The sequence below is a fragment of the Pantherophis guttatus genome, chromosome 2, assembly GCF_059756535.1.
Source record: "Pantherophis guttatus breed Tessera chromosome 2, ASM5975653v1, whole genome shotgun sequence".
Classification (NCBI taxonomy): Eukaryota; Metazoa; Chordata; class Lepidosauria; order Squamata; family Colubridae; genus Pantherophis; species Pantherophis guttatus.
In genome coordinates, this window is record NC_142064.1 from 28432708 (window position 1) to 28565000 (window position 132293).

Sequence of the window (132293 nt, forward strand, 5' to 3'; positions counted from 1 at the left end):
CTTACAAAAAAGGACAATGTGGGGGAAGAGAGAATAACCTCATAGAGGTTTAGTGTGTTCCCTGCAGAACATTCTGGAGCCAACAGATTTTATCCTTGCTGAACAGCAGGCAGGCCCAAGGGATATTTACAGACTCAGACCACACAAATTCTGGGCTAGTTGGTCCTTGCTGCCTGAGGAAGAACAGTCTGCTTGAAAGAATTGGAGGCGCCTGTACTACCTTCCCACTTGAGCCTCACATAACAGAAATCTGCCTTTTATTTTCTTACTGGTTTCCAAGGAATCCTAAAAAATGTTGCTAGAAGTTAAAAGGCCTCTGATTTGCTCCTCCCGGCCCGTCCTTTTAGCACCTCACTGGCTTCATGGGGAGGCAGGAATCCCGCTATGATAAAGGGAGATGCCAGAGGGAATCTACCTATCAGAGGGTAAGCTTCCTTTCTGGATTTTACACCGCACCTCAGGATCAAAGCTCAGGAAAGAGCATCCCAATTTGTACAACTTCCTCCCCCCACCCCAGTTCACACCAAGGACCAGTTCTCCTATAAAACCCTGTCTCTGGACTCCCATTTCCTCTGGAGCTAAAAACAATCTTTTTGTTCTTGGGAATAACATGAATCTCCTTTCTTACAGTATGTCTGGATTTCATTTTTGATTTGTTCTTATGCATCCCAGCTCATGGAACCCCAAATTATTCTTCAAACAATGTAGTTGTATTTTCAAATAATTGTTCAGATAGGATTTATCAGGGGAAAGGAGTTCACGGATTCCTGGTTCTGTTTTGAGTGTGTTGCTGAAGTATTGTTTCACTTGCAACTCCAGCTAAATAGCAGTTGAGAAGGCTTTATCCATTCAGAAGATGGCTCTCATGGAGAAGATGGCTCTAACCAGTTATAAAGCTTATATTTACCAACATGTTTCCTGATATTCCTCCTAGGCTACTTCTACTGGACTCTTCTCATTTCTACATTGACTTTCCTTCTTACAGCCATAGTTACGTTTTAAGAAACTTGGGAGCAGGGAAGCACTTCTGGAAGTGAAATGTAATTGAGGGTGAAGATTCATTCGCCGACCTTGTGGATTGTTTTCCAAATGTTTCGTTACCAGGCTAGGTAACATCTTCAGCGGAGTTTAGGGGATATCAGTGTCAAAGTTCTTCTGTTTATAAGGGCTTCAGGTGTGGGTGTGTCAAGTGAGGTTCTTGTGATGGGTCTTGTATGAGTCACAAGAACTTCACTTGACACACCCACACCTGAAGCCCTTATAAACAGAAGAAAATTGACATTGACATCCCCTAATCTCCACTGAAGATGTTAACTAGCCTGGTAATGAAATGTGTAGAAACCAACCCACAAGCTCGGAGAACGAACCTTCATCCTCATCCTACACCAGAGCTACAAATATTCGCCACAATTGAAAGATAATTCTCAATGTTTTGTTTTCAGCATAACAGCTTCCCAATTTTTCAACATTTCAAAAATAGAAATTAATGGGAGCAGATCCCCTTCTAGAAATGTTTGGCACCCCAATCTGCCTTGTTGGGGGCCCTAATTGTTTCTTAAGATTTTGTTTGCTGCAGGCATCTGTTATGTTTTAGCAAAAGTAAACTAGTCGAAATAAATTCCTAAATTACTTTTCCAGGTACATTAAACCTGGAGATGTATAGGCTGCCTGTGCTTCTCCTCTAATCTTGCATCCTTCTGAAGATTTTGACTGAATTACCATTTTGCTTGGTTTATTTTATGTATATCCTATCTATTTGGAAATACTAAGGGCACATTTTGCTTGGTTTATTTTATGTATATCCTATCTATTTGGAAATACTAAGAGCAGGTAACAAAACTTACTTTTTAACATGACCAAAATTCATTAAATTCTTGGAAACAATTAATTTACATGCAACAACATTTAGATTAAAATGAAAATAAAACAACTTTATTATTTTGGGAGTATGATCTTTGGCATGCCACTCAGCCAATATAATCAACATAATCTATCTCAAAAAAGGCTATGAAGTTTTAATTTAAATGCATTTCCTCAGTTCCACCTGAACTTGAGATCTTTAGTTATCTCTTATGTATGTAACATGGTGCTTCTTTTCTTGCTGCCTTGAAAGAAACATACTAGGAACTGGCTAAATTTCTTGGAGAGAGTAGCCTTCCCTCTACTCTAAGGATATATATACATAAGGACTAGATTTCATTTCTCCCTTTTTGATGCTTCTCTAGAAGCAATCTAGAAGCTGACTGCAACTTTGTGTAAGAAGCCAGAGCAAATAGTTATAACATGAGCTAACTGAAAACTGAAGATTGCATGTCTTGCCAGTACTTTTTCAGTTTTTTGCTAGATTTTCCTAATTCTATAGCTAACATTATCTATTAGGCTTTTCAGGTTGGTTTCTCTAAGCATGGTGAAGTACAGCTCCCTCAGTCAGCATCATGGGAGCTGAGGCACTTCTGGAAAAGGCAAGGTTGGGGAAGGCTGCACTAAAGCTGCAACTGGGATGACTGAATTCAACTGAGGACCTTCCTTTGTAGTTTCACTTGTTACACAGCTACAATGCTTGAAGTTCCCTCTTTTGCATAGCTTCCAAAGGTTGTTGCCACCTACGTTGCCTATAAGTCACTTCAGCTAGCATACTGTAATGTAACTTTAATCCTGCTGGTTACACACAGAAGGTACTACAAACTCCTTATGATTTTTGTATTTTTTTCCTGTTTTCCTTGTTCAGTCCCAATACTATAGCAGTACCCTCACTTGACTAAAAAAAAATAGCCCACTGTTATTCCAGTAAGGTATCCATTTCCTGCCTCCTTTACTGGATGCTCTTGGCAGCATACATTCTCTTTGTTTTTGTACCATTTTGTTGTATTTGGATCTTTCCTATTCTTGATCAGAATATGCCTTCCATCTCATGTCTACCCTACATGGTGTGATACTCTGATTTCCAATTTGTTTATTAAGTTCTGGTCATGGATTCCCAAAGAAGCAACTATTGTCTGGAATCTGTCATTGCTCTAATTCCCTTAAATCTATTTTTGTCATCATTGCTTAGGGGTTTCTAGTGTATGTAACAAGCTTTATAAATATCAACTGTCTCCAAACTAATTGGGAAATCATTGTTTTTGAGAACACAGAATTGGGCAGAACATTTTTAAAGCTTTAGAGATAGTGATGATAATACAGATACATGGACAATCCACATGTGGTCATTCCTATCCTGATTGTTTCCCATCCATCTGCCAATAGAAAGTATCCAACAGTCAGAGAAATCATTTCATTAGAAACCCAGGAGTATGATTTTGATTCTAGTTCATGATATCCAATTGTTAAGGTTTTCCTAGGATAGTGTGCCTCCCTAGTCAGCCTTTGGAGGGATTTGGCAGAAAGTTTAGAAGGATGAAGGAGAGCAGCAGCATAATCAAGAATGAAGCATGAGCTAGAAATGAGCAATTCCATCAAAGCTGATTCTTCCTGCTTTGATCCCTTACCTGCCAAAGAAACCAAATAGTACCTAATTTAGAAAGAACGCAAGCAAGAGCAGCTTGAAACAATAATTAAAAAGTCAACATGTGTGATTTAATCAGTTTAAATTCTAATTTCAATTGTGTGCTTTTATAACAAGAAATGGTGGTCTATTATTCGCAGCTATAATCTGTGCTTCACTGCTATCTCACTGAGCCACTGAATTTTAGTAGACTTCAGGTTTTAGGAAGTACTGGGAGAGGAACAAGCTATTTATTGCCTGCTGTAGTGGCCACATAGACCATTGCAACAAAACTGACTCTTGTTTCCATGGTATGGTGTGCTTTGATTTGTTCCTTATGTGACTTCTTAGAAACGCTAACCTTTGCCTGAGTCTAGGAACATTGTAGTGTTCTAAGTTCTGGACCGGACTTAGTCTAGAACTTGGTTTGTCTTGGCCTGGATCTGGCTATGCCTTTGCCTAACAATTTCACTGTAACACCCTCTTGTACTATAGACCTTGGACCTTTTGGCTATTCATAATCAAATAATCAAATGCTACTCTTGCGTCAACTCCATTTACAAGAATTCTTCAGGGTCCCATATATTCCACAGGCAACTCTTAGAAAATGTCCCCTCTTCCCCCCTATTTGGCAGACATGCCCATTATAAAAATTACTTTATGTGCAAGCAAATTTTTTACACTAGTCATTTTGTAGCTTTTTACATGTTACAAACAAAAACTTGTTAAAAAGTCCCATAAGTGTCCACTTAAAATTATGTTTATTCTTGTTTTATAGTGTGACAGCTCTGAAGTCTCCAGTCTGTACATAACAAATTGTAGAACATAACACCATGTGCAAAAGGCACTTCTTTGGAAGTGAAATGGGTGGATGTTGTTGACTCAGGGGCAGTGGTTGTCTTCTGCTTATAAAGCACAGTATGAGTTCTAAGTTAAATGTGATAAGTGAACATATTAATATGTATGAAGGTGAATTGTACTAGCATTAATTAATGCAGACTTCATTGTCAATAGTAAGGAAATAAGCATTTGACTCTTCTTCCTATTTAGTGTTAAATACCATGCTAAAGATAGATTATGCCCACTTAGCAATTCAACTTCCTTCTAAGAGAAGTTTAAAACTGAATGTGTATGTTATATAGCAAACATTCCACATACAGTACATATTGTAAGATGTTTATTTTGCATCAAAAGGACAGTTTTTATGTACTGTTATTACTATTAGAAATCAGATTTTTTGCCAAGCTTTGGAGTGGTTAAACCTGGCCCAGTTAAAGAAAGTTACATAAGGCACAAGATTTTTATGGCTATGCAGGGGTTTCATGATATTTCAAGAAGAAAAGAGAAACTACTTGGAAGTATAGGTAATCCTTGATTTATGACCATAATTGGGGCCAGGACTTCTGTTGCTAACTGATGAGGTTAAGTGAGCCGTGCTCAATTTTATGACCCTTTTTCCATAGTCATTAAGTGAATTTGGCTTCTCCCATTGACTTTTTTGTCAGAAGGCCAAAAAAGAAAGGTTGCAAATTATAATTGTGACCATGGAAAGCTGCAACTATCACAAATACATGCTGGTTGCCAAGCGCCCAAATTTTTATCACAGGATTATGGGCAAGCTGTGCCAGTCATAAGTGCAAGGATTTGTATTAAATGATTTTTTTTCAGCACTCTTGTAACTTTGAACAGTTACTAAACAAATGGTTGTAAGTTGAGGATTGCCATTAAGGCAAAGTTGCAGCTCATGAACAATAGGCAGACTTGCTCTTGCAAATGTAAACTAAGCACTTAATTTTCCCCAGTATCCCAAATTCTATGCATCTTTGTACACGTAAAAACTAAAAACCATATCTGAGAGAGAAATGAGAAGATAGAGTTACGTATGAGGATCTCCTAGCAGAACCAAGAGTGTGAATTCATCCATTTGATGTGTCCTAGAGTTGATAGGTGTGATTTAGTTAATAGTTTTTCTTTGGTGGTTCTTATGCTTTCCCCAGCTATTGCCCACCTGAAAGGAAGGCAAAGACTGTAGCTCCATCAGAAAGTTTTGCCCCATCAGAATGTCGTCAGCAACATTTTCATATACAGTTGGAAGGAGTCCCAATTGCTCAACAACAATCCCTGCATTACCGAAGAGTTTCTGCTCCTTTTGATTTATCAGTCCTTACACATGCTAGTCTATACCTTGTAACTTTGAATTAATAAACTGGACCAGGCCCAGGCCTAGAAAAAGAATTGTATCTCTTTTTTAGACAGTTTCAATATTTTGTAGGATCTGCTGAAGTATTACTATCAGCCAGGAAAAAAATACAGTCCCATGATCCAAAGCATGTTTTTTTATAATCTGACTGTCCTCAACAGTTAAATTAGATAGTTTCACACACACCAGTACACCAGTCCTCAATTATTTTCCAAAGCAATAACCTTGGGTTTAATAGTGGTCAGAGGTAGTATGTGTATGGAAATAATGTTATATGCAGAGAATTGTGATCTGTAGGCCCACTTCTTTGTACTGGAAATTGAGAACATTGATCAACTGAATTGGATCCTTTTGTTGCTTTTCCAACTTTTCCAAGGTCATTTTGGCTAGGGAGGAAGATGCCATCCGTGGCCTCCATTCTGCTGTTTAGCACTACTTTCTGGATTTTGGATAAATTAATTTAGAAGTTCTCTCATTTCCTTCCATAATACCAGAAGTTTTAGATTACTTTTGGTTAACCAGAAACTTGATAATTTCTGATGGGGAGTAGAAAGGCAGAGCTTACAAAATGTATCCCTAGTTCTTGTTTCTAAAATTATATTGGCTGTATTAACAGGAAAATAAACACTTATAATAGAAGATTAACCAGAAAGATATTTATCTCTTCACATAACAATAGCCTTTTCCAGTAAATAAACTCCCTCCCCCCCCTCCATCTTTTCCCCTTAGTAGAAGCTCAATTTCTGGTTTATAAATTTAATAGGCTCAACACATTTCCAGTATCCACACTTTTGCAGATTTAGGACCAAACAAAATATTTTCCCTCCACTGACTATCCTTCCAGTATTATCACATTAACTTCATAATGGAAACAAGATGAAAATCCTTTATATTTTCATCATAGGACTGGCCCTGTCAGAAATCATGGTGAGCAACTGGAGGCTGAAGCCATACATTGGACATACTATTGAAACTAAGAAAGGGAGAAGTCTGAACTGTTTCTCCAGAGTTCCTAAAATATTGCATGCTATGGGAAAGAGTAGCATCTATTCCCGTCACATTTTGCTCCCCTATTGCCATGCTGTTTTATCATCTATCAGGCCAGTTAGCATCTGCACACGGAACAGAGAGAAGATGTTTCCTAAACTTGTTTTTGCCAGCTAAATATCTTGAGCTGGTTGTGCTTTGTAACTCTAACCCTATCCCTTTGTATCATTTATCAGTGCCAAAATCAAGCGCTTAGTTGGGAAAATGCAGTTGTGTTTCACGGAGAGGAGCATTCAGAAAAATGTTATAATGCTTCCGCAGAAACTTTTTAAAAACAATAAAATCTACTGACCAATAGAATCACATATTCACAGCAATATTTTCTCATCTGACCTTCCAGATAACCCCCTTTCAATTGACAAGCCAAACTTGTCTATATTTATGTCATCATTTCTCAGCAAGGCTGATGAGAAGGTCATGGATCTTGGCAACAAAGCGCTTGCACTTCCTAGGAAATTAATCTCTACTGGAACTGAGGACCACAATCAGCAGAGTAAAGCCACATAGCAGTCTACGGTTTGTTAGTTTACCACAGCTCAAAACATCAAGATTGGTTTTAAGAACTTTGGCTTACGGGCCAAATATTTGAATGCTGTATTCTGGAGGGTGAGGGTGAAAACTCCTTAACTAACAGACCTCAAATATGTTTTCAAAGCCAGTTTTTCTACCAGGACTGTCATTTTTAAATATTTTATTTTTAACCTGTATTAGGTGTCCAAGGGTGGGAGAATAATTCAAGATAAAATGCATGTTCGGTCTATAGAAGGTCCCAGATTGAACCTCCAGATGTCAAGAAAAGCATTTAAAAGGCTGTTTCTTATGATCTAGTAGAGAACCACTTCAGTGCCATCTGTATTAAAAAAAATGGCCTGCATTAGTGTCAAGGATTCATGTTTAGGTATAAAATTTGAAATTACAACGGCCCTGAAAAAAATAACTTAAGTCTGGGTCTCCTACTTAAAACTGGTGCAATGTCCCCACAGTGACATGAACAAAATTCTGGTGTATGTATTTAGAATAGTTGCAGCATACAAGGGCCTTTGTGACCTTCACAGGGGGCTTCTGACAAGCAAAGACAATGGGGGGGGGGGGAAGGGGATCTGGATTTCTTTAATGACCATGTGATTCACTTAACTACACCAATTCATTTAAAGGCTGTGGCAAGAAGTCATAAAATGAGTATGATTCACTTAACAACTATATTGCTTAGCAACTGAGGTTCTGCTCCGTCTCTCTCTCTCTCTCTCTCTCTCTCTCTCTTTCTCTCTCTCTCTCTCTGTGTGTGTGTGTGTGTATGTGTGTGAAAGGAGGGAGCCCATGTTTTTTGGAGAGCAAGCCATCATGGATAATAGTGGTCTGATTTGTGCTGTCCTATGGAAGATATGTTTGGGAAATGATACTATTTAAAAAGACATTTTCCAGCAGAAAAGGCCAGCAACATATCCTTATATTTGATCTTGAGGTTCATCTAGCACGGAATGCAGCAATCAGATTAATACATTTAATACATTTAACATAGAACATATGTAGCTCAGGGTTGAATCATGGAGGCCTTGATGCTCTCTGAGCTTGTCTTTTTGCTTGCAGATGTTTAGTACCTAACTAGGCAACATCATTAGTACTTATGAATGGGGGTTTGCCCCCTGTTTATGTACAGTAGCTTGCCCTGTTAATTTGTGTGTGTGGGTTAGTATGGTTTTCTCCTTGATAGCTATGAGGTTATTGTTTTCTGCTGGATTATTTAGTGTTAATCTCTGCTTATCTGGGTGTTGGCTGATTGAAGGGATGTGATCTCTATAACTTTATCTTCTACTGCTTTTAGATCTTTGATTTTCTGGAGGCACTGTAGTAGATAATTGATAGAATATCTGCTCTTCTCTGAGATGTCCAAGCTTTTTTGTAAGATCTTTGTCTATGTTGTAAGTTTGGGAAACACCATTTAAAAAAAGATGACAAAAAGCTAAGAAAGAAACAGAAAAGATCAGAATACATCTCCTTCAGTAGCCAACATTATCTGTATAGGGGTTTTTGCAGGGGAGGGTGGAACAGCCTTTAAATCAGTGTTGACTCCTATTGTCTGGACAAATATAATAGATGACCTTGGGAGTTGAGGGGAAGAGATGCTGCCTAGGAAACAAACAAGACAGGCGGGAAAGATCCACTCTAATAGATGAAGCAGATAAACGTGGCGGCAGGAAGCTTGTACTTTCAGACTTGCAAGATTCTGTTAATGTAGCTTTACAATAAAATAAAATTAGTTTATCTAGCTGTGTTTCCAATCTGGTTGACCTGATAAGATTGACAACTGTCCTTGCAATTTTCTTGGCAATGTTTTTTTCAGAAGTGGATTACCATTATATGCACCAAGACAAATTCCTTGTGTGTCCAATCACACTTGGCCAATAAAAAATTCTATTCTATTTTATTCCATTGCCTCCCTCCTAGGACTGAGAGAGAGTGACTGGCTCAAAGTCATCCAGCTGGCTTTGTGCCTAACATGGGACTAGAACTGACAGTTTCTGTTTCTAACCTGATGCCTTAACCACTAAACAAAACTGGTGGTTATATATGTAGGATTTCATAATTTATACATACTATATCTATTACAGAGATATATGTAGGGAAATTATCCTGGTCATTCTTTTGGCTTATTATTTATATATCCCTTGAATTATTAAAACATCAGCAGGATTCTTTTCTATGTCCAATGTAAGATCTTTTTCCATGTGATTCTTATAGCCTGTCATTATTAAATCCACTTTCAAATCAGTCTCAATCATGTTATATAATAATTGTTCCTCTTAGCATTTTTTAAGCACAGATTATAGAAGCAGACACTTAAAATTAACTTCTCGGTCAGTTGTTCAAAAATATCCTTCAATATATCCAATGTTAATTTTGTTTACAGAATTTTGGTTTATTCTGTATTAGAAAGTGTGAATGTTCTTCTCCTTTAACTAATCTTTAATTCCTTCTAATTCTCTCTAGTGTCTAATTTTTAAAGTCTCACCTTATGATGATTTTTTTGAAAGAATTAAAAACAAAGACATTTTCTCATAGGAAGGATTCTTTATATTACAAAATCTTATTTCAAATTTATTGGCACCTTAGTCCATTTATAAAGCTTTAAAATTCTAATGACCTTTTTGCTGTTTATTCCAGAATTTATTTTAAGTCCTTAAACTTCTTTTTAAAACTTCTTTCAATAAGGATTGAAAGAAACTCATCTGGTACTGTAAAATGTACTAATCCAAAGCTTTCTAATAACTGAAAAGTAGTTAGCAAGCAATTTCTGAAAGTGATTAGGAGCTGTGGTGGCACAGTGGTTAGAATGTAGTATAGCAAGTTAACTTTGCTCACTGCCAGTAGTTTGATCATGACTGGTTCAAGGTTGACTCAGACTTAGATCCTTCTGAGTTTGGTAAAAAGAGGATCCAGATTGTTGGGGGCAATATGTTCACTCTGTAAACTGCTTAGAGTGTGTAAAGCACTATGAAGCAGTATATAAGTCTAAGTGCTATTGCTATTGCTATTAGAAGCTGAAGCTTCTTGCCAATCATGGCAGGAACTGATAATATAACCCAAAATGTGCATGATCAACTTGAAGTCAACAAGCCTGGGGTGGCAGATAATCTAAGACTGAAGCAGGGCCAGTCCAACTCTGATTATTGTGTACTGATTTTCATGCATACTTCCTTAAAAAATGGGAAACTGACAAAAATAACAGAAGTTTGGAAAAATGAGGAACTAATTGTAACTAGACCTGAATGAATCTAGTTTTTTAAGAGCCCTGAAAACTAAAACTCTTTTATGCACAGATTTTTTTCTCACTTTTTGTGATCATCAGATCTATTTTCAGTTGAAAGTCTGCTGACAAGACTTCTCTTTTTATGAATTGAATATTGATGTATAAATTACATATGTAGTTGATGTTACTTTAAAATGATTATATGGAAAATCCTTAAATTGATAGATACATGCATTTGTTGATTTCTGTATTTCGTTTCTTTGCAGTTAAAATTACTGAAAGAAGAATGCTGTTATTTGTTTTCATGTCACCAATGTTTTCAACTCATCGCTGCCACAATAGAGCCTGAGTGGCGTAGCAGACTAATGCTACTGTTAAAGGTAGTATTTAGCTTCCAGCTGCCTGCAGTTATTGCGAGTTCAATTCTCACCAGGCTCAAGGTTGACTCAGCCTTCCATCCTTTCTAAGGTAGATAAAATAAGGACCCGGTTTGTGGGGGCAATAAGCTGACTTTGTATAAAATATACAAAAGTATGAAGGCTATTGCTTAACGCCTTGTAAACCACCCTGAGTCTTCAGAGAAGGGTGGCATATAAATAAATAAATAAATAAATAATTAATTAAAAAAAAAACAATAGCCAACAATTCCAAGCAGAAGAATTAAAACATCAAGTCATGTTGAATTTGGGGCTTATTTGGAATTGAGGAAATAGCTATATTCATTCTCATTATGTCCCAGCACTTATTTATTCAGGTTGTAATGAAAAGAAAATAAAGTTTAACTTCTATTGAAATCAACAACACTTTAGAGGTATAAGGCTTTTAATTGACAAGAAATATGGGAATATTATATTTAGAAACTTCTTGGGCTTTGTCAAGTCCAAACTTTCTTGGACTTGTATTGTTTGATTACTTGGCAGTTGGAGCAAAATTTAAGTAGCAAAATGAAGTTGCATTTCCTTTCCTTTGTTTCTTCCTCTATTTGCATAATGCTAGCATGTTCCCAATACAGGATAAAATTAAATGGGTCAATAAATTGCAGTAGTAAATGTCTGCTTTTTAAATATCAGTTTACCAGCCTTCCAGCAGTGGATTAGAAAGAAAACATTTAGTATTTTTAGTGCTTTTTATTCATTTTCACCATATGGGGCTTCTGGGCTAATGGTGACTGAATGAGTCACAATGTGATTGATCAAGCATTTCACTCATGTAGCTGGATCTTTTCTGGCTTGGAATGGCTGGCAGGACTTTGCTTGTTCCCAGAGGCTCAGTTGATTGCAGTGATAAGAATGAGAATGGAAAGTAAATCTGGGAAAGCCCTCCTTTTGTGGACTTGGTAGCAAACATTGGTGGCAAAACAGACATGTCAGTTCTCAGTGAATTTAGGGACAGTAACTTCATCTCTCTGGCACCTTGGTTGGTTGATAGCTGGTCTAAAAGAAAGTGCAAAGGGAGACATCAGAAACAAATATTAGATAATACAGGCTATGTAAAATGAAGTGAATAATGTTGAAGGCAAGAAAAAGGTAGATTTTTTACTAAACACATATAACAATCTTAGCTGCATCGCTTGCAACACAGAATCACAAGTCAGAGGAACCTATTTAGGCCACCAAATCCAACCAACAAATTAAAGCCCCCTCCATGACACTTCTGCTTTAATGCAAGTAAAGAAGCCCTACCCCTTATTAGATAAATGGTTCCCATGAGAAGTGGGCTTCACATAATTTAACAACTGGTTCGACTAGTGCAGAACCGAAAATGTGAGAGCGTGTACGCTGCTTCAAACACACAACAATTTCCTGCGCGCGGCTTCCAGTACACCTTCTCGGGCAGCCATGGTGAGTAGAGCGGGCGAGGCATGGAAATCAGCTGGGCTGCATGGGTGAGGCAAGCGGGCCAGAGAGTGAGATATATAGGATGGGATAGCGCCAGGGCAGGCCCAGCTGGTGGTTGGAACTACTGCTTCATCCGAACCGGCAGTAGCCCACCTCTGGTTCCCATATTTTTATCCGCAAGAATACTGCATATTACATACAGGTAGTCCTTGACTTACCACAGTTGGTTTAGTGACCGTTCAAAATTACAATGGCATCACTTAAGATTCTTGCATCTTAAATGTGTTGCCAATTTTGGGGGTTCATACTATGCAGAGCCCATGAGATGGTTATGCTGGTGTTGGACATTTATCTATAATTTTATCCTGGTTGCCTATTGATTGTATGCTGCTGTTTGGTTATATTTTTTAAAATTAAATGCTGATCAGCTGGGCAGCCCTATAAATGAGATAAATAAATACCCCTAACAATTGAGCACAAGCAAAATTATTACATTTTATTTGCTGAAATGGCAAAGGCTAGCCTAGGAATAAATAACTTCATTTATTTTCTCTTAAAAAAAGTACATTTATGTACTCTTAAAAACTGCTGATCCCTTCATTGTTCTTATCTAAATCAGGTGGCATTAACTGCATGTTATTATATAAATAGCAGTAATAGCAACTGTAGGCTATGCAGAGTAAAAAGGATAATTTTAATTTCATGATATTTGATACTTTAAAATAAAATCACTTTGAAGCTGCTATTTGCATTTAAAGGGCTACTTTATTTGGCATCTATGTAGGCTTTCCTTGAAACGGAGTGAGAAAGTTTAAAGAATTATTATTTTGTTCTCTCTCTAACCGATGATCAGCTGAGATAAGAAGCTGAGCATTGTGGCCCCCCAAACTCAAATTCTGTTAAATTCAGTTCCTCTGAACTAAGAAAGGAAGGTCAGGAGAAGATAAATAAACAACAATGAGAAGCTGATGATATAGTCTTTCACACTCTTTCTCCAAATGGGAAAAAAAAAGAAATGTTGTAGAAACTGGAGATATTAAAAAAAATATGCTGCCAGTAGCTTCTTCTATCATAGAATCAAAGCTGCAAAAAGTGAAGAGGAACAAGTGAATTTTTAATTAATCAAACTCCATGGTTTGTGATTTTAATATTAATATTAATCAAGATTTATACAGTGAGACCTTTGCATTGTGGTTTGGCACTGTATTATTAATCTTTGCTACTAGATGCCCTTCATATTGGATATTTTGTAGGTTTATTATTGGAATGCCTCAGATATTTATTATTTTTGTTATTAAATAAAATGTTACCCTATGGTATATATAAAATATAAAGGTTTTTTTAAAATAAAATGTTGCATTCTTGTACATTGCAATTACTATTAGATTAGTAAAATGTCTAAGACGGTGGTTCTTAAACTGAGGGATTAGTTACCCCAATGGAAGTAATTTGAGCGTATTCTGGATGTAATAGAGAAATTTGTAATCATTTATTTGTAAGTTGAGGATCCAGATTGGAACTGCCATTTCCAAAACCCTTGTGCAAAACAACAGAATCTTTTTTGGGGGGAGGGTGGAGGAGCTAACAATATTACTTGAAATGGGGGAGAAGAGAAATAATTTCACAATCACTGTTATAGAATATGCACGAAGGACATACTGTATATTGCAACAGTCTCTGCAGAGCTTTCATTGCCCTTGTATGAATGATAAGCTATTGGTAGCGGATATAAATGATGTAAACAAAAGCAAAAGGCAGGTAATGAATAAAATTGTTGACAACGCCTTGAACAAATCCAAGAACAAATAATTGAAAAAGAGGCTGACAAGAGTCAAAGTAGCAACATAATATCAGTAAAGACATAAGCATAAGTTTACAAGAATTTATAAAAAAAAAATAATACCAGAAGACAGTCTTGCTGAAATGACTGGGTCAGAGTCAGAAGTATTAATTAGACCAACCCAGATTGGATCCTGCAGAGTCAGAAGTGACTGAATCAACAACAATAATTTTCTGCACGTGTGATATGCACAAATCTCTGTACCCTGTACTTTGGTTCCTCTTGAAAGTACTGGTTCATAATGATAGACTTGAGATGGTCAGTTACTGCAAGTGATAAATGCAGAAGACCTGTCCTGTCTTAGACCATTTTTAATAGTCAAAAAAGATATAATATTTTGTATCGTCTATATCCTATATTTTATGCATTAAGGGAAAACTTAGAAGCCTTAAAAAGAAAAGATCTTGTATCATAGTTCTTACCTTTTTGATCACCGTGTTTTACTATGGGGGCCAAGTTGTTTCTTACAGCTGTTAGGTCTTTTACTCTGGGAAGTTCTAAAGTGGTATGCTGAAAGGTTTTCCCTAAAAAAGGAAAAGGTAGTAAATATTATATACACATAGACACACTTAAATAAGTTTCCTTTGAAAAGACATAGAAAACAATATATGAATGGGACTGAGAAAAGATTGGAGAATCTGTATTCATTCTCTACTTCCACAGAGTATATGATTAGTGCAAAATATGATCACCCTGCATAAAGAATATATATTTAATAGAGGCTGGGACAAAACATTACTTTCCTAGCACTTGCAAAGGTTTATTTAACCTGCCTTTAATTCTTAGAATAGTAAAATACAGGGCTGGTTTCAGAAGCTGAAATTACTGGGTACCTCCTAAAGATAATTTTTGTTTTTGTTTTAAATTAAGCTCAATAATTCATGCTGTACTCCATACAAACTAAGGAATCATATGGACAATAGAACAATCAAAGTTACTGTACAACAAAAGATACTAAAAATCTGAGAAAATTGTTCAACCTTTTAAGCTTGAAATTTAGGGAGATCTTGAGTTATGACCACAATTGGGCCCAAAATTTATGTTGCTAAGTGAAACATTTGTTAAGTGAGTTTTGCCCCATTTTATGACTTTTTTGCCACAGTTGTTAAGTGAATCATTGCATTTGTTAAGTTAGTAACATGGTTGTTAAATGAATCTGGCTTCCCTACTGACTTCGCTTGTCAGGCGGTTGCAAAAGCTGATCACATGACCCCAGAACATTGCAACCGTCATAAATATGAATCAGTTGCCAAGCATCTGAATTTTGATCATGTGACCATGGGGATGCGGCAATGATTGTAAATGTAAATTTCAGTGCCATTGTAACTTTCAACAGTCACTAAATGAACTATCGTAAGTGGAGGACTTTCTGTATAATAATACTAAAGTTAGTTCACTTTTCTAAATGGAGTAGGAAAAGTTTGCCCACTTCTTTTCAAACAAACCTAAGCATCCTATTTCTTATTAACAGACATAAATGAGTTTATCTGAATTTCATGTGAAACCAACCTGTTCTCATTTTAATTCTATTCTGAGAGCAGTAAAGAGATGGCTAATTTGTATATACTACTAACCTCTACTGTAATTTATTTAGTTCAATGCGTTCTGTAGTTGGACTTGTTTTTTACAAATTTATAATTTATAAACCAGTATAATGATTGTTATTGAATAAACCATGGTTTCTTGGTGGCAGTGCATTGTCTGGGCAGGTATATGTGCTTTTAAGGACCAAAACGGACCATGGTTGATAGTTACCTGAAAAAAATACTGCATAAGCCCCTTTGGAAATTGAGTTCATTCCTATTTCTTAAGGGAACAATCACTCTTCTGCATAAAAGATTTGGACATTTCAATCTGGAAACTGCTATCTATTATGATACAATTATTTTCAGCATACCCAGAATTCATTTTGCTCACACTAAATAAACATAGTGTGGAAAAAAATTACCTGGTGACAAATTAGGCAGATGGGGAAGATGGGGAGGACATATCACATGATGGGATCTGTTTGGGAACAATCCATCTATCAGTTTATTATCAGAAGGCACAGTCGTCCAGAGTCTATATGTGGGTGTTTGATTTTTGTCCATTTTCCAAGGGCTGTCCGATGCTTGTCGGCTGGTTCTTTGACTTGACAAATCATGTTCACTTCTGCTTTTTTGAGACCAAGTTGCAAAATCATTATCCATATTCATGCTGGAGATTGTAGTGTGAGAAGTTGTTAAAAAAGAATGATTCACAGTTATGGGTGGGAGACTTTGTGTTCTGATTGGTGGAAAGCCATTGCAATCTGGTGTATTGTTTTCTGAAATGAGGTACTTCTTGAGGTCTACATTTTTTTTCTTAAGGTCAGTAGCTTTCATATACTCTTTGGATGAGCCGTCAAAGCTGGAATCCATTATGCAATCAAATGTGGTGATAATCTGATCTACTTCTGAGGTCTCTTCTTTCTGGGATCTGTCTCTACTCTTCTCCTTCAAACTGACTTTCCAATCCCCTGTTTTCTTTTTAGAGGAGAAGATTTGGTTAAGCATGCTGAATCTCCCTTCCTTCTTTGATAATTTATTGTTCTGGGAAGAAATGTGATGAAGTACCTCAGGTCTTTAAAAAAAGAAAAGCAGATTGTATGAACATTGGGATGTTATTGTTAGGACCACAGATTAATATTTGGGGTTATTAGAAATGAAATGTCTTCTCTAGAGGTGTGTGTGTGTGTGTGTGTGTGTCTGCGTGTATACTCACTACTTTACATTGTAGCCACGTGTCATTTCTTCAGTGTTGTCACATGAAAAGATATAATTAAATATTTACAAAATGTGAGGGGGTGTACTCATTTCTGTGATATACTCGTGTGTGTGTGTGTGTGTGTGTGTGTGTGTGTGTAAAATCACACATACACAGTATGAACTGGGCACTATAAAAATGTTTTTAAATCAATAAATTTCTTACAAAGCTCGTGTTAATTAAATATATGTTTATATACCACTTTCTGGACAAAAGCATCCTGAAGCACTTTACAAAATATAAAATAACTTATAAAAATAACAAAATCAGAGGCAAATTTCTTTCATCTAATGTTCAGAAAATGTAGGCAAATAAGTTTTTCATGTAAAGAGAACCTGGATTTGATTCAATAGCTAAGGGGTTACCAGATAAACATAAAACTCCACCAACATAGCAAAAGGATATTATGATTCTGAATAGAGAATTACAACAACATTATAAATTGCATAGTACCCATATAATGCTTGCAAGGGATTCTTGTTTTAACTTTTTTTTGAAGTAACCTCACTCTAAGTAATGTATTTTAGCTTAATTAATTAATTAATTAATTAATTAATTAATTAATTAATTAATATTGTGTCTTTTCACCATAAGCTGAAGGTATCATACATATAACAGTGTTTACTCCATTTTTTTTCCACAACAACCTTTAATGTAAGTTGAAGTGAGAGAACATAACTGTTCCAAAGTCACTCTGTGAGTTCCCATGGCTGAAGAGGAACATGAACAATCTAGCATTTAAGCTCAATTACACCCTGTTGAGCCTGTGCAGTATTTTTGGAAAATGGCTTAAATAGAAGGAAGAAGGTGTGTTGGGTGCTGCCTTGAGATATTTCTAAAAACAATAAAAATGGGATACAAATTAAACAAATAAATCAAATAAATAAGTATTTTCACTGTTGAATTTAACCACCCAGAAAATAATGCTGATTATACTTATCAACTGGAGGAAGATACATTTAACATTCAGAAAATTAGAGAAAATTAATTTAATATTTTTTTTTCTTGGATGACTGTATATTCAAATTAGACTACTTACTTTCATTTGCACAAAATGACCAGAGTATATATCAAGTGCATTGACTTTTAATAGAACAATTACGTTATTGTGGTTGATTTAATATAAAACAAATTTCTTGTCCATTATAAAGTGAGTTATTAATCTCATTATGTTTAGCAAATTAAATCTGAACATTCGTTAATGTGGACATTATAGCTTTCCAGAGAACTAGTTCTGATAGAGCATAAAGGTAGATATTATTGTCTAGCTGTGCCATTCAATTGCCAGTTAAATAAATTTTGCAAATCTTTTGAAGTCTTACTAAAAGCTGATAAATCTATTTGATCAGGTACCACAAGGAAGAAAAACGGTTATATGTACTGTATGTGTATGCATGTAAGTGTTTGTATACCAGCAAATACTGATATATTAATTCTTTAAAAAGTGCTTTCTTCTAAACTGCAATTTATTATATTTGTTCTGAATCCAATTTACAATGTGCAGTAAACAGCTATGAAACATAATGATCAATTGATGCCAGTTTCATATTCCTAGTTAGAATCATTGATAGTATTCACTATAACAGGGTTTTTCAAACTGTTCTGAAGAACTTTGATGTGGATACCTGGATACCTTTGATGTGGAACCTGGATACCTTCGAGACTGTCTTCTGCCACCAGTAGCCTCCCACCGGCCAGTCCGCTCCCACAGAGAGGGTCTCCTCAGGGTGCCATTGGTCAAATTATGTCGGCTGGTGACACCCAGGGGGAGGGCCTTCTCTGTGGAAGCCCCTGCCCTTTGGAATGAGCTGCCCCCAGAAATTCGTAAAATCTCTGATCTCCGTGTGTTTCGCTGTGCCCTCAAAACCTTGTTGTTCCGCCAGGCTGGGCTATCGAGGTAAAGATTTTAATTGGGTTTTAAAAATGGGATTTTAAATTTGGGGTTTTAAATTGAGCCTATCATTTAATAATTTTAATAATTTTAAATTTTTGTCTGTCTTTGTGCTTTTAATCAGGCTGTACACCGCCCCGAGTCCTCCGGGAGAAGGGCGGTATAGAAAGAAAATTAATAAAATAATAATAATAAATAATGTGGTTTTCTGAGAGAATAAGGGCTGCGGGTGGGGAACTGCCAGTTTTTTTTTTAGTACTAAAGCTTTTTTTTAAAACTATAGGTTCTGCGGCCCAAAAAAGTTTGGATACTTCTGCTATATTGTACCTTGACACTCAAAGCTGTAAAAAAGTGATGGTATCAACAGTGGAATACAGAATAGAAGAAGCAAACCAAGGAAGGTAGTATTTTAAAAAGGATGTATAGTTTCCAACTTTCTGCACAAAATACTTAACAGAACCTCTTCCCAAGATATGATAACTGGAAGTTCTGTTCATGAGTTATAGAATTTTCCTTCTGAAAGAAGATTCCGAAAGAAAATTCATTTGGGCCAGGCAGTAAAATATTTTGGTATAGCTGTGATGGATTAAGATGTAGCCTGGGATAGTAAACTTTGAATACATAAATAGGAAAACATTTAATATGCATAGATATTACATTGTATGGTAACTTTCAATGGTCCTCAATGAAATGCATAATCAGTCATCTGATAAATTGCAGAATGCTCATATATTCAGTAGTATGAATATATTCATATTCAGCAATATGCTCATATTCAGCAATATGAATATGAAAAGAACCGCAGGATTTGGGTATGGTTAATCTAGAGAAAAGGACTAGAGGTGACATGATAGCAGTATTCCAGTATTTGGGGGGCTGCCACAAAGAAGAGGGGGTCAACTTATTTTCCAAAGCATCAGGACAAGAAACGATAGATCAAAACTAATCAAGAAGAGAAGCAACCTGGAATTAAAGAGAAACTTCCTAACAGTGAGGACAACTAGCCAGTGGAACCGTTTGCCTTCAGTTGTGGGTGCTTCATCACTGGAAGGAAGTTTTAAGAAGAGACTGGACAGCCACTTGTCTGAAATGATATAGGGTCTCCGGCTTGCGCAGGGGGTTGGACTAGAAGACCTCCAAGGTCCCTTCCAGCTCTAGTCTGAATTGAAAAAATTGAATCTGGTTTGTTATAAGAGAAAGACTCTACCTGTTTGCTTGAGAGAGTAGTGCAATGCATGCTGAGTGTCCACAATAGATGGCATACGATAGGGGTGTATTCTCATTGATATCCCTGGGGCTGCTTTCCACTCCCAACTGTAGCAGAGTCTTAACACAGTCAGTTTTTCCTGCTGCTGCAGCCCAATGCAAAGGTGTCCTAACAAAAAACCAAGTAAAGAAAAATCCATAGAGTAGTGGTAAGACAATTGGTATTGTTTTCATAACATGCATAGTAGTTACCGTGTCATGAGAATTTTTAAAGAGGGTTAATTGACCATGTAAAATCCAAGGGGATTAATATTAGCCCTTAGCAGACCTGGGTCCTACATTTAACTCACTCTTCCGTTCTGCCATATCAGTTACTATATGGAACTTCTGACAGCTGTGATTAATTAACCCTTTCATGATTTAAAGACAAAAAGATCTGTAGAGGTCTTTCATATATTTACACAATCAGGGCTCAATTATTTAAGTGTTAAATTAATCAGTTGAGATGATTAAATTCTTTCAAAGTTTGATCTTGGAGCATGTTATCAGTTCCTTTCAATGCACAGGCATGTCAGAGACAAATGGCAACAATATAGCTTACCACAACTATAAAACAGGTTTCGTTGGTAGCAGTGAGGTAAAAATCTTTTTAACAATTGCATGTGAGTTGCCTCATTATTTTTCTCTGATAGCCTCCATGTAGTTGTTCTGATTCAAAAGAATTAAATTAAGCATTCTTTGAAACCTCAAGTTTAATACAACTTATGTTTATTAAAAGTCTAACTACTTTTCCGCCTCTATTGCGTCATCAGGGAATCGTCCGGCCGCCCTGTTTAGGGTGACCCGCGCCCTGCTCCATCCGGGAGTGCGGGAGGATCCCTTAGAAGGCAGGGCGGAGGATTTCGGACAATACCTGTATGACAAAATCGCCCAGATCCGGGGGGATTTGGACTCTGACTGGGTAGATCAGGGCAGGGTGACGAGGAATAGTCTTGAGAATGTTATCTGGGAGGAGTTTGATGCTGTGACTCCTGATGATGTGGACAGGATTTTGGGGAGACTTAGTGCGGCCACATGTTTACTGGACCCGTGTCCCTCCTGGTTGGTACTGGCTTCCCGGGAGGTTACACGAGGCTGGCTCCAGGGTGTTATCAACGCTTCGTTGAGTGAGGGTTACTTCCCCACCGCCTTGAAAGAGGCGGTGGTGAGGCCTCTCCTCAAGAAGCCGTCCCTGGATCCGGCAATATTGGCCAACTATCGTCCTGTCTCCAACCTTCGCTTTATGGCGAAGGTTGTTGAGAGTGTGGTCGCACGACAGTTTCCGCAATTCCTGGAGGAAACATCTTATCTAGATCCGTTCCAGTCGGGTTTCAGGTCTGGGCACAGCACAGAAACGGCATTGGTCGCGTTGGTTGATGATCTCTGGAGGGCTCGGGACAGGGGTTGTTCCTCTGTTCTGGTCCTGTTAGACCTCTCAGCGGCTTTTGATACCATCGACCATGGTATCATGCTGCACCGGCTGGAAGAGTTGGGGGTGGGAGGCACCGTGTTGCGGTGGTTCTCCTCCTTTCTCTCCGACCGGTCGCAGTTTGTGTTGGCAGGGGGGCAGAGGTCGACCTCGAGGCCTCTCATTTGTGGAGTGCCGCAGGGATCGGTCCTCTCGCCCCTTCTGTTCAACATTTATGTGAAGCCGCTGGGTGAGATCATCCGTGGCTTTGGGGTGAGATACCACCAGTACGCTGATGACACCCAGCTGTACATCTCCACCCCAGGCCACCCCAACGATGCCCTTGAAGTGATGTCCCAGTGCCTGGAGGCTGTACGGGTCTGGATGGGGAGGAACAGGCTCAAGCTCAACCCTTCCAAGACTGAGTGGCTGTGGCTCCCGGCATCCCGATATAGTCAGTTGACTCCATCACTGACTATTGGGGGCGAGTCATTGGCCCCCACAGAGAGGGCTCGCAATCTGGGAGTCCTTCTGGATATGCAGCTGTCCTTGGAGGAACATCTGACGGCTGTAACCAGGGGGACCTTTTGTCAGGTTCGCCTGATTCGCCAGTTGCGGCCCTTTCTTGATCGGGATTCCCTGTGCACAGTCACTCACGCCCTCGTCACCTCTCGCCTTGACTATTGCAACGCTCTCTACATGGGGCTCCTCTTGAGGAGCACCCGGAGGCTCCAGCTGGTCCAGAACGCAGCAGCACGGGTAGTGACGGGAGCAGCATGGCGCTCCCATGTAACACCGCTCCTGCGCGAGCTGCACTGGCTCCCAGTTGTCTTCCGGGTGCGCTTCAAGGTGTTGGTTATCACCTTTAAAGCGCTCCATGGCATAGGGCCTAGCTATCTTCGAGACCGCCTGCTGCTACCAACGACCTCCCATCGACCCGTGCGCTCCCACAGAGAGGGCCTCCTCGGGGTGCCATCAGCCAGACAATGTAGGCTGGTGACCCCCAGGGGGAGAGCCTTCTCTGTGGGGGCACCTACCCTCTGGAATCAGCTCCCCCCAGAGATAAGGAGAATCCAAGACCTCAGTGCCTTCCGTCGCGCCCTTAAAACCCATTTATTTAAACAAGCCGGGCTGGCTTAAGATGAAATTTTTAACTGTTTTTAAATGTTTTAAACGTTTTTAATTGGTAAATGAGTTTTAATTGGGCCAAATTTATATATCTTTTAATTGTTTTTAATATTTGTTCTGCATGTTTTTTAATCTGGCTGTACACCGCCCTGAGTCCTCAGGGAGAAGGGCGGTATAGAAATCCAATATAAAATAAATAAAATAAAATAAAAATAAATGTTGAGAGACTTTCCATTCTGATATAATTTGGCACTGATCAGTAGAATTTTGTATTAGCATTAATATTTTTCCATATATGCCACTATTTGAACTTTGAATTCCCAGGACGACCTGAGTGTAAATTCTCATTCTGATAATTTAAATAAAAATATTTCCTTTACTGTATCATAAACTATTTTGGGCTTGCAGTATTTTCTGTCCAAGTAAATGGCCAGACCTATACTAGCTTAGCTTCTCAGTTTCCAAACAATTCATACTACAAATTTGAACTTTATTATTTTGAAAATAAAAAATTAAATCGTCCTACATTGTGATGTTCCAAGTATTCACCTTCCTCACAAAAATCCTGAATTGTTTTTTCTGTGATTTTTCACTTAAAAACACAGAAATAAAATTCACTGTTGGTTTTAGTACTGCAATCCTTCAATTGATAACAAGAGTGAATTTCTAAAATGAAAATGCTGGAGCTGAAGATCACCTAGATAGATGCCCTTCTTTGCAGCATTTTTGCAGCAATTTCTTTGCAGCATTAAGGACCTCTTTTCCTTGGGGAGAAAGATTGCACAAAAGGTAAAGCTAACACCCACAGGGAGTAGGACTGGAGTGAAAATTTGATGGAGATAACCCCTTCCTTCTAACGGGCTCCTTTGTTCTCTTTTTCACACTACTTTTCCACTCTATATTTTCTGACAACCAACAGGATGTAGGAAAGGAAAACTTCCAATAGTTGAACTTAGCAGGGTTCTTGAAAAGGGGCTGCCAGTTGCTCACCATGTTTTAGACCAGGGCTGTCAAACTCCTGGCCTGGGGGCGTCATGAGCTGGCCACGCCCACATCCGGTTTAGCGAAGGGGAAAAAAGTCCCGATATGTCATGTGATGCCACAGTGACGATGTGAGTTTGACACCCCTGTTTTAGACCATGTTTACAAGTTCTTCCCATTCCCTGCAATCCCAGTATTGCAAGAGAAGCCTCCTGCTTTATCTGACTTAATATGACATGAATAATATGTGCATTCATTAAAAACATGTGACTATTTAGCTGAAGACAGACTAGAGGTCCCATTGACTAGTTGCTTGTTCAAAAAGAAAAGACCAAGGAGAAATATTAGGACCCCTGTTGCATTCAAAAGCTGTCAACCCTCTTTCAACCATGGGTTAGGCAAGCAAAGCCCCAGTCAGCTCTTTTCTTTGTTTCCATGGCCACCTGTCATCCACATCCAGCGCCTGCAGGTTGCATTCTGGGATCTTAGCCAGCTCACTAATAACATCACTGTATCCTGCCGCAGCTGCAACATGAATGCAAGTCTTCCCATTCTCATCATCGTAGTTTATTATTGATGGGCCTTGATGGTGGTTCAGGATAATAGAACAGAGGATCCGGTTTCCACTCTGAAAACCAATCATGCACATAGAGAATATGTTATTATCAACATTGCTAAGAACAAATTTTAGATCTACCAGTATAAGCATTTTTGGCTTTCTTATCCAAGAAAGTACACATGCTGCTTTATTTATAAATGTTCTGTTAGGGATTTCCAAACTGAATTATTACTCATCAAGTTCTTGGTTTTTAACCAGCTCAATTTGTTTAATTTAAATCAGACTTCAACTGCCACCACATTATTTTTCTAAAAATGACTTTGGGCCCTGACATAATACCTGGGGAATATTACCTTGAAAATTGGTTAAGAATTTTATGGATGGCATCAGACATTTCTTTTTCTAGTGCTGGATCCTAATTTATTAATAACATTTCTAAAAAGGTGGAAAGGGAGGTTAGTGCCTTTGTTAGCTTCCCTACACCATCTGGAGCCCTAGTGTGCTAACATTTGCCTGAAAACACCATGCGGAAATGTAACTTCAGCCTTACCCAAGACCATGGTTGCAATTTGGTTCTCAACTGTAGTGGTTTTAGGCAAAGCTATGATTAGGTTCCCCTTTTTTGTAACCAGAAGCCAACATTTTTACATTTCTTGAATTTAAACAGCCTTATAGTAAAGCAATTCTTACAAAGGTAAATCACCTTTTTTGCATGCTAAAGTTAGCTTTGAACATATGAATATAACTGATCTTTTTTACATTTCTAAAAAAAATGTAATGATGTCTTGTTTTTCTACTGTACCCTATGGTGCCATCCTCAGTGTGAGGCGTATGAGACACAGCTAGATTAGTCATTGCATATGTTCCCCCCATAGATTTGGTTAAGTTTCAGATTCTGCTGTGAGTAGGATTATAGTTCTTTTTCATTCCCCTTTCAAGATGCAATATGGAGACAAAAGGGGCACTGCATGGTTAGCTATTATTCCATACCTGAACTGCCCAGTGAAGGACTGTTTTAAAATCTTTGTCCACCAAAGTTAGATCAGATCCTTTATGCAACAATGTCTGAACATGCTGAGGTTGATTGTGGAATGCAGCCCAGTGAAGTGATGTCATTCCCTGAAAATCACAACAAAATCATTAGAGCTTTAGTTAACATATCCTTTTTGTAGATTATTATGTAGAAGTATTTCAATCTTGAAGATATGTGGACTTGAACTCCTAGGAATTCCCCAGCCAACATAGCTGGCTGGGGATTTCTGGCAATTGAAGTCCATTTATCTTTAAGCTGCCAGGGTGAAAAACACTGCTTTGGAAGGTAGAATTGGTCATAAATTGAGCGACCAACCAATGATGGCATCAACTACCAGCCGACTCACATGACCTCCAGCCAGGCTGACCTCACCACTAGATGACTCTCACATGGCATGACCAATTGGTCACATAACCAACTGACCACATGACCTATAAAAGCAAAAGAGAACTGAAACAAGACACTTCAACCGAAGTTCTGCTGATGATGTTACTTAGCCTGGTCATGAAATGTTCCAAATGAACAACAAGTTCAGAGAACAAACCACCACCAACATTTACCACCCGAGCTACAAATATTTTCCACCATTTCTAATGGGTCATAAAGAAAAAGAGCTTTTCTTCTCTAGAATAAAATAGATATAACCTAATAAGAATAATATGCCTTGGCATAGAAGTTACTTTGTGAAAAATTGTTCCATTTTTCTATTCTTTTAAATAGCTTTAATGGGGTAAGGATAAAAATATGCACAATGTAGACTTTCTCATACTTTCTGTATTACTCTAACTTCAGCACACTATAATTTTCACACTATGGTTTCCATGTTTCCTGCTTAAAAGTGGTAGGAAACGCCTATCAGTTTTTAGCAATTTCAGTCAGAAGATTCTATTGTATAGAAAAAGATGCATAATCTAGAAAAAGATGCATAATTTCCTCCTCCTTTCCCACTGCTCCATTTCTTTTGCTATTGCTGTTGTCATTCATTTAGTTATCAAATTCTTTTTTAAAAAAAGTTTTTTATTTTTTTATTCTTTTTAATAAAAATGTCAAATCAATGAGTGAATAGTGTGGCACCTGGGCACCATACATTCCAATACAAATGAAATTGAACAGATTAAACATAATTATTACACTCCATCAACTTATGTATCTCTAATAACAATACACATCTATGTTAGGTTGCAGTCTATCATATTCAGTTATTCCACATTTTCTCATTATTACTTTCATTTTATAAAATAAAAATGTATACATTAATATTCCCCTTATTTCTATCACTTATTCTAGCTTTTAATCATGTCACCCTTTATTAAAAAGCTTTTTCTTTCTTTCCTGGCTAACTTCTAATCTTAATCACTTTTATATTGTATGTTATTTTAATTTTCGGCTGTTCACCGCCCTGAGTCCCTTCAGGGAGAAGGGCGGGATATAAATTTAATAAATAATAATAATAATAATAATAATAATAATAATAATAATAATAATAATAATAATAATAATAATATCACCTGCCTAACAAAAAAAAGAAAGAAAAAAAAAGAAGGGTGGGGGGGTTTAAAAGCAACTCAGGACAACAACAACAAAAAAGGAATCATCCATCCATCATCTCTTGCCTGCTTCATGCTTTAATTGCTATGCTTTAAAAAATTTGATTTACCTATCAAATTCTGCTTAGGAGGAACTGAAAGACACACTGCAAACAGGGCAACTTGCCAGGTTTTTTGCCTTCATGATGTACTTTGGTGCAGAAAATTATACTCACCAGAATGCTAAATAGTATGAGCTGATTTTAGATCTTTTAGCATGAATCACTATCTCGGGGACCACATTTTAAAATCTATCTTAATTCTACATTATGGAATATATTTGGGTGGCGATTTGATTGCTTACCTCATTATCCTGATGATTAATTTCACTCAGATCTGACTGTTGAAGCAAGACAGATAAAAGCCTATGGAGAACAAAACTATATTCAGTACATTAGAGGTAGTCCTTGACTTACTATCAACAAGTTACAATGGTGCTGAAAAAATTAATTTGAAAACTGTCTTCACACTTAACAATTGTCACAATTCCCACACTCATGTGATCAAAATTTGGGTGACATGTATTATGACATTTGCAACATCCTAAGGTTATGTGATTATCATTTACAGCTTCCCAGGGAGCTTCCAACAAGCTAAGTCAATTCACACCAAGCTGGATTCACTCAAATACCATGTGATTCATTTAACAACTGCCTGAGTCACTTAAGCATAGCAAAAAAGGTTGTAAAATTGGGTGTGTCTCACTAAATGACTGCATTGCATAACAACAGATGTTCCAATCTCAATTGTGGTCCTAAATCAAAGACTATCCATATAATACATTATAATCCAATACATCATAAACAAAAGTTCCCTGAGGATGGGCTCCAGCAAGAGTCCAAAAGCTCGGAAGACTAAACCTCTGGCCCTAGTGACTGACCCAGATACTGCTGCATCATAAACAAAATTCAAAGGCATTTAAATAGTTTTAATTTGATCCTTTTTTGCCACATCCAGTTCATAGATATATGACCACATAGATGATAAGAATAATTTTTTTAAAAGCAAGATGTTTGAATAGTTCCATTGCAAGCTTTCCCTCATTTGTTTTTTTATTACCCTAAAAGCTAACACTTATTGCATGAGTTTTCATGGCTTACATTCACTATATTAGGAAATAGAATAGAATAGAATAGAATTTTTTATTGGCGAAGTGTGATTGGACACATAAGAAATTTGTCTTGGTGCATATGCTCTCAGTGTACATAAAAGAAAAGATACGTTCATCAAGAATCATAAGGTACAAAACTTAATGATAGTCATAGGGTACAAATAAGCAATCAGGAAACAATCAATATCAATATAAATCATAAGGATACAAGCAGGGGTGAAATGCTCCCAGTTCGGACCGGATTGTCTGATCCAGTAGCAATGGCGGCGGGTGGTTCGGAGAACCGATAGCAAAAATCCCTGCGCCCTCCCCCATGCCCAGCTGAGCCGCGCAAACATCAGAGGCTGTTTTTTTTACTTTTAAAAGCATTTTTTCTACAACCTCTTCAGCCAAAAAAATGCTTTTAAAAGTAAAAAAAAGCCTCTGATGATCGCGTGGCTCAGCTGGGATCCTCAGAGGCTTTTAAAAGCATTTTTTCTACAACCTCTTCGGCCGAAGAGTCTGTAGGAAAAAAAATACCTTTAAAAGCCTCTGGCGATCCCAGCTGAGTTGCCTGATCATCCGAGGCTTCTAAAAGCATTTGTTTCTGCAACCGAAGAGGTTGTAGAAAAAATGCTTTTAAAAGTAAAAAAAAAAAAAAAAAAAAAAAGTTGGCCACGCCCACCCAGTCACATTACCCCCCACCAAGCCACGCCCACAGAACCAGTAGTAACAAATTTTAGATTTCACCCTAGGATACAAGCAACAAAGTTACAGTCATACAGTCATAAGTGGAATGAGATGGGTGATGGGAACAATGAGAAGATTAATAGTAGTTCAGAATTAGTAAATTGTTTGACAGGGTTGAGGGATGATGATGAATTATGCAAGTATTTATGTATTCATGTATTTCTGTGTGTGCATGAGCATCTATTAAAACTGCACAGATCTGATCAGACTTACATGCTAGGTGGTCATGTCTTGAGGCAGTGACTAAGATCACATCTAGCTTACCTGAGGTAAGTGGGAATCTATGAGTCCAAAGAAAATGGAAAAGAGTTCTCTGAGACATTGGTTGCATCACCTGTAATCTGAACCTCTGTCCCTCTGAATTATGAACGTGTCAGGGAGGTGACTGTGGGCTGGGTGATAAATGAACAGTGATAAATGCACCCTTGAGAGAAAGAGAGAAAGACTATGACTGTCTGCCTTGAAGACAGTGATTGTGAACGGCCTCTTCAAGAAGCTGTAAATCTAGAAGTTCTAGATTCTGATAATTATTGACCAGTCTTCAACTTTATCTTTCTGGACATGAGTTTTTATCAATGGTACAATCAACCATCTGCAAAGAAAATACCAGCATTGTTCAAACTGTTCTTATTTGTTAGTTGTCCACAATGATGTATATGAGATAGGCAGCTATATAAATTAAATAAATAAATAGTATTTCTTTAAGATGCAAGTAAAAAAAAAATCCTGCCTCAAATCTGCTTTAATTTGTAGAAGCTGAGGGAGGCCAAATAAGATTTCTAATGCAGGTTATAGGTTTTCTGTCTTCTTTATGGATCTCTATGATTATATAAAACAAAATAAGCATTACAAAGTAAATATAAATAAATATATTTACTTCAACTGCAGCATTAACATCAAAGATCAGTGTTTCTTGGCATTTAATCTGGATGATTTTTTAAAAAAATTGCTATTGGTATTATGATTACTATCAATCTCCTCATCAGTGTTATCACTGGCATACTGTTCTTGTTATTGCCTTCTGCAGTGAGTTTTCCTGTTTTACTCAACTTGTAATGGTCAGGTTGAGTAAAAATAAAGAGAAAAACAAATATATGCGTTGAGGAACCATGGCACTTCAACAGTACCTTCCAGTAAGAGAGCGATTGGATTCAGAAGTACTAATTTTGTTGACTTGGGTTGATAGAAAATGAAGTGAGCAGCTGGCCTACTTCCGTTCTGACCAAAGGTTTACCTGTTGCCATGGGGATTGTAGAAATTTTATTTTGCAGGGATCCCAGGGTTGTGCTGTTAAAGCAAATCACGATTTCTTTTCTAAATATCACTGGTTCATTTTCTGTGGACTTTTTATTTAATAATAGTGTTATTGTGATTGTGTTGAAAACTTCAAAGCGTACTGTTCAACTGATACAGAAAGAAAAATGAAAATGACAGGAAATTAACAAAATGCCGATGACACTAAGAAAAACTGAGATGTAGGTGCAAACAGTGAATTAAGCATCATGTATGGCTGCACATGTAATTTTCATCCATTCCTCTATCATCTATCTTTTATCAAACATTTCTTCTAAATTTTATTTTTGGCATATCTCTCAAAATTTGATGTATACAGTATGTATGTAAAATATAAGTGCACAGATTAAATTTAAGTCCTAATGTGCATAGAATTAAATAAATAATACCAGGCAAATGGAACATATTGGTCAGTAACTTCTACATCTTTTGCTCTTAATCATGCCGGCTAGAACTGAAGAGAGTTCAGGTCCAAAAGATCTGGATGGTACCAAGTTTTTATCTCTGGTTAATACTGGTTAATTCCTTTCCTACTTATAGTTTATAGCTGTGCTTGTCCCAGCTAGATTGGCATTGACAAAGTTTCTCTCATTCATCAAGTGATAGGATCATAGCAGTGATGGGATTCAAAATTTTTTACTACTGGTTCTGTGGGCGTGGCTTGGTAGGCGTGGCATGGCTTGGTGGGCGTGGCTTGGTGGGCGTGGCAGGGGAAGGATACTGTAAAATCTCCAGTCCCTCCCCACTCCAAGGGAAGGAAATCCTCATTTCCTCCTGATCAGCTGGGACTTGGGAGGCAGAGAATAGATGGGGGCAGGGCCAGTCAGAGGTAGTATTTACCGGTTCTCTGAACTACTCAAAATTTCCGCTACCGGTTCTCCAGAATTGGTCAGAACCTGCTGAATACCATCTCTGGATCATAGTTGTAGTTAGGACAATTGCAAACTTTTGCAGAAGTTTGCCAATGGTTGCTGGTAATGTTGCTAGCCATATGGGTGTATTTAAAAACTGCTTTTTAAAAAAATGTATATCTAAATTAAGCTTGGATACATTACCCTTTAAAAACAGAACTATAAAGTTATATAATCACTTCTGTGGCAGTGCTGAAAATTTATATTTAATGGGGGGAGTGCTTTTTGATCCTCTCTCACATAATCTTTCTTTAACTGGAGAAAATAAGGCATTTAAAATGTATTTGTATTTGTGCTTTTGCAAGAACCGTCTGACTTGTGCATTTAGGCAGTATGTTGATGTTGATTGCACACATTGCAGATGTGGAGTAGCACTAGCAATAGCAGTTAGACATATATACCGCTTCACAGTGCTTTACAGCCCTCTCTAAGTGGTTTACAGTGTCAGCATATTGCCCCCAACAATTTTACTCACTAAGGATGGAAGGTTGAGTCAACCTTGAGCCTGGTCTGATTTGAATTGCCAAATTGCAGTCAGTCGGCAGTCAGCAGAAGTAGCCTGCAGCACTGCACTCTAACCACTGTGCCACCAAGGAGTAACAGTTAAAATAAAATGGGGGTTACACATGGATGTCTCTTGGCCATACCCTGATTAACAGCCTCACAGATTTCTCTGAACAAAAAGAAAGGGAGGATAAATGCCTGAGATCAATTGCTCCAAACTCCTAGTACATTAACAGCCAGATAGCTATGAAATTCTGCAATTCTTTATCTGTTTAATTGATATCCCAGGATGCTTAAGACTAATAGAAAAGCTGACTAACATTTTGATTGGGTAGAATCTAATGGAATTCTCATCTTACTCTACTGTATGGATTGCCTAGGGGAGGTAATGTTACTGATGCAATACAAAAACTTGTATTAGGGAACACTATTAAAAAAATTATCTCTGAGTAGCTTCAAGAAGGATACCTGATGTTGGGATCAGCAGTGGCAGCATGTAAGGGTAATCTTCCATTTTTATCTGGGATGTTCTGTCTGGCTCCATTTCTTAGCAGGCTAACACAACCCTCAAGCCATCCCTGAAAATAGAACAAAGTTTCATTTACTTAGAAAATCTTGGGGACTGAGTAAAGATTCTGCATTGAATTTCTACCCTTCTTCCCCAAATTAGTGGGCACATTCATGTTACCCCATGGCCAATGTGGTACCACATAGAGCAAGTTAACTAATGCATTGTCTAGTGTTAGATAAGTCCACAAACCAAGGCCGTATCCTGTTTACTGGATAATTGTCATCGTAGTCTGATACCTTAAATACCATTGTGGTGACTGACTGGCTGATCTTTCTCATATTTTGTTCATTGTTGTTTTTACTGTAGGATTAAAAGTAAATCCTATGCAATCTGACTGGTCAGAGCTACTGCAGTAAGTTGAGGGAGGCTTTGTCCTTTTCATCCCATGTAGATTTATTTGACTGGTCTACAGAAGGACATTTTTGGGGCACTGGAGTATTGGGAGAATAGACATTTCAGTCTATAGGTAGTCAGTGCTGTTGACAATAGAGTGTGGATAGAAAAGATCTGAATTACTTCTGCACTCCATCCAAGAGAAAGAAACGGAATGTATTTCCAGTGAAGCTCCGTGACTAAAATAATACATTATACATATTTTGAGAAACTATTTCTCTCTGTTTTTGTCTCTTTCACTTTCTCTCATAGAAGAGGCAATTAAACTAAATATAGGGTTGTCTTTATTGGACAAAATAAATATTTTACTTCAAAAATAATATGTGGTTCATATTTTTTAAAAAAGATTATAATCTTTATTGTCATTTTTTTACTGTGAACACACTGGCATATATTAAAAATGAAATTTTGGCGCCCACTCTCGAAAGAAAATATATAAGTACCCATAAACATACATAGACACACATATATACACATATACATTATATATATACACTATATATATACAAAATATAACCTGGCTAAAAGAAAAACAAATACACACACACACACACACACACACACATATTCTTTTCTTTTCATAGGCCTTTATGTGTATTTCTCTTTAGCCAGGTTCTTCCTATGTAAACCAAGATTTTTATGCAGCCCTAGTTCAGTGAAATCACAATCCACTAGTTTCTAGGCTTTTTTTCAGGCAGCCAGCAAGCACCCTGCTGCCCATTGCGAGACTAATATATACATATATATATATCAAATTTAGATTTTCTGATAAAGAAATAAAACTTAATAAAACACTTTATATGTGTGTGTGTGTATATATATATATATATATATATATATATATATATATATATATATATCACACACACACACACATACATACATATATAAACTGAGAGAAAATTGAGCAACATTTTCTAGGTCTTATTTAACCAGTAACTTCTTTTGTTAGGCCTAACTACTGGCTCTAAAAAAGAATATTCATTTCTCTATTTCAGCTCAACACTTCCCCAAAACAATGTGTAAGACAAGAAAATTCTGTACCAGATAGGTTGCCAAAGATAAACTACTGCGCCCTCGGGCATCTTGAGTGTTAATATTGGCTCCCATCTTTAGCAACAATTTCACTGTATCAAGTTGGCGCCCTGAAATGGCATGCATCAAAGGGGTAGAGCCTTGGAAAGAAAATAAAATGACATAAACATGAAACATTTTCATAGTACAAAAAGTACAGTATTGTGTAGTCACCTTGTCCCTTGTCTACATTTGGGGTTCCGTTTCAGCAAGTGTTTGCTGGGGATTTAGCTAGCGAAGTTGTTTCTATTCCTCTTTATGTATGAACAATTAGCCAACTTCAATGCAACAATAGCTTTGCCCAAATGAAGGTCAAAGAGGCCAAAGTTAAGAGAGGGTCTTATAATACAGGATCTTCTGACCTTTACTTTAATTGATATATCAAGCACTTCTTTTTTAAATAAGAATTTATATTGATAATAAGTCTGTTACTTACCCAGAAACTCCAATACCACTTATTATCTGGATAAATTTTATTATAATGGTGTTTCCAAATCTCCCTTGCAGTTTTTCAATTTACTCCAACTCCAACTTACTCCAATTTGTTCTATCTTTACTCCAATCCTTTCATTAAAGGAGATCCAGTTTCAACTTCATATTTTCACATTCAACCACAGAAATTCATGGGGTGACTTGATTCAACCTACCCTCCTTCTGAGGGCCGTTGTTGTGAGAGATTAAGTGGAGAAGGAAGTATGCCACACTGAATCCCCAAAGGAAAGGTGGGATACATATAAAATGAATGAACAGTTAAATATTCAATAAATTAAGTAAACCACAGTTAAGCATATGTTCAGATATGCAGACTATGGAATGTGGGAGAATTTGGCTTTAATTCTTGTTTGGAATCCCTACTTTCTTACTCTTGATGAGACGTATTCATTGATTAAAACAGATTAAAACAGGTTATATGAACTCATATATTGTTTGTTTGTTTATTTATTTATTTATTTATTTATTTATTTATTTATTTATTTATTTTATTATTAAATTTATATTGCCGCCTATTTGCCCATGGCAACTCAAGGCGGCTTACAGAATATAAAAATATAAAAAAGAGTCATGTTTATTTATGTTCTTCTAATTGGTTTCTGTTTCAGGCAGGGCTTTTAAACATGCTGACAAATCTCACACAGATTTTGTGGGCAAGGAGAGTTACTTATTCCCGTGCTTAGATTTTTGAGCTGTCTCAGACAAGGGGAAGTAATAAACTTATTTACTTCCCTTTTTTAAAAAACTTCAGTTTTCATGTATATACTAGGCAAGTCCATATTGTGACCCAGAAGTTCAAAAGGACTCGAGTGTGCACAGGGTGTGGTTAAAAGAAAAAAGAAAACCACAGTCAAGATAGCAGTTGCAATGTTGCAATCAAAACCACTGGTTTTAATGGGTGCTATATATGTGGCCCACATAAAGAACAGGTGTAGCTTTAATTTCCCATTTTCTGCTTTTCTTAAATGACCTCAGATTGGTAGTATGAAAAAAGAGCCAGAGAATCTTCCACTTTCTCCTTTTTCTTCCTAAATTATTTTTGCATCAAGAAGACCCAGATATTTATTTGTTTACTTCTTACTGGAGAGTTGCTTCGCCTGTTAATAAGTGTAATATTTGGCTTACCACAAAACTCTGATACGTATCTTTTCCTCATTGGTCTTTTGGCCACCTTAACTGATTAGTGTTTTTCAGCAAGCTGTGATTCAGTTGTATATGATCTCCAAACTGGATATTTGCTGCCCCTTGAAACAGGCCACCTTAAAAATAGAGGTGTGAACTCAGACTTAACATGCCTGAACACCACGATTCAGGGGTGGGTTCTTAATTTTTTTACTACCGGTTCTGTGGGCGTGGCTTATTTTGTGGGCGTGGCTTGATGGTCATGTGACAATTCTTTAGGATTTAGCAGAGGTACTGGTCTACCAGGCTTTTAACTACTTGCAGGCACTGGTCTACTCATGTATTTTTGCAGGCAGTGGTCTACCCATTTATTTTTGCAGGCACCAGTCTACTCATGTATTTTTGCAGGCACTGGTCTACCCATTTATTTTTGCAGGCACTGGTCTACTCATTTGTTTTTGGAGGTACCGGTCTACCACCAAATTGCCTTTTAACACTGATCAGCTGTAGGGCAGCCCTTTGAAGCCCCGCGGCAAGAATTTAAACAGTTTTTTTCCTTATAGCCCATCAGCTGGGACTCAGGAGGCAGCAACAGATTGGGGGTGGGGCCAAATAAAAGGTAAGAATAACGTGGGGTGGGGGGGCGGGGGGGGCAGGGGGCACCAGAACTGGTTCGGTGACGTCTTATCGTCACCGCTACCGGCTCGGCGGAACCGGGCGGAACCCACCACTGCCTCAATTCCTCAATTTCAAATGCCTCAAACACTCTGGAAATCTTGGCTCCACATTGGCATGGAATTGTTTATCACCACTTGGCTACTGTGACTACAATGTTCAATGTAATTACATATTTTCAATTGTGTCATTTGAAATTATTGAAATTAAATACCATTAAATATTTGGACATAAATATTAGACATTGGGCATAAAAAAGGCCAAATGCTTTCTAGCCCTGTTTTATAATATGCTCATTACCAATTTTTACCCCATTAGCTTTGGGTAATCAAAAGCATTTTTGTATCCATTCTCTGGAAGCAGCTGATGCTAACTAAATGCTTCCTAGCATTTATTATGGCTACTATGGCTGCTGCAATTCCTGCTTTGGTCAAAGCCTCTACTGTCCCTTAACATCATTAGACTAATCAGGAATGGAGTTATCTGGTGTGTCATAGGTTCGCAGTTTGATAGGTATCATTGCTATCACTGCTACTATGTAATCACAGGTGAACATATTCTACAAATGAGCAGCCAATCAGGATGGGCCGCCCCATTTGTGATGCAAAATATAGACCATGGGTGTTCAACTCGAGCGCATCATGTGACATCATGTGATGTATCGTGACTTTTTTGCCTTTGCAGAGCCGGGGTAATGCATCTGGCCTGTGGGCCGCCAGTGTGACACCCCTGATAAAGACAAATAAGCACCTGCATTCCTAAAGGTTCTAAAAGAATGCATAGCTACTCCTATACCCGTGATGCAAACCTATGGCATGCATGCCAGAAGTGGCACGCAGAGCCCTCTCTGTAGGCACACGTGCTGTCGCCAGCTGGTCTTATGGTTTCTGATCTTTGCGTGTGCTCAGGGGTGAAATGTAAAATCTGTTACTACCGGTTCTGTGGGCATGGCTTGGTGGGGGGGGGATAATGTGACTGGGTGGGTGTGGCCAACTTTTTTTAAAAAAAAACTTTTCAAAGCATTTTTTCTAATGCTTTGAAAAGCCTCTCTGCCGATCAGGGAATTCATCTGGAATCGTCAGAGAGGCTCTTTAAAAAATGCCTCTCTGCCGATCAGGGAACTCAGCTGGGATCGTCAGAGACTTTTCAAAGGATTTTTTTTACCACCTCTTCGGCCAAGAGGTTGCAGAAAAAAATGCTTTGAAAAGCCTCTGGTGATCCCAGCTGAGCCGCGTGATCATCAGAGGCTTTTTTTTTTTTACTTTTAAAAGCATTTTTTCATCAGAAGAAGTTGTAGAAAAAATGCTTTTAAAAGTAAAAAAAAAAGAAGCCTCTGATGATCACGCGGCTCAGCTGGGCATGGTGGGGGGGGCGCAGGGATTTTTGCTACCGGTTCTCCGAACCACCCACCGCCATCGCTACCGGATCGGTTGATCTGGTCTGAACCGGCAAGAGGCCTCACCCACTGACCTGACAGCATGAAAACACTTCTGCCCTTGTGCAGAAGAGCGTGCATGCATGTGAGCAAAGCAAGCACGCACGCGCAGCCCCGTTGTGAACCAGTAGTAAAAGTAAGTAGAACCTACCCCTGGTGCTGGAGCCCAAAACCCGAAGACCAGCTGGTCTTTGGGTTTCCGGGGCTCTGACGCACGCAAAGACAAGCTGGCCAGTGTGCATGCATGTGCTAGAAATCAGAAGACCAGGTCTTCGGGTTTGTGGGGGTTTGGCGCACACGTGTGCATGCACACACGTTCCGGTTTGGGCACTCGGTGCCAAAAAGGTTCGCCATCACTGTCCTATACCTTTTCAAGAATGGGGAGCCATTGCAGCATGGTGGTTAGAGTGTTGGAATGGGATTGGTACAATGGTGAGTTCCTCCCGGTTCCGCCCGGTTCCGCCGAGCCTGTAGCGGTGACAATATGACATCACCGAACCAATTCTGGCCCCCTCGCCCCCCGCCCCCACCCCCTCACGTTATTCTCACCTTTTATTTGGCCCCACCCCCAATCTATTGCTGCTTCCTGAGTCCCAGCTGATGGCTAGAGGGAAAAAACCTGTTTAAACTCTTTCCGCGGGGCTTCAAAGGGCCACCCTACAGCCGATCAGTGTTAAAAGAAAACAAATGAGTAGACCGGTGTCTGCAAAAATACATGAGTAGACCAGTGCCTGCAAAAATAAATGGGTAGATTGGTGCAGCCTGGTAGACCAGTACCTCTGTTAAATCCTAAATAATTGTCACATGACCATCAAGCCATGCCCACAAAATAAGCCACTCCCACAGAACCTGTAGTAAAAAATTTTAGAACCCACCCCTGGATTGATGGGAACTAGGTTATGGAGCTCACTAGGTGATTTTGGCCCAAACCCTTTCTCTAGCTGAATCTGAGTTGTGATTGTGATGTTAAAGACAGGCTATACATGTCTAAGTGCAAGCCATCATCAAACGTTTGGTTCCCCCCTCCCTCCCGAGTTGTAAAGAAAACTTACAACGAGCAGCTGAAGTAAATATGGAAATCCATATTGCCAATGGAGAGTGTTGGCTTTCAAGACATATGATTTCTGATAAACGCCTTGTTATTTCACATATTTTAGACACTTTTGATTTCAAGTCTGTTATACTGATGACACATTTTACTAGACAGGAACTATAGTAAATGATTGTGCAATGAAGTTGTAAATAAAAGTGTTTTTAAAATATCCCATGACTTTTCTTCTGTAACATAGAAGATAGTCATATCAAAACTGCTACAACAATAAAACCATAGGAATCAGTTACCTTACCCTCATTATCACAGCATTCTAATATTGAAGGATCTTCACGGATGACAGTAGTTAAAGTATTAATATCTCCATTAGCTGCTGCTTGATACACCAGAGTTAGGTCAATTTCTTCTGCTGAATCGCCTGTGAAAATTAATGTTTGCATTAGAATGAAGACTTCTGTCTCTTAGAAAGAAGTAAATAACCATGTTTAATAGCGAAACAAGAAGATCCATCTTTGAAGATCTGTGGAACCAAATAATCTTCATGGAGTCTCCTTCCTCATACTTCTCTCTACTGTTAGCACAATTTCCTTCTGAGTCTAGGAACCTATATTGCATGATCTAAATATAGGAGAGAAAGGGACTTCTAAATGAAAAGGTACCTTAGCACCACTTATAGCGTAAAGCAGGAAATCTAACTTGGATCTTAGCACTCTGTGCTGTAGTAAAATCTGAACCAATTTGGAACCTCCTGCTTTTCCACAAACAGAAATATTTCAGGTTCTGCATGTTTGATTCTTTCAGAGAAATCTCATTTTTAGCCAAAGGCTGTCTGGCTAAACAGGTTTTTTTAAAAAAATTAAATTAATTTTAAATTTAAATTACATTTAAATTAAATTTGTCTCTGTTGTCTTTTTGAGCTGTTTTACTGGTCTTTGAAAAAGAAGAAGCGTAGAGAGTTAGAAGGACAGTAAACAATAGTTTGTTCCTTCTGTTTCTTTTTACTTGAAATATTCCCAAATTCTATAGCAGCTGCATAGGGAAAACCCACAACAAGATTGCTGAACTCAAGTTTAGGACAACCCTTTTTAGAACCAAGTGGAAGGTATACTTTCCTTGCAGTTAAATCAAAAGGTAACCTAGCAACTAATGTTGTTTCATTTTAGAGAAATCCAGTCCTATGTACTCTGGTCTTTGAACAGTATTCATATTCAGAGTGCACTGTGTGATTATCTCTTTTCCACTTGAAAGATAAACACATGGAAAGGAAAAGAAAAGAAGCGGACGACACAATTGGTAGCATTCACTGAATATGCATTTTCAGGATGGCATCTGCAAAGGATAGTTTGCTTGTGCAAAGTAGCTCCATGCACATTGGTGCTTTATGGGATTGATAACAAGTTTTATAGTTTTGACTGCAGGAAGCACCGTATGTACATTGGCTTCTCTCATTATGTTTACACTTTAAAAGCATAAGCAATGAGATGGAACCTCATGGCATAGCATAGACCAGTGATCACTGAATGGAACAGAAGATACTCAAGACCATATTCTGAGGCTATTTTCTTCACCCACTTTAACAATTGTAGATGCCTATGACATGGAACATAAGCCCATTCACAGCTAAAAGGAACGTTGACTCATTTCCCTGCTTTTTCTATGGTTTGATATTATCCATTCTTTAAACCAGATTTGAACCGGATAGAGGATACTTAAATAGATTTGCCTTTGAATGAAGGCAAATATACGTGTCTCAGGATAATGTTGCACTTGTTGCAGGATCCAGTCTGGGTTGGTCACCAGAACTAGAGGTTTAGTCTTCCGAGCTTTTGGACTCATGCTGGAGCCCCTCTTCAAGGAACTTCTCTTTAGCAGAATAAATTGTTTTTCTTTGGAAATGCGTATGAAAACATCACCTATGTTTGCTGTTTCAGCATCATGGACATACTGTAATTAGCTTCTATCACTTCAATTAACTGGCAGGGGCTTTCATTAATCAGGCACCAAGAGCATGACTGTATACAAATATCCAGCTAGGCCTGGCTCTCTACCGGTTGGGCAACAAGTAGCAATTTATTCCATCTGGAGAAATGAGGGAATTATACAGGAATTTATTATCACTCTCTGCTGCGAGTGGACTTTATTTATTCTTTGTTTTAATTAATTCAGCTCAAAATAATTTTTCATATAGTTTTATTTTAGTGTACTTTACAATGGAAATGATAATGACTCATTGTGTACATGCCAGGAAATCAGGGCCAACTTTTAATGGCCATATGGATGGATTTTCTAGAAATAACTATTAAGATACAATAATAAAAACATATTCCTTAACAAAGGAGAAGGAAACCAGAACAAGCAAAATCATTCATGCATAACACTCTCCCAGAATGTCCATGTAACTCTATCCTGTTTTGCTGTTTTCCTTCCCATAATACAATTCTGGCCAGTGTAACAGTCCAAAAGAAAAGGGGTGTGAGCCAGGGGTGGGTTCTACTTACCTTTACTACCGGTTCACAACGGGAGCGCGCACTTCCGCTTGCTTCACTTGCTCTTGCTTCTGCGCATGTACAGAAGCTTTTGCGCATGCACAGAATGTCAATTATGATGTCCGGGCGGGTGGGCGGAGCCTCCTGCCAGTTTTACTACCGGTTCTAAAGAACCAGACAGAACCGGGAGCAACCCACCACTGGTGCGAGCAGAAAGCTTAAATCAACCTAACAGGAGGTTCTTTAAAAATCTCCCTTTTAAAAAAGTGGGGAGTGGGCAGGATATATTAACATTAGTTATTGGCCTTTCAAAAATAGATATGAAGGTTAGCAGAATCACAGATAAAACATGAGGTTGTTTGAACAAGATATATATTTCCTATGAAAACCATCTCCTTTTGTGCATTATAGGGAAAGGGGAGCAGGAACATCTATAGTAATGGCCAAAATTGTGGAAAACTTTTGGGAAAAGTTTATTTTTGAGGTTTGATGGCTAATAACACCACTTTTTTTTGGAGTTTCAAGATAATCATATTCCACTGCTGGAATGGCCTGGGAATACCAAGACCTTAACCCAATTGAAAATCTATGGAGCCGACCAAAGAAACTTGTTAGTCAGAAGTGACTCAGCAATAAAACCCAGTTAATAGAAGCAATCATTCAATCTTGGTTTCACATAATAACAGCTGCAGAACTAAAAGACTTGGTTCACTCCATGAGAAGACGTTGTAAGGCCATCATTCATGCTAAAGGTTACCCAACTAAGTATTAACTGACATGGTGATAATTTTTGTATATCTCATTTTTTTCTATGGTGATAATTTTTGTACATCTAGATTTTTCTACAGTGATAATTTTGTACATCTCGTTTTTTCTACATGTTTCACTTTTCTTCTTTATACTGTAATTGCTATTCTAATAGCAAATCCTTCATAAAAGTTATTGCATTACATTCTTGATTAAATTATCTTTCCATTGATATATAACGTTATGATAACTACTCAAAAAAAAAAAGTGGTGTTATTACGGTAGCTAGTTTTAGAAAATATACTTTTCTGAAAAGGTTTCCACAATTTTGGCCACTACTGTATGAGTTATCTGATTTGACCAGCATTAACATTTAGCATTCTTGGACACCTACAATGATGTGAGTCACCAAAAATCACTGTTGAAGACAGTTTTAGCCTTCCCACTTTCTCAAAGATCTGATATTTATATTTTCCATAATGACTTGGAATTATCCTCCAAGAAAAGTATAGCTCATGGTTTTAACCTGTTGGCACTCTGTTCAAAGCATTATTGTTACTTTTCTTTGCTACTCTGCTAGTAAGTCTACCAGGTCCTGTAAGAGGGCTCTATTGCCATGCCTTTCTCCAATGCCTTTCTGTTCTTGCTGCTCTTGTGCATAAGAAGGTCCAGTGAACTCCCTCAACATGTGCATAACTGTTTATTCAATGGTCATGAATCTGGATTGTATAAATAGCCTTACACATGTTTTGCATGCACGGGAATGGGGGAGGTTTAATATGAAAGTATGAAAATCAGATGCATAAGATCCTAACTGTTAGTCACACCCCTGCCACTGCCTTTCCATTATTCACATATTGTAACAAGAGGCATGGGGCTTCAGGATTGTGTTTGGTAAGGTTGAGGATTTGGATGGAGCATGAAAATACGTTGCTTGAGTAATATAAATGCTTATATTTCTAACCGTATGTTTCTTGGATAGATATAAGCCACTGGGAACCTCAGGAAGTGAGCCATAGAAAAAACAAATAATAAAACAAAGTAGGAGTGATATTTGGTGCAATAAAATGCATGCAAACTGCATGGTCATCACATATTTTTATTTTGTACAAACTAACTTTATTATATGTACTGTAATATGCAAGTATTTATTTATTTATTTATTATTGCAATTTATATGCCGCCTTTCTCCCTGGGGACTCAAGGCGGCTTACAAAATGACAAATTCCAATACAAATCACAATGAAATAAAATTAAAATCAGCAACCCTATTAAAAACAGTTTAAAATTATGACAGTATACCCCCAAATGGATCAGTTGAGTTGACGAAAGAGCCATGTCTTCAGCTCGCGATGAAAGGAAAGAAGGTCGGGGGCTGTCCTGAGCTCGGTGGGCAATCCATTCCAGAGGGTCGGGGCTCCCACAGAGAACGCTCTCCTCCTAGGGGCCGTCAGCTGACATTGTTTGGCCAACGGCACCCTGAGGAGGCCGACTCTGAGAGAGCGCACAGGACGGTGGGAGAGCGGCTGGAGATGGCCCTGCAAGTACCCCGGGCCTAAGCCATGAAGGGCTTTATAGGTGAGCACCTTGAAATGTATCCGGAGCGCCACCGGCAGCCAGTGCAGCTCATGCAGGAGAGGTGTTACACGGGAGTATCTAGACGCCCCCATAACTACCCACGCGGCTGCGTTCTGGACTAGCTGAGCCTCTGGATGCATCCCAAGGGCAGCCCCATGTAGAGGGTGTTACAGTAGTCCAACCTAGAGGTAACGAGGGCATGAGTGACCATGGCGAGGGCATCCTGGTCTAGAAAAGGGCGCAACTGGTGCACAAGACGTACCTGTGCGAAGGCCCCCCTGGTTACGGCCGTCAGATGGTCCTCTAAGGACAGCCGAGAATCCAGGAGGACACCCAAGTTGCGGACCCTATCGGAGGGAGCAAGGGTTTCTCCCCCGATCATTAAAGATGGAACCTCCAGATCCCGGGATGCCGGCATCCATAGCCACTCAGTCTTGGAAGGGTTGAGTCTAAGTCTGTTCCTCCCCATCCAAACCCGCACTGCTTTCAGGCAGTGAGACATCACGGAAAGGGCATCCCTAGGGTGGTCAGGGGTGGAGATGTAAAGCTGGGTATCATCAGCATATTGATGATACCTCACCCCAAAACCATGAATGATCTCACCCAGCGGTTTCATGTAGATGTTAAAGAGCAGAGGGGAGAGAACCGATCGCTGAGGCACCCCACAAGTGAGATGCCTCTGGGAGGATCCCTGACCCCCTGCCCAAACAGACTGCAGACGACCAGAGAGATAGGAGGAGAACCACTGTAAGACAGTGCCTCCTAACCCCACCCCCCCAAGCCACTGCAGCAGGATACCATGGTCGATGGTATCGAAAGCCACTGAGAGGTCAAGAAGGACCAGGATGGAGGAACAACCCCCATCCCTGGCCTGCCAGAGATCATTTACTAGGGCGACCAATGCCGTTTCCGTGCTGTGACCATGCCTGAAACCAGATTGGTAAGGATCGAGGTAGTCTGTTTCCTCCAGGAATTGAGGGAATTGCTGTGCCACCATGGACTCAACAACCTTCGCTAAAAAGCGAAGGTTGGAGACTGGACGGTAGTTGTTAAGAACGTCAGGGTCCAGGTTAGGCTTCTTAAGGAGGGGTCGAACCACTGCCTCTTTGAGTGCAGCGGGGAAGACCCCTTCCTTTAATGAAACGTTGACAACAGCCTGGATCCAGTCTCCAGTCACCTCTCTGGCTGCCGAAACTAGCCAGGAGGGACAAGGGTCCAATAAACACGTGGAGGACCCCAGCCTACCCCATAATCCTGTCCACATCATCCAGCGAAACAGGCTCAAACTCAACCCAGATGTTTCCACCAAGACTAGCCCCCATCACCTCAACGGACTCTGTCCAGTCGGAGTCCAACCCGGTCCGAATCTGAGTGATTTTATACTGGTGAATCATAAAAAAGCACCAGCATAAAGCAATGCAATGAAGAAAATACTGAAGTCAGTGATGGACTGCCGGACAATGGACCATAAAAAAGATTGGTTCTTTAATTTGCCTTTCTCTTTTAATACCCAAGAGAGAAGATTTATGCTTAAAAACAAACAACAATAACGTTTACAGATATTAATCCATGCATCCAATTCTATTGTATGAAGTTTTTGTTGAGTAGTTGGAGGAAATTTATAAAATGATATTGGCCCAAGAATCCCTTTTCCACATTTCAGTGGTGTAGCAGTTGCATTTGATTACTCAGTGGGAGTATTGGATACATAGTTCTGCATATGGTCTACTTTGCAGAGAATGGGGACTCTCAGCTTTCTGAAACTGGGAGTAGAGAAATCCTTTTCATGTTCGTCAATTCCCTTTTAGTGCGTGACAGTCTGTATCTGGAGATAGAGTCCTAAATGGCAAAGATTGTAGTCTATGAAATTACCTTGGTGTGATTCAGTGATTTTTATGTACACTTGCTCTTTACTCTTAGCCATGTCATGACAAATCCAAAACCTTGAATGGAATTGCCCTTTGGACAGAATTAAATGGAGAAACCTTGGAACTGAAGGAACCCTGATGGCTCATATTAGCAACTAAATTAATAGAGTCTACAAGAAGTAGCACCAAAAATATAGATAACAAATACAAAAAAATGTTGAAATGACAGGGTGAAGGGGGAAGTATAAAGATAGTTAAAGCAGTATCAATCTGTAATGTTATTTCACAGTAGAAATTTAATCCTTTGATTAATTATATGAAAAGTTAGATAAGAAATAGAATTGGGCACGTAGTATAAACACAAAACTGAAACAAAATTATCACCTCCCATCCCCAAGAGATCATTACTACATCCATCTTAATTGTTCCAGAAAAAAAGTATGCTTATTTTAAGACTCAGCAAACTTAATTATGTATTTTAACTCAAATATACCCAAACAGCCAAATTAAATAATTTGAAGAAAATAATACTCCAGTCACAAATTTTTCTATTACTTTCATTTTGTAGTCTCCGAATAATTTATTACGATCAGGAAACACAACTGATTACTAACGACAAAACATAGGAGGCTGGTTTTGAATGGCACAGAAAATAATAAATCAAAGATAAGAACAAATGGCAGGCACAGCCAGGTTTCCTCCCCACTCCAACAATACACCCGTTTCAATTAACAATTTAGGCAGCAGACGTAAATGGCTGATTTCAAACCATACTGCAGAAAAAAAAAATGCTTTAAAAATCAACAAGTTCAGAAAACCAAATCGGACAATTTAACTTGAAATACATGTTACCCCAGATTTCCCTATACAACGTAGAGCTTTTTCATGTTCATGAAATACAACTATAGGATAGGAGATATATATTCATGAATGAATCCTAGCATGAAAAAACAACTATCTTACCTTTCTGATGACCGAACACCGATGAAGTGCTAAAATCCATGACTGATTCTGAAATCCCTAAAGCTAGAGCCTCTATTTTATTAGTAAACAATGCATGTCTAGCAATTGCTGTCACCTGTCTCCTTTGATTTAAATCTGCCTTCTTAAAAAAAGACAAAGAATAGGAGTGTCAGTTATCTTCACCTGCCAATAGATCCAATGGAAAACAAGCCTTGCAAATAGATTAAGGCATTATAGTTTCATGGGGGGGGAAAATCAAGCATTTTTACTCCTTTGCTTAGGAAGGGAGCTGCTGGTAGTGCAGCATCAGCTTTCAAAATGCTGTACTTAAACTGCAATCTCTCTGGATGAATGAGAATCCACAATATCAGACAGAGCATGTGCAAAAGCTTGCAATGCTATTTAAATACTAATGTGATTATTTCAGAGATAAGAAGGTGACGACAAAAAGAATAAAACCTTCTCTGGAGATTGCAAACACATACCCACTGCTCATTACTATATAGTTTATTTCAGGAACAGACAATCTTTTACAGGATGGACAAGTATTTGTCTTTTCTTGTTTTGTGGGGAGGGGAGAGCAGAGGAGGCTACAGCAAGCAAGGGGTGATGTTGTGAAATTGACTAGGTCGTGTCTTGTAAATGAATGGGGATGGGACAATCCACCTAGCAAGAAATGCAGAAGCACTGCAATGGTATAAACAGTAATAAAATAGCTGCTTCCCAATAGCTGCGCTACGGAACCAGACTTCATATACAGTCAGGTCCAGAAATATTGGGACATCGACACAATTCTAGCATCTTTGGCTCTATACACCACCACAATGGAGTTGGAATGAAACAAACACAATGTGCGTTAACTGCAGACTGTCAGCTTTAATTTGAGGGTATGTACATCCAACTCAGGTGAACGGTGTAGGACTTACAGCAGTTTGTATATGTGCCTCCCACTTATTAAGGGACCAAAAGTAATGGGACAATTGGCTTCTCAGCTGTTCCATGGCCAGGTGTGTGATATTCTCTCATTACCCCAATTACAATGTGCAGATAAAAGGCCCAGAGTTCATTTCATGTGTGCTATTTGCATTTGGAATCTGTTGCTGTCAACTCTCAAGATGAGATCCAAAGAGCTGTCACTATCAGTGAAGCAAGCCATCATTAGGCTGAAGAAACAAAACAAACCCATCAGAGAGATAGCAAGAACATTAGGCGTGGCCAAAACAACTGTTTGAAACATTCTCAAAAAGAAGGAATGCACAGTGAGCTCAGCAACACCAAAAGACCTGGGAAACCATGGAAAACAAGTGTGGTGGATGACCGAAGAATTCTTTCCCTGGTGAAGAAAACAGGGAACAGTTGGCCAGATCAAGAACACTCTCCAGGAGGTAGGTGTATGTGTGTCAAAGTCAACAATCAAGAGAAGACTTCACCAGAGTGAATACAGAGGGTTCACCACAAGATGTAAACCATTGGTGAGCTTCAAAAACAGGAAGGCCAGATTAGAGTTTGCCAAAGAACATCTAACAAAGCCTTCACAGTTCTGGAACAAGATCCTATGGACAGATGAGACCAAGATCAACTTGTACCAGAGTGATGGGAAGAGAAGAGTATGGAGAAGGAAAGGAATTGCTCATGATCCTAAGCATACCACGTCATCAGTGAAGCATGGTGGTGGTAGTGTCATGGCGTGGGCATGTATGGCTGCCAATGGAACTGGTTCTCTTGTATTTATTGATGATGTGACTGCTGACAAAAGCAGCAGGATGAATTCTGAAGTGTTTCGGGCAATATTATCTGCTCACATTCAGCCAAATGCTGCAGAACTCATTGGACGGTGCTTCACAGTGCAGATGGACAATGACCCAAAGCATACTGCAAAAGCAACCAAAGAGTTTTTGAAGGGACAGAAGTGGAATGTTATGCAATGGCCAAGTCAATCACCTGACCTGAATCCCATTGAGCATGCATTTCACTTGCTGAAGACAAAACTGAAGGGAAAATGCCCCAAGAACAAGCAGGAACTGAAGACAGTTGCAGTAGAGGCCTGGCAGAGCATCACCAGGGATGAAACCCAGCGTCTGGTGATGTCTATGCGTTCCAGACTTCAGGCTGTGATTGACTGCAAAGGATTTGCAACCAAGTATTAAGAAGGGAAAGTTTGATTTATGATTATTATTCTGTCCCATTACTTTTGGTCCCTTAACAAGTGGGAGGCATATATAAAAAACTGCTGTAAGTCCTACACCGTTCATCTGAGTTGGATGTACATACCCTCAAATTAAAGCTGACAGTCTGCAGTTAATGCACATTGTGTTTGTTTCATTCCAACTCCATTGTGATGGTGTATAGAGCCAAAGATGTTAGAATTGTGTCAATGTCCCAATATTTCTGGACCTGACTATATATGTTGATCTGAGATTGTGAGGGTAGAGAGGGTAGCACAAATTCCACGGGGCTTCCAAAAGCCATGAATTATAAACTTGCTTTCTTCTCTAGTTGGAAGCATTTGAAGACAGTTACACATGTCTCTCATGGATCAGACTGCCAAATTTGGTAGTTCCTTCTGTAAATTAAATAAAGGTAAAGGTAATGAAGTCCCTGCGGATTTTACTCTGCTGTTTGTTGCCAGCTATAGGGATTCTGCTCATTTCTGTTTCAAGGTGATTGAGTCTGAAGACATTTCTGCCAGCATGTGGCCAGCATAATGTCATGGAGTGCTGTTACCTTCTCACCAAAGAGGTACCTATTTATCTACTTGCATTTGAATGCTTTTGAACTGTTAGTTTTGCAGGAGCTGTGGTGAGAATGGGAGCTTACTCCATGTTTTCCTAAGTAATGGTTCCCCAGTAGCAAGTATTGTTACAGTAGATAAAATCTCAAATCTTTTTCATATTAATCATAGTCTTTTCTCCAGTATTTTACATTAGAGATAATCATGATAAAAATATACCGTCTTTCCAGTGGTGGGTTTCAAATTTTTTTACTACCAGTTCTGTGGGCGAGGTTTGGTGGGCATGACATGGCTTGGTGGGCATGGCTTGGTGGGTGTGGCAGGGGAAGGACACTGTAAAATCTCCATTCCCTCTCCAATCCAGGGGAAGATTACTGCAAAATCCCCATTTCCTCCTGGGACTTGGGAGGCAGAGAATAGATGGGGGTGGGGCCAGTCAGAATTTTTACTACCAGTTCTCCAAACTACTTAAAATTTCCACTACTGGTTCTCCAGAATTGGTCAGAACCTGCTGAAACCCATCTTTGCCTCTTCCTTAAAAGAAGAAATCATTTCTAAATCTGTTCCATTTGAATGCGATAAAGTTTTAGCACCTAAAAGTAGGATGAAGTATTACTCTGAACAGTTCAAGGACAATTTAAAATTTAATATGATTCATTTACATAATTGATCTACAGAAATAATATTGCATTACACTACTATACTTGACGAAAATCTATGTTGTTGCTAAGAAGCGATACTGACTGGATGTCTCACACTCATCTATCAGTCAATAATTCTACACTGAAGATTGGATTACTACTAGTTTCTCTAACTAACACAGAGGGTGAATATTTACATGAAGAGTAAAACACCAGATTAAACACATTACAAAGATTAGATATCGGCAACTTGGTCAAAATTATTTTATTTCATTCCTCCACAATTTCAGATTATTTTATTTTCCCTTTAAAAGTTCAGTTTCTGCCATTCCCATACTAGTTAGAAAATTTCTTTTTAAAAAACAGTACAAAAATTTATCTGCTTTTTGTGAATGTCTTTTTCCAAGAAAAGAATGAAGATGGAATTTGCAAACAAATTGCCTTGATATAACATATTATTATTTTTCATGAATGTGTGTGTATTCTTATATATTTAATATAAATGTGTATTTATATTAAATATGTGTACACACACACACATATATTTAAAAAAATATTTAATGTAAATGAATTATATTGTAAAATTGAGAAAAGCATAAATGTTGAAGGCTAACTATTTTTTATTTATGTACTGTGATTAATGGAGCCAAGATACCTTTTTATTTTTTCACATGATTGGTTAGGTTATCTTACTACCAGAAATACCAAATATCAAGTACCAAATTCTACTACTCAAGAACCTGACAGTTGTGTTGCCCTCTCCATCCTTCTCTTCTCCCCTTCCCCCCAAAAAGGTCAAGGATGGTATTCTCTGCATTTGGCAGATCTTAAAAATGCTCCGGTGGCCCTTGCCAGTTCTTCCTGCTTTCCTATTAAATCTTTTTTGCCAATTTGCAGCATCCCCTGGAAAGAAACAAAGAAAAATGCTGTTACTCAACTGTGAAACTTCCGTTGCTTGCCTCTCGTTATTTGATTGTTTCAAGATGCAAACATCCATGGGGGTGGGGAATGGAGTGAGAAAAGGGATGGGCTTCAATCAACATGCTTGCAGCCACAATTGTGACATTTTGAGCCCCCTCCCTTTCTCCCCCTTCCCAGTAGATGCTCTGTTCTGGGAAGATAATCTTTTAGGAAACTTCTTCTGCCAGGAAAAGGTCTCCCAAAAAATATCTCCCAACCTGATTGAAATTTTTCAGTGCTGCAATCCCAAGACATCTGGAGATGCCATATTAGGAACGGCTTTAGCAATGTATAAATATGCAGTTTTGATTGCCTTAAGCAGTTACAGTAAAATATTATTTTTTTTTACATACAACTTTAGCATTGGTTTAGTTCTCTAATGAATGATCTCATGATATAAAAAAGGGATGGAGTATATCCAGTGGTGGAATTCAATTTTTTTTTTTACTACCGGTTCTGTGGGCGTGGCTTGGTGGGCGTGGTGGGCATGGCAGGGGAAGGATACCGCAAAATCTCCATTCCCACCCCACTCCAGAGGAAGGATACTGCAAAATCCCCATTCCCTCGCCACTTCTTGGGGAAGGATATTATAAAATCTCCACTCCTCTGGGACCAGCTAGAGGTGTAGTTTGCCGGTTCTCCGAACTACTCAAAATTTCCAGTACTGGTTCTCCAGAACCTGTCAGAACCTGCTGAATAGCACCCCTGAGTATATCTCATGTTTATTCCTGAAATTTTAAACATGACTTTCCATTTTGCTGAAGAATACCAAAAGTATGTGTGTTTTTCTTTATCTCACTATACATATTAACTTCAACATATGGATATTTCTGTTAAAATTCAGATGTAATCAATCCATTTAGATTTTATGCACCTATAGAAGAAACTCTCAGCTTGGCCTCAACTTACCATGTGTTTGCTACCAGCATATAACAAACTGGGACCAGAATTTCTGTTGCTAAGTAAGATGGTTGTTGAGTGAGTCATGCCCAATTTCATAACATTTTTGCGATAGTTGTTAAGCAAATCCTGCAGCTTGTAGGAAGCTGGACATTGCGAACAGTGATTGTAATGACGCTGGGATGCTGCAGGTATTGTAAATACATGCTAGCTGTCTAGTGCCCAAATTTTGATCATGTGACCATGGGGTACTATAACCATTGCAAGTGTGAGGAATGGTCATAAATCACATTTTTCGGTGTACTGTAACTTCAGACAATAGTTAAATGAATGGTTGCAAGTTGAAGTATAGTATCCCCCGTTTCACTCCGTTTGCAGAGGCTGATGAAGCTGATGATACCTTCAGAAGTTGTGGATGCCCCATTGCTGCCACTGGTCTGAAATAGTATAGTGCAAGGATGTTAAACTCGCAGCCTACGGGCCGGATGTGTCACGCTTTGGCCATGGCCACCTCCATTTTAGCGAAGGGGAAAAAAGTTGCGATACGTTACGTGATGACAATGTGTTGTCGCGAGTTTGACACCCCTGGTATACGGTCTCCTGCTTGAGCAGGGGACCTCCAAGGTCCCTTCCAACTCTTGTTATTCTATGTTCTATGTTCTATATGAGATTGGTGCTTATTCTGTATGAGATTGGTGCTTATATGAGCCACGGTGACGCAATGGTTAGAGTGCAGTACTGCAAGCTACTTCTGCTGCCTGCCGTCTGCCTGCAATTTGGCAGTTCGAATCTCACCAGGCTCAAGGTTGACTCAGTCTTCTATCCTTCTGAGATGGGTAAAATGAGAATCCAAATTGTTGGGAGCAATATGCTGACTCAGTAAACTGCTTAGAGAGGGCTGTAAAGCACTGTTAAAGTGATATATAAGTCTAAGTGCTATTGCTATTCCAGAATTTGCCAGAAGAGCAAATTTTGAGAATACTACTTTTGAGAATGAGCAAGGGAAGCACACCTGGCTGTTTCCCATTACCTCCCACTATCCTTGCTTCCAGTATCTACGGTCTGAAGCAGCTTCTTTATTCCAGCTAAGGATAGGACAAACCCCTACTGATTTTTCATCTGTAGTGAGAAGAGCATCAGATCCTTTTTTTCTATTTCACTTCCTGATTTTTCAACATGGTTTTGAAAGGATGCATCTGTACTGCTGAATTTCTAACATTTTGCAAGAGTTCAGATTTCATTGCAATATTGTCTTCACTGGATTTCATCACTTGTCCCAAGTACATTGATAACTCTTGAAAAAAAAACTCTCCCTCCCAAAAATTTCTGAAAGTGCACAAAATGGACTAAGCTTATGGCAAAGATAATGGAGATGATTTCAGGTGATTCTGTCAAAATCCCCTGGCAGGATTTTGTGGACCACAGATAATGCATACACATCCAACCTGCAATGTTGATCTAATCATCACCAAGACACTGATATCATATGATACCCATCTTTAAAGAACTATATGGCTTGTCACTTGCTTTGCAGGCAGAAATTAAGGCCTTAACAACTGTAAACATCTGAAATGCTTAAGGGTCTGCTTGTCTTTTTTTTTTTTAATTTGATTTATATGCCGCCCTTCTCCGGAGACTCAGGGCGGCTTATAATGTGTTAAGCAATAGCCTTCATCCTTTTGTATATTTGTACAAAGTCAGCTTATTGCCCCCACAATCCGGGTCCTCATTTTATCTACCTTAGAAAGGATGGAAGGCTGAGTCAACCTTGAGCCTGGCAAGATTCGAATTTGCAGTAATTGCAGGCAGCTGATGTTAATAACAGTGCTTTAGTCTGCTGCGCCACCAGGGCTCTTACGGCCTGCCATCCTCTTTATGATTCTTGTCATAGGTGAGAGTATTTTGATGCTTCCAATTCTGGAAACCCATACATTGGGTAGCCTGGACTATGTCTTTTTTCCTGACACAACAGAGAAAACAGGTTTAAAATAGGCCATGTAGGCTTGTTCTGTAGAGGCTCCTCAGATTTTATCTGGGGAACATTGTGTGCACACTCCTGACTGACTGATTGAACAGTCATGCTGTCAACTACTCAAATTTTTGATTCTTTATTGTAAAAGCTGGTCATATGAAAGTAAAAATTTACATCAAAATTAAATTGATCATCAGTCAAAATCCTATTTTAGAAGACACGTTCTTCTGAATCTTTTGAAAACCTGACAAATAGTTTAAGACACTTCAATTCTGTAGGAGTGTATTCCTGATTGCAGGAGGAGATTTCCAGGAACCTACAAAACCATAAATGAATCTCTCCCAAAGATTTCGGTGTTGGGGTGGGGGAGGGAACAGAAACTATCTAGAAGAATGTCTATAGGATTGTGCCAAGAAAAAAAAAATTGGCAGCAAATACAATTCAGAAGAAGGATGCTTTGGTTTTCTTAATATCATCCTGACTGTGCTGTGCTTTGTATTAGCTGAAGACTAGATTGCAATAATTCCAGGTAAAGTGCTCCAAGCAATGTAACTGATCCTTCTGGGAAAATTTTGCAAGGCCCAAAAAGCTCAATTTTGTGCCCAAGCTTGAGGTTCCAGAAAAGTGCCCCTCTCTTTATTTTGTTGATGGTTATTTTATGATGTTTGGCTGCTATGGATTTTTATTTTATATTAAGCATTTTGTTTTATCTATTTTATTATAAGCTGCCCATTTTAGGCATGAAAAACCAACTGGGTGACTTTAGGCCAATTACCAGGATATTGATGTGAGGTGGGCAGCTATATAAATCAAATAAATCAGATGAAAATGTCATCCCATTCAGCATTAGTTGAATTTAATACTCTCATTTAACACCAACTTGATAGTACATCATGAGAACTGTAGGAATTAGAAGGTCCAATGAAGCTCATCAGAAAAAAACCTGCTCCAAAGTTTAATACTCTAAACTTGAGACAATATCTACATCAGTGTTGTCAAACTCAAGGCCAGGGCCTCCCGTGGGGCCACCCTGGAAACAGTAAAGGACCAGCCCGCAATGCCTCTGCCATGAAAATGGAGCTGTCCTCACGAGCTTCATTTTCACTCACAGAGGGTTGCATGAGGCCGTCACAGCCGAAAATGGAGCTCGGGAGCCTGTTTTTGCTGACAGAACGCTTAGGCCACCACACGTGCCCCCAACATGAGTGATGTCGAACTGGCCATGCCCCCTCCCCCCCGGGTCAAACACAACCCTGATGCGGCCTTCAATGAAATTGTGTTTGACACCCCTGATCTACATTGTATGAGTTACAGCTTTCAGGACGTGAATAGATTACTTAGGGTAAGTCAGTAGAATATAACCCTACAAAATTTAGTGATAAATGAAATCCAGATTTCTTCAGAAATATTGTGGCCCATGGGCTGTCCGATCTCATATAATAAGAGGCCCTTCATGCTTAATTGCCAAGTATCCTTTATTTGTAAGCAGTTCATGTAAAATCTTTCAAGAGCTGGGTGTAGTTATCTTAAATTTCCAAGAGATGGCAGAATTCAATTAGCACAAGATTTCAGACTTCAGGAGAAATAAGGGTGACTCACATGGACTGCTCAGAATAATTTTACTACATTAGAATTTCAAGATTTCAGAGCTGAAGTTGCTCTACTGATTACTTTAGTAAACACCTAGCAAAATATCATTTTGTATATTGAGAAAAGTGAAATATAGGATTAGGAAAACACCATTCTGTAAATTTAGATTATTGCAAGAAATATATACACATAACAGTATACTCTTTATATAGGCATTACTGTATATTTGCAATAGCTTCAAACCCTGAAAAGGTGCAGTTCTTAGATGTGACAATTTTCAAGTTTCTTAAGCCTCAAATATCTTGAATAATAATAAATGAGGTTTTTATTTACTATTTGTCACATTGATAACCTGCTCATGCACAGAAAAGCCAGCTTCCAGAAATATTGAGGATAAATAATCCATATATGAATTGGGTTTTGCCAGATATCTTCTCAGCAAAGTAGATTTGCTTCTGATATGAAGCATGACTTGGCCATCTGAAGTCCCAGGCCAAAACAGCCTCTAACTGTATCAGCAAATGTAGATTTTCTGCAGGGGTGAAATTCAAAATTTTCCCCTACCAGTTCTGTGGGCATGGCTTGGTGGGTGTGGCAGGGGAAGGATACTGCAAAATCTCCATTCTCCATTTGCCATATCCTTCCCTCCAGGGGAAGGGTATGGAAAAATCCCCATCCCCTCCCCACTCTGGGGCCAGCCAGAGGTGGTATTTGCCGGTTCTCCGAACTGCTCAAAATTTCCGCTACTGGTTCTCCAGAACCTGTCAGAACCTGCTGAATTTCACCCCTGATTTTCTGCCATTTTCAATACCAACACCCCCTTTATCTCTATCCTCAGATAAAATTCCTTTGCTTTGAAAACTCTCTCCCACATGACGGCATCATTTCAATTTCTTACCATTTTGAAAGGCAAAGCATGATAGCTTTGTATAAGCCTAAAATAAGCTTATTATAGTTTAAAAGGCAAAGAAAAAAATTACTTCCTCTTCTAACCCAATATAATTGTTATTGTTAGAAGAGAATATTTGGAGTTCAGAACTGAAATGAGGGGTCCTTCGTGCTCTCTGAGCTTGATGATGTTACCTAGTTTGGGTAATAAAACGTCTGCAAGAAAATAACTAAGTTCAAACAGCACCAAGGACCCCTCATAATCGCTATTTACACTATGTGGCAGGTTGAATTGACACCTGATAGTGATGGGACTGAAGCTATGCATGTATTTATCCTATGTATCTATCCTATATATCCTATCCTATGTATCCTATCCTATATATCTATCCTATGTAGCTATCAAAACTCTGGGACTATCCATTTGCCAACAAGAATTGTGTTGCTTGTTCAGCTGAATTTATGGATGTATACCGGTTCACAAATGTGAGCGTGCATGCGTCCACGCATGCACATGGACTTCTGCGCGTGTGCTTTGCTCACGTGTGTGGCTTGCATGCATGCGCATGGCTAAAAAACGATTTCCGCTACCAGTTCGGGTGAACCGATTTGAACCGACTGAATACCACCTCTGGATGTATATAATATGCATGTCCACTATCCAATGCAGTTGACAAAACACATTGCGGACTCCAAGATCATGGATAGGGTTAGTGCATACAATTCCACCCTCCTCACCCACACTAATTCCATAATTTTTTGCCGTCTGTTTTTCTCCTAGGAAACAAACATATGCAAAATTGATATATTTAAACATTACTTAGATAATGATTTGTAACATAGAAATAATTGTTCCATTTTGGATTGGATTGGATTTTTTGTTGAAATACAAAAGGAGAAAGGGGTACACATTGTTTCTCAGGATTGCATGGGGCTTCTGTTTTTTTTTTTTTTTAAAATGTGTTGCATCCATTTGGATCCTTTGCAAAATTCAGTTGTTGAAAATTGGAAGTGGGATTTCTTAACTTTTGAGAAAGTGTAGTGTAAACCTCAACATAAACTTGATACATTTTAAAACAAGATAACAGAAAATGTTACCTATCTGTTGCTTTGAACAGTCAGTGGAAAGAAATGAAAAAAAAAAACCAACCATGCTGGCCGCATATATGACAAGGTCACACCTATTTTGCATTAACATCCCACCAACTGTGATGTTCACTTCCATTAAAACTCTAAGTAGAATCCCTGAGCCGTCAAATCGTTGGCCATCCAAATGTCTTGAAGTACGAGAGTATTATGCAAAACCACAATGATGCTTCTTTTTCATTTAGCATGGTATGTGAAGCATGGTTTGTCATTTGTTTTATAGGAAGCTAGTGACTTGTGGTTTATTTTTTTTTAAAAAAATTATGGTTCAAGAAACAATGTCTTACTGTTGTGTGAGAGTTATGGGATAGATTAACATTGTCCATTGCAGGATACTACAGTGACCAGATGATGTCAGAGAAAGCCTACTTTTGACCAAGAATTCTCATTCTCTGAAGCACTTTCTCTGATTTGTGATCGAGTTTAGAAATCTGAAGTTCTTTTGTCAGCAAAATATCTAATGGATATTCCCAATTTCCCACTGATTGTTATGTACACTATTAGGCAGGAAGATTATAAAATGGGGTTGAGTGATATATAGTGAAACAGTGCATGATCTTTAATAATAGTCATAAAAAGATCAGAATTGCTATTAAAATTAGTCTGATGCTGACTGTGGCTGTTTACAAAAAAGAAAAAGCACTCTGTAACTGAATCAATATTCATGCAATTTACTTAAAGCATAGCTATGAAACCAGATTTGGAAATGAGTGGGTTATACTATATTTATTACTAATTAGGTTGATCTGATATGGTTGGGGTTGTTTTAACTTTCTTAGATTCAGATTACATTTCTACAAGCATTTCTGAATTGAATTTGCTGTTTAAAGAAACGATTAAACAGAAGGTTAAGACATTTGCGAATATTCTAAATAAAATTATATTACCCAAATATATATTGTTGCTTTGTTCCTATATCTATGTATCATCGGTATCTCCATTTATATCATTTATGGTTTGTATACATATCTATCTTGTTAGATTTATTGATGCAACTTCTTGTTATTCAATTAAACATTCAAGGAAGGTTATACTAAGAATGTAAGTACTGTGCTAGCTTTCTTCAAATTGATCTTCTCTAGATGTATTGAGATTATGATTCCTAGAATTTGCAGCTCAAAAATCTACTGAGATCATGAATTCTCAGCAATCATAACTAGAAGCAGAACATATATGGATGGATGCCCATAAATAACATTTAACAATGCCAAGCATGTCACAAGTCTTTGACTATGATGAATGAAAAATGATAAAACACTTGTTTGCTCCCAAATAACATACACTAAACATCTGGTATTTGAGGCAATCTTACTTAATGCAGTTCTTAATTTCACATCTGCTAGGATTTTCTGCAGCAATATAATAACCGGGGGTGGGGAAATCACTGAATGTTTAGGCCTTTCTTGTCAAGAGACAGAATAATGACAGTTTTTTCCTCTGACTGTCCAGCACTATCTATCAATTATATACTGTCTAGGCATGGAATTCTCAGGAAGTCTGCATTTTTACATATCAAGCCTTTGGTCCCCCTTAGTGACATTAGCTGAGTGAAAAACTTCATGGAATAGTTGCTTTTGAAAGAACTAATTTTTTTAGAGTGATGTTGCCAAGGCATTCCTAGTTCTCTGGAAACATGAGGTTCCTCAGGGAAATGTCCTTTTTCGGGTACCAGGAATGCTCTGGCGACATCATTCTAAAAATTAATAGATCCTTCAAAAGCAACTATTCCATGGATTTTTTTCACTCAGCTAATGTCACTAAGGGGGCTCAAAGACTTGATATGTAAAAATGCAGACTTCCTAGGAATTCCCTGCATATCATGGAAGATGATGCTAGCGGACTTCTCTCATTCTTATAGCTGGGTTAATACATCTTGGTGTAAGCTGTGATGGCAGAGCCTTTTGGGGCTCAGGCCATAGCTATTGGCTCTGTGTATGAAGGATATCTTTTCCAAAAGGTGGTTCAATATTTAAAATGACTATATGGAACAGAATGCTTCATTCAATGCAGTAAAACTGGTCAATAATAATATACTTTACTACTTTGAATTTCTCCACACACTTTTATTTACTGGATAACACTTGCAAAAATTACACTTAAAAATGTGTAGTGCAGTGGTAAGAGAGTTGTGGGATGCTTCTTAAAACAAGCCTTTCTGTACCTGGGAGCCTGCAAAGGGGAGGAAATGATGAATGTACACCACAATGCAAACTCTGTCCTGTTTGTACTTGGTTTTGATCTTGGTTTAGTGTGCTGTGAGAGCTGAAGCTACAGAGAAGTCTTGGATGCCACTTCATTGCCAAACTTAAAACAAGCCTAGCAAGTGGTGAAATGTAAAATTTGTTACTACCGGTTCTGTGGGCATGGCTTGGTGGAGGGGGGATAATGTGACTGGGTGGGCGTGGCCAACTTTTTTTTTTTACTTTTAAAACCATTTTTTTTACAACCTCTTCAGACGAAGAGGTTGTAGAAAAAATGCTTTGAAAAGCCTCTGACGATCCCAGCTGAGCCGCGCGATCATCAGAGGCTTTTTAAAAAAACTTTTAAAAGCATTTTTTCGGCCGAAGAGGTTGTATGATTGCACGGCTCAGCTGGACATGGGGGGAGGGGCCGCAGGAATTTTTGCTACCGATTCTCCGAACCATCGGGCGATCCGGTCCGAACCGGGAGCATTTCACCCCTGAAGCCTAGTAGCGCCAGGTGCAGAGTAGTTGGGGTCGCCGACTTACTGACACTGCATTTTAAGTGGGTAATGGTACTCCACAGGAGTAACTATACATAATTGATGTGAATTCAACCCTCCTCTAATAATAAATAAGGATGACTAGATCGCAATGTTTGCCTAAGACTGCTTTATCTTTTTTTTCAAGTATACATTTGTTCCATTCTATTTCTGCAGCTAAAAGCAAATGACAGGAAACATATATGAAAAACAGTCAAGAAGGTCACCATAACAATATGACCAGAGCTCTGCTTGTCTATTATTTGTATCTCCACCTGACTTTATTTCCTCATACTCTGTGGACCCTCCTAAATAGAGCAGAGGAAAACTGTACTTGAGTACACACCCCAAATATGGCTATGATTAGGATAGTTTGAGATAGTTTGAAAGAAAAAAAGCATTTGATAAAATACTTAGAAACCACTGAGGAAAATATATTTATTTTAAACAGGCAGGGACACGTGGCCAATAAATATACTGTGAAGAAATTTCACAAATCAACAACACAGACTTGGCCTTCCCCCAGATTTTCTGCAATTTACACAATAACTCACAGAGGGAAATATATCCAAGAAGGGCTATATACTCTGAAGTAAAAACACTGGGAACATGAAGTTTAGATTAAAGTTCAAGCAGTGGGTAATTGCCAAGCACTCAGCATCTAAGTGCTGACTAAGTCAGGGTCCAACAGCTGGAAAATTTATAAATACGTATCCAGAAGCCAGGAAATCAGGGCAGCCTGGTATTGCAGGCTAGTTGAATAACAAAGGAGAGAAATCAGGTACAAAGATAACTTCATATAGAGTGGCAGACAGGTAGGAAAGAATAGAAACCTAGTGGCCAGTGGATTAAACTGAAGCCAGTTCCAAACAGGTATTTTGCTTGTCCCAGAAGCAACTTCAGGCCTCTGTGTTCTCATCATGGACAACCATTTGACCAGGATGGTATAAGGCAGGGGTGTCAAACTCACGTCATCAAGGCAGCGTCACGTGATGTATCGGGACTTTTTTCTCCTTCGCTAAACCGGGTGTGGGAGTGGCCAGCACGTGACACATCGGGCCTGCAGGCCAGGAGTTTGACAGCCCTGATATAAGGTCTCCTGCCTTGAGCAGGGAGTTGGACTAGAAAACCTATGAGGTCCCTTCCAGCCCTATGACTATGTTTTATGTTATATGTTGACCTCTGAGGTATCTTCCAGTCCTGTAGTATGGGATATATTGGATTCCTGAGTTGATTTGTTAATTAGCTGAGGTGTAATACAAATCAAGGGAAAAAAAACATTTTTTTTTCTTGCAAAGCCCTTGGTTTGCAGAGTTTCTGTGCATTTGAACTTTGCTTCAAGAGTCCTTCCAGTTGAGTTTCAGCTGGTCACACACAATTCACCAGTCTTTGAAGGAAAAAGAGGCTTGAGAGATAACCTTCACTGCAAGTTCTCCAGATTTTGGGAAATAAAATCAGACCAATGCACAATACCTTGTAGAAGTCATCTCAAAATACAACCATCCAGCATTCATGTGGGCAGTTGGAACTATTTGGGAGATCTTACAACTATTTTCACAGGCACAGGAATACTCACACTAACAAAGAGAACTTACTCTTTCCCTTTCTTTCAGCAGGAAGCAAACTGGTATTGGGTTGTCTGCTGCTGGTTTTTGAATGTCTGCTTCATGGGGAAGGGGCAGCTTCAAGGATAGGGTCTAATAATTTATTTTCTTTTTCTTCTAGGGTAAAGAGAAGATAAGATTTGTTTTTGGAATATTTTTATGGTGTCCAAGTTCAGAATTATTCACATTTTTTTTTCTTTTTACGACCCTTTAATCCCTTTATTCGGGGTGGTGTTGGGGCGACTGAGTGGAACTGAGCGTTTACTGGCTGGATGCCCTTCTGATACCTACACGGAATTTGCACCAAAAATTTTCTCTTTGTGCCCTAACAGAGAAACATCAGCCGCTCCTAGGATTGAATTTTCAACCTTCTGAGTGGGAGGTGAGTGTCTTCACCTCTAGGCCACTGCGCTGCTCAATATTCAGATTGAGTCTCCTCAGGTCTTCCTCTCCTTCCAGCATCTATACATACAGCTACTAGGAAAATCCCTATTTACAAAGCTGATGGTGGGATATCTGGTCATAATTCCAACTTGAAAGACCTTTTAAATACAAATAGTATAAATGCCATTTTTACTAGGAGGGGATTCCTCCTGGAATCAATTTGGAAGTTTTCCTATTTTCATATGACCTATTTAACAGAATTGGAAGAGACTTTGGAGGTCTTCTAGGCCAACTACCTGCTTAGGCAGGAGACCCTATACCTGTGATGGCGAACCTATGGCACGCGTGCCACAGATGGCACGCGGAGCCATATCGGTGGGCATGCGAGCTCAGCTCTGGCACACATGCGCACACCGGCCAGCTGATTTTCGGGTCTTCTGGGCCTACTGGAAGTCGGCAAACAGGCCATTTCTGGCGTCCAGAGGGCCTCCAGGGGGGTGGGGAAGGCCATTTTCACCCTTCCCAGGCTCCTAGAAAAGCTCTGGAGCCTGGGGAGGGCGAAAAACGGGCCTACCAGGCCCGCCGTGCCATCACATGCCAAAAGCGAGGAAAGCGCAGCGGGGGGGTCACGCACACATGCGCAGGGGCGGGGCGCATAGAATTATGGGTGTGGGCACGCACACCCGCAACCCCTCTGCATTCCCCCCGCTTTTGGCACGCAATGGCAAAAAGGTTAGCCATCACTGCCCTATATCATTCCAGATAAATGGTTGTCCAATCTCTTCTTAAGAAGCTCCAGTGATGGAGCACCTACAACTTCTGGAGCCAAGTTGTTCTACTGATTAATTATTCTAACTGTCAGGAAATTTCTCCTTATTTTTAGATTGGATCTCTCCTCGCTTCATTTCCCATCATTGCTTCTTGTTCCACCTTCAGATGCTTTGTGGCAGCCCCTCAAATATTGGAATACTTAGATATTGGAAGATATTTGGTTGACCCAAGAGGAGACAGAGAATGGGAGAGAGGAGCAAAGATTAGTACTAGTCCCTGCCCTACATGGCATATGGGAAAACAAAACAAACCACTCTTGTTGCCATATATAGCAAGCATCCTGATTCTTGCAAGCTCAGAAATGATACTGTTAAACATGGCCATTGTTTTTTAATGAACCATTTAGATATTAATAACACAATAGCCATCATTTCTTGATTTTTTTTTTTTACAGTAACTTCATTTCTTGTGGTAAGCAATGTTCATGGTTTGTCGGTTTTATCTTAGTATGTTGTGTAAAACTGCTTAGGGATGGTTTATTTATGCAACCAAGATTAAATGAATCGGGGCATAGCATGGTATGTGAATTTCCGCACTGTCTTCCTGACATCTAAGAATTAGGGTTGTCTATCATGTCAAATTTATTACTGTGAGCTGCTTTGGATTTTATTTTATTTTTTTTACTAAAGAGGAAAGATAGAAATTTATACCTTTTTTTTTAAAAAAAAGAATGTTATCTTTGATGTGTTCCCTTTTTCAATCCATCATTGCTTAAAGTTACTATTGAATCTCTCCACCCTCCCACTACTCTTCACTGAATTGCGACAGAAGCTATTTTGACTGAGTTACAGCAAATCCAGATGGTGTTATAATACCCATCACCTGCTGCAATTCCTTTAGGTCTTGTTATCTCTGAAACAGCTTTACATGCTTTTTAGCAGTTTGTTCAGCATAAAGTGGCTGAGGAGACAATTTTCTGACCAGCTTTATGCACACATTTGCCGAGCAAGGAATGTTTGGAAACTATAAATGTTTTACAATTACACTGATATTCCATTTTGGCCATTTCTGTTGAGAGCCCAGTCAAGACCACTTCAAGACTATCCCTGCTTGTCCTCATTTTTCCCAATTGAAAATTTCATCACACACTAGATGGAAAGACAGACAAATCTTTTGCTATAAGACCTGCTGATTTTGTTAGGGTTACCAAAAGCTACAAAGCTGACAATCTATGATTTCCCTTCTTCGACCAGAAACTCAGCTGCCAGAAAGGAGAAGTGAAGCAAATTTCCTTTATGAAAGTGTGTGCCATCATATACCAACCCAAACCCAAACCCAAAATTGCTCCGACAGCTAATCCAAAAATAAATTGGCACAACTTTCAAATATTGTTGTCATCAATATTTGATGAGGTCCGCTTTCAGATGAGTACATAATTTTCATACAAGTGCCCTAAAATAAAATTCAAGTTCATGCAATTCATTCCACTCCTCGGCATTAGTAAAAGTTCTTGCTAGCAGTTGCTAGTCAGAGAACAAAGTGAATTGATCAAAGGAATCCTGAAGTACCATGAGTTACATCAGGGGTGTCAAACTCAAAGCCTGGGGGCCAGATCTGGCCCGTGGGGTGCTTAGATCTGGTCCACAGGACCATCCTGGAAAGAGCAAAGGACCGGTCCGCAGTGCTTCTGCCAGTGAAAACAGAGCTCAGGAGGGCTGCCCGTGGGTCTCTCAAGCTCAAATTTTCCTGGCAGAGGATTGCAGGGTGCTGTCCCAGCAGAAAACAGAGCTCAGGAGCCCATTTTCACTGGCAGAACGCTCGGACCACCACAGGTGCCCTCGACATGAGTGATGTTTAGCTGAACATGCCCCCCCTACCGATGCCCCTCCGAGATCAAATACAACCCTGATGCAGCCCCCAGTGAAATCAAGTTTGACACCCCTGATTTACATTATTTAATTCTGAGCTATATTCATTCATAAATTCAATCCATAATGTTTTCCACATAACGTTGAGGTTTTTTTGTGTGTTTAATATGTACAAGAAAAGTCATATTTACATATGAAGTTATTTAATAGTTCCTAAACTCCGCATATATTTATATAAGTTGCATGTAATAAAAAGGCAAAAGTGTTTGGCTATACTTTTTGAGTTGCACAATTTGGGGGGAAAATGGAGTTTGCAGAATAACTGGGTTGCAGTCCAGTAGTACTTTGAGCAGCATGAATGAGAATGTTTTTTTGAAAGATATAATCCTACTAAGATCTTGGCCCATCCCAAACTGCTAATGCTTTGCTATTGCAGGATCTCGAAGTTCTCAAAGTATTTGGATTAATTTCTTGGATAGTTAGCCAGTTCATGAGTTCATCATCATCATTCTACCTGCAACATTCTGCCTTCAATGGCTCACTGGTGCCTTCCTTGAATTAAAATTTTATTCACTCTCTTCCATTGTATGGTGTACTTAATTTGCCTCATGTACTGTTGCACGACCAAAATATAATAAGCAATATAAGGAGCAGACAGTCTTCAGATTCTTGTATGTGTTGACAAAGAGCATTGCCACCACCAATCTCTCTCTCTCTCTCTTCGTCCCCCTCCCCCCTCTTTCCCCCCTCCCCCTCTTTCTCAGAGAGAGAGAAGCATCAAGAGTTTAGCATAGAAAAATATTCTTCCAATGCATCTCTGACACTTTCAGGATATATGGTCAAAAATCTGCTTACCTAACCAAACTAAATGCTAGTTACTTGATATAGCATGGCAGATTTAATGAATAAATACAGAATTCATTATCAGAGCACTTGACATAAATATGTTTTAGAAAAAGGGACAATCCCTTGGGTTTTTTTTTTAAATTCCTCAGCATAAAAACCTTTCTTTGGATGACTGCCTACCACTTAAATTCAGGCTTATACCCACAGATTTCCACATGTCACTAAATTATAATTTGGGACAGCCAAAGTCAGCTTTGTCAATAATGAGGAACATTGTAGAGTTAGCATTTAGCAACATCTGGAAGGCCACAGATGTTCCTGATCTGAGAGAGGGCATGTTGCTGATTTCCCCACTTGCTATTCAAATGAAGGAGAAGCTGCCAAGTGGCACTAGACAAAAGTTCTTCCCAAAAAGAGAAGTGATTTCAAATGTTTCATATTTTTCTAGTTTTTACAATTTCAGCAGTAATTAAAGTTTTGTTTAAAATGGGCAAAGGGTTTTGAAAAGGATTTTGGTTTTTTTTGAAAAGGACTATGGAGAAGAAAACATGCAATAAATACAGGTAGTCCTGGACTTACAAAAGTTTATTTAGTGATGGTTCAAAGTTACAGTGGCACAGAAAAAACGGACTTATGACGGTTTTTCACACTTAACGACCTTTGTAGCATCCCCAAGGTCATGTGATCAAAATTCAGATGCTTGACAACCAGTTCATACTTATGATGGTTGCTGTGTCCCAAGATGCGATCACCTTTTGCAAACTTTTGACAAGCAAAATCAATGGGAAAGCCGGAGTCACTTAACAACCATGTTACCAACTTATCAACTGCAATGATTCACTTAACAACTGTAGCATGAAAGATCGTAAAATGGGGTAAATTGTTTCACTTAGCAAATGTCTCACCTAACAACAGAAATGTTGGGCTCAATTGTGGTCGTAAGTCGAGGACTACCTATACACACTTTTCAGAGTTCAAAGAACTTGGCCAAAGTTTTTTGAACTTTGAGGACCCAGTTTGTGGGGGCAATAAGCTGACTTTGTATAAATATACAAAAGTATGAAGGCTATTGCTTAATGCATTGTAAGCCGCCCTGAGTCTCCGGAGAAGGGCGGCATATAAATCAAATAATAAAAAAAAAAGTTCTTTTCCAGTTCCTTCTTTCCTCTTCAGGTCAAAGCACTTGTTACAACTCACTATTTGTTTAAAAAGAGTTTAGTAGAACTGCTTTTTTTTTTTAAAGCTAAACTCTTTTTGTCTTGAGTTTGTCATAAATCATGGAAGTACTGATCTAGCTGTTCCAGTGGTGGGTTGCTCCCGGTTCGGTCTGGTTCTTGCAAACCAGTAGTAATGGCGGCGGGAGCAGTGGTGGGTTTCAAAATTTTTTATTACCGGTTCTGTGGGTGTGGCTTGGTGGGCGTGGCTTGGTGGGCATGGCAGGGGAAGGATACTGCAAAATCTCCATTCCCTCCCCACTCCAGGGGAAGGTTACTGCAAAATCCCCATTTCCTCCCAATCAGCTGGAACTTGGGAGGCATAGAATAGAAGGGGGCAGGGCCAGTCAGAATTTTTACTACTGGTAACTACTCAAAATTTCTGCTACCGGTTCTCCAGAACTGGTCAGAACCTGAAACCCACCTCTGGGCGGGAGGCTCCGCCCACCCGGTCGGATGTCATCACGGACGATCTGCGCATGTGCAGAAGCTTATGCACCCGTTGCGAACCGGTAGTGGAGGTAAGTAGAACCTACCCCTTAGCTGTTCTATCTCTAAATTTTAAGAGTTTTTTAAAACATCACTTTTGACATAATCTAGCTGCCATATTTTAACCAAAGGTCCATTTGATATAATTCTTTATTTTTAGTCCTGTTAGTATAGGCATAAAACTCTATGGCTTAAAAACAGAGAACATTTCTTTGAAAAATACTTTACATTTTGTTGTGCTTGTAACCTTTTCCCCATAATACAAATTAAAGCCTGTTTTCAGGAGAAGCTCATCATTGCAAGATTAATATTTCTGCTGTTGTTTTATGCAAGATTTTGCTAGATGTCTAATTATGATGCAGAGAATTTCAACTTTTGGGTATTTTCAGTTTGTATTTCTTAAACCAGGGGACCAATGATGGACAACTGTTGATCTCATAATGTTTTTGAACTTTAGATCCTTAATGGTGAGAGATATTAGGCACATAGGTTTCTGTTATAAGTCATGATTCCATAATATCTATCATGATACCGTTGTTTACTTCGTGCAAAATATAAAATAATTGGGCCCTAGGCTGCATCAACAGAGGGATAACATCAAGTTCATGAGAAGTGATAGTACTCCTCTATGCTACACTAGTGTTTGGAACTGCATGCAATTCTGGTTCCATGATTCAAAAAAGATGCTGAAGCCCTAGAAAGAGTGAGGAGAAGAGCAACAAATATGATAAGGGGTCTGGAGCCTAGACTGTATGACAGGGGTGTCAAACTGGCAGTCTGTAGGCTGGATGCATCATGCGCAGGCCATACCCACCCCAACTCCACAAAGGGGAAAAACATTGTGAAATGTCACATGATGGCAGTGTGATGCTGGAAGTTTGACACCTGCACTGTGAGTTTGACACCTCTGAGGAATGGATAAAGGGAACTAGGTATGTCTAGCCTAACAAAGGGGTGACATGATAACTGTCTTCCGATTCTTTGAGGAGCAATCACAGGGATGAGGGCGTCAACTTATTCTCCAAAGCACCTGAGGGCAAGACATGAAGCAATGAGTGGAAGCTTGTTAAAGAGAGATCCAGTCTGGAATTACAGAGATGTTTCCTGACAATAAGAAAAGAACACATAATCAATGGAATAGCTTACCTCCTGTTGATGTAGATGCTCTAGCGCTGGAAGTTTTCAAGAAAAGATTGGATCTCTCTCTTTTTATCTGGGATATACAATAAGATCTTCTGCCTTGGGCAGAGGGTTGATCTAGAAGAACATGAAGGTCCCTTCCATTTCTATTATTCTATGTATGTGTGACATAAACGGAAGTTTGATTACTGCATTTTGCCAACTCTCTTTCGGCCAGTTGCTTTTCCTTTATGCATTTTCTCTTGATTATGTCAAGTTTTCACTGCCAGAATCTCTATCTGTTTTTAACTTGGCTTATCTTGGATTTGAGCCTAGTCTAAGCAAGTTTTTCCTTTTAAAACAAACTTCAGATATATCTGACACTTGTTCTGTATTGGACTCAGCTGATGTTAGAATAAATGTTCCAATTGTATTTAACCACACATAAATGTATTTCAATCACTTCTTAAGCATGAGGCCTTAGCGAAAACAATGCTTTCTGGAAAAGGTATTATCAGAGAACATTGACAATGAGTATATGTCAAATGAAGTACCATGTGAAATGGAGATGGTCATGGGACTGTTTTCATGATGATGTTCATATGCATGTTCAGAAAAGTGCATATAGATGGCAAGATATTTCCTTGCATAAGACCTTTTGAGGACAAGCATAATGCATTTTTTAAAATGACAAATATAACAATCAATTCAGATGTTGCAGGCAGAATTGAATCCATAACACAAAGGCATCAGTCAACATTAATGACCAAACCCTTCATTTACTGTTTGGCCTCAACTTCAAATCTTCTAAAATGTGCAGTTTATTTTAGAGATCTTTTCTCAACCTTCAACATTTTCTTTCATAAGTACACACAAAGTAGACACACACAAATCCTGCCAATTCAGGATTTCTCTGTGGGGCTATATAAATCCCATTTTGTAAGAGACAATGCACACTGCTGGAAAGGAAATTCCCACACAATAATGCAGAACTCTAAATTGGTATATAGTTCTAAAAATAATGTTATGTGGTTTGGGTAGTTGTTTTAATTAAACAATTAAATGCATTGTACTTCATTAATTTACAAGGCAATAAATCTGAGCTCTAAATTAAGCTAACCAAAAGGTAAAGGTATACGTTATGTTCTAATCTACACCTTTGCCATGTGTAGGTTATGTTCTAATACATAGGTTACCTTGTCCTGAGATCAGGGTAACAGAAACTTTTATTACCTTGATGTCTTCCCATCCAGTCCCCAAATCCTTTGATACCCCTTTCCCTTCTTATCCAGCCCATCTTTCTCATTCTGTTCAGTATCTCCTTTCCACTCCTACCTAGTTTTCCTCATGACACAGTGCTAAGCTACAAATTACACGACATCTTTATCCTACTTGACTTCTTAGCAATTTCACTTAGGCAAAAGTGATGGTGACTAGGAATGATGGTAGCTGCAGTTTAGCATCTCTGGAGTGCACAAGATTAGAGAAAAGTGGGCAATACTTTTCCCAGGAGCAACAAAATACATAAAAGAATGCCAATCTGTGAGGTCTCCAAAAGAAGGTTGATGCAACCATGAGGTCTTCATTTTGGGCCAGTTTCAAGATAGAGACTTGAGCATAGTCCATGCTAATCAATACTAGCTTTACAGATATTAGATTATACCCAAAGTTCTGGTTCAAACCACCGAAAAGTGTGATGCATTTCAGATACCGGTATGTTACCTGCCTTAAGAAACATCACAAACCTGGATATTTTGCTTTAGACCAGAGATAGTAGATATAAAGCCATATCATGAAGAGCTGCGGTGACTCAGTGGTTAGAATGCAGTAGTGCAGGGTATTTCTGCTATCTGCTAGCTTTGCCAGTTTGAATCTCACCAGGCTCAAGGTTGACTCAGCCTTCCATCCTTCTGAGGTCGGTAAAATGAGGACCCAGATTGTTGGGGGCAATATGCTGACTCTAAGTGCTGACCACTTAGAAAAGCACTGTAAAGCATTGTGAAGCGGTATATAAGTAAGTGCTGTTGTTTTTGCTAGCATTCACTCAAATTTAAAGCGTCATCACCTCTTATGACCCACAGATATCCAAAATACAACTATTGTATAAAATATAAGATTGTGGGGATTCAATAGACTTCATAAAGGAAGCAGGAAAAAAAGGTATGCTTCAAGGTGTTGAGATGTTGATATCAATCCTATCAATGTGTCTAAATTATAAGCTCGCTGCCATTTCTTCTAATTAAAAGCAGTAGTAATAACTCTTGATTCTCAAAATAGCAGCCATCACGCATTAGCCTCCGTAGTAAAAGAGTGTAAAAAACCCCTTGCATTCTAATCATTCCAGTACATAGGAAAACTACATTCCATTAGATCCACTGAGGAGCACTGCAGAGTTCATGGTCCGTAATTTTACTTCCTAAAATAAACCATGTTTACGTTAAATGCAAGGCATTCCCATGCCAGAAAAAGAGACCATTAAAATATTTTGTTATTGCCAAATTATATATCAACTGTCGTATTTCATTCTATACTACTTTCCATATTTAGTCAGCTCTATAAAAGAAATAGTCCATTTAATTTCCATTTGTTTTCTCAAATTTTTTGGGATACCTTTTAAGGAGTAAATTATTCCAGTCTGCCACCACTTGATTTTCTTCAAATGTGTTAGATTAAAATCCACATCCAGCAAATCCACACCCTGCAGAAATTCCAACCTCCAGAGAATATTAGGTTAAGGAAGACACAGTTATATAGCTCTGAATGTCCCAAATTTATTCTACAGTAATGTCATAATGATTCTCTCTTTAGGAACTGCATAATTACAGGCGATATACTTTTACTAAGAAATAGTTTATAAAGAAATAAAAAGGCTTTGGGGAGTGTTGGTATTTAATACAGGTATATAAGGACCACACAGTTGTTCCATAAGATATTGTCAGGAAAAGACTCTTAAATTCCTATGAGTCCTTGGTGCTCTCAGATCTTGGTTGTTTTCTTGCAGACATTTCATTTCCCAATTAGGGTAATGCTGGAAGGGACTGGGATTTGCTCTCTGTTTATACATAAGTGGTTTGTTCTGTTATTGTTGGTGGGAGTGTTCTTGATAGTTCCTTGATTAGGCTGTTGTTACTGTTTGTTTGTCTGAGTTACCATATTTTTCAGAGTATAAGACACACCTGAGTATAAGACGCACCTTAGTTTTGGAGGAGGAAAATAAGAAAAAAGCTGATTGGCAGGACTCCCAGAATACCCCCAATCAGCTGTTCCCAGAGGTGAATTTTAGCAATTGTGAGCTCTGTGCCTTGCTTTTTCTTTTTTCTTTTTTTTGCTTTTCTTTCCTGCCTCTGAAACTTCTGACACTCCGTTTCAGAAAAAACTTTTTTTCCTGCCTCTGAAAGCCTCTGAAACAGAGCTTCAGAAAAAAAGCCTCTGAAGCTCTGTTTGGGCTTCTTTTCTGAAGCTCTGCTTGGCGGTTTCTTTTCTGAAGCTCTGTTTGGGGGCTTCTTTTCTGAAGCTTCGTTTCTGATGCTTTTTTCAGCCTCTGAAACCTCCGTTTGAGAAGCTGGGCAGGGCTACATTCGGAGTATAAGATGCACCCAGATTTTCACCCTCTTTTTTGGGGGAAAAAGGTGCATCTTATACTCCGAAAAATACAGTAGTGATTCCCTACTAGTCCCCTACCAAAAAAGACTTTTGGTCTTTTTTGTTTCCTTTTTAGCTTTATTATTGTCTCTTTTGAATGGTAAGTAGATATTGTTTATCTCTATGTGCCTGTTGATGGCTGATTTTTCTGAGTGCCAGGCTTCCAGGAACTTTTTGGGCTTGGCTTTGTCTAGGATGCTCACAGTTTCCCAATTTGAAACTATGGCTAAGTCTGTCCATATGTTGTGCAATGTGTTGCAGGTAATTGGTAAATCTGTCTAAGGCAGTATTTTTCAATATGGCAGCTTTAAGATGTGTGGACCCCAACTCTGAGAGTTCCCCAGCCAGCTGTTCTTGTCTTGATTATACTTGACAACTTGTCTCCCATTAAAATACAATGGAACTATAAAATCTTGCTTTTTTATAAGCCAGTTACAATTACTTTGTTTGATATTCTATTATCCTGGCTGGGCTTTTAGGACTATCAATGTGCAATGTCCTCAATTATAATGGGAATTGAGCTCAGAAACAAATCTAGTCTTTCAGACCCACATATTTGGATTTCAGTCCCCATTTTTCAGAAGGCAAATGTACATGACTCATGAAAGAATGAAGAAAATGAGTACAGCTCACAGGCAGAATCTGCATTTCCAAGGGCAGTGCCATGTAGTGGTTAAGGTGTTTGTTTAAGACCTGGAAGATTCAGATTTGAGGTCCCCCTCAGTCAGAGAAAATCACTGGGTGCATTTGAACCAGCCATTCTCTCTCAGTGCATCCTCTTTCAGAATGTCACTATGGTTTGGGGGAGAAAATGATATAAACTAATCTGAACTCTTGAAGAAAGGCAGGATGTAAATGTAACAAATTAATAAATCATGTTTGAATCTACAAATCACAACAAATTACCTCATTCATAGAATTCAAGTATGCAACATGCAGGGAAACATCCATAGCAAGAAAGAATGAAACTCATGGCTGGCTGCACACATGAGTTATGGTATGCATATGAACCTACCTGTAAATACAGAGACATCCAAGAGTAGGCCTTAAAGCATTTGCATGTCCAGACTAAAAAGAAAAGAAAGAAGTAAACATACATGTATCCAAGGACAGCATTGAAAGCTTTGAGTTATACTGTTCCTAGGTTTTTAAAATATTAACAATATAAATAGATAATTAAACAATCAAAAGGAGGTCTAAGCAAAGAATATGAGAAGTTGGAAGTTCCATTTGTTCTCTGTGTAACAATATGCACCTGGAACAGGATTTAGGCAGTATAGTATAGAGCAGGGGTCACCAACTTTTTGAATCTCAGGGACCACTAAATTCATAATTGTAAATCCTGTGGACCACTAATATGATCTGCCTAATGACTGGCTGGGTGGGCATGGCTAGGTAGTCATGTGGCTGGGTGGGCGCGGCCAACTCAGTGTCACTCACATCGAGGGGCATCTCGCCAGCCTCTACTCATCCCTCCCCTCCCAGCCACTCCTTGTCTCCCTGCCCGGGCTCCTTAGGGCCCCAACAGGAAGCAGTTGTTGGAGCTAAGCAGCCACTATGAGAAAGAATTGGCAAAATAGCTCAGTTCAAATTGGATCTGACTGAGAAGGAGGCTCAGTAGAAACACCACACTGAGGACTACGAGCATAGGCTTTCCAAGCAGAGGGAAGACCTGCAGGAGTGCAAGGCCAGGTACTGATGCCTAGAGGCTCAGCGGGCTGAGATGGTCAGCCAGTTCCAGGCCATGATGCAGTCCCAGTGGAATAAGGTCCTCCGGCTCTTCGCCATCAGAGACACTTTCCTCCAGCCTTTGCCCAAAGCACTGACCAGGAGGCCGAAGCAGACCCCAAGTCAGAATTTCTATCTCCCTCCAAACCACACAAAAAGATCCCAAAGGGGGACACACTCTGCAGCAACACAAACGTTCATTGCACGTATCTGTCCCAGGGGCCGTAGTTTGAGGACCCCTGATTTAGTGCAATATAAAAAATGCAAATAATTTTTCTGTGGACCACGAAAATTTTCTCATAGACCACCAGTGGTCCATGGACCACCAGTTGGTGACCGCTAGTATAGAGCTAATACTGGTCTTTAGTTTTAAAGGCCATGCTTTTCCTAGGCTGATATTCTTACACAGCTCCTGACAAGTTATGACAGATTAGAGAAGAGTCTTATCTCTATAGAACATTTTACACTGAGCAAAGTTTAACTTGGATTTCTTCCAACCTGTTGACTATTATTTATCTACCAGCACCTTGTTTACTGAGATAGAAAAACTGCAGGTGGCAATGACAAAATGAAAGTAATTGATTTTCCTGCAGGAAAGGTCTGTAGATCACTGTGACAGCAGATACGAAGTAGGCAGATGGTCCAAGCTTCTCTTCATGGCATTGTCTGATAAATTTGTGAAGGACCTTTGCTGGAACTCTAGAGAATTGTTATTGGTAAGTGAAGATCAGCCTTCTCCAAACTTTTATCAATTACGTTGGATTATCTACCCTTTCCAGGTTCATGCTGAGAATCTGGAAATAAGAGTTTGGGATGGCTAGAATAAGGAATAGGAAATAAGATTGATTATCTAACCAGCCTGAGGCTGCTTATAGCTCCCTAGACATTGTAATATCACCCCATCAGAGCTGTGGCTTACATGCTTGCATAAAATGTGTGGATGCAAATATGTGATTTGATAAATGACATCATAATAAAATAAATAAATAAATAAAATACATGCCATCATTTTGGCATCACTGTGGTTTGCTAAGGTGCCATCAATTGTTTCCTCATGTGATAAATGTCATCATATATATTATATCCTGTAACCTGATAGGTTGAGGATCTTAAATTAATCAGGACTTTTCTGCTTTATATTTTTAAAAAAAGAATATACTGCATCCACATTCAACTGCATCAGAATTTAACATATGCAACCAAAAATGAAAAAGGTACTATTCTATCAGATCTGTTGTGATTTCTCCAAAATCTGACCTATCTAATGGTCTCAGTCCTTCCGCTAAAACAGAGGGCTCACTGGTTTTTTGATCCAGAGTAAAACGATCTACATCATTTAATGCTTTTGTTTGATGTTTAAAACACTTTTCATTGGGGAAGGGGAAGTAAAGGACTGTATAATTTATGTATTCCTTCGTTGTATTCTTTGCTACGTTCTGTGATTTTAAACATAGAGAGCAGGAGACTCCCAAAATGTCAGGCCTGCCCCTATTCAGGCCACTGTATAGAAACCACAATTCTGTTGCTGATGGACAAAGACCTTTGAAAAGATTGAGATGTGTTTATGCTGGCTACTTTCAAAGAGTCTTTCATCTCCACAAAGCAAATTATTAACACATTCCATTGAAGATGTGGGTGTGGAGGCTAGCCTTGGAAGAAATAATAATAATAATAAAAAATGAAGCTCCCCACCCCCTTCACAATGAACTTTAAAAAACCCTCGGTTCTTAATGATAGTAAGTGGATCCTAGCCAAGATCTTATGCCCAGCAGATTGTTTGTCTGGAAAAGTCCCGTGGGCTGCAGCTTTTATGCCATAGAATTTCCAGCATGAAAGCTCTGGTGGTGTGGGAGACCAGGCCATGCCCAGGTTCACGGAGTTAAAGGCATGCTTCTGAGCCTTAGCTTCTCCCTCTGGGTCTTCACATGAGTGAACGTGAGCCTTTGTTCCCAGTTGTAAATCTTTACTTTTCAAAACCAAGGAGGGGGAGAACAGTAGAATATGAAAAGTAGTTAATAAATTACTCTGCATTCTTTACCTCTTTTGAGATACAAATAAGTCTTGTCTCTGTGTTCTTCAGCATCAGGGGTTCTACTTACCTTTACTACCGGTTCACAACGGGAGCGCGCGTGCGCTACTGCGCATGTGCAGATTGTCAATTATGATGTCCGGGCAGGTGGGCGGAGCCTCCCACTGCTTTTACTACCAATTCTAAAGAACCGGACAGAACTGGGAGCAACCCACCACTGTTCAGCATGTATTTATAACCCCGGGAAAGAAAGACCATATCCCTATTGAAAGACTCTGCCCTGTCCGCCCATATACATCAGGGCTGCAAAAATCCAGATGATCATCAGATGGCATTAAAGATATTTTTGAAAAGTTAACTCTTGGCCATTTAATGGAGGTCTAGATTTTTACAGCCCTGAAATTTTAGTCTTATTGGTGTTCTTACACATGATCTAAAAGGGAACCTGGTTTAACAGTGACAGAGTTGGAAGGGACCTTAGAGGTCATCTAGTTCAACCCCCTGCTCACGCAGGAGATCTGTACTAGGGATTCGAACCGTCAAACTGCCCAGCTTTCTGATCAACAAGCTCAGTGTCTTAGCCAATGAGCCACCTAGTCAGGCTTGACTTGACTTGACTTTTTACTTGACTTGACTTTTTTACTTGACTTTACTCTCATCTTGTACAGTTTAATAACCCCAGGTTCTGCACTACATTCAGTGTTCCTTAAGCTGCTGTAAATCTTCTATATGTTGGACTACAGTTCTCAAAATTCTCAGCCAGCATATGACATATGATGAAAATGAATGCTCACATGGGGCAATGGGTTTTCCAAAATAAGAAATAAAGTTAAAAAGAGAACAGGTACTAGGTCTAAGATCCTCCTTATTGGCTCTCCAGAGATATTACCAATAATTATTTTTTAATTGTTCAGACCTGTCTGCTGTTTCAAGCAGCAAGGAAAGATATAGAATCAAACAGTCTGGTTAGCCAAAGGTATCTGTGAAAATATACAACAAACTTAGTATACAAACTTGTGGTCAAGGTCTGATCCAGAGGTTGAAGCAGAGTTGCAAGTCTAAGCAACCAAGGCAAAACATAAACAGGTCCAGAAAAGAAGAGAGTTCCCAGGAAGTCAACAAAGAGCCGCATCTGGGAATGATAGTATATTCTCACAAAATTTATTTCAATGTTTGACAGCTCTCATATAGAAGATGATATGAAGCTCCCGGTCTTCACCAAACACAGCTGGTACAGATCAGAACTAACCGCAGAAACCTACTGTTAAGTAGACCATAACGTCCAATTAGACTATTGTTCTCAAGGCACTTTTCCAAATGCTCTGCCTGTCCTAGATTTGGAGGCGGTATCACTAAGAAGAACTTAAAATTGCAGAGGAAATACTTCCACCAACCCCTCTTGGCATATACCAAATCCCTAGGCTCCATGCCTGGCTTCTGCTCCTCAAAAGAAAAGGGGCACAATACTAACTAAGACCATTCATGAAAACAATGGATTTTTCTTCCCAAAAATTCAACTGGGCTCCATGCTAGCAATTATTATTTTCAACAGAAGCAATTTCGTGCCATATGATAGAAACAGACCTGAATATGTGTACTGAATGAAACATGGAACACTATTATAAAAATTATACTGAGTGAATTGGAATGAACTTTTCTAAATCTAAGTTCATAGTCATCTTCTGTCCTCATAAACAGCAGCAGAAAAGCATGCAAAAAGGTAATAGATCTAGGCCAAGAAATTCCACCCTACCATGTGCACATGATGTGTTTGCAACAGACATAAACATGCTATTTACGTGATTGTCACTGCAAGGTATCATCATCATTGTGGGGTTATTGAAGTTTGCTCTGGATCCAAACAGATGCATCCAGGAAACTCAGAGCATGGCAAGGAGGACACCGTCCCTCTTTAAAACTATGTTTGTGGACATCATCATGATGGCAGCATATTCCAAATATATTGTCCCCAAAACTCACATGTATTAGCCAAAATTAGACATTTGGGCTAAGCATGGCAAACATTTTGCTCATCTATTAATAAAAAAAGAAAAAGTGGGAGGCATTTATAAAGAAATGAAGTGATGCAGGATCCAATCTGGGTCGGTCACCAGGACCAGAGCTTTAGTCTTTCAGATTTGCGCTGGAGCCCATTTCCTCAGAGAAATTCTATCAGAATGTGTGGCCTATTCTGTGTGTAGTATTTATGTGGTGCCGGGTTGCGTCTGGATTTTTATTTGTTGCTGATGGTCAACTATTAAGTCATTGGCTGATGTTTGAAGTGATCCTTCAGGCCCAAATAGATTTCTATTTATATTAAATACCATTTTGGCTGCAAAGCTCCCCCCCTTTTATATATGAAAACACCCAGAGTTTTCTGTTTCTTGTCTGATCAAAAGACCCCTTCTTTAACTTCTGAGCACAATATTTGCTTAATCCAGACATGAGTATTATCAGTATTTCCTTGGCAGATGTTTATTGGGAAAGTAAAGTTAAAAATTCCAGTTTTTATCAATGTAAAGAATTTAGGATTTCTAAACTGCCTTCTCATATACCTTGCTTTGTTAGATTTTCAATCCACGATAGCCAGATTTCAGTTAATGAATCACATGCCTGCCTCATTGCATTTGTTCATTTTTATTGCTTCCCTGTGTAACAGTTTTACAAGCTGTTCCCATATCTCTGTTGCTATATTCAGTATAACCCTGCAGGGTATTTCTCTTATTGGGAGGCACAGTCACATATCAGATTTTTCTAAGTTGTTTACATCATAATAGCTGTAAAAGCTGTTGACCCCTAAAGTCTTCAGAAATGCATAGGCTAGCCTTTCTCCCAGAGAATGGCTGCTAATAGTCACCAATTGGTTCAAATGTCACTTTTTCCTGTCAAGACTGATGCCATTAGGCCTGACAGGCCAGTTTCAGTCTTCCTGGTAACGAGCAGTTCTGGGGCACCTTAGCCATTGTGGCTTGCTACTTCAGCAATTGCTCCTTTTAGAATCCACTCAGGCTAAGAGGACCATTAAGAACTGAGAATCCTAGACCTAGAAACTCAGAATGAGGTCAGCTGTAATCCAGAACTCACAAAACTTCTTCCAGATGGAAATGGGCAGATGTTTAACTGGTTTAGTCCTCCTTGCCCAACAAAAGATCCTTTCTCAGAGAGAAGCTGAATGTTTTAGCTTTCTCAGTTCATAATGGGAGATTCACTAAGACCCCATCTATATGAGAATCTGTCATGATGCTTAAGTGCTGTTGAAACCATCACAGCTGCCTGTATTACCAGTGTAGTTGAGAAACTTTCAATTTTCCTTACTGTCATGTGTTATAGGTCGTAATGAAAATTTTCTTTGTGATTTTCTCCTCTCAGATTGTTAAGTGTGAGTCAAGAATGAGGCAGGACTCCCAGCTCGATAACAACTTGTTTACTTCAGGATTGTTCAGTAACAGACAAAGACTGAGCCATTTGGCAGCTTCCTTTAAAGGGGAGCTATCTGACAGCTCAGCCACTCAGCTCCCTTGAATTTCCCTCCAAATCACGGGAGCCAATCAATTTAAACTTCTGGTCCTCCCACTATTCGGATGGACGAGAGGCAGGGGTGAAATCCAGCAGATTCTGACAGGTTCTGGAGAACCGGTAGCGGAAATTTTGAGTAGTTTGGAGAACCGGAAGCGGAAATTTTGAGTAGTTTAGAGAACCGGCAAATACCACTTCTGGCTGACCTCAGAGTGGGGTGGGAATGGAGGTTTTGCAATATCCTTCCCTCAGGAGTGGCGAGGGAATGGGAATTTTGCAGTATTCTTCCTCTGGAGTCAGGTGGGAATGGAGATTTTGTATCCTTCCCCTGCCATGCCCACCAAGCCACGGCCACCAAGCCACGGCCACAGAACCAGTAGTAAAAAAATTTGGATTTCACCATTGACCAGAGGGAAACCTTAGCTTCAGGTTTCCCTCTTCATTTCCTTATTTAACACAGATAAAGAATGATTTATCACATATAATGTTGCCAGATTTTGCATGGCAGCAATTAAAAGCCATAAACAGATAACTAAGAGCTGTGAGTAAAATTACATGTGGAGAATCCCTTGTTCTTTAAGTTTTCTTTTTATCTATTTTTAATTGTAGTCTCTGCTCAAAGTAGAGACTACCAGTAATTAAACTCTATCTGACTTTTACTAAGCATACTTAAATTGTTCCTTCCACCCATTGATAGATTTTTCCTGATTTTTATGGTAAATGACTTTTATTTCTAATTTCATGGAAAGTTATGATTTATAAAGTATTTCTTAACATACATTTATTTTGGAGGTTCTTAATTTAGCTCTTAATGCTAAGGCACTTATATGCTATTATTAACATCTTATTTCCTTTTAATAGAAAAATATACTCTTTTCAGCATCTAAACTCTTTTTTCATATGTCACATATCTATTTTGCTTTTTCCTTTGGCTTTGATAATTCCTTGGTGCTTTATAATTTTAGATTTGTATAAAACATTGTTTTATACTGTTTATAAGGTTTGTATAAAACTTTGGTGAATGCTTGTACAGTAAGAAAACTGAAGTGAGCTAGCCTTTCCCAAAATGCTATCTTTCATACAATTTAAAATTACAGTCCCCGAAATTCCCAGCTGCTGGCTGTGCAGATTAGGAAGACTAAGAGCTTTACTGCAAAATATGTGAAAGGCACACTGTTGAAGATTAATCTAAGCTTTTAAATTGACTTCAGCCACTCCCTTTTTTAGTTGAAATGATCGACAAGACCTAATCCCATCCCAGTATGTGGGAACTATAACCTCCGGAAATCATCAACAAACTTGGAGGAAATATTTTCAGCTAAATTGCTAATATCACTAGCTTCAAATAAAAAAAAAAGAAAGAAAAAAGAACAGGAATCTAAAGCCTCCTTTTGTCCTTATTCTGGGTCTTGCCAATCTAGAAGGGTCATCATGACTGCAGTTCACAGAGGTTTCATCATACAGTGCAATTTTCTTTCATATTTTCAGCAGAATCGAAGCTGAAGCCATTTCCTGCTGCACTGGGCCTGCTTCCCAGGAGACTGTCATGACAAGGAAGGGGCTGATTTGGCCAGAGAAGCAATGACTGCCTTGGTGCTCCTGCCAGATAGACTGCTGAGCCCTGAATGATGGTTGTCCTGGACCAGGAAAGCAGAACAGAAGCACATTTTAGCTTTGTCTATTAGCTGGGGGAATAATCAGCTACCAATGTTCTGTTCAAGGATACATGAGAAAGAAAACTAGGCTGACCTATTCTATACCCCTTCCTACTTTAGCTTTTACAGACAATGTGTGTGTGGCTTGTACCCTGTTTCCCCAAGAATAAGACATTCCCTGATAATAAGCCCAATCAAGTTTTTGAGCATATGCGCTAAAATAAGCCCCCACCCAAAATAAGTCCCCCCGAAAATAAGCCCTCCCCAAAAATATTTAAACGCATGTGCAGCCAGTCCCTGCCATTTCCTCTGGCTAGGGTTAGGGAGACAGAGCTGGAAGTCAGGTAAGATGGCAAGAGGATCCCCGTCTCGCTCCACCCGCCCCAAAATAATAAGACCTCCCCAAAAATAAGGCCAAGCACTTATTTCGGGGTTCAAAAAAATATAAGACAGGGTCTCATTTTTGGGGAAACAGGGTTCAACATATACTGTAAATGCATGCTGTATCTCTCTTGTATTGCATACTTTTGGGAAGGCACTGTGTTTTGCAAAATAAATGTGATCTTTTCTTTTAAAATCAGAGGAAAGTTAACCCACACCCATTTCACAAAGGAGTTATTTCACAAGGTTGGCACCCAATCTCTATGTGTTAACCTATATTTGTGTTAACATCTCTTTATGTTAACCAGGTATTTCTGGACTACAAATATCATTATTCCCCATCAGTAGCTCTGGTAGACATTATACCAAGGTAGGAGGGAAAAGTACAAGCAGCTGATTGTCCAATTAAACAATAGCTCTTCTATTGCCACTGTCTTCTGTTTCTTCATCCTTCTCTATTTCCTCCCTTTTCTTTCTTATGATAGTCCATATTTTGACTGAAAACAAAAGCAAGAAAAAAATGATAAAAGATAAATGATAAAAGCTCCTTGATGTCTTTCCATACTTTTTGTTGTGAAGACTAATACTATAAAGAACTGAGGAAAGAGATAATTGAAACAATGTGTTAGCACTGTTAAAGCAATGGAAAGAAAGTGCCAATTTACATGTTATCAACTAACTATGACAGTAAAGTATACCTCTCAGCTTCATGGTGAGCTGATTAGCTTAATTAAGTTCATGCCTACAAGTGCAGTAATTAGCATTGTCAGCTGCATGGCAACACAGAAACAATATGAAATAAGTTAGAGTTATAATTAGATATTCTGGAATCTGTAGCAGATCACACTTTTAAAAAACCAGGATTTTACGGGACTTCTTGTGCTTTGAATGTTGAAACAAGTAATAGACGAAACCAACTTTAACTTAATCCCACATATGTTTATTCAGAAATATGTTCCATAGAATTCAATGGAACTTACTGTCAAGGAATATATATTTATTATTTGCAAGTTGTCCATTCAAAATAACTCTTGAGAGAGAAATATATATACATGCACATAGGTGATATGTGTACATATGATATATGAAAAATGACACATGCATTTTTATTGGAAAAATATTAATTTCCCACAGGCTAGAGGTATCAGTGCAATTGACGTTATTGTTTGCACCAGACAGAGGGACAAGTGAAATTCTGAGAATAAGATGTTTATTTTATAGTTGGCAAAATACTGGTTGGAAACATTGGTTTAGAGCAGAGAGAATAGCTGATGACTTCCAAGAGGTCATTATATTACATCTTCCATTAAATTGGATTATTGGTTTTACTGGCTGGAGTTGAGAGAAACTAGAGTCCAACAATGTTTGGTGGGCCATGTATTTCCTATGTTTGTTTAGAGAACTATTAATAGGCATTTCTTTGATCTCAGAAAGTGGCCTCACAATGGGATCATCTTTCCATGTGCCTCATGTAAGGAAGGCATCAAGGAGCAGGAACATGTCCAGGACAATCTTTGATCTCCTATCTATTAAATTGCAGCCATACTCACTCTAATGTGAGTTGGACAGTTATTCAAGCAAATCTGTATCCAACATAAGGTATCTATACCAGTCCATAAAGCCCAATTAAATGTAAGACATAGTCAGTAAATTTAGAGACATGAAGAAACTGACGGGTTTAGCATATTTCTTTCTTCAGTAGGAATCCAGGGCCATCTCAAATAGCATGAAAAAATGGTAACATAGTGGAGGGATCATTTCTATGTTTAAAAATTGTGAAAGATCATCTTCCAATTGGCTAGTTAACAAGCACAGAAGAACAATGCTAAGGAACTGCAAAATTTTATGGAAGGACCACATCTGTTTATCATAATGAAGGAATGAAGCTCAATAAGAACTTCTACTTCAATCCATCCACATAATTACTTTAGCTAGCTAAACATAGCTAAACAAAAAGAGGACAGAATACTTGTTTCAGAGAGAAGGGTTGAGGGTGGGGTAAGGACAGAGGGCAGACAGAGATCTAAGCAATGATATAAAGCAGAGAAGAAGACGCTACTTGTGGGAACATCCTGGCCAGTACACTAATAAAATTTCCTTTTCTTCTCTCTTGACAAAAGCTACATTTTATTGAACTGTGCTCTCCAGACAGCTGTGTGAATACAGTTACATGTTGCTGAGAAACTAATCGAAGAAATGTCTTGAAATCATGTTGCTCCTCTGATTTATAAATGCCAAGATGGAAACAAAGACGAAGATTCATCATTTTAAGGGTGGAAGCTTCTCCCATTGAGCAGGCTCAAAAGAGGGTGATAAATCAAAGGCCAATAACTATAGTAGAGTTTTAGAGGAAACCTATAACCATGTTATATTTTACACGGCATTTATATATACTTATGTTTACATTCTGCTTTGCATTTTAACACAGAAATTGGCATCTTTATGTTACAGCAGTAATTTAGCAATTTTAAAAGCTTGGCATATAGAATAACTGATGCCAATTTTATACCTCAGGGTGTTCAGACATCAGGTACAGAATCAAGTATGTTGTAAAATCTCAGCAAGGTGGCAGCAGTTAAGCACTTCTGACACTAAGAATTTGGATGAAATGGGACTATAATTCATAACAGAGAAGATAAAATTTAATGGCCAATTTTTTATCTCTGAAGATTTCAACTTGTAAATATCTGAAAACAGAAAAACAGAAAAATACTTCAATGCATTGATATTGGGATGTTTTATATAATATGGGGGTGTTTCTTACAAACCTGGATTTTTCTGGATGCATTCACTACTTTTTTTTCTCACTAACCTACACACTATTAAACATGTTTGGCAGGAAGTTATCTATTCACTGGAAAAAAAAGATGCATCAAAAAAGCAAATATGAGATGATAGATATTTGCATAACACTGACATATTGATATATACAAATGATGGCAAATATAAAAAAAATGAAACAAGAAGGAAATACAACACTTTCCATAGAATGTGGAAAATTGTGTCTGTGTCATTCACATCTGTTCAATCTACAGTAAGAGGTGCATTTGATTGACACCTTCAAGACATCATATAAAATACTACTAGTTCACCGAACCAGTAGTAAAAAATGTAAAAAAAAAAAGTTCCGACGATCACAGCTGTGCCGTGCGATCGTCGGAACCTTTTTTTAACCTTTTAAAAGCATTTTTTACTACCAACTCGGGCGAATAGGTAGTAAAAAAATGCCTAAAAAGTAAAAAAAAAGTTCCGACGATCGCACGTCACTCAGCTGCTCATTGGAACTTTTTAAAAAAAGTTTTTTAGCATTTTTTTACTACTGGTTCTCCAGAACCAGTAGTTAAAAATGGTCATGTGACCGGGTGGGAGTGGCCAACTTGACATCACTCACTGTTAGAGCCAGGAGCTGCACATTTTGATCGTCCATCACTCAGCTGACCGTGGGAACTTTTTTTTTTACATTTTTTACCACTGGTTTGGCGAATCAGTAGCATTTTTTACAGGATTTCACCCCTGATGGAATCCTTCCCTAGCTCTCTCTAAGTTTATTGAAATTAGCTCTCTTAAAGTCCAAGACACTAGTTGGACTTTGTTCTATTGCTTGTGCTTGCATAATGTTGAATTCTAATATTGCGTGATCACTCGCCCCCAAGGTTCCTGTAGCTTCAACACCTTCTATCATTTCATCTTTGTTTGTGAGAATTAAGTCCAATATGGCTGATCCCCTTGTTCCCTTCTCTACTTTTTGGGAAACAAAAGTTGTCTGCTAGGTTTGTCAGGAACCTGTTGGATCTTCCACTTGGTGCAGAGTTTGTCTCCTAGTTGATGTCAGGGTAGTTAGAACTCCCCATTACTATTGTGATGTGTTTCATACATACCTTAGTTAGCTGACTAGCAAAAAGTTCATCTATTTCTTCTGTTTGGTTGGGTGGCCTATAGTATACATCTATGGCAATGTCATTCCCCCGCACTTTAATATTGACCCAAATGCATTCAAGATAATTTTCATCATTGCTGTGCTCTATTTCTGTAGAGATGTAGTTATTTCTTATATATAGTGCAACTCCACCTCCTCTTTTATTTGGTCTACTTTTTAAAAATACAATTTAAATCCCTCTAGCGGTATGTTCCAGTGTGGGTTTCATCCCACCAAGTTTCCATAATGGCAACAATATCATATCTGCACTCATTTACTTGAATTTCTAATTCACCCTGTTTATTCCTCATACTCTGTACATTGTGTATAGACATTTGAGTCCATTTTGATTGAACCTGTGTTTACTGTCTACATAATCTGTGTTGTATCTGACTGCTCCTATTTTCATGCCACCTGTTTGATTAGTGCACATCGTATGGCACTCACTATTACATGCTTGGTTTTGCTTGACAGCAAGGTTGATAAACTTACCCTCACAAACATCTATGTTTTACATAGGACAGAACATCTGTCCTAGGACAGAAATGTTCTGTATCAATTAATTATCTGTCCTCGCTGTTCAGTTTAAATGTTTATCCAGAAAATAAGGGGGCAGGGCTTCTATTGCATCTTCATAGTTACCATCCTGTTTACTTAGTTACTTTTTTGAGTCAAATTTAAGGCCTCTCTGTATTTTGACACTGTACAGAAAACGTCTGTAATTGGACTATATAGAAATAAAAGGCTTGAACAAAACAAATAAACAACCCCTCCCTACCCAATTCTCACACAAAAAAGTATAACAGTCCTGCTCTCTTCACTAACTACAACATTATATTATGGTCCAGCCTATTGTAGTATTCAGCTACGAGGGACAGCATTATGTCCAAATCTGGCAATTAAAATGATTTCCTATCTATTCCCCCAGGTGACTGTACATTGAGGGGCTCTGAAATCTTAAGCTGTGCCAAAAGCAAAACCATTTCCTTTTAAGGTCTCTCTTCCAGCTGAGAAGCTTTTAGCCACTCCACTGTATTTTAGACACAAAGCTCAATCAGGTCTTAATCAAGAAGTATTGTAAGTACCCAACCACAATTTCTCTCTACACTTATACTATGGACCATGTGCCTCTGAGTTCCTTGTCTGTTTTGAAAAATTGGAGGATTGATGAAGGTACTTTAAATCAATAGAACAAAAAGAAGATAAAACATCATCTTCCTGGCTCTCACTTTTTATATTTATAGCCTGACACAAGAGTATGTCATATACGCATGTTTGTTATACATCTTGAATTCACTGACAAATGAGTTTGAAACATGTTTTCCTATCCTTAGGACCTACTTTAACTTCTGCTATGAATCATAGAAACAAAAGACCTAGCAGTTAATTTGTTTATGCATGTATATTTTTCGGCCTCATTTGTTTATGCATGTATATTTTTCTCCTCAGCAAAGGTTATGATCACATCCTGTGGGTGACTTGGCTGGTTTTAGGCTCAGCCCTGCCCTGGCGTGAGAAGGCTGGCATACAAATTCATAACACCTTCATTGCAGATGACATGGTTCAGCCCACAAGCACTTCACCAAATAGAGTTAGAAAAGCCCTCTCATTGCATGGCATGCTGTGGTGCCATCTTAAAGGGGATTATCTAGGTCAGTCTTAATAAATCATTACAAATCACTATGGTTTATGCCAAACGAAGGCCAGATCTGTGCTTGATGCAATTAGGGCTTCAGAGTCCAGTGCCTGTTGTGCTAATTGGTGAGAGATTGGACCAGGATTCTACTATAGGGTCTGAGCCAGTGGTGGGTTCCTCCCAGTTCGGCCCGGTTCTCCCGAGCCGGTAGTGGTGACGATATGACGTCACCAAAACGGTTCTGCCCCCCTGCGCCCCCCGCATCCCCCGTGCCCCCGCATTATTCTTACCTTTTATTTGGCCCCACCCCCAATCTATTGCTGCCTTCTGAGTCCCAGCTGATGGGCTATAAGGAAAAAAACTGTTTAAATTCTTGCCGTGGGGCTTCAAAGGGCCACCCTACAGCTGATCAGTGGTAAAAGGCAGTTTGGTGGTAGACCGGTGCCTCCAAAAACAAATGAGTAGACCAGTGCCTGGAAAAATAAATGGGTAGACCAGTGCCTGCAAAAAATAAATGGGTAGATCGGTACAGCTCTGCAAGCAGTTAATAGCCTGGTAGACAAGTACCTCTGCTAAATCCTAAAGAATTGTCACATGACCATCAAGCCATGCCCACAAAATAAGCCACGCCCACAGAACCAGTAGTAAAAAAAATTAGAACCCATCCCTGGTCTGAGCTTATTGTATGCAGAATCCAAGCCTCGTAGACTTCAGTCTTCTTCAAAAGGAAACCCACAACCACTGTATTAGGCTTGGTCCTTGTATTCCTATGGTGTCCCCAAAGAAATCCCAGAGACCATGTGTGCCATGCCATTTGGAATGAAACATTACCCTGAAATTGAAAGACATCTGAATCAATCAAATGCTACCGTATTAATGTGTAACCAATGAGGCCACTGGACTAACAAGAAGCATCTCCCATTGCCACTCCAGAATCCTCATTGGCTAAGTATTCCCAAAAAAATTATCTATATCAGTGGTTCTCAATCTTTTCTTCACCACACACCCTTAAATATCTTTTGTGGCCATGGACCCCCCAAGATTTAATTCAAGATTTAAATCATAACATTGGAAGGAGGGAGGGGAACCACATTCAAACTTGTAAGATTCTTTAAGTGTAGCTGTTCTAATACAAGTAGTCCTCTTTTACCAACTACAATAGGGACCAACAACTCTGCACTAATCAATGCAATTGTAAAGTGAAATATCACATGACTGATTTACGATGGCTGTAAATCATTTCAGTCTTACATTTGTCAAGTGTAACATCACGTGACTGTGAGTTGTGATTGGCAACTTCCTGCTAGCTTCTCATTGACTTTGCTTGCCAGAAACTGTCTGTGAAGGTCACAGATGGAGATCGTGTAACTATGGGATGCTGTGATCATTGTAAAGTTGCCAAGTTCCAGAATGGAGATCACATGACTGCGGGATGTTCTGACAACCACAAATTTGAGTATCCGTCATGAAGCCTACTTGTTCTGTGTTATTGTAACTTTGAATGGTGTTGTGGTCTGCCAGCAGTCTGCGGAGCTGGCAGCGGAGTCAGACAGCGATGAGGCTGAGGAAGAACATGGGCCAGTCCTGGAGGCTGGGGAAGGCCCAGATGAGGGGTCTGCATCGGAGGCAGAGATGGGGCCAGGGCCATTGGGGAGTGATGCACGTACTTCGGAGCCTCCAGAGGCTGACAGTAGAGAGGCAGAGGAACAAGAGGAGCCTATTCCTAGTGCACGTATGAGAAGAGCTGCCAGAAGGCAGGAGCAGCTAAAGCAGAGAGGATGACTCGGGAGTAGGGCCAAGAGATGATTGGCCCCTCAGCAATGGCTCTTGGCCTCTTTGCCGGAAAACAACCGTTGAGAGATTTGCTTCGTGTTTGGATGTATTTCTTTCTTGTCAGCGTCTTCTGTTCCTGGAGTGTTGCCAAGAAAAGCCTTTGGCAGTTTGCCTAATTATCCCAAGGTCAGAGATAAACTGAAGAATGGTATTATGAGGACTTTGCTTTCATTTAATTTGGAATACACTGAGAATGAGTTAATTCTCAGCTGTTTTAATAAAATCTGTTTGTTTTTGGGAACTGTTTTGCATTTAATATTAACTAAGTGGGCCTGGGTCACAACAAATGGTTGTTGAACAAGCAGTTGGTAAGTGAGAACTAAGTGTAAAGTTATAGACTTATATGGTATCGGTTGCTTAGTCTGATGTACATTGTAGGGCTGAGAAGCAGATAGCATGTTTTTTTTTAATGCATGTAGCTGGACTGATGATGTTACAGATAAGTGTTTATATTCTACTAGGTGCTTTTGTTAATTTATGGAAAAAGAAAAGAAAAAGACAAAGGAGGGTTTTCTAAACAGATTTCTGAAGCATATACCAAATATCTCTGTGCTTTACCTCCATCCATGTCTATGCTAAGGACAGGATGATCAGAAGGATTTAATTATTAGATACTTTTAAGGTTGGAGAAGAACTGATATTGTCTTAGTGAAACTATATTCATTTCCAATCTTCTTTAAATTAACTTCAATTCCTAAACCACCCTTTTGGGAGCAAAACAAAGCAAATGAAATCAAAGCAAAGCCAGACCTTAAATAACTGGCATTATTATAACATTTTTCAGCCTTGTTTTGCTTCATTTTAAGAGAAGAATTGGCATATTTCCTGTTTTATGTTTCCAATTTCTGTTTTCACAGGTGGTTTCTTGAAAGTGTGAGATAAACGGAAGAGTTATTTATTTTTCTTTTGACAAATGTTGTTTTCTCTCTGAAAGTCTGCATAACATTTCATATAATTCACTTCTAAGAGTTTTGAGGGAGGAGAACTGTAATATTTGCTTAGTTTGCCAATAGATCCACACATATAAATTGCTCTCAAAAATGTTTATTAGCCTATTTGTTATTTATACTCCTACTCCTTCTCCTTTAAAACCAGTTTCTGCAAAGTTATATCGGATGAAGAACTAGAGGTAAATTGCAATAAGAGTTATTCTTAGTTATAGAAATTATCTTTCTTTTAATGTAAATCAATTAATCACTAGATCTTGAAGCTGGATTTGGACTGAATAGGCCTTGTAAAAAACAATTATTTAGCAAAAAAACAAGAGCACCCTGACATCTGTAAAACAGAACTAATCACCATTTATCACAATCTTTTAGGAGCCATCAAATCCTTAACCATTTCACAACATATCTACTTACTTGAGAACAGTGGTGAAATCCAAATTTTTTTACTACCGGTTCTGTGGGCATGGCTTGCTGGGCGTGGTGTGGCTTAGTGGGTTGGCTTGGTGGGCAGGGGAAGGATACTGCAAAATTTTTCTATGTCTTCATGAACTAGAAAATTATTAGAAAAAGTACTTTAATCGATTTAGAGCAATTTTAAAAAATATTTAAGCAAAAGTCGAAATTGCAACTGGCTTTTTCATAAAAATATGAATAATTGTAAAAAAGAAAAAGAAGATATGGTACAAAAACAATTCTTTATCATTATATGTTGAATCCTTAGATAACTTTCAGTGGGATTCATACATTCACGCTAATTTTGAACATCAAATATCTTTGCTGAATTATTCTTGGGTGCTGATATACTTTTTAACAACGTTTTCCTTTAAAAGAAAAGGAACTGCAATTAAATGAACTGAATAGGTGGTCTGAAAGTGTGACATGAAAATAAGTGGGTGTATTTTTGCATAGAGTTACTTCCTCTCCAACCCCTTTTACTGCATTGTATGTTTCTATCTATAGAAACATTTATTTATTCATGTAAAATTCTATAATTCAGATAATCATCATCACTGTCATCATCATCATCATCATTGTCATCATTGTCATGATAAATATCTAATTTATAGCCGAGCTTTCTGCTTTCAACAGGATCAGTCCAATTTATAACTATAAATAGAAGAGAATTGTATAGATCAGGCTTGAACTATAGTCATTGGTGCTCTCTGAGCTTGCATTCACTTCGCCACATGAATAGGTAACATCATCAATGCATATAACTATAAAATCAAGGCAATTAAAACCAGTTTAACAATTAAAGTTTGGTGAAAAAGATGCAGATCTGTCATTTTGCTAAATATTAGAACGATGGCGGCAAAATATAGACTTCCTAGGAAAGAGTATTCCATAACCTGTGAATCAGATTTAAGCATTGGCCCTATCCAACAAGACACAGTTTAGTGGTGAGAAAAATAAGGTCTTGCACATAGGTGAGAAAAACCAAATGCACAGCTATAGAATAAGCAATACCAGATGCAACAGTAATGCCTGTGACAGGGATCTTGATCTCCTAAGGGACCAACACTTAAGTATGAGCCAGCAGTGTGTTGCAGGTACCAAAAAAGCCAACACAGTCCTAGGCGGCATCAACAGAGGGATAGCATCAAAATCATGAGAAGTGATAGTGCTGCTCTATACTGCACTAGTGAGGCCACATTTGGAATACAGTGTCCAGTTTTGGTCACCATGATACAAAAATGATGCTGAAGCCCTAGAATAAGTACAGAGAAGGGCAACAAAAGTGATAAATGATTTGAAGGCTAAATCATATGATAGATCAGGACTGTCAAACTCCCAGCCCGCTGACTGGATGTGTCATGCGCTGGCCATACTCATGCCCAGTTTAGTGAAGAGAAAAAAGTCCTGATATGTCACGTGATGCTACCGTGATGACTTGAGTTTGACACCCCTGTGATAGATGGTTAAGGGAACTAAGCTCTGCAGACTAAACACTGTAATTTAACACCAGCTGTCTGCAATTAAAGTAAGTTCGAATCGTGCCAGGCTCAAGGTTGACTCAGCCTTCCATCCTTTCTAAGGTAGGTAAATTGAGGACCCAGTTCGTGGGGGCAATAAAATATACAAAAGTATGAAGGCTATTGCTTAATGCACTGTAAGCCACCCTGAGTCTCCGGAGAAGGGCGACATATAAATCAAATTTAAAAAAAAAGTATGTTTAGCCTAACAAATAGAAGAATTAGGGGTTCTTCTCAGTGGTGAAATCCAACATTTTTTACTACCAGTTCTGTAGGTGTGGCTTGGTGGGCGTGGTGTGACTTGGTGGGCGTGGCAGGGGAAGGATATGCAAAATCTCCATTCCCACCCCACTCCAGGGGAAGGCTATTGCAAAATCTCCATTCCCATCCCACTCCAGGGGAAGGCTATTGCAAAATCTCCATTCCCACCCCACTCTGGGGCCAGCCAGAGGTGGTATTTGCCGGTTCTCTGAACTGCTCAAAATTCCTGCTACTGGTTCTTCAGAACCTATCAGAACCTGCTGGATTTCACCCCTGGTTCTTCTAATATTTGAAGGGCTGTCAGAGGGAAGCGGGAGTTGATTTATTCTCCATAGGACCTGAGGGCAGAACAAGAAGCAATGGGTGGAAGCTTGTCAAGGGAGATTCAATCTGAACTCGCCTGCTGGACTTGTGGGTGCTTCATCACTGGAGGTTCTGAAGAAAAGATTGGGTAACCATTTGTCCAAGATGGTATAAAGACTCCTGCCTTGGGCAGTGGGTTGGATTAGAAGACCTCCAAAATCCCTTTCAGCCCTGTGATACTATGATACCTTTGGCAGGGAAGGAGAATATAATAGGCTTACGTTTGTCATCTTAGTGTTTGCTCTTGCTTTTTAGCTCTCTACATCCTGCTTTACTTATTACCTTCAACCCTGAAAGTTATGCTGGCATCCCTTTAAGTGTGTGGAATCTTCTTTATAGGAACCTGAGATCCACCAGTCAGAACCAGCTGTAAAATGTTGGTTTATAGGGAGGAAAGAGACTCAAAGCAAGGTAGAGGGAAGAGAAGAGAAGGAGTGTCTCTGTCACTCATGCAGCTGAGAAAATTGTTTTGCAAACAAAGCTCCTTCAAAAAAAAAAAAAAAAAAAAGGAAGTCTTTTGGCTGCTGCTCCTGAGAAATAATAGAGGCTCAGAAATGCCTGTAAAGCTAAGTGCAAACCATTCAGATGTACCAGTAGATTTGGAATTGCCTTCTGCTTGCTTTAACCAGAACATATGGTGTGAGCTCTACCCTCACTATCTCAAAAAGAAAATAGTATAACAATAAAATCTGTGTAAGAAGGCAACCCAAATTTCATGCCTAGAAAAGCCAACATCTGTGAGCTGTATAAATTATGCAAATTCATGCATTTTCTCATTTGCATCATTGCTAGTCATGGGGAGAGCCACTGAGCACGATAGCTCGTGATAATATTCTGTGCATCTGAGAGATCTAGCAGTGCTCATACGAAATGAAGCTATAGGTGCTTTGTTTATTCAGCCCAGTTGAATGTCCTGTTTTTGAGACATATTTGGTTCAAATTAAAATCATCAGAGATATGATTTCAGGGCAGTTTCACAGACTGGATAATACACTAACCTCTAAACTAGCTAATAACAAAGTTTCAAATTACTATATCAGTCCAGCAAAGATGATAGGGGAAAACCATTGACATTCCCCAATCTTTGAACATTTTTATTGAATGACTTCTAGTTCTCTCCCAATAGCCTCCATTTTTAACTTAGGCATTCTGGAAGTTTTTCAGACTCTAGCATGAAGACTTCTCTGACAACTTTCTCCACTTAATTACTTCATGATTCTACATAGGAGGCTGTAAAAATATTCTGGTTTCTGCATTTATGTATGGGTGGGTTTTCTTGCAAACTTCATCTCTAGCAGGGGTGAAATGTAAAATGTGTTACTACCGGTCTGTGGGCGTGGCTTGGTGGTGTGGGGTAATGTGACTGGATGGGGATGGCCAACTTTTTTTTTTAATTTTTCAAAGCATTTTTTCTAATGCTTTGAAAAGCCTCTGGCGATCAGGCAACTCAGCTGGGATCGTCAGAGAGGCTTTTTAAAAAATGCTTTGAAAAGCCTCTCTGCCAATTAGACAATTCAGCTGGGATCGTCAGAGAGGTTTTTTAAAAAATGCCTCTCTGCCATCAGGCAACTCAGCTGGGATCGTCAGAGAGGCATTTTTAAAAATGCCTCTCTGCCGATCAGGCAACTCAGCTGGGATCATCAGAGACTTTTCAAAGCATTTTTTTTACCACCTCTTCGGCCAAGAGGTTGCAGAAAAAAATGCTTTGAAAAGCCTCTGAGGATCCCAGCTGAGCCGTGTGATCATCAGAGGCTTTTTTTTACTTTTAAAAGCATTTTTTCGTTGGAAGAGGTTGTAGAAAAAATGCTTTTAAAAGTAAAAAAAAAAAGCCTCTGATGATCATGCGACTCAGCTGAGCATGATGGGGGGGGGTGCAGGGATTTTTGCTACCGCTTCTCCGAACCACAGGCCGCCATTGCTATCGGATCGGGCGATCCGGTCCGAACCGGGAGCATTTCACCCCTGATCTCTAGCCAATAATGAATAAAACACTTTGCATTTCTCATGAATAACCAGGTAGACTGAAGCAATGACCTGCCAACAGCTACCAAGTTAAGCTTGGCGATCCAAACTGAGCCTTGAACCCAGATTCTCATGATGCCAAATGCAGACTTCCAGTTAAGGCTGTTAGCACAGCAAAAGTTAATTTGGCTCCCTGCTGTGGAATGCAGAACCTGAAAAGTTGACAGGGACCTGTCAAGCCATAACATATGGCTAGCTATAAATAGGAATGGTAGCCACCAGCCATCTGCTTGGAGGCAGAGCACTGATGTCAGCTTCCCATGCAGCGTGCTGCCCATGATGTCATTGACAGTATGGAAAGTATCGGGGAGGGGGAAGGCACGCTATTCCACCATCCTGCCTTCTCAGTGCTAAATGCAGGTGAGAGCAGATGCTGTAACAAGTCACAATGGTGACAAAATGAAATGTATGCCATGACAACATTCAAGTGATGCAACATAGCACTTACATACTTGCATCAGGCATCATGATGGAAGTCACGCCATTTGGTGATGATATCATTTGTTTTCTTTGCTTGCCACAGATGCCTGTGGATGGTGGAGCTATGAGAATTGCATCTCCACTCTCTTCTCTCATCCACGACTCTTTCAGCATTTAGAGAATAGCATGCAAATGCTATTCTCATGAGAAAGTCTCATGCAAGTTTTCTGTAAGCACTGATTGCACCTACAAGTACCTATATTTAGAAATGTTACCATTTCTTTAATCCCCAATTTTACTGTTTTTAATGGCTGGTTCTCTTGTTTGTTTGTTTTTTGGTTCGTTGGTTCATATATTCATTCATTTTATATGGAGCAAGTGTTTTTTAGCCATCTGAATTATTCATTGACTTAGCAAATGTTTCCTATGTCACTTTCTTTTGGCTTCTTTTATGTTAAATTTTGTCTGATCTGTTGTCAGCTATGGTCAGGCAATGGGGTGTAATGGTTCAGATATCAGTCTGGGAAATGAGAGAATCAGGTCCAAACTTACACCCAGCCATGGTGACTTTGGGCAAGAAACTCAACTTACCATACAGGATTGTTGTGAAAATAAAACTGAAGCTGAAAGGGTTATAGAGGCCACTATATACTCCTGAAATAAAAGTGAGGAAGAAATCTAATGAATAAATAAATAATGGATTTTTTTTATAAAGATGCATAAATATTTCCACAAGTAATCAAAGATAGAGTGACATAGATCATGTGATAAGAAAACCATGATTTTGAGTAGGATAATATTATTCTTATTGCTGAATAAGAAGGAATGAAAAGTAGATATATTTGCAAATTAGAATGAAAGACATACCTGTTTTCCCAGTTATTTGCCTTATTTTTCTGATTGTCTATAATCAGATACTCTATTTTTTATTTTATTTCTTTTATCAGTATGTTTTTTATTTTATTATTTTGCATGAGTGATTATTTTATAGTAAACTGCTTTGTGATTTGGGGAAATGAAAATACACTGTACATACAGTACATAAAGCTAAAGTTTAGTCAGCCTCTAAAACTTTTTTCAGCATCGGTATTTGAGATCTCACCTTTCACTCTATATACTTGTCTGAGCTTAAAAGCTGTAAATCTGAGCATATGATCTATGAAGGAGTTTCTTTTCTATGATCCACCAGTCGGAAGGTCCCTTCCAACTCTCTTATGCTGTATTCTCTGTGAATTATACATTTTGTGGAAAAGTAGAAGGCGGCCTATTCAGTTGGGCTCCTCAGATTAGGAAATGCTTCTCTGGGCTGAGGAACAGGTCAACTCTAAAATTGCCTTTATTTTCTTTGTCCCATTGGTTGTTGTTGTTGTTTTTTTAGATTTCTATCCTGTCTTTTTTTCCTTTATACAACTCAAGATGCAAACATACCAATACTTCCTGCTCCTATTTTCCTACAACAACTCTGTCTCTAGTCAATGGAATTTCTAAAATAGAATAGAATAGAGCAGAGCAGAGCAGAGCAGAGCAGAGCAATAACAGAGTTGAAAAGGACCTTGGAAGTCTTCTAGCCAACCCCCTGCTCAGCCAGGAAACCCTAAACCATTTCAAACAAATGGTTGTCCAATCTCTTCTTAAAAACTTGTTGGAGAATTCACAGCTTCTGGAGGCAAGTTTTCCACTAGTTAATTAATTGTATGAACATTTGATTTTTTTTTTAATTGAAGCTAGATCTTGTCAAATTGGGCAGTCTCTGATTCACTCTAATTTGAATTCGGAGTTCTGCATTGCTGAATGAATGCCCACACCAAATCTCGGGATCAGTACAATCAAGTAAAACAGTGTTTCTCAACCTTGGAGACTTTAAGATAGAGGGACTTCAACTCCCAGAATTCTGGAAGTTGAAGTTCCCCCATTTTAAATTCTTCAAGGTTGAGAAACACTACAAGTAAAACATTATATTTAAGACTGAGCTGATGAAGATGCACTGGAAAGAAAACAACTTCAGACACTGTAAACTTTTTATTTTACTTCTGTATTTGGATGGCAGTCCACTTTAAAGACAAAGAAGCATAAGAAGGGAAATCAGAGACTTTGATGTTGTCCATCAAATGGGATAAACCAGGACCCTTGGTAAAATTTGCCCCATTAGAGTGAGATATATTCTCTTTGTAGTAATATAATGTCTCTCTATATGTGTTTAAGTGTTTAATACAATATAAGACATGTATATCTAGATATACCTATTATCTCTTCTGGGACAGATTGGTAAGAGCAACTCTAGATACAAAGACATGAAAGCAGAAATAACTTTGAAGTTAGCACAGAAAAAGCTTTTCAGAGCATGCTGCTTGCGTGAGATCTATGTGCTATTTTCTATACAGACGCTCCCGTCCTTCCCCTACTAAATTTAAACACATTTGTGAAACTTGTTGTGGGTTTTCTTAAATATGCACCTGGTCATTGCTAAAAAAAAAAGTCCTCCTCTATTTGCATTCTGGGAAATTAACACTAATGTTCTCCTTAATTTCTAAGCAGCACTTATTATTTGCTTGTGAATTGATACGCCACATTGCCTCTTGCAACAACAGCTACATTATGCTTCCTTGCACAAAACCAGCTGTCAGCTTAAATTTCCTTAATCCTGTCAGGTTCCAACTTGGCCAACCGACAGTCATTATCTGTAGGGAAACCATCTGTGAAACAAAGCAATGTCTCTGGTAAAATGACACACCATAAAAAAGTCAGTTGGGGCATGATAATAAGAGGAAAATTTTGCCCATTACAGTTTCCTGTTATTTCTCAGAGTAAAATTAACATAAAGATATGATTGCTTCATTTATATTCCAGTCTGTGTCCTATCTTAAATCCTGCATAGGTGTACTTAGCACTTAATATTATTGCTATTACAGTACAGATCTTATCTGGTGGGCCAGGGAAGCAAACAGTAATAAAAATAAGGTATAGCATAAAACAGCCCTATAGAATAATATGAAATAGCTAGGCAAACTAATAAAAAAATCAGTTAAGAATAAAAACTCCAAGACTCTACTAACAGAGAAGGCTTTGGGTTACCAAACTGGGAATTATACTACCAGGCAGCTGCCCTTACTTGGTTAAAAGAATGGATAACTCTGAGACATAGATGACTATTAACATTGGAGGGACATGATTTGCAACTGGGGTGGCATGCCTTCCTATGGTATGGAAAAAATAAAACACACAAGTATTTTCAAGGACATTATATTAGAAACGCTTTGTTTCCAGTATGGGCAAAAATCAAGAAGAAACACTATTTGAAAATACCAGGCTGGCTTTCCATGATGGAGGCATTGACATACCCAAATGTGATGGATATGGGAAAAATCGTACGATATAAAGACATTTTGAATGAGAAGGGGGAACTGAAAAACAGGAATTGAATAGACAAGGGAGAGACTTAACATGGTGGCTGTATGTAGAAATACAATCTAGAATTGCTTAACGCATTGTAAGCCGCCCTGAGTCTTCGGAGAAGGGCGGCATATAAAACAAATTAAAATAAATAAAATAAAAAATAAAAAAAGAATAGAATAGAATAGAATAGAATAGAATAGAATAGAATAGAATAGAATAGAATAGAATAGAATAGAATTCTTTATTGGCCAAGTGTGATTGGACACACAAGGAATTTGTCTTAGGTGCATATGTTCTCAGTGTACATAAAAAGACAAGATACACTTGTCAAGAACCACAGGGCACAACATCCAGTGACAGTCATACGGTACAATAAGCAATCAAATCATACTAGGAAACAATCAATATCAATATAAATCACAAGGATACAAGCAACAAAGTTACAGACATGCAGTCACAAGTGGGAGGAGATGGACAATAGGAACGATGAGAAGACCAGTAGCAATAGTATTGCAGCCTAATGTGAATAGTTTGATAGTGTTGAGGGAATTATTTGTTTAGCAGAGTGATGGCGTTTGGGAAAAAACTGTTCTTGTGTCTAGTTGTTCTGGTGTGCAGTGCTCTATAGCGTCGTTTTGAGGGTAAGAGTTGAAACAGTTTATGTCCAGAATGCGAGGGGTCTGTAAATATTTTCACAGCCCTCTTTTTGACTCGTGCAGTATACAGGTCCTCAGTGGAAGGCAGGTTGATAGTAATTGTTTTTTCTGCAGTTCTAATTATCCTCTGAAGTCTAGGTCTGTCTTGTTGGGTTGAAGAACCAAACCAATAGTTATAGAGGTGCAGATTACAGACTCAATAGTTCCTCTATAGTTCCTCTTTTGATCTAGATATCAAAAAGATGCTAAAATATATGGTTTTTATAAAGAACCAACAGAACTGGATCAAATTTTAATAGGACTGGAGGGGAAGCTTCTATAATTATTTATTGAGTATTAGAATGGAAAAAGAGCAAGTAAAGGAAACCATGATATCGTGGGCCAAAAACTTTGGGCACTCTATAGAATTGGATAAATGGCAAAAATTGTGGGATAGAAACCATAAATTAACAACGTTCACTGCATAAAAAGAAAATTTATATAAAATGTTTTATAGATGGCACTTCCCTCCAGCAAGATTAGCTAGGATGTTTAAAGATATGTCCGCCAAATGTTGGAAGTGCAACCAGATCCCGGGTTCGTACTACCACGTGTGGTGGACATGTCCAAAAGCAAAAAAAATATTGAACAAAAATACATACCTGGATAGAAAAAATGGAAATGGTAAAAATGGTAAAAGGAACATATAGATTTAAAACCGGAAATATTTCTGGTATTATACCAGAAAAATACAGCAAAAGGAATGTGTATTTAATAGTACAGAATGTGTATTAATTAGTAGCAGAATCATGTTTGCATAACATTGGAAGGGGCGAGGAGATCCCTACAGAAGAGAAAATAATAATAAATAATAATAATAATAAATTATTAATAAATAAATTAATAATAATAATAATAATAATAATAAATCTTAGAATGTGCAGAAATTAGTAGACTAACTCTTGAAATTAAAGAAAAGGAAGACACTAAATATTTTGAGATATGGGACTTGTTTTATCGATGGTTAAATAAGAGAAGCAGAAGTTAGAACTTTTAAAACTATAAGAGAAAGATTAATTTTATCATGGTTGATTACTGTAAGCTATTATTAATTCTAATTAGTAATAAGTAATATATATTACTATTATGAGGGAAAAGCACTGTTACTATAAGATTATTGCTAGAGAATATCATCACTATCATGATGTGGAGTATTGTTTAAAGGAATTGTAACCAGACAACACACTGTTTATATGGATATTGAATATCCATATAATATTGAATATCGCTATTATTATTATTATCACTATTATTATTATTAATAATAATAATAAAAAGAATAAAAAGAATAAAAACTCCAGTAAGTATACGATACCAAAAAAAGCTTTTATAACACAAATTTTATAAAAATATAAAATGCAGGCATTTAAAACTTAGATATTTAGCATGTACCAGTCTACACAATATGCAAGGCTATTTAAATAAAAAAATACACTTGGCTTCTGAACAGCAGGCTGAGGGCACATCTCCCAACAGTGAGAGTGCCATAAAAAAAAAATCCTTAATTTTATTTTAAAAATAAACATTACATTAAATATGCTTTGTGTCATTCCAATGCATTTTTTCTTCTACCATATTAAAAATCACAAAATGTTAAAGGAATTTAGAGTTAGACCAAAGCCTTTGAGAGAAGACAAAGGTTGTACCCTGCTGTTTTAAAGGAAATTTAGTTGATTCCCAAAGGATATTTTCAAAAGACTAGCAAACATTTGGCTCTGGATGGAGCCAGGATGAGGTAAAATAGTTCATTGCCTGAACAATCATTTGCAAGAAGGTGGTTCTTGCTTCAATCCCAGTCAATTTGTCAGCAGGTGATCAGACTGGCTGAAATTTCAGACAATGAGTAGAGCATGATGTGCTCAATAATGGATGTGGGGAGAAATTGAAGAAATTATTCAGTTTTAACCAGCAATCACTTTGTATTACTGTATGTATTTGGAAATGAAAGAAACCGAAACAAATAACTAGAAAGAGATTTAATAAGAAGAACTTAAAACAATCAATTCAACATCAGTTGTGTGTATGCTTTATGTAACAAAATATCATTGGGATAAACCAGGATTAAGAAGCTCCACATTCAGAAGCATCAACGCAAATGGTGCTGCTTTTTCCTTATACAGTAAATATGGGAACTGGCTCTATGGGCCAAGTCTGCTCAGAGGATACAATAACTACATGAAATCAGAATTCCAGTATTTGCTGTCTGAAAAGTTAGTGCAGCTGAGTTGATGAGAGAGAGATAGAAACACCATCCCTGTTCTTGGGCAGGACCAGTTTCACACACCTTCAGCCACTCCTAATTGCATCCTGTCTCATTTAAACAATGAGTTACTTCCCTTAACTTATTTATTAAATCCGTTTTAGGAATACAGTTTTCTTCAAATTTTACATGTTATAGGCCAGTGATGGTTAACCTTTTCAGCACTGAGTGCCGAAACTGGTGCGTGTGCTCACTGGTCAGCTGCTCTCTTCCAGGTTCCGGCGTACGACGGAACCCAGAAGAGAGCAGCTGGCTGATGTGCATGCGTGCTGGACCAGCTGTCCAATGCGCATGTGCATGACAGAAACTGGAAGAGCAGCTGGCGACGGCGTGCGTGCCCATAGAGAGGGCTCTGTGTGCCACTTCTGGCACGTGTGCCATAGGTTCACCATCATGGCTATAGGCTTTCTGTGCCTTTAAGGGGAAAAAATGAGCATTGATCAAACACAGGGAGCTATAACTTCTAAATGGTAATTAGCCTTCAATTCATCAATAAGATGAACTACTGATGATAGGAAAATGAATGCCTCAAAATGCTGCCAGAGAATGAGGAAGAGGAGAATAAAGGGGAAGGCAAACACTGTGGGGTCTTTGTCCACCTGAGGTGTCTCACCTGCAATGAGCTGGGATTAGATCATAGAATCATTGGGTTGGAAGGAATATTAGATGACTTCTGGACCTAACCCTGCCCTAAGAAGAAGGGTGCAGTTCATTGAGAGCTGGCCCAGGGAACAAAACAGGGACAATGAACTCTTCAGGCAATAGCTCCTGAGACCTAGGTGGGTAAATCAATGGTGCAACTGCACTGGGAATATGGTGTACTGTCCTCTCACTGCACTGCAAAAAAAAAAAAAAAAAAAAAAAGGATATAGTAGACCTAGGGAAGTTGCAGAAGAGAACAATTAAGAAGATCAAAAGGCTGGTGCTGCTTCCTAATGAGGATAAAATCATCCAATAAAATTGATACTTGAAAACCCAAAATGGATTTTTAAAAATACAATGTATAATTGTACTTTGAAATGTGCTACCTTGAGAGGTAGTACTAGCAACCTGATTGGCTAGCTTCAAAAAAAGGGATGGATTACTTTATGGAAGTTATGGAGGATCAATGGCTATTAGCCTTGATGGCAGTGGAACTGGCTCTGAAGGCCACCTGCTGGGAGACTTCCTTGTGCAGATGTTTGGCCAGAGATCCAATCCAGTTTATATTCCTACTGTAGGGGCTAGTAGGTGGCACAAACACTACTAGGGAAGCTGTTGATGCATGGATGTTACTTAGGGTGATTCCTTCTACAAGCACCATAGAATCAAACCCAATTTGATTGCTGGGTGTAGTTTTGTTACCCTGAGCAGAGAAAAGAAAAGAAAAGAAAAGAAAAGAAAAGGAAGGGAAGGGAAGGGAAAGGAAAGGAAAGGAAAGGAAAGGAAAGGAAAGGAAAAGGAAAAGGAAAAGAAGGAAGGAAGGAAGGAAGGAAGGAAGGAAGGAAGGAAGGAAGGAAGGAAGGAAGGAAGGAAGGAAGACCAAGGCAGAGTTATGCTGTTGGAGCCGGATGGTTCTCAGCAGGCCAGTTGGAACTCAGCAGGTCACCAGCCTTCCAAAGCCTCTTTCTCCATCATGTAACATACAGAGCTTGCATGGGGTTCCATATTCTGAAGGGAAACACCACTTCCCTCTCTATTACCTTGACCCCCCAACAGCAGAGTTATCGCAAGACGGAAACTCCAGTGTGAGGATCTGTCTCAGCAAATGGTAAGTAGTTTGCCTTGGAACCAGGACAAGGAGGTTGTGTGAATGAGTCTTCCACATATACATTTCATGATTAGAAAAGAAAAGGATTTCGTATGAGGGCTCTGCTTCCTGCTGAAATGGTTTCTGTGTAATGACAAAATCGGTCTGCAATTGAAACACACATCCTTGTTTTTGTTGCTTCACTGAGAATTCTTAGAATTTGAGGGAAAATTGCTGCTCTTGCTTTAAAAAAAAACAGAATGCATTTTCAGGCAGCACAAAAGCTATTCTGCAAACACACATTTATTTATAAAACACTATATACAAGACATTTTTCAGCTCCAAAAAGGTTTTCAAAGGAGCTTTCAGTTTAAAACTAAAACACTTAAAAACAAATAGATTAAGGACAATCAAGATATTTTAAAACAGAGCAGAATTAATTACACCTAAATTGGAGCAAAGGAGGCTTTTAAAGGTTTGAGCATTCTACTTAAAACTGAACAAAGATGAAATTTTGTAGGATTATATTACAAAATTATACTACAAAAAAAGAAAAGAAGAGAAATGTTTACAAGGATTGTCAAAATAGTTTTGACAAAGTCAAAATAGAAATTATACAAATTGTCTCCTTGCAACCATTTCTGAACTCACAGACACATGAAGAGCTTTGCTAACTATTTAAAAGAAGTCCTAATCGACAGAAGTAAATAGTGTGGTATAGAAAGTTATTACAGTAATATAATAACTAAAAGTAACAAAAAGTTAAAGTGCAAAGGGTATTAAATTTATTTTGATGACTGAATTATCCTCGGTACAAACTGTCATCCAGGAACTGGATGCATATTTGGAGAGGACATTGTATTTCTTTTTATTTACTTTTTAAAATTTATATCTTATCTTGTGTTCATAAGGCATTGTAAAGTACCCATGTCAAAAGCTAGAAAAAGCACATAAAGATTAGCAGTGTAGGCAAATATTACATATATTTAGGCTCATATCTTATTGAATACTTGCTTGCCACAAGTATTCTTCCAAGAATCTTTTCAGAAATGCTGTCCTAGGTTTTTCTGATCCTATGAGCCTCTGTTCAGTTCCTGGGGGCAGGGAGGGAGAGGGGGGTTGCCATAAGAATTTAGAAATGTGCAAGTAGAGAAATTAAAAATTTCAGGCAAGAATTCCTGAGTGTGTTTCCAGTCTCTTGTCCCTGCAGAGCCAAAGTATATACCATATGTATTTCTTTGAAAGTGCTGGGCTCAGGCAAAATTGTCAATTTCTCAGTTCTATTTAGGGAGCATGGCTACTGTTTTGCAATCCAGTTGTATTTGGGGAAGCAGTTATGATTATGCACACAGGAAAGAAAACCTCTGAGATTTGTGTTGCTCAACAAGGACCATCAGATGGTTCTGTTGTGAAATCTGCGAAATTAAATTCCACACAAGAATTTCCCTATAATTTTGAACATCTAAGAACATCAGCACCATTAATGTTGTAGAACAAGAGTTCCTGAGGTAGAATATCTTTAAAGCCAGGCCTAACCCTGCTAAAGTGGTAGTCCCAAGTTTTTCAGTTCTTTGCAGACTGTCTTGTGAGTCAAAAGTGCAAAAAGAATTAGTCTACTTGGATGGCCTACAGAAGTGCCATCATTTACATTCAAAGATAATGTATTACATGAAGATGCTGGTGATTGTATACAGAATAATATCATACTGTATCAACTAAGAGGTATATGAAAGAGGTATTGCACTGATAGCATTGTTTCCTTTCCTCTCCATAGACCTCAGGATTTTCTAACCATGACCACTGTCATCATGGTTGCTACCAGCTAGACGTGGGCTTCACATACTGTAACAACTGGTTCTCCTAGCACTGGAAATGTGAGCATGCGTGCGGCATCACAAAGCACGGCAATTCGCTCGCACATGCCATCCACACATACATGCAATGGCAAACAACATGGCAATTTGCTCATGTGCGCCGTCCGTACATGTGTGCGGCATAAAAAACACAACAATATAGAATGGGATTGCGTGTGGGGGTGGGGTGGGAGGATGGGCCCACCTGGGCCCACCCACAGGTCGCCACTACCAGTTCGCATGAAACGGTCCAAACCGGATGAATCCCATCTCTGCTGCCAGCCTTTCTCAGTCTACAGTTTCTACTCACCAATCCATAGCTCTAGGCCATGGAGAGCCTAAAACTGGGGAAGTCACCTGCAGAGCTGGTTTACTACTGCACTTAAAGGGGATTGCATTTTATATTAGCTGACTTGACAAGTTTTGCCTTTCCAATGACACTGAGAGACGGTTGAGTGAACTTTGCCTTATCAACACATGGCATAGAAAAGAGGAGCAATTGAAGTGCTATTATTCCCATAGAAGAGGAGAAAGCTCTGGGGAATAGGACTTTTTTTTTTATTTCTAAACTATCCAGATGTCCTTTATTATAATAAATGAGGGTGGGAAGAAGTTGCATATTGCAAAAACATCACAAAAGGAAAAAAACCAACAACACTGGTTGAATTTCCTAACATTTCCATAGATAGCAAAAAGAGTTGAAACTACAACAAATACGCTTCTCCCAACTCAAGAGAGAAAATATAAGACATCACCAGGGGTGGGCTGCTGGGGGTTCGGGAGAACCTCTAGCTAAGATTCTGGACAGTTCAGAGAACCCCCACCCATGCTGCCCAGCCCCTCCCAGGAGTCCCCACACAGCCCATTTTGAATGCAGGTAAGTGCAGGGCATGTGCGGAGGCTCAGTTAGGGCGAAAAATGGGCCTACTGGAAGTTCGGGAAGACTGGAAATGGGCCCGTTTCCAGCCTCCAGAGGGCCTCTGAAGCCTGGGGAGGCTGTTTTCACCCTCCCAGAGAGTCGAGGAAAGCCTCTGGAGCCCGGGGAGGGAAAAAATGCCCCCTCTGCCATGGTGCAGGAGGCCGACAAGGCCACGCCCATCATGGCCATGCCAACCCAGCAACTGGGCAGAGAACCCCTTGCTAAAAATTTTGAAGCCCACCCCTGGGCATCACAAGATATTAAACTGATGTTTAAATGAAAGCAATACAGAAATAAAATATCACAGAACAAACTGAAAGAAACTGTTGAGCTATATCTACTGAGCAAAGTTTTAAAACCTGTTTGTCCAGTGACACTCATCCTTCCCATTGTTTTCAGAACACTAATTGCCTACATAGTAGGGAGAAAAAGTTACAGTCTGTTCAAGTTACTAGTAAGCCTCATTGCCATTCTCCTTATCCTAAACAAACCAAAAACTTTAATATAAGCATACCTGCTGGGTTTTCCTATACCTATTTATTTAGAAGTAGTGATTTGATGCTTAGGTATATCAGCAAAATACTGCCTCTGGTTGTGCAATAAAACTCCGTTACCATTTGTTTTGGCTATTTGTTTTCTTAAATGTTATTATATTTGCAGAAAATTTATAATGAAATATGTAGAAATTAAAACGGAGTTTGGGGAAGTCATTTATGCATGAACAGCTGTTGAATCCTCTGAAAAAAAAAGTTAGCAATTAAATTTTAGATGACTACCAAAAGCATCCAGCCCAGACTGAAGGTAGCTCCATATATGAAGCTACCCAGTCCTTTCTTCAATTGAAAGTGTATATTATACCATAATGCTCAACCACTCTCAATGTTCCTGTTCCTGTTTTTAAAAATCTTTTGCGAATCTCTCAAGATCTGGAAAATAACCAGTTCTTCCTCCTTAATGTTCGTAGAGTTGAAATGTGTGGATTTTATTCTGCTTCACTCTTCTTCTGCAAACAGGCTCATATAAGCAACCCAGATTTGATCAATAGGGGAGACATGATAGCAGTGTTCCAATATCTTAGGGGCTGCCACAAAGAAGAGGGAGTCAAACTATTCTCCAAAACACCTGAGGGCAGGACAAGAAGCAATGGATAGAAACTAATCAAGGAGAGAAGCAACCTAGAACTAAGGAGAAATTTCCTGTCAATTAGAACAATTAATCAGTGGAACAACTTGCCTCCAGAAGTTGTGAATGCTCTAACACTTGAAATTTTTAAGAAGATGTTGGATAACCATTTGTCTGAAGTGGTATAGGGTTTCCTGCCTAGGCAGGGGGTTGGACTAGAAGACCTCCAAGGTCCCTTCCAACTCTGTTATTCTATTCTATCATTGAGAGATTCCTGGGGAAATGTCTGCCTTGAGGTGAGTGGGGAGAGCCATTGACCAGTTTTAAATCAGGGTCTTGGACCTTGTTCCAACTAATGAGAAGCAATATTCTTTGAGCTGAGCTGGTGACTCAATGGATATGTCCATGTGGTTTTCTTAGTAATAATCAGAAGGAGTTTGCTTTATTTCTATTGTTCTACTGTTTGGTCTACTGTATTCTACAATTTGTGGCTGGGATTCCCTAATGCTCTCTAAAAGTGTTAACAAAACACAACTCTCCTTACCTTTTCAAATCTAACCAAGATAAACACATACTTTATACCAGCCATATGGATGTGAATTGATGAACCCAACCCCCGAAGCAGGGATAGAGCTTCATCCTCTTATCTCTTATGAAAATCCTAGCCACGTGTCTGCTTACGGCAACAATGAATCTGACCCAATATTATTTATTTATTTATTATTTATTTATTAATCAAATTTCTATACCGCCCTACTCCCGAAGGACTCAGGGCGGTGAACAGCCAAGATAAAATACAGATAATACAAATATTAAAAAATCCCTTAAAATTATTAAATATTTCGGCCGAAACACAGATTAAAACACCCAATTTGTAAAATCACGAATTAAAAAATTTAAAAATTTAAAAGATGGGAATTAGGCCAGGCCAGCTTGCTGAAATAGAAAAGTTTTGAGAGCACGGCGAAACGTGCGCAGGTCCGGGATCTTCCGTATCTCTGGGGGGAGCTCGTTCCAGATGGTAGGTGCCCCCACAGAGGAGGCTCTCCCCCTGGGGGCCGCCAGTCGACACTGTTTGGCCGACGGCACCCTGAGGAGCCCCTCTCTATGGGAGCGTACTGGTCGGTGAGAGGCTATTGGTAGCAGAAGGCGGTCTCGTAGATACCCCGGTCCGATGCCATGGAGCGCTCTAAAGGTGGTAACCAAAACCTTGAAGCGCACCCGGAAGACCACCGGGAGCCAGTGCAGCTTGCGCAGGAGGGGGGTCACATGGGAGCGCCACGTCACTCCCATAACCACCCGCGCGGCCGCATTCTGGACCAGCTGGAGCCTCCGGGTGCTCCTCAAGGGGAGCCCCATGTAGAGAGCATTGCAGTAGTCCAAGCGGGAAGTAACGAGAGCATGAGTGACTGTATTTAACGAGTCCCGATCCAGAAAGGGACGCAACTGGCGAATCAGGCGGACCTGATAAAAAGTCCCCCTGGCCACGGCCGTCATGTGCTCTTCTAAAGACAGCCGTGAGTCCAGGAGGACACCCAAGTTGCAAACCCTCTCCATGGGGGCCAGTGACTCGCCCCCAATAGTCAGTGATGGCACCAACTGACTATATCGGGATGTCGGAAACCACAGCCACTCGGTCTTGGATGGGTTGAGCCTGAGTCTGTTTCTCCCCATCCAGATCTGCACGGCCTCCAGGCACCATTATAAATGTAAAAAAAAGTTGTAGTTCAGTTTTTCAAAAATACTGAAAAATATTTCAACAAAGTAATACCAAAAAAGAACTACAAACTGCTAAGGGAAAATTGGCATCTCCATAGGGTTAAATAATTTTTCTCTAACTCAAATTAAAATGTACTGAAACCTTATTTTAACATAATTGGTGGGAAGGTATAGCCATGAATGACGAGCAAAGCGGGGAGTAGGTCCCCACGGTGGTTTGTATGAAGGTGTCATCATGCAAATAATGCAAATTATATTATCTCTATGGGGTGGGGATGTTTTAGGATTAAACAAAGAAAAGACAGCATGCAAAGACCTGATTGGGAACCATGTCATTGATTTTCTTTTCTTTTAATCTATCATAGATAGAAAACCATTACTTTCTTTGAGAGAGATAATTCTTTTAGATAATTATATAAGCAGCATTCTGCATTATTTTAATTAAAAATAATTAAAAATACTGTAAGAACTCCAATGAATAACAAGCAGGGATACAATTTCTGGAGGACTTTCAACACTTTGGAAGCTGAAAAGTCATGGCTGGGCCATGCCGCTTATTGGAGAATTACTTCATTACACATATATAATGAAGTATTTTGATCTAACCCTTCCCTTCAGATTTTAATATCAGCAAGATGCCTACCTGGAACAGAGGGCACCTGGCTGTAACCCTTAACCAAACAATCTTCCTTTTGATAAAGTCCTCAAAGGCTGCCTTGTAAGAAGCCTTTAAAAAAAAAAAGTTATGATGTGAAAAGGCCACTTTGAGTTCTTAATAAAACAAATGACATTTACAAATGCTTTCTTTTAAACTGGTTCTTCAGTTAACCTGGAGGAGGTTCCTGCTTGAGCTACTTGCCCTGGCCAGGTAGTGAAGTTTTAGGCTTGATGTAAAGCTGGTATAGCACTAATTTTCTCAATCTAACCTCCTTTAAAGCTTTGCCAAGTGCTGCTATTGAAAGGGCAACTGTTATTTTGGGATGACTCCATAGCAATACTCTGAGACAAATCAATCATTTTCATTCATCGCTAGTGTATATTAGAGAACAAAATAATTTCTTCATGCTGTAATTTTTTTCCTGCATTTTCCCCTTTGCTCTGATTTTCTTATTGTCACATAAAAGAAGTAAGTTAAACTTTATTATTATTTACTATGGAAATATAGGTACAATTAATCCTGCAGCTATGGAATGCATAGCTATGCAGCTATGGAATGCATAGCTGCACATTAGGTGAATGCTAAAGAAGACTCCATCATTGGCTGCAGCTCGATTATTGGTAGAATTGTTTTGATCACCGTGTTAATAATCAGAATAATCACAATGACACTGAGGAATCTTGCTGTTAATCCATAGGCCATGCTAGAAAGCACACACACATGCTAGAAAACACACATGCCATTCCCCACATCTATGCAGTCATATTCCTCAGTCCCTTGCCATGAAAATACGATCCTATTGTCTTCTTATGGGATACTTTTAAAGTTCCAATCTAGTCTACTACCAGGGTATTTTTTTGGTTGTCTCTTTTCCTAGTATTAATCTGGGTTTATTTCCGCTTAATTTCTGAACTAAGGAAAAGATGGCCAGGTGCTGCTGTGAAAAGTGGGATAAAAGTAGTTTATACATATTCTACAAATCAATCAATCAATTGATCAATTTTGATATTTCTATTCCACTGTATCCAGATACTTCAAGTGGTTTACAATAAAAAAGCAAGTGTCTAAAAACAACAAAACAACAATAAGCAATATCATTTCATTATACAAACAGTAGGGTTAGATCTAAAAAAAAAATCAAATGTCCCCACAAATACTCCCATTTCAGAGTCAAGTTTCCACTTTTTTTAAAATGGAGGGTATGTTTCTTCTATTTCACAGAGGGTGGTTCCACGGGAGAGGCAGAATTATATTACTATTTACATCAGTGGTGAAATCCAAACTTTTTTACTACTGGTTCTGTGGGTGTGGCTTGGTGGGCTGGGCTTGGCTTGGCTTGGTGGGTGTGGCAGGGGAAGGATACTACAAAATCTCCATTCCCACCCCACCCCAGGGAAGATTTTGCAGGAATTGCAAAATCCCCATTTCCTCCCCACTCCTGGGGGAAGGATATTGCAAAATCTCCATTCCCACCCCACTCTGGGCCAGCCAGAGGTGGTATTTGCCAGTTCTCCTAACTACTCAAAAATTCCGCTACCGGTCCTCCAGAACCTGTCAGAACCTGCTAGACTTCACCCCTGATATACATCCATTCCATAGTTTTATTCCTGGATCTTTTCCAATCTAATGTCATGAACAATAGTCCTGTGCATTTTTGGTGATCACTTCTTGGTACTTTGTCTTATTCATTAATGTTGGTGCAAAGAAAGCGCCAGACAATATAGATGCAAAGGACTGCATTTGGAACTAAATTTTGAACAGGTAGAAGAAAATGAAAGTAGCAAAAAAAATAGTAGACAAAATTTCACAAACAATTCCAGATATCATTTACATTTGTGAAATCATTATGTATAAATTTAGTAAACAAATTAATCAAGAAAATGTTTTTAAATATCATATATGTGCCCGCATATAGTAATTTCATTTGCCTTAATGTTTTTGAAAACCAATTGTTTATTGATTTGAAGATTTGACATATTTCCAGTGGATGTCAAATATTCAAGGCATCCCATATAGTCATGCTAAACACTGCATTTGCCACATTATTGCTGGACATGGCTTTGAAAATGCCTGTGGAAACTTTAAGTAAAGTTTGGTCATTCAAAGAGAATCTAGAAAACTGAGACAATCATTTGTGAATTTGAAACACTTCAAAGAAACTTTAATTTATATGGCAATAAGCTGTACAAATATTTTCTCCTGTTCAATTAAAAGGACGTAGTTGCCTAGGAAACTGCCACATTGCATTTAACATAACTTAGATCTTGGTACCAGTTCAGCACTTGTTTTAAGAAAGAAACTATTCTCATTTTTCATATAAATGCCTAAATTGTACAAGCTATTAAGGGAACAGGAAGAAAAGTAAGGGAAGGGGAAATTTCATCTTTGGATTAGTCTTGGTGGTCTCCAAACATGTTCCCCTGGGCCACTGAAAATGTTGGTGGGACTAAACTGGGCTTGAGGTTCAGTGTTTCTGGAGGACATCAGGCTGGAGAAGGCTGCTTTACTAATTAAATAAAATAAATTAAATTAAATAAAAATATTTTCTGTTAAAGAGGAGAGGAGAACAAGTTCGCAAAACTGATCTTTTTCATATATTTTCTTTCTCACATTTGACCATTTTTTCCCCATATAAGAAGTAGAATGAGTCAAATTTGTTCTGGTGCTACAACATGTAGAACAATAAGTCAGAATTTGTGATGATAGTAAATGACGGCATTACCCCTAAGATTGCAGACTTTTAGGAAGCACAAGAAGAGAATAGATATGTTCTTGTAATCAAAATACCGACAAATAAAAGGGAAATTATTCCCCAATCCTTTTGTGTCAAGTTTAATCTTTCAATGTTGTATGCAGCCCAGAGTTACCCTGTGATAAGAATGGTGGCCAATAAATTTGAGGATGATACAGGGGTGAAATGCTCCCGGTTCGGACCAGATTGCCTGATCCGGTAGCGATGGCGGCGGGTGGTTCGGAGAACCCATAGTAAAATCCCTGTGCCCCTCCACCATGCCCAGTTGAGCCGCACGATCATCAGAGGCTGTTTTTCTTTACTTTTAAAAGCATTTTTTCTACAACCTTTTCAGCTGAAAAAATGCTTCTAAAAGTAAAAAAAAAAAGCCCCTGATGATCGCACGGCTCAGCTGGGATCGTCAGAGGCTTTTCAAAGCATTTTTTTCTGCAACCCCTTCGGCCGAAGAGGTTGTAGGAAAAAAAAATGTCTTTAAAAGCCTCTGGCAATCCCAGCTGACTTGCCTGATCATCAGAGGCTTCTAAAAGCATTTTTTTCTGCAACCTCTTCAGCCGAAGAAGCTGTAGAAAAAAAATGCCTATAAAAGCCTCTGGCGATCCCAGCTGACTTGCCTGATCGTCAGAGGCTTCTAAAAGCATTTTTTTCTGCAACCTCTTAAGGTTGTAGAAAAAATGCTTTTAAAAGAAAAAAAAAGTTGGTCATGCCCATCCAGTCACATTACCCCACCCCCACCCAAGCTACTCCCACAAAACCGGTAGTAACAAATTTTAGATTTCACCCCTGGGATGATTGATAGATAGATAGTAGATGGATGGATGGATGGATGGATGGATAGATAGATAGATAGATAGATAGATAGATAGATAGATAGATAGATAGATAGAACGAACTTATTATTTGGAATCAAAATATAACTTTGATGGGGAGGGAGAGACATAGGGATGAAGGAAAGTTTAGTTGAATTCCATTTTTTTGGTAAAAATGTATCCAAATTGATATCTTCACAATGGAATAGGAAAAAAATCTTAAAATTTTAAGAACTGAAATGCCTAGTTATGGGAACAGTAATTTGAGTTGCCTTAGTAACATGGGGGATGGGGAAAGAAGGACTGTGGGTATCCTCTTTTGAAACTTGTAGAAGCTCTTCAAGGATTGGAATGGTCTTCTCTTCCTAGTCTTCATTTCTCATTTTGTGCTTAGCATGAAAGAAACAAGTAGCTTTAAAACCATTTCAGAGGTTACTATATACCACCAGTGAATTTGCTTATTTGCTCCCACTTCTTCATACCTTGCTCATTTCAGGAACTTTTTGTTTGAGAAGGGAAGTTCTGAAGAGCCCTCTGCCGTTGCGGAACAGTACCTTTTTCCATTTTCTACATGAAGGATGCAGTGCGATGGCAAGCAGAAGCACCCCGCAACCTTATGTATGCTGCTTTGAATGTCATAAAACCAAACAGATGGTATGTAAGGCATTAGTCAGGAGGTGGGTGATGGTGGTGGTGGGGCATAGCTTTGGAAAAGTGGACTGCTGACAATGGGGAAAGATCAGCAAAGATGATTAGGGGATGACTGGAGGCTAAAACATATGAAGAACAGTTACAGGAATTGGGTACGTCTAGTCCAGTGGTGGGTTCCTCCCGGTTCGGCCCGGTTCTCCCGAGCCAGTAGTGGTGATGATATGATGTCACCAAACCGGTTCTGTCCCCCCCTGCACCCCCGCACCCCCCTGTGCCCCCCCTGCATCCCCCCACCCCCCGTGTTATTCGTACCTTTTATTTGGCCCCAGCCCCAATCTATTGCTGCTTCCTGAGTCCCAGCTGATGGCTAGAGGGGAAAAAAACTGTTTAAACTCTTGCCACGGGGCTTCAAAGGGCTGCCCTACAGCTGATCAGTGTTAAAAGAAAACAAATGAGTGAACCAGTGCCTGCAAAATACATGAGTAGATCAGTGCCTGCAAAAATACATGAGTAGACCAGTGCCTGCAAAAATTAAATAGGTAGATCGGTACAGCTCTGCAAGCAGTTAAAAGCCTGGTAGACTAGTACCTCTGCTAAATCCTAAAGAATTGTCACATGACCATCAAGCCACGCCCACAAAATAAGCCATGCCCACAGAACCGGTAGTAAAAAAATTTAGATCCCACCCCTGGTCTAGTCCAGTGAAAAGAAGAACATAATAGCAATATCCCAATAGTTAAGACGCTGCCACAAAGAAGATCAACCTATTTTCCAAAGCTCCAGAAGGCAAGACAAGAAGCAAAGGACCAGAAGACAAGATTGCAGAGAAGAGCAACAAAGATGATTAGGGGACTGAAGGCTAAAACATATGAAGAATGGTTGCAGGAACTGGATATGTCTAGTTTAATGAAAAGAAGGACTAGGGGAGATATGATAGCAGTGTTCCAATATCTCAGGGGCTGCCACAAAGAAGAAGGAGTCAAACAATTCTCCAAAGCACCTGAGGGCAGGAAAAGAAGCAATGGGTGGAAACTAATCAAGGAGAGAAGCAACTTAGAACTAAGGAGAAATTTCCTGACAGTTAGAACAATTAATCAGTAGAACAACTTGCCTCCAGAAGTTGTGAATGCTCCAACACTGGAAGTTTTAAAGAAGATGTTGTATAACCATTTGTCTGAAGTGGTGTAGGGTTTCCTGCCTAAGCAGGGGGTTGGACTAGAAGACCTCCAAAGTCCCTTCCAACTCTGTTATTCTATTCTATTATCACTGGAGAATGGACCGGAAGTTGAATGGACTGGTCAGTGTGAGCAAATGGAGATCGAAACTGTTGAGCTCAACCCTAATATTGCAGGAAAAAAAGCCCATAAAAGGATGTATGTTTACTATGTACTGTCCATGTCAGTGTTTCTCAATCTTGGCAACTTTAAGATGGGTGGACTTCAACGCCCAGATTTCCCCAGCCAGCCATTCTTGGAATTGAAGTCCACCCATCTTAAAGTTGCCAAGATTGAGAAACACAGATCTATGTGCTGGGATACACATTTCCCAAAGTGTTTTCAGGAGGATCAAAACTGACAGCCAGAACAGTTGTGTCACATCTCAGACTTCTGAAACAACTGGAACAATACATGAAAACCACTCACTGCAGTGAGTCTCATTTTATAATGGTAGTCCAAGTTAGGAATATATATATATTTAGCAAGACCAGCAACCTATTCGGTTATTCGTCCTTTATGAAAATCCCCAGTTGTTTCATGTATTAAAAACACTTATAAGATAATTGAGGAGTGTTGGTTTACCATCTAAATTTGCAATAGGAATACACTCTTTCCGCAGCTAGAAGTAGACCTGTGAGTATGTAAAACAAATTAATAATGTTTATCAGTGACTCTAGGACTGAAACTATTTTCCACTGATAATGTGTTGATAAAGTGCAAACTAAGTTCTAAGTTTCAGCTTTCAGACGGAGGTCTCAAAATTTGGCTGTTGGGACCTTTGTTCGCTTTTATAAAGAAAATCTTTCAACATTAGTGCCTTGCCAGAGTTCATGCGATGTAAGAAGAAAGCAGTTCCTGCTACAAATCCATTCCTGTTTAAATGTGCTTTTACTTTTTTTTTCTTTCGTCCTTGTACAGTGACTCGAGCTAAATACGTGACTTAACGTTCTTGCTCTTCAGGCATTAACTATTCAGCTGTACAATACAGAACATCTTTATTTCCCAGGCAGCTTTCTGTGCCAATTGTTTTTTTGATGCAGTTTTTGCAAGCATAGAAACCACATACACAACCCACCACTTGATATACAAGTTGTAAATGGAAACGTTTTGAACAGCATCCATCAGCTTTACAATACCCTCATTTATTACACAATTGTCCAGGGAAAAGTTTGCTGTTTTTAGATCTTCTGGAGTAATATGGAGAACAGGAGAGGGTTGGTAAGCAGATACGCAGATACCCAAAGATCCAAAGACAGGCGAGATTGTCCTGTTTTGTTTGCAAAGGAAGGAGCAGCTCTTTCATTGCACCAAAATCAGACCAGATTTTATCTTTGTTTGCCTTGGCTGGTGCAATTTTCTGAAACTCAGTACTGGTGCCATTTGAGTACTTTATTTTACACAACATTTAATGCTGAAGCGTTAGGGAATTTTTTAAAGCTGAATTTGGACCTCTGAATTGATTAAGTTGTATATATTCAAAAGGAAGCAATGGATTGGCGGCAGTGGTGAAATGTAAAATTTGTTACTACTGGTTCTTTGGGCATGGCTTGGTGATGGGGTAATGTGACTGGGTGAGCGTGGCCAACTTTTTTTTTTAAACTTTTAAAACCATTTCTCTACAACCTCTTGTAGAAAAAAAATGCTTTTAACAGCCTCTGACGATCAGGCAACTCAGCTGGGATCGTCAGAGGCTTTTAAAAGCATTTTTTTCTACAACCTCTTGTAGAAAAAATACTTTTAAAAGCCTCTGACGATCCCAGCTGAGCCGCGCAATCATCAGAGGCTTTTTTTTTTTACTTTTAAAAGCATTTTTTCGGCCAAAGAGATTGTAGAAAAAATGGTTTTAAAAGTTAAAAAAAAAGCCTCTGATGATTGCGTGGCTCAGCTGGGCACCGGGGGGGGGGGGAGGCAGGGAGTTTGCTACTGATTCTTTGAACCACCCGCCGCCATCGCTACCGGATCCAGTTCGAACTGGGAGCATTTCACCCCTGATTGGCGGATAAATTCTGATTTTACAATGTAGAATGAAGACACGCTCTGAAATCCTTTTCTTGAATTCTGGATTATTCTCATTTCCTTGACACAAACTCTCTATGTGACTTACACTGAAGAACCTGCCATATTACAATCATTGTTGTAAAGCCTAATAATATAAATAAATATTGTTAATACATAATTATTTGACCTCTAAGTAGTCTGTTGCAACATCTAAAGAGTAGTTGTTTTTGTACTGGCTTGAATCCAAGAACTGTTCTCTATACAATTCAGGAACATAATCAAATATGCCTTTGAAATTTGTGGAGAACAATAATCATGGTATGGAAAAAGAATGTCTAACTTGCTCTCAGGCCCTCCTCCACCTAAAAATATGGAAGTCAGGAAGAAAAAGGGGTGGGGCTAGTTTTTAAAATTCAGTTAATACTTTGGTTGAACAGACTTTCATTGGCGTTACTGTATTTCTTGCCATTTGCCATGTGTCATCCCATCTTGTTACTCCAGCTCTGAGCAGGTATACCAAATTTATTTGCAGTCCTGTACTGATGGCTTGCAAGAACAATCCAAATAACCAGGTCAGTGGTGGGTTTCAAATTTTTTTACTACCGGTTGTGTGAGTGTGGCTTGGTGGGCAGGGCATGGCTTGGTAGGTGTGGCTTGGTGAGCGTGGCAGGGAAAGGATACTGTAAAATCTCCATTCCCTCCCCAATCCAGGGGAAGGATACTGCAAAATCCCCATTTCCTCCTGATCAGCTGGGACTTGTGAGGCAGAGAATAGATGGGGGCGGGGCCAGTCAGAATTTTTACTACCGGTTCTCCGAAGTACTCAAAATTTCCACTATCGGTTCTCCAGAACTGGTCAGAACCTGTGAAACCCACCTCTGAACCAGGTTGCAAGTTTTTTTAAAAAAGATCTCTCATTCTATGCATTACAGATTCAGACAAACTGAGCTTTTCCAATTTCCTCAGACCTGATTGTGCATCATGGAATGTATCTCTGTGTGTAGGAGGAATAGGGCAAAGAAAATAGTATAATTTACAAGGAATTAGCTATTTCATCTACATCACTTGTTTTTTCCAGTAAGGGGTTGTGTTAATAGGCACTTACACAATTACAGATGTTAATCTTATGATTTATTTAAAAATATATCAGCCTTTCTTCTGCAAATTAAAAAAAAAACACCTAAAAAGTTTCTGTGCCCAAATAAATGAGTTCAGCATCAGGCCAGACGGAACAAATTCCATTGGATTTTTGTAGTTTAGTGGTGAATTTAAAAAGGGAAAAGCTATATGTTTGTAGGATATTTCTTTGTTGGTGGTGATGATGACGATATTGATGATAGGTTGATAAAAGAGGTGTATGATTTTGCTTGTTTTGCTCTAGCACCTTAAGAGAGAACATAATAGTGAAAAAGAAGAGAGAGTAAAAAGAAAAACGAACTATTTGTAATGTGCTTCTCATCTTAAACTAAATTAATGGGATCATAAACTTGGAAGAGATCATACAGACCATGATCTCTATGACATTCTAATAAATGATAAAAACAAATAAGCCCACCTCCTTCGTGTTTCATAACGATTGAGTTCACTACTTTATTTATTTATTCATTTATTTCTATCTATCCAGACAACAACTTTGTAAGGTGAGTTGAGCTGAGAGAGAGTGACAGGCCCAAGGTCACCCAAATGGCTTTCATGGCCAAGATGGGACTAGAAATCACGGTCTCTCACTTTCTAGCCTGGTATCTTAACTATTAGACTTACAACCATTTGTTTAGCGACTGTTCAAAGTTACAACGGCACTGAAAAAGAGCTTTATGAACAGTTTTCACAGTTATGACTGTTGTAGTATCCCCATGGTCATGTGATCAAAATTCAGATGCTTGGCAATTGACTCCATAGGGAAGCAAGATTCACCTAACCCCTGTGTTACTAACTTAACAATTTCAGTGATTCATTTAACAACTGTCTTGCTTAGCTACAGAAATTTTGGGCTCAGTTATGTTCCTAAGTCAAGGACTACTTGTACTTGTTCTGTAAAAAGGTAAAGGTTCCCCTTGCACATATGTGCTAGTTGTTCCTGACTCTAGGGGGCAGTGCTCATCTCTGTTTCAAAGCCGAAGAGCCAGCACTGTCCGAAGATGTCTCTGTGGTCATGTGGCCAGCATGCACGGAACACTGTTACCTTCCCACCAAAGGTGGTCCCTATTTTTCTACTTGCATTTTTTATGTGCTTTCGAACTGCTAGGTTGGCAGAAGCTGGGACAAGAAATGAGACCTCACCCCGTTAGGCGGCACTAGGAATTTGTTGACCTTTTGATTGACAAGCTCAGCATCTTAGCCACTGAGCCACCACATCCCTACTTGTTCTGTATGCATGGTTAAATTCCTAATTTTGCCAGAACTGAATCTGCTCATTCCATGAGAACATATAGGGAAGTGAGAGAGTCATGGATAAGACAAACAGGCCTTTGTTGTGGTGGCCCCAGGAGTGGGTTCTACTTACCTTTACTATCGATTTGCATCATGCCTGCATGCGCAGATCAACTTTGATGACGTCCAGGTCAGTGGGCGGAGCCTCATGCCGGTTTTACTACCGGTTCTTGAGAACCGGTCCAAACCGGGGCAACCCACCACTGGGTGGCCCCCACATTTGAAACTCCTTTCTTCCAGAGTTCCAAAATGTGCTCTTCTTTCCAGTTTTTAAAGGACCTTTAAACACAATTTTACAGTCCTAACTAAATCTAATTGGTATCCATAATGTAAGAGTTGGTTTTATTATTGTTGTTGCTTTTTTATTACTTTGATTTGTTCCTATCATTGTTTTTATAAATTTAATGTGAAACCCACCCAAAGTCCTTTGATTTGGGCCAACTCAATAAAGATAAAAAAACAAACAATTTCATCACGTTTTGTGCTTTGAAAACGGCTAATATTTTGAAAGGCGGTTTAGAGATCTTTTAAAATGGGTTAAAAGAAATGTCCAGAAATTGGAAGATGATGTGTTTGTGTTAATGCTTGTTCTCTCTCTAACAAGAAGTTAAAACCCAAATGATGAAGGCATTTTTATTGGGTTGAATTGAAGAGTCATGGGTCACACTTCCGCTGACCCAGATGAGTTTGTATTTGCCTTTTTAAACCTGAGAATTCCTTTAATACTGCAAGCAGTATTGCTGGCATCTGGTATAGGTTACAACACAATTTTAGGAACAGTATTTGCAACAGAAAATCTATGGTGCTTTGGTGCAAGGAAGCTTTTGACATACTCAGTGGGCTTTGAGCAATATCTTTTTACTATTTGCAGTCTTAACAGCCCTGTAAAAGATGGATTAAGAGAGCAGGATATCATGACAAAATCAGGAAAGCTAACAAACCAGAAATAAAAGTGGCGCTCTCAGTAGTGCTGTTTTCTTTCATTTGCAAATTGACTTGTCAAATATTTCATGTTTTCAGAAATTTCATAGCGTATATCTGCTCCTAGAAGACATTGTTACCATGTTGGTATTTATGTGATAAAATACAATGCATAACCTTGTGCCTCTCTCATTCAATTGGTAGCTAATAATCCCCTTAGCAGTTATAATCCTCCCCAGACACATTTCGTGCTTGAGCCTGATCTGGTATTTTTATTTTAATTATCTGACTCATCTTTTGAGTCACCTAATATTCAAACAAAGGATCATACATTTTACTTGTTACTGAAATATCTTCAGTAAAAGGATTATTTGCCAATTTTGACCTGAAGCACAAGGCTAAATAGGTTAGTCAGTGCTGGGCATGACCTAATAATAAGTGTTTTCATTTCATTTTCTTTGAGAAATATGTTTGATGCTGTATAAAAAGATTGTTCTTTTCTTTGTCTCTTGAGTACGCAAGGATTGTATCCAGAGAAAAATTCTGCAAAACCTGTCTATCTCTGCCATTTCTGTTGTGGAATTCCTGCCATTTCTGTTTCTATTTTGTCATTTATTTTGCATAATTCCTATCTATAGATTTTCTTTCCCCAGAATGATATAAATAGAATATGCTGGATGAGACCATTCCATCTCTCTTTAAGAAGATAGCTGTCAGACCATTCAAAATAGGCACTAACTGATAATGGAGCTAACTTTTTTGGAGTTTATGATCTTGATTCCAATCTTCCATTTCTGTCTCACCTTTTCTACATGCAAATTATTGCACCTCAACTGATTTTTTTAAAAAAATAAGTACAATTCGATGTCCAGTTTACAGTTCAGTCAGAATAGAGTTTGGGACTTATATGGAATATTTGCACCCAGTTACTTGCTTATCCGCAATTGTTTCAGAATAAGGGGCTGGTTTGAAATGGCTGTTTTTGACAAAATCTCAAAATTCTGATCACAAAACCTATGCTTTATTTCTGTGTCCGTTTTGGGGGTGCTAATATTTATTTTTTTCAGATGAAGATATAAACATCTTTTTTCACACAGCTGCTATGGAGACATACATCAACATTAGGCAATATTTGACTTTCTCAGAAAGTTCAAAAGGTTACTGTTGTCGATTTCCTGTCACAGCAGTTAGACTGCTTTTGTACAGCAAAGGTTTTATTTGCAAACTTTGGTGCCCACCCATAGAGCTTGATATCCATCCAATGACATGCAAATGAATCACTCCACCACAAAAGTTGGCTGCATGTCTTCCAGCAAGTGTTTTTCACCTTGGTTTCATTTTGATCAGTATTGGCAAATTCTGTCATTGACCAAAAGTTATTCATTATGAACATGTATTATCATTCAATTAAACTTATGGTACTTTTATTCACCTCTGTACAAATCATAATCGACTCAACCCAGAGCCATGTATTGTTACCTCTCTTGTACTTGACACTCTCAGTGTTTTCACAACTCCAGGAAGCAAGCTATAAGAGAAAAGCTATCTTTAGCCTTAGTGGGCCATGATATTTAGTTGTTGTGGTTTCTTTGGTTTAGGTAGTCACAAGTTGTGGAGGATTGACTAACATCCTGTCTAATGCTACATTTAAATCTAAATTTCACAAAATCTCTTTATAGAAGAGGCTTCTGCTTTTCTACCTTGTTTTCACAATGTCTGATAATTTCTTTTGAATTTCTCTTGGTGGTGTCATATTTTATTGCTGAAGGTGGCTGAAGATGCAAATAGCTAGGGTTACACAACTTGCCCATCATTCTGAAATCTTTTTGGCTGTCCTTAATTTGCAGTGTAAAAAAAGCCCATGAGAAGAAGTGTCTTTATTATGTTTTCTCTTTGATATTATTGAAACATGGGAAGTTATCCAGGGTTACATATATTAGAGAGATTATTGTATAATGAAGGATAGAAATTCAAACATTTCCTTATAAATCCTCTAACTATGTGTGTTTAGGTTTGTATCTTAAACTTATAATTAGAATTTATTAATAGTATTTGCTTGCTATGATAGCAAAACTAATAAAAATTCATCAGCACTCCCACTTATCAATGTTGAAAAAACAGCAACCATTACAATAGTAATAAATAATACCCTTTGAACAAATGTAATTTTTCATTTTAAAATCAGCTATGAGTAGAAAAATAAAATACAATTTGCTTCTTTGGCTTGATGCTGTACGTATTTACTTAGGAGAAAGCACCACTTTCTCTTCATTTCAAAAAAGAGAATATATATTTTAAATGAAAACAATAGGAACACCTGTAGGTGCCTGTCAGCCTATCCCTTGACTAGAAAATTATCATCATAATGTTGGATGGCCTTATATATTTCATAAATAAATGGTATTAAAATATACATGATATGCAACTGTGCAACTTTACAGTTACCTGCTCCTTTTGGGAGAATGTTGGACCCAAAATCCTGTATGGGCAAAGCATATGAATAAAATCACTACTTCTACAGCCACTGCGTCAACCTGAATCAGCTAGTGATCCATCCTTTACAAGGGAAAAAGCTCATCATGTCCATGATTGGAACAAAATACCAAATTCAGCATGTGACATGCATTTTATGGTCTGGTGGTCAATTCAGTTAGTTCAATATCAATCAGTTCCTCCACAAATAACCAAGTAAAGAAAATAGCATTCCTACAGATTACAGCTATATCATGCTTGCCTCTCCTGGCATGCTGTACTACAAGAGTAACCACCTGGAAGAAACTGGACCTCTCCTAATTCTAGCTAGATCAAGCAGCTAACTGGATAGATCATGCACACCAGTGGTGGGTTGCTCCCGGTTTGGTTCGGTTCTATAGAACCGGTAGTAAAACCGACGGGAGGCTCTACCCACCCACCATCATGGGTGATCTGCGCATGTGCAGAAACTTCGCACGCGTGTGATCCCGCTGCGAACCGGTAGTAAAGGTAAGTGGAATCCACCCCTGATGCACACACAGAGTAGGTGGAGAGAGAGAGAGAAAGAGAGAGAGAGTGCAAAAGACACACATAGAGAAAACACCTCTCAGGATTGTCTTAGGATATCTAGTTGCTTTCTATGGATCTAACATACATACATTCAAGAAGACATCCACATACTATATTTTAGAAATTTGAATTTTTGTGTTTAGTCTTTCTAACAACAGCAACCAATTTCCTTCTGAGATTAAGTATGGCTTATTAATAAATGTGACATCCACAATTTCCTGATCCCTGAGTTGCATTTGTCGCTCTATGCTAGAAAGAAAAAGGCAAGCTCTACAGGTTGCGGGTTCCGATGTTATCTCAAATAAAGATTTTTTTTTTTAATTTGATTTATATGCCGCCCTTCTCTGGAGACTCAGGGCGGCTTACAATATGCTCAGCAATAGCCTTCATCCTTTTGTATATTTATACAAAGTCAGCTTATTGCCCCCACAACTGGGTCCTCAATTTACCTACCTTAGAAAGGATGGAAGGCTGAGTCAACCTTGAGCCTTGGCGAGATTCGAACCTGCAGTAATTGCAGGCAGCTGGTCTTAATAACCAGCTTAATAACAGGGTTATTGAGGACAGCGCTAACACAAGCATCATTTAGGGAAAAGAGTTTGGTGACTTTCACCTCCTACTTCAGCTGTGTAGTATCTTCAACAGAAACCAAAATTCAGATCTCCTCCAATGAATCTCTTAAATGTAATTAAATCACTCCATTTTAAATCCATTTTACCACAATAGCTTTAACTGTTCATTGATAAGAAGAGGGGCACTAGAATGCCAGACAGCGACTGGAGATGGCAGACACTCTTTTGTTGCTTAGTCCATTTTATATGAAATATTGGTTTTAAAACCAGGATAAGTTCACAATGGGGTTTCTATTTGTTTGCTTAATGTTGAACTCTGTAGTCCTGTGCACAGCTGAACCGAAAGCTGCTTCAGAGAGTTCTGGTTGGGAATTACGGGGGTGGTAATTCACAGGATGGAGGCAGGCTGGGGAGAAGTCCTCTTCTTCACAGGAAAGTCGGCTCATCAACTGATCTCGAGACAACATATCTTCCTTCCTGTAAAATGCAAAAACAGGCTGATTGTGTGATGTGCATGCCTGGCCTTCCTCACCAGCGTTATTCCCTAAGAGGTATGATTTTAGGAGGCTTTCTTTGGCAAAACTATCTGACAGCTCGATGAATCATGTGGATGAGCTTTAGCTGAGGAAACCAATAATTCTGAAAAAGAGCTGGGTCATGTATCTTTCAGAGCAAACATACTCACAGAGTAGATCTCTCCCTCCCTGCTCAAAAGAGAGAGGGAGAGAGAAAAGAGAAAAACACCCCACCCTTGCAAATGACAGATAAGCACCAGTAGCCTTTTCATCAAACATCCGTTGTGTACTTCCTGTCAGAGGACAGAAGCTAGCCTTTGGAAAGCCTGAGGAGGGAGGAGGAGGAGGAGGAGGAGTAACTGTGCACACACTAGCATTCCCTCTCCTGGGAGCACAATTCTTCTCTGCTTGGTTATTTAGGAAAACTTTCCTTCTAGCTCTCAGGAGAAGGAAAAGAAGAAATACAACTGCTTGTGTCACTCCTCTTAAGTACACACAGCTTTTGCATCCCTGGAACATACCATCACCTTTCTTATCCTTGACTTGGCTTTCTTGCAACAGAACAAACACCATAAAGCACATTAAAAGGATGTTTTGTGAATTTTCTCCTCACTCCCCTGGCAACAGAAAGCTTTCCTATGCTAGATTGGGTGGGAGGCTTCCACCCCAAATTGTCCCTCCTTTCTAGGCCTAGAAAAAGTCAATCCTTTAGGCACCAGGGTGCCTAAAAGAAACTTAAATAAACAAAAAGGTTAAACGTAGCGCCTTGTCCTCCCTATATTTTGACACCCAGACATTTGAACTGCACATACTGAACTATTCTGGACAGCTTTCCTTACTTGAAAGGAGCTAGAAGCAACATCTTTGAAGTAGATATTCATTACATGTCACTGGCTAATATTTGGTGAATGTCAAGTGTTGCATATAAAAGCTGTCAGACCTGAAAGTGTATTAATAACCTCAAATAAACGTATTAATACGAGACAAAATATTTCTCTTTATCTTTGTGGTATAATTAATGTTGTTGAAAAGCATAAAATCATTTTATGGAATGCCAGTTAAACGCCTGGCAACAAATTAGCTTATATTATGATGTCATTCCCAGGTATATTTTTCTTTTTTAAAAAGAATACTAGATTGGACAATAAATTTCATGATTTTCAACTCCTGGTGTGTTTCAGGAGCTGTAACCCCAAATTCAGATGCTACAGTCCCAATCAAAGGAGAGGTTATATAATCAAGAACGCTGGCTAGGTTGTTATGTTACACTAACACAACCAATCAGGCAATATTAGGCTGAAACAAAACAGGATAAAACTGCATATAATCCAGAAGCCTGACCTGATTTCTTTATGATTTAGCACATAGTCTGGCTCAAACATTATGGTTTTTAAACCATAGTTGATGGCTTAATTTGTTGTGTAAACTCAACCAAATATAAATTCAAAACCATAAACGATAGCCTAGCACAATTATGGATGTGGGCGCATGCACGCGCAATCCCCCCCATTACCCCCGCTTTTGGCACACGATGGCAAAAAGGTTAGCACAGTGATGGCTAACCTTTTTGCCATCGTGTGCCAAAAGCGGGGGTAATGGGGGGGATTGCACATGCATGCGCCCACATCCATAATTCAATACGCCCTGTCCCCCCACGCATGTGCCCGTGACCCCCCCACTCTCCCCCTGCTTTTGGCACGCGATGGCCTGGTAGGCCCGGAAGGCTATTTTTTTGCCCACCCCAGGCTCCAGAGCCTTTCTAGGAGCCTGGGGAGGGTGAAAACAGCCTTCCCCACTCCCTGGAGGCCCTAAGGAGGCCTGGAAACAGCCTGTTTCCCAACTTTCGGTGGGCCCGGAAGTCCCAAAAATCAGTTGGCCAGCGTGCACATGCGTGCTGGACTGAGGTAGACCAACGTTCGTGTGCCCACAGATATGGCTCCGTGTGCCACCTGTGGTACCCATGCCATAGGTTCGCCATCACGGGCCTAGCATGTTATAATCCAGTCAGCATTTTCTACAAATTATATTTTTGGGAATTGCTGGTCCACTTGCTTCCATGGATAAAATAGTCAAAATGACACCTACAGCTATGCAATTGGAGCTACATCCTTTTTTAAAAAATGTGACAGATATAAAAGAGAATAAAAGTTGCCCTATAAAATGTTGCACAATTGTGGCCATTATCTTGATTTTTTGAGACTCCCCCATAAATGCCACTGTTGGCCTTTCAAAACGAAGTAATTGCGAGTAAAGACTGTCTTCAGAACCAAACCATTCTCACGAGTAGGAACTTTATTAATGTCTTCCTGAGGCCATGGCCAGAGCTCTAGGACCTCTGGTTGAAAGCTTTCACATTCATTGAACTAGTTGCTAAAATAACTTTTGTTCTGCAGCTTCTAGTCTTAGACTCATAAACCTGGAAGAGGGTATTTATCCCATCAATTCCAATAGCTTTCTCAGTGCAAGATCTGTTTAAAGCACAAAAATTTCTGTTTGAGCAATTTCAAGGTATGGGAGTTTCCTACTTCTTTTGATAATTGGTTCCACTGTTAAACTTCTCTCACCAAAAGAATGAATTTTCTAACATCTTCTAGGAACTTGACTTCTTAGTAATCTCAATGCCTGATATCCTTAAAAAATATGATCTGTGTTTCCCCTGAGTCTTTTCCTTGACTTAACGGTATCATGAAGTACTTCCCTCCCATTCCTTTGCTGCTGTATATTAACTGACTGAGCTGCCTGAAGGAGTATGTAGAACTGCTACTAGGCATGACTCTGCTTGAAGTAAAGGGTATAGCTTGCCTCTAATTTTAAAACTGTGGTAGCTTTTAAATCTGGATTATTCCCAGATGTTGATAGCCAAATAAACAGATTAACCTGGGAATTACCTGTGTTCTGTATAACCCAACTTTGGTCTATAGTTTGACTAACAGATATTGAACAAATGGAAGATTATGAATATGTTTTGAGAGTGGAGTATACTATGGTAATCCAAATAGGATGTAATTTCAGCATGTTTTAATGTAAGCAAAGCTGAAATGGAAAGAAATGATATAGCTTGCATTCTTCCCTTAATACTCTAAAGTGTTCCTGACCACACTAAAAAAGCCTAGGTACCCAGATTTAAAGCTAATATAGAAATTTACCTAAACTTTAACCCTGAATGTGCAAGAGTCAATATTTTCAAGGTCTAACCCTAGATCTGTTGTCCAATTGACTAGAACAGGGGTGTCAAACTAGCGGCCCATGGGCCAGATGCATCCCTGGTTTAGCAAAGGGGAGAAAAGTTGCGATACGTCATGTGATGACAACTTGATGCCATGACTTTGACACCCCTAGACTAGAAGAGCCCCTGTCTTGTCAGGATTAAATTAAGCTTGTATGTCCTTCCTTTTTTTCTTCTTCTTCCATTTAGTCATGTTTGAATCTTGGAGACTCTGGAGAAGTCCCTGCAGTTTTCTTAGAAAGGTTTTTCCAAAAGCCGCCTTCCAAGGGCTGAGAGAAAGTGCCTGGCCCAAAGTCACCCAGATGACTTTGGGCCCAAGATGGGACTAGAATTTACCTTCTCCCAGTTTCTAGGCTGATGCCTTAACCCAGTGATGGCTAACCTTTTCCCGACTGAATGCCCAAAGAGCACGTGCGTGCACCAGTGGTGGGTTGCCCCCGGTTCGGACCGGTTCGCAAGAACCGGTAGTAATAGCAGCAGGAGGCCCCGCCCACTGCCCCAGATGTCATCAACGTGTGATCCCATTGCAAACCAATAGTAAAGGTAAGTAAAACCCATCCCTGGCATGCACGCGAGAATGCACGCACGTGCGAATGCACGCACGTGTGACTGCACACATGTGTGCCCGAACCTCCCAAATGCAATGCATGCACATGCTCCCTCACATATGCCCCCCCATACATGTACATGTGCCCCCGCATGTGCCCTGCCCCCTTGCATGTGCAGCAGAGACCCAAAGACCAGCTGAACTAGAGTGATGGCTCATGTGCCCACAGAGAGGGTACTGCGTGCCACCTCTGGCACATGTGCCATAGGTTCGCCATCATGACCTCAAACTGGCTCCTGGCTGGGAAATTCTAAAAGTTTGAGTTCATACTTCTTAAAGTTGTTGAAGTTGAGAAACACTGTCCTATAAGGTCAATGGTTTTGGATGGTTGTCTTTATAAGCTTCTACATATGCTAACCTCTTTCTTGATATTTTGGAAAGAAATGTCCACTTTTCTGTTCACTTTTAAAACTTCCCTAGAAAGTTCATGGTAGTAGTTTTCTAGCTTTAATTATTTTCCGTCAATCCCTTCATCATTTCACTATATTTATTTTATTCTATTAAATCTTGGATATCTTACTAGAGAACCCTTTCCTGTTCACATATATTTACATATATAGTTTTAATAACCATAGTAGCTTCAATCGACTTTGTTCACAAAACTCTATGAGCCCAAACACACCAAATCTCCAAATCTCCCACAGAACGGGCCCCCAGGGGGAGAGTGTTCTCTGTGGGAGCGCTGACCCTCTGGAACGGTTTGCCCACTGGGCTTAGGAAAGCCCCCGACCTCCTCTCCTTCCGCCGCGAACTGAAGATGTGGCTTTTTTATCAAATGGGCTGATCCGTTGGGGGATTTTTACATTGAAATCATTTTAATAAATTTTAATTGGATTTTAATTTTTATGTAATTTTCGAATTGTTGAATGTTTTCTTTGTAAGCCATCCTGAGTCCTTCGGGAGAAGGGTGGCACATAAATTACATAAATAAATAAATAAATAAATAAATAAATAAATAAATAAATAAATAAATAAAATTGGGCTTTTCTCAATTTCCAGCCTTTCCTTTTTCAGTCACATTATATTTTTTTCCATATCCAGTATTGACACCAATTCCATACATGCACATCCAAGGGTCTTAGAAGGGTCTTGAACTGCCATTCTGTATATATGTTACAATGCAGTCTATAAATATGCACTATGCAGAGAGAGCTAGAGAGTCTCTTAATTTCTCTGCATTGTGTTGTGCTCTTTGGAAGTTGATATAACAAAGTAAAATCAATTGAAAGGATATTTTATACTGTAGTTGGCTTGCAACACATCTCTCGGCGGTAGGATAAGGGTGAGGGCGAGAATGCTCTTTCCTTGAAATGAACATATAATGCCTCTGTAAGATCTCAAGCTTAAGTCACGGAACAGGGATTCAGGTGAGAAGCCAGTCAGGTTTGGTATTAGTCCATGATGACCATAAATGGGCAGAGCTGGCACCCCGAGCAGTTAAGCCTCTTTCTCCTTTTCAGAGCTTCCGCATTGTGCACATACTCTTGGCAACAACCATACATAGTTCAAAGGACACAATATGCCATTTTATATGGTAATTTTGCAGCAGTTGTGCTCATTTTGTTAATTCTTTTAAATATTTATGCCAACTAGTTTCAAGTTGTGGTACATGTGGTAATCTCTTCTTTCAGTCATTCGTATTCATGAGATAGCTAAAAAGGGGGGAAAAACATTAATTAGACAAAAGACCTATAGAACATACAACTACTTGATTTGTCCATCGAAAAATTACTGATTCACAAAGGCCTTTAAAACAACAAAAACTCGAAGGCTGAACTGGACATCAGATATTTATTTATTTATTTATTTATTGGTTTGATTTATATGCCACCCTTCTCCGGAGACTCAGGGCGGCTTACAATGCATTAAGCAATAACCTTCATACTTTTTAGTAGGGCTTTTTAGTAGGGCTTTCGGGCCCCCCAAGCAGTGTTCTTTTTTATACAAAGTCAGTTTATTGCCCCCACAATCCAGGTCCTCATTTTACCTACCTCGAAAGGATGGAAGGCTGAGTCAATCTTGAGCGTGGTGAGATTTGAATTTGCAGTAATTGCAGGCAGGTGGTGTTACTTAACAGCACTTTAGTCTGCTGCGCCACCAAGGCTCTGGATATAACGTGGTAGCAGATGCAAGGTATGATCCTAAGGAATTTGCTTGGAAAATGGTTCTACTGACTTAACTTTTGAATTAGTTCTGATTAGCATTAGCATTTTTTTAAAAACAAATTCAGTATCTTTTCATCACAAACTACTTTTCAAATGAACTAATACATTTTGGGTTTTTTAAAGTCTTATCTTGGCATTGGTAGCCATCCTGGCTATCATGATATAGTTTACTGTATGACACTAGTAAATTATCTTTTAAAATTGCAGTTTATGACACTGACCATTATGTCTTTAAGAACACAGTTAAAATAAACTATGGTTTACCATGATGTGTGAAGCCTGCCATGATGATATGGCTTGCTTCTACCTGCTACAGAAAGTCATTGCAAGATCAGCATTTTAAATTATATATATTTTAATAGAAATATATTTTAATCATAATGCATACACACACACACACATAGAGTATATATGTGTATGCATATGTGTGTGTGTTGAACAGAAAGTAAATGAATATTGGATTTTGCTTTATACACAAAAAGCTTCTTTTTTTGTGAAGCACACCTAAGAATAGATTTGTCATTTTCTATTGATTTGAATAAATGTATATAGAACACATATTTTACCATTAAAAAAATAGTTTCCTATATCTACTTTGATACACTATTAATTAACAATAATTGTGGGTTTCCCCTCGTATTACAGAGGTCTCACACTGCTGAAAACATTGTATGATTTTGTTGCAATGAGCTTCCCAAAAAAATAGCACTAATATATAATATCGAAACCTCACGTTTTACCCAGACACATTTTTACAGTTCATAAATTCCTGGCTATTCATTTCCCAGTCAAATATTAGAGGAGAATAGAACAGGATGTGAAATAATTCCCCTATAGGCTTACCCACTTTTCAGTGAACACAGGTTTTTACAAATTAGCCACATTTTATTATAGTCCATTAGACAGCCAATGGTCTGTAGTTAAAGCACAAAATTCAGGTGATGTCAGTAAGAATGAACTTTGCTCAAAGACTTTGCTCAAATGAACTTTGCCTATGTGGGTGATATCTGTGAGACACAAAGGTTTTTTTTTCTACTTCTACTATAATGTTCAGCCAAAAATATGATGCTATGTAGGGTGTGTGCAAATAATTTTCAGATACTCTTAGGCAGGGGTGTCAAGCTCAAGGCATGGGGGCCAGATCCAGCCCACGGGGTACTTAGATCTGGCCCACGGGGCTGCACTAGAAACAGTGAAGAATCGTCCTATGGTGCTTCTGCCGGTGAAAACGGGCTCCTGAGCTTTCACTGTCAGAGGGTTGCAGGAGGCTTTGGCAGCCGAAAATGGAGCTTGGGAACCCGTTTTCACCTGCAGAGTGCTCGGGCCACCACAGCCCCCCCACCCGATAGGAGTGATGTCGAGCTGGCCATGCCCACCCTGGCTCCTCCACCCTGGCCCCCTGAGATCAAACACAACCCTGATGCGACCCTCAATGAAATCAAGTTTGACATTCCTGGTTTTAGGGAACCATTTCACTGGAAAGTGTTTGCTATGACTGAAATTCTCTTTAACTCCAAAAGCCGAAGCATTTAGGAAAACATCTTTATTTATTTATTTATTTATTAGTTAGATTTATATGCCGCCCTTCTCCGGAGACTCAGGGCAGCTTACAATGCTTTTAAGCAATAGCCTTCATACTTTTGTTATATACCTGGTTAGTAGGGCTTTTGCCCCCCCCCAAGCGGTGTTCTATTTTATACAAAGTTAGCTTATTGCCCCCACAAACCGGGTCCTCATTTTACATTTTTTTTTTAATTTGATTTATATGCCGCCCTTCTCCGAAGACTCAGGGCGGCTTACAATGTGCTCAGCAATAGCCTTCATCCTTTTGTATATTTATACAAAGTCAGCTTATTGCCCCCACAAACTGGGTCCTCATTTCACCTACCTTAGAAAGGATGGAAGGCTGAGTCAACCTTGAGCCTTGGCGAGATTTGAACCCTGCAGTAATTGCAGGCAGCTGGTCTTAATAAGCTTAATAACAGGGTGCCTTAAACCCCTGTACTACCAAGGCTCATTTTACCTACCTCGGAAGGATGGAAGGCTGAGTCAACCTTGAGCCTAGTCAGAATTGAACTCGCAGTAATTGCAGGCAGCTGGCAGCTAAATACTACTTTAACAGTAGTTTAGTCCACTGTGCCACCAGGCTCTTTAAAGTGGACAAAGGATGCATGGAGAATCAACAAGATGATTCATACAACATGTCAGTGTTTCTTATTCTTCATTTTTTGAGTTTTGCCTATATGTGATGACTTACAGATTTACAGAAGCAACCTAGAACTAAGGAGAAATTTCCTGACAGTTAGAACAATTAATCAGTGGAACGACTTGCCTCCACAAGTTGTGGGTGCTCCAACACAAGGTTTTAAAGAAGAGATTGAACAACTGTTTATCTGAAATGTGTATAAGATTTCCTGCTTGAACAGAGAGTTGGATTAGAAAACCTTTAAGATCCCTTCCAAATCTGTTATTTTGTTATTTGATAAAATGTGACTTGGTTTAGCAACTTGGGAGAACTTTACCAATAGTATTTCATTTGAATGTACTAGGGTTAAATAAACCCTACAGCATTTGGTAACTCATAAGGTGTGATACTAACTAACCCAAGGTCTCTATGTGAACTCCATAACTGAATTTATCTACATGTATGTATGTATCACAGCTGTCTGTAAGGAATGCTCTGCGAGAGAGGCAGGTGATTTCAAACTTTATAAAACAAATTATAGTATGTACCGGTAGTACAACTGTATCTACAGCCATAACCATTGGCATTTCATTCAAGTTGTCTGGAATGAATCCACTGCATGTTTGGACAGGTAGCCTTTTTACACTGGTAAATATAGGTGTGACTCTAGTATACCCACAGCAAATACACTTACAATGCAACATTGACATTTCAAACTTGGTTTCTGTTGATTAAACTGAAGACTCTAGCCATTATGTCATATCTGTCTCTTACTTATTTTCCCCCTTTGCAGATAACCTGTGAGGGTGAAAAATAAACATGACAAAGTCCTGAACCTTTTCAAAATGAAAAATATGATTTTCCCGATGGCTGTTTTCCTCTAAGAAGTTCTTTATTATTATTATTTTTGGCTACT

General features: G+C 39.0%; 1 protein-coding gene across 5 annotated transcripts; it reads right to left on the reverse strand.

Moving 5' to 3' along the window:
* Positions 1-11593: 11593 nt before the first annotated feature.
* Positions 11594-72332, reverse strand: ANKRD55 (ankyrin repeat domain 55). Of its 5 annotated transcripts, none has more exons than XM_087885681.1 (12): positions 72278-72332; positions 38429-38551; positions 34976-35109; positions 33329-33459; positions 31789-31898; positions 27077-27137; positions 25144-25272; positions 24038-24222; positions 20040-20207; positions 16106-16758; positions 14580-14681; positions 11594-11912 (listed from the first exon to the last, which is right to left on the reverse strand). In XM_087885681.1, exons 3-12 carry the CDS (start codon positions 35004-35006, stop codon positions 11638-11640), a joined length of 1845 nt encoding a protein of 614 aa, XP_087741807.1. In that variant the 5' UTR covers positions 35007-35109; positions 38429-38551; positions 72278-72332; the 3' UTR covers positions 11594-11637. The 5 variants fall into 5 exon arrangements, with proteins under 5 accessions (XP_087741807.1, XP_034296792.2, XP_087741810.1 ...); XM_034440901.2 differs by lacking the exon at positions 72278-72332 and adding an exon at positions 40632-40720; XM_087885684.1 differs by lacking the exon at positions 34976-35109.
* Positions 72333-132293: the final 59961 nt, after the last annotated feature.

Coding starts and splice junctions, on each gene's coding strand:
- ANKRD55 (XM_034440900.2), bottom strand. CDS start 45,815: ATGGATTTTAGCACTTCATCGGTGTTCGGTCATCAGAAAG. Junction 24,223..25,143: donor TCCTTCACTGGGCAGTTCAG/GTATGGAATAAT, acceptor ATTGGTTTTCAG/AGTGGAAACCGGATCCTCTG. Junction 20,208..24,037: donor GCGCTGGATGTGGATGACAG/GTGGCCATGGAA, acceptor GTTTTTTGTTAG/GACACCTTTGCATTGGGCTG.